The sequence below is a fragment of the Phascolarctos cinereus genome, unplaced genomic scaffold, assembly GCF_003287225.1.
Source record: "Phascolarctos cinereus isolate Bilbo 61053 unplaced genomic scaffold, phaCin_HiC Scaffold_3;HRSCAF=262, whole genome shotgun sequence".
NCBI classification, from domain to species: domain Eukaryota; kingdom Metazoa; phylum Chordata; class Mammalia; order Diprotodontia; family Phascolarctidae; genus Phascolarctos; species Phascolarctos cinereus.
The window spans coordinates 170,559,795-170,701,492 of record NW_027555736.1 but is presented as its reverse complement, the minus strand read 5'-3'; the positions used below and the strand labels follow the sequence as shown (position 1 = coordinate 170,701,492).

The 141,698-nt window shown below is 45.4% G+C and overlaps 5 protein-coding genes, 1 long non-coding RNA gene and 1 pseudogene across 12 annotated transcripts; 3 read left to right on the top strand and 4 right to left on the bottom strand.

Moving 5' to 3' along the window:
* The first annotated feature begins 6,229 nt into the window (after positions 1-6,229).
* Positions 6,230-15,099, top strand: NGDN (neuroguidin). The gene is made up of 14 exons (XM_078151633.1): positions 6,230-6,276; positions 6,853-6,961; positions 7,376-7,511; positions 7,598-7,716; positions 9,054-9,113; positions 10,708-10,779; positions 11,825-11,962; positions 12,313-12,397; positions 12,486-12,538; positions 12,951-13,074; positions 13,165-13,333; positions 14,109-14,265; positions 14,396-14,453; positions 14,914-15,099. The coding sequence occupies exons 1-14, from the start codon at positions 6,230-6,232 to the stop codon at positions 14,931-14,933; spliced, it is 1,347 nt and encodes a 448-aa protein (XP_078007759.1). The 3' UTR covers positions 14,934-15,099.
* A 38,712-nt stretch (positions 15,100-53,811) lies between these two features.
* On the bottom strand, positions 53,812-72,710 carry ZFHX2 (zinc finger homeobox 2). Its single transcript, XM_020965859.2, is given in 13 exon segments — positions 53,812-55,875; positions 56,183-58,747; positions 58,750-59,673; positions 59,821-59,947; positions 60,381-60,581; positions 62,641-62,699; positions 63,387-63,458; positions 65,097-65,337; positions 65,816-66,330; positions 66,564-66,918; positions 66,920-67,129; positions 67,131-68,658; positions 71,997-72,710. Coding segments are annotated over 12 exon segments (7,698 nt in total). The 5' UTR covers positions 68,610-68,658; positions 71,997-72,710; the 3' UTR covers positions 53,812-54,925.
* LOC144456319 (uncharacterized) lies at positions 59,942-62,498 on the top strand. The gene is made up of 2 exons (XR_013485374.1): positions 59,942-60,077; positions 60,426-62,498. It is a non-coding gene; the product is annotated as an uncharacterized LOC144456319 (long non-coding RNA).
* A 13,177-nt stretch (positions 72,711-85,887) lies between the features above and the next one.
* On the top strand, positions 85,888-88,677 carry THTPA (thiamine triphosphatase). The gene is made up of 2 exons (XM_020966505.2): positions 85,888-86,434; positions 88,521-88,677. The coding sequence occupies exons 1-2, from the start codon at positions 85,888-85,890 to the stop codon at positions 88,658-88,660; spliced, it is 687 nt and encodes a 228-aa protein (XP_020822164.1). The 3' UTR covers positions 88,661-88,677.
* A 243-nt stretch (positions 88,678-88,920) lies between these two features.
* On the bottom strand, positions 88,921-97,766 carry AP1G2 (adaptor related protein complex 1 subunit gamma 2). Of its 7 annotated transcripts, none has more exons than XM_020966191.2 (23): positions 97,677-97,766; positions 96,958-97,181; positions 95,639-95,763; positions 95,324-95,465; positions 95,066-95,162; positions 94,705-94,781; positions 94,481-94,576; positions 94,020-94,100; positions 93,847-93,945; positions 93,631-93,686; positions 93,295-93,408; positions 92,972-93,112; positions 92,810-92,864; positions 92,566-92,688; positions 91,637-91,726; positions 91,409-91,536; positions 91,066-91,170; positions 90,604-90,727; positions 90,398-90,533; positions 90,053-90,216; positions 89,792-89,890; positions 89,629-89,697; positions 88,921-89,237 (listed from the first exon to the last, which is right to left on the bottom strand). In XM_020966191.2, the coding sequence occupies exons 2-23, from the start codon at positions 97,159-97,161 to the stop codon at positions 89,055-89,057; spliced, it is 2,508 nt and encodes an 835-aa protein (XP_020821850.1). In that variant the 5' UTR covers positions 97,162-97,181; positions 97,677-97,766; the 3' UTR covers positions 88,921-89,054. The 7 variants fall into 7 exon arrangements, with proteins under 7 accessions (XP_020821850.1, XP_020821925.1, XP_020821618.1 ...); XM_020966266.2 differs by lacking the exon at positions 97,677-97,766 and adding an exon at positions 97,512-97,643; XM_020965959.2 differs by lacking the exon at positions 97,677-97,766 and adding an exon at positions 97,304-97,463.
* A 441-nt stretch (positions 97,767-98,207) lies between these two features.
* Positions 98,208-108,509, bottom strand: JPH4 (junctophilin 4). Its single transcript, XM_020966705.2, has 6 exons — positions 108,433-108,509; positions 107,299-107,855; positions 106,052-106,823; positions 103,045-103,163; positions 101,869-102,401; positions 98,208-100,516 (listed from the first exon to the last, which is right to left on the bottom strand). The coding sequence occupies exons 2-6, from the start codon at positions 107,675-107,677 to the stop codon at positions 100,433-100,435; spliced, it is 1,887 nt and encodes a 628-aa protein (XP_020822364.1). The 5' UTR covers positions 107,678-107,855; positions 108,433-108,509; the 3' UTR covers positions 98,208-100,432.
* A 10,948-nt stretch (positions 108,510-119,457) lies between these two features.
* On the bottom strand, positions 119,458-119,927 carry LOC110206870 (ATP synthase F(0) complex subunit C2, mitochondrial pseudogene; annotated as a pseudogene).
* Between the last annotated feature and the right edge of the window lie 21,771 nt (positions 119,928-141,698).

The following is a 141,698-nucleotide window of genomic DNA, read 5'->3' as shown; positions in this document are numbered from 1 at the left end:
ACCCTGGGCAAGCCACTTAACCCTGCTTGACTCAGTTTCCTTATCTGTAAAATGAGATGGAGATGGAAATGGCAAACCACTCTAATATCTTTGTCAAGAAAACCCCAACTGGAGTCACGAAGAGTTGGACCCAACTGAAACATGACTGAACAGCAGTATATATCATAGATATTGGATATATGTATATATACATGTCTCAGATATTTGCTACAAAAATATGTCCTAACCCCTGTCTTCTAATTCTTCCTGTATTGATTTTATTCATGCAAAAGCTTTCCAATTTTATACAATCAAAATGTTACATTTTGTTTTCTATAATCACCTTTAAGCATTCTTCCCCTAGCTATGGTTGTATAAGGTACCTCTTTTCATTTTCTTCTAATTTTTAGAATAATGTGATTTTAAAAAAATATTTGGGCCATGTACCCATTTGGAGTTTATTATCACACATAACATAAGATATGGGTCTAAACCTAATTTCTGCCAGATTGTTTTTCAGTTTTCCCAGAAGCTTTTTTTTTTTTAACATGGAGTCCTTATCCCAGTAGTTGGTGTCTGTGGGTACCTCAAACACTACGCCACTATGTTTGATTGACTCTGTTCTTGTTTACCTCATCTGTTCTTTCCTGGTTTTTAGCCAGCATTAAATGGTTTTGATTAATACAATTTTTTTTTTTTTTGGTGAGGCAATCAGGGTTAAGTGACTTGCCCAGGGTCACACAGCTAGTAAGCAGTAAGTGTCAAGTGTCTGAGGTCAAATTTGAACTCAGGTCCTCCTGGCTCCAAGGCCAGAGCTCTATCCACTGTGCCACCTAGGAGCCCCTGATTCATACAATTTTTAATGCTGAGGGCACAACCACCCTCCCAGCTGCCCAGGTTCACAATTTTGGTGTCATCCTTGACTCCTCACTCTCTCTCATCCTCCATATCCAATTTGTTGCCAAATTCTGGTGATTATACCTTTGTGATATCTCTTATGTGTACTCCCTTCTCTTCTCTGACACTAATACTACCCTGGTGCAGACCCTCATCCTCTCAGGCCTAGACTATTGCAATATCTCATTGGTGATCTTCCTGATTCTCCCTCATTCCAGGCCATCCTCCACTTATCTGTCAAATTAATCCTGCTAAAGAGCAGTTCGGACCATGCCTCCCCCTCCCCCATTCAGTAACTCCAAGTGGTTCCTTATTACCTTCAAGATCAAGTATAAAACCCTCTGTTTGGCTTTCAAAACCCTTCACAAACCTGGCTGTCTTCTACCTTCCCAGTCTTCTTATGCGGTGCTCACTCCCACACTGTGATCCAATCACACTCACACCCTTGCTGCTTCTTTAATAAGACACTTCATTTCTTGACTTCAGTAAGTTTCACTAGCTGTATCCCATGCCTGAAACTCTCTCCCTCCTTATCGCTATCTTCTCTCTTGCCTGGTTTCCTTCAAGTCTCAGATAAAATCCCACCTTTTACAAGACATCTTTCCCCATCCTCCTTAATCTTAGTGCCTTCCCTCTGAGATTATCCCCAATTTCCTGTCTACATCTTGTTTGTACCTAATTGTTTGCATGTTGCTGTGAGAAACTTGAGAGCAGGGATCACTTTTTTTCCCCCATTTCTTTGTATCCCCATCATTTAAAACAATATCTGGCACATTAATATGTGCACCTCATGGTGCTTAAGAAATGCTTGTTGACTGACTGGCTAAACATTATTCATTCGGTTTTAAAGTTCAATGCACAGCATCTTGATCTTTTAGACTGACAAATCCAATAAAATAAGTCAGTATCAAATAATGTACTGAAGAGGGTGAGCAGTTGCTGCTATTTTGCCATAACAGAAGAAATGGGATCAATTAATGATATCACATGTGTGTATGTATATTACTTTACATCCACTATTTTCTTTGATTTCTTTTCTTGTGATTGTGGTGATACTTTTAATCACCATTTTATAGATAAGGAAACCAACATTCACAAAGGCTCAAGCTTGCTCATGGCCGTACAACTATGAAGTCTCAGTAGTGGAATTCAAAAACAGGTCTCTCCTGAGTTTAGATCCAATGTGCATTCCCCTGTACCATGTTCCTTCTCATTTTCAGCACACACACACACACACACACACACACACACACACACACACACACACTGTATATTATGTCCTAAAGATCATGTTCCCATGGCCTTTTGGAGAATTCTTAATTAAGCCATGGAGGACCTCAGAATACCTCTTTGGGAAACACTGGTCAGATAACATTTTGACCATTGTCCTTCACTCCAATAGAATGAATAAATACAAAATGCTCAGAAGTCAGAAATGGAGACAGAGAAAGTTTAACAATGAGAATGAAGACCAGTATTACCTTGCAGTTTTAACTCCTTTTCACTCCAGGTATTTCTTCTTCCCAGGACAGTGTGCTTCTTATGTAAAGGGAATAGATGACACCTTAAATCACTGGTAAGGCCACACTGGGAGTAAGAGCAAGGTAGGTGGGGTCAGGGACGAGAAAATGAGGAACGGGCCATCTGACAGCTTCCTATTTAACTAATTACTCTTGCTAACAAGGTGCTAAGCTCTATTGTTTCTATACTGCTATTAAGTACCGTCCGAGCCTTCTAAATTCAGTGTCCTGGGGCCAAGAGGTGTGCTTAAGAGCCTGCTTAAACTGGAGAGGGCTGGGGATAGGGAGTAGGGGAGCAAGTAAAATTTCTAACTAGAACTAGATTAGAATGTGATTGAGAAAGTTTTAACAAAATAAATAAAAATGCAACACAACAAAGATAATGTTAATGTATGGTTTTCTAAATCAATCAGTGGTCTGCAGGTACCATTTCTATTTGAGTTGGACACCACTGCCCTAAGGCAAAGGTCTCATGGAATATCTGAGCTTTTCTTTACACTTCAGTTCTACTGATCTGCTTCCACTGTCATCCTGCTCTCTATTCCTATACCCCACTTGCTTCCCTTAGCCCTAGACTGTGCTAGCTTGGGATTCAGACCTTGACTTTTACAGAAACAAATTGTGTATCCTAGATTAATAGTGTGAATTGAAATCAAGGGTAGTTAAAGGTGGAAGAGAGTCTGGGTAAAATGGAAACAAGAAATGACAAATAGGAGACTATTACATATCCTGATAGACCTGGACAGTGGGACATGGTAGACAAATCTGAACTGGCTATTAGATGTGAGATACCTGGCAACTCAAGGCTCAGTGGCAGAGAAGACAGGGTTTATACGGAAGGCAAAAAGACTGAATGAGAGAATTTGGTGGTGAGAGACCAACATCTTATGTCATATGTTATGATAATAAGCTTCAAATGGACCCAAATATGAAAGGTCACGTCATTTAAAAATTAAGAGGAAAATAGAAATGCCTTGCACAACTATGGATAAAGAAATAACTATTAACAAAATAAGGGGTAAATAAAAATTGGTCATAGAAGATTAAATGGACAATTTCAACCGCACAAAAAATTGAAGCAGCTAGAATTAGAAGAGAAGCAGTTGTTTGGGGAAAATCTTTGCAGCAAACATCATTGATAAAGATCCAATATCCGAGGTCTATAGGAATTATAAGTAAATATATAAGAATTAGAGCCATTCCCCTATAGATAAGTTGTTAAAGATACAGTTCTCAAAGGAGGAAATGCATGCTATCTACAATTACATGAAAGTTCCAAATCAGTAATAATTAAAAAATGCAAATTAAAACAACTCTAAGGTTTTACTTCATATCCATCAAATTGGAAAAGGTGAAAAAAAAAAGCAAAAATGGCAAATGTTGGAGGGAATATGGGAAGACAGGCACACTAATGCAGTAGTAGTAGAATTATGAATTGGTCCAATGATTCTGGAAAACAGTTTTTAACTAAACAAAAAAGGTATCAAACAGTACATAATTACATAAAATAATACATAAAAGTTATCAAATAGTCCGTAATTTTTATCTAGAAGTACCAATACTAGGCATACAACCCAAGAAGGTTAAAGACAGAGGGAATGATCCCATTTATATACAAATATTTATAGTGCACTTTTTGTACTAGTAAAACAGTAGAAGGAAAATGGGTGCTCAATGATTAAAGAATAGCTGGACAAATTGTGCTATACAAATATATTGGAATGTAATTGTGCCTTATTAATACAGAGATTTCAGAGAAACTTGAGAAGATATGTATGAACTGATACAGAGTAAAGTAAGCACAACTATGAGAGCAATCATGTGGTCATGATGACCCCGTAATGTAAAAGAAATCATAATAAAAGACTTTGTAACTCATTGATTCAGTACCAATCATGCCTTTAGAGAACCTGATGGTGAAGCATTAAGAGAGGAAATAGGAAAGGAAGAGGGAAAAGGGAGGAGAGAAAAGGGGAGGAGGAGAGGGAGAGGCAGAGGGACAACATTGAATCTGGAGTTAAAAAAACCCAGCTTAGATTCCCATTTCTGTCTTTCAGAAGATGAAGAAAGAAATATGTATTTTTAGACCAGACCAATGTGTTCATTCATTTTGCTTGACTCTACTTTTTTGTTACAAGGAAAGGTTCTATAGGGGTAAAGAGTCATTGGAAAGTAACAATAACATAAAAAAGAGCTTAAAGAAAACTTTTTTTAAAAAAAAGTTGATGGTATGGTACTGTGTGACTTAGTATAATGGGAATATGGAAGGGAGCTCAAGGTTTGGGGGTTCATCTCCCTAAGAATATTAGTGCTTCTCAGTTCTGCCTCCCTTCTCTGGGTAACAGCAAAATTTTTGAGTAATATAACCAGATATTTTGAGTGGGGTAATATAATATTTATGCAAGGAAAGCACCAGTTTCTGTGAAGGCGCAAGCATGTAAGTCAAAGGTTGCCAGATCTATCTCATCCTTCCAGTTTTGATAAGTGAAACTTAAGGGGTCATGCAGTGATGTAAACTCCATGAAGGTGGTTGAAATGAATTTTCTCACCATCGTCCCAAACAGCAGATGGTCCTAGAGCAGGTGCTATGGAAGGCAAAGCAAAGTGGCCAAAAACAGATTTGAGATGAGAAATGCCTACTGGTCGTATGAGGAGTGACTGTGGATGAGTAACTGGAGAGTGCTAATTGCCTAAGGTTATTGTTCACCCTTGTTTTCTGAAGAAGACCAGTGGCATCACAATGTCGGAGTCAGGGTACCATGTGTTTGGCTGTGGCTGATCTGACCAATACCAGTTTGGAAGTCCCTAGCACAGATGGGGCCCAAGTAGTCCATTAGAACATTTAGAGAAGGGGCTCTAGATCTGCAGAGCTTATGCTTCCTTTGTGCTTCCACAATTCAGCTTTGCTCATGGAGTACAGAGTCTTCTTTGATATGGGCATGCCATGTTGGACAGTCCTGGGTCAGCATTTACCATGTCTTACTTACATTTATACTAAAGTTCTTCAGAGATACCTTGAAAGAGTCCTCATGTTGCTTCTTCTGACCACTATGTGAGCTCTTACTATGTGTGAGTTCTTTGTCAAATAGTCTTTTGAGTAAGTGTATGTCTGGCATTCAAACTATGTGGCCAGCCCATTGAAGTTGGTCTCTCTGCAACAGTTTGAATACTTGGCAGTCTTCTAGAGAGGACCTCAGCATCTGGTACCTTATCTTGCCAGGTAATCTTCAGGATCTTCCTGAGAGAATTCAAGTGGAAGTGGTTCAGTTTTCTGGAATGGTGCTGATAAACTATCTAGGTTACATCAGCATACAACAAAGTAGTCAGTACTACTAGACCCTCAGTTGGGTGTACAGCTGATACCTCTTCTCTCCCACACTTTCTTTTGGAGCTTCCAAAAGTGCTCTGGCAAGTAAGTGCATCAACCTCATCATTTATGTGGACAGCCCTAGAGAGTGTACTGCCGAGGTAAGTGAACTTACCCAGAACGTTCAAAATTTCTCCGTTTACTATGATCCATTCCCTTGAGGGGAAGTGGCTGCCCAGCGGCTGAAATTCAGCAGAGAAACAGCAGATGGCACTAACTGCCAATGCTTAGCTCAGAGTGAGTACTGTACTTAAATAATGCTTGTTGAAATGAACTATTCATCAGAGAAATAACTGATGGTAGTGTATTTGAGAAAACAGCACACCAAGATTCTCTCCAGTCATATTTGTCTTTTGCCTACTTTGCTTCCCTCTCAGCAAGCAATTCCTCCAACCCACCTCCTATATATGGGTTGGGTTTCGTAAATTCGATTTCTGTCTTGCCCCTGGCAGCTAGCACTAGAGCCATGCAGATCACAGGACAGGCAGGACAGGCACAGGACACTTGGAGCTGGTAATCTTTCCCCTGTGTTTCTGTAGCTCCACCCAAATCACTGCTCTCTCTACATTTCAACTTCCTTTCCCATTTGGTGAGGAATCTTGGATTTCCCCCCTACTTAACTGAAGGAAGGAAACAAGCATTTATTTATTTTATTTTATTTTTGGCTAGGTAATGGGGTTAAGTGACTTGCCCAGGGTCACACAGCTAGGAAACAAGCATTTATTAAGGGCCCACTATGTCCCAGGCACTAAAATGCTTCAGAAACATGATCTCGTTTAATCATCGTTACAATCCTGTGGGTTAGGTGCTATTATTCTCCAGTTTGCAGATGGAGGAAACTGTGACTCCCCTAGGTAACATATCATCTCAGGCTGAGTTTGAACTTGGGACTTCCTGACTCCAAGTCAAAGACTGCGCCCCCTAGCAGCCCATTGGAATATAAGCTCGTGGTGGAGAGGAGCTGCGGTTCATCTTCGTCTTTCTTTGCACCCTCAGTCCTTACCTAGGGCAGTGCTCTCCCAAGACTCGCCTCGGGAGGGCCACCTAATGTGCAGCGGACCTTCCCTGCTTTCTTTTGACTTCGCGAAGTCCCCAGCGGGGAACGCGGGCTGCGATTTGGTCGTCTCTCGCTAGGGTAGCGATCCGAGAAACAAAGCACTGCAACGGTCTAGCCCTCAGCAGCATGCCCGGGGAGGATGTGAGGCCAAAAAGCTGGGGATGCACGCTCGGCTTAGCACACGACAGCGACACTCAATGGCGAGACAAACACGTTCATCATTCAAATTAGACTGCAGTGAAAAGCATTCTGGGTCCCGGAGCTCAGCAGTCTTTCTCATAGGGGCTCATCCATTTCCCAGACGGTTCACTGGCCCGTCAATCACTTGTTTCTACGATTTTCATTGGTTGTTCCAGATTTCATGCCCCACCTCCCTTCTCTTCGCTACGTATTAGTTGTTCTGACCTATCAATTACAGTCTCCCTTCTTCGCCGGACCATATCTCCGCCCCCTGACTCCTTGCGTGCGTCACCCGTCTCTTCATTCCATTGGCTGGCTGCATCCCTCTACTTTGGGGCGTGACATCATCTCGTATTCTTATTGGTTTACATTTAGCGAGGGCGGCTGTTCATTGGCTTTGTAGTCTCTCCGTCTACTCCGGGCGGAAATCAGCTATGCGGAGATACGGGTCTAATTGGGCGTGGGGAGAGGAAGCGACGTTCTCAAGATGGCGGCGCGTCGGTGAGTGCGCGTGGGTATTTATGTTTTGTCCAGCTGCAGGGCCGCGAGCCTTTTTCCTGATACGGGACTGTGGACCGGGATGACATCCATGAGAAGCGGACCCTCGCGGCCGAAGTGGGCGCGCTGCAACCCTAGGAAGCTGTCGGGGCCCAGTCTGGCTGGGGTTCTGGGATGGAAGGGGTCTTTGCCAGGAATCTTGTCTCCTCCTCTCGGGAGTACGGGCTTCGGTTAACGAAAGGGCGTCGGGGAGGGAGGCTTTGTGGGAATGGTGTTCTTGAGGTGATGATACCCCGGGAAGCCGAGGGAGGATCGAACCCCATGTCCTGCTTGGAATGGGCCTGGGGCTGCGGGGCCAGGAGGGGACGGGAGCATAGTTCAGGGTTCTTCCCTCCCCCGTGCCTGATCCGAGTGCCCTTTTGCCCTTTCCACCGATTCCCCCTTCGCCAGAGTGCTCCCTCACCCCCTATCCTGGTCCAAGTGCCCCTCTGCCGCCAGCTGATCGTTACCCAGACTCCTTAGTCTAAAGTGCCCCGTCCCACCCTCCCAATCCTGGTCTAAGTGCCCCTCTGCCCCTAGCTGATCCTTGCCCAGACTCAGTCTAAAGTGCCCCCCCATCCTGGTCCAAGTGCCCCTGTCCCCAAATGACCTTGTCCAGACTCAAGTCTAAAGTGCCCACCCCACCCCCCATCTTGGTCCAAGTGCCCCTCTGCCGCTAGCTGATCCTTGCCCAGACTCAGTCAAAAGTGCCCCCCCATCCTGGTCCAAGTGCCCTTCTGCCCCTAGCTGATCCTTGCCCAGACTCCTTAGAATGAAGTGCCTTATCCCACCCCCTGTCCTAGTCCAAGTGCCCCCCCCCTCCACTGACACTGGTTCAAGCACCTCTCCCTACCTCAAGTATAGTCTAAAATGCCCCTCATGCCTGGTCCGAGTGACCCTTTGCCCCTCCAGCCGATCCTGGTCCAAGGACTCCTCCCTCACCCATTCCTTATTCTAGTCTAAAGTGTCCCTCAAGCCTGGTGCAAGTGATCCTCTGCCCCTTTACCTGATTCTGGTCTTAAGACTCCCCCACAACTTTCCAATCTAGTCTAAAATGACACACCCCCCAGGGTTATGTGTCCATCCAGCAGTAGGGGTTTCCTTAGTAAGTTCTTTGAGTTTTGGGGTGAAAGGGAGACACCTGTTCGTCTAGCCATAAAAACTGGCAAGGGGGTGAATGGGGAGGGAAGAACATGGAGGAAGATAGACCCTTTAAAACTTGGGGCTCTTAGCCATCCTGCAAGGTATTTTTGGTAGCTCCCCAGCTTTGGAGCACGTCCTGATCAGAAGAAAGGAGCAAGAGGCCTTCCCAGTTTTGGTGACATTCCTAACCTTTATAGTATTAAGGTCACAGGGTATCTGGAGTTCAGGGATGAAGCACCATGTCCAAACAGCTACCTTAGAGGCTGAGATTATGCAGGCACAGCTCACAAGTGAGGTTTATGGGATAGTTGTTTCCTTAGTTGAGGGAAGAAAGGTGATTTGATCTTTTTTTTCTCTCAACTCCCCCTTATAGGAGGTACTACAGTCAGACCTGCCACTTGCACTGTCTCTTTTAAACAACCTCCAAGAGCAGGTGAGCAATATGACAACTTAGTGGTAAATCTGTAACAAGAGTTATCTCTAATTTCAATGTGTAGCCTTGTCCCCTGTCCCTTCTTTGATTGTTTGGTATTATCTGTAATGAATGGCTGTCTTCTTTTTTGCCTAAAAGCCAAGTATAAGGACAATCAATCAAAGTATTTATTAAGTGTATAACTGGGCATACAAGTACAAAAATTGAAGCAGACTACTTGCTGTGAGCTTACAGTTTAATTGGGGTGAGATCACAAGTATATATAAAAATATATGCAACAATGTTAATAAATATGAATATATACAAAGTAGTTAAATACAAGGTAGTTTGGCAGGCAGGGCACTTAACAGTTGGTAGAATCAGGAAAAGCTTCTTGCAGAAGAAGGTGCTGGAGCTGCATTTTAAAGTGAGAGGAACTCTTTGAGCCAGAGCTAAAAAAGGAGTGCATAGTGATGGGAGATGGAGTGTCTTTTTGAGCAAAAGAGGGAAGACAGTTTGTTTGGATTGCAGAATGTGGGAGGGGAAATAACCAGTGAGGTTGGAAAGATAAATTGGGGCCAAGTTTTCTAGGTCTTTAAAAGCTACACAGAGGAGTTTGTGTTTTTATCTTAGAGGCAATGGGAAGTCACTGGGGTTGGTTGAATAGGGTGCCATGGCTGGCTACACATCTAAGAAATTGGGTGGTTTGATGAATGTGTTGCTAATTGAGGGCTGACTTCCTTGCCCATGGAAACTAAATTTTAGAGCTGAAAGGAACCATAGTAGTGATGTCCAATTCCTTTACTTTATGTGTAAGAAACAGACTCAGGTTTAATCACTTGGTCACATTAGTGGCAGAGCTATAGTATGATCTCATTTCCTAATCCCAGTCCAGTGTTCTTTTATTATATTTGTTGTCAAGCTGAACATTCCTGTGTTCTTTTCCATGCTGGTAACACTGAATTTAGATTCCAAAGACCTGGGTTTAGGTCCCAGCATTTGCTAGTCATTTAATCTCTTAGAGTCTGTTTCCTCATCTGTGAGATAGAAGTTATAATTGTTGTACTACCTACCTTGTGGGTGAGCTGTGAGAAGTGCAGATTAGTAGACTGTACTGACCATGCTGTAGGCACTGTGCTAAGTGTGGAACAGTGCCTTGTAGACTGCAAAGTGCTATGTGAATGTGAAGTATTATCATGGCTCCTGTGGTCTAATTTTTAACACAGTTTTTTTGGTAAGACTTTGGTAAAGTTTCTGTCCTTTAAGGATGATTTTTCTTGCAAAACCAAAAGTCTTCTCTCCCCACCAACTCACCTCTGAGATTGTCTCTCCCGTGGGATGTTGGGATGTTGGGAGGTTAGGAAACATATAGTGCTTCAGGAAGTACTTTTTAGGGGTAGCTAGGTGGTGCAGTGGAGGAAGACCTGAGTTCAAATGCGGCCTCCGAGCAAACACTTGACACTTAATAGCTGTGTGACCCTGGGTAAGTCACTTAACCCCAATTGCCTTTAAAAAAAAAAGAAAGAAAAAGAAGTACTTTTTATCAGACCCTTTTAGTCAACTCCGAAGTTACTTGTGGTGTTTTCCCCTATTTTATTTATTTATTTTTTTATAGGTGGTGGCTGTAACTTCACAAATTCAAGCTCTGACAAAGAAAGTTCGGGCTGGAGCCTACCCTACAGACAAAGTAAGAGCTGCTGGTGGACAGGAACCCCTTGACGTGTTTTCTTCTTGCTGTGCTCTTTGGGAGTGGTCTGACTTGTTTTCATTTACTTTTCTCTTTTCATTTCCTGTTCTTTCTCATTCTTTAAAGTTGTTTTTCTGCTTTTCCTTTGCCACTTTTCTCTCTGTCTGAAACCTCATCTGAGCATGGCTTTACTCAAGTTCCTGGCCAATTTGCGTGTTGAGTTTTTACTTATGGTGCCTACCCTTAAGACCATGCTACCTTGAATTGGTTTCTTTCATCACATTTTTTAAACTGAGTTACTGGTGTGAATCTTAGCGGTCTATTTTATTTATTCAGCAAATATTTGTTGTATGTCTGAGATATGCCAAACACTGTGCTCAGGGCTGTGAGGGCTTGGGGTACACAGCAGTATAAACTGCTGTCCCAGGCTTCTGGTGTTTATTTAGTTGCGGACCTAAGGCATATGTAAATGGCTACAATACAGGGCAGCTTATGAAACATCCTGTGTTAGTACAGTGGACAATAAGTAATTCAGGAAATCACTTCTGACTGCAGTAGGACTTGTTGAGGTCAGTAGATTATGACCTTAGTGGGTTATGGGAGTCAGAATTGTCTTGTTAGCAGCTGGTGGTGTTTTGTTTTTTTCTTCAACCTTTTTAGTTGATGACTGGGTCCAGTTAGTGGCTTTACTGACCTTATTCCTTTTATTACTAATGCTTCCTAATTCACCTTACCTTAATCCAGTCTTATTTTTTTTCCCCTTTATTTCTTGCCACATTTTTGGAGTTTACATTTATTTTCCCCTTTGTTTTGCTTTTCTTATGCCATCCTGGCTCCCTGGGATAGATAGATTTTACCCATGCTTCCCCAGCATTGTATTAGGTGTAGCTATCTTTTAGCCATGGGGCTGACAAATACACTCTGTATGTTACAATTGGAGGAGGAACCCCAACTTGGCACAAGTGTGTCTTTTCCCCTTTCTGCTCTTTTCTTCTTCAGAAGCTGTAACTGAATATGTTTCTCATACTAATTCTTCCCACCTCAGGGCCTCAGCTTATTGGAAGTGAAAGACCAGTTGTTACTCATGTACCTCATGGACCTGAGCTACCTCATCCTGGACAAGGCTTCCGGAAGTTCACTTCAGGAACATCCTGCAGTCCTGAGACTGGTGGAGATTCGAACGGTATGGCACCCTGAGGTGGTGTGTGGCAGCAGGTCCCTGCCACCCAGCCATACTGTGCCTGGTAACAATGCCCAGGAAAGGGTGCTGAAGGGAAAAGAGCATGGTTCTGTTCGTTTGCCCCACTTTCTTTTTGATGCTTAATCTGGTCCTAACAGAATATTAGAAAGAATATTACATCTCTGTTCCCAAGAACTGAGTGTAAATCTTTCCTCTATCACCATTTATGTGACCTTTAGCATGTCACTTAACTTCCTAGCCTCAGTTTCCTCATCTGTAAAATGAAGGGATTGGACCAAACTGTCTCTGACGGCCTTCCAACTCCAAATCTATGATCTTACCTTCTTTTGTAGGTTTTGGAAAAGCTTCGTCCTTTGGATCAAAAACTCAAGTATCAAATAGACAAATTGGTGAAAACAGCAGTGACAGGCAGCCTCAGTAAGTGAGGGACAAGGTGAGGTTTATTGTCCCTTAACCAGTAATTTACGTAGTAACTAACATTTCCTTGTTGGGTTTCTCATTTCAGGTGAAAATGACCCACTTCGATTTAAACCTCGTCCCAGCAATATGATAAGCAAGGTAAAGGGACTGTAAACTCCCATCCCCAGGAGTTTCTTGGTCTTTTGGAAGCCTCTTATTATTATTCTCCCCTAACCTGTGACTTAAGATTATGGAATTATGTGTTTTTTACTGCTGTGTTTTTATCTGCTCCTCCTTGGGGTATCCTTTCTAATCTATTCTCCCAATATTGTCCCTAAATTGGTTTGGAACAGTGGTGTAATACTCAAATAGAAACACATAGGATCCCTGATTTAGAAAACCACATAATATTATCTGTGTTCTTTTGTGTTTTTATTTACTTTTAAGTATTGTTAAATATTACCTAATTACATTTTAGTCTGATTCAGGCCACCCTGGGGGGTGTTTGGGAGACAGCCTAGGGCCCATGTTTGACTCCTTTGGTTTAGAACACTGTATGTTCCCTGTGTAGTTGAGTTCCGAGGATGAGGATGATGAAGAACCTGAGGAAGGACAGCCTGGGGCTTCAGGAAAGAAGGCCACAAAAGGAGCACCCAAGAAATACATCCCGCCTCGTTTGGTTCCAGTGCATTATGGTATACTTTACTCTTGTCTTTTCCTATTAACTTGTGGTTTTGTCTCCCCTTCTCTGGTCTTGGGTAATGCTTGCTTGTTTTGCTTCATAGATGAAACGGAAGCTGAGCGAGAAAAGAAACTTCTGGAACGAGCCAAGAAGAGGGCCTTGAGTAGCTCTGTCATCCGTGAGCTCAAGGAGCAGTACTCGGATGCCCCTGAAGAGATCCGGGATTCCCGGCACCCACATGCCACTCGTCAGAGCCAGGAGGATCAGCACAGGTCTGTGTCATGTCACTGGAGAAATATGTTTGCTCTATGTAGGGCCGCATCAGGGTATTGGATGAAGATGGTTAATATGAAAGACAATATCTGCTACGGAGAACAGGAACAAACCTGAAATAGCAGCTTCATAGAGAGGGATATGAGAGCTCAGCGCAATAGTGAGAGATTTAAAAGCAACATATTGGAGTAAATTGTAGGCTTTGGTGGGGGGGAGGAGGGAGAATCTCTTTGTGTTGGTCTCTGATTTACCCACTACTGGAGCTTCCCATATTAATGGCAAAGAGTAGAAGCAATTCCTTGTAGTTACTTTAGAGAATGTTTGTTAAATTTAGGGAATAGAAATAGATGTAACTGAGTGAGTCTTGGATACAGATGGACTCTTCTACCTCCTGACCTGGCACATTTAAAGTGCCTAATAAATACTACTGGACTAATTGATTGTTTAGGTGGCAACTTAGACCCCGTGAGAAGTAAGCTTTGGTTCTCAATAAGGATAAATACAATGAGGGCATAAATTTCTGTGATAATAAAAATAGAAAAGAAAAGATGCCCAGCATGGTCTCCAAATAGCCATTCTAGTAGGCTTTGGGTTTATCTCAGGGAGATTCAGACTTGGTACTTGCTAAGTGTTTGTTGACTTGCTTGCTATGAGAATTCTGAGGAAATGTTTAGTCAAGAGATAACAGGAAACTGTGACCCTCAATTTTTGTAATTGGACACCATAGAGCTTACTGAATACATTGTATTATTTTATGATGTGTTCCTCTGGCAGGATCAATTATGAGGAGAGCATGATGGTGCGTTTGAGTGTCAGCAAGAGAGAAAAAGGTCAGCGCAAACGAGCAAATGCTATGAGTTCCCAACTTCATTCCCTCACACACTTCAGTGACATCAGTGCCTTGACAGGAGGAACTCCCCATCTTGATGAGGTGAGGGTTGGAGAGTAGTCAGTGGGTAATGTTCTTTACTGTTGTTGCATGACTCTATAAGGTAGGAATAAACTTTTTCTTAGCTGAAGGACCTCATGATCCCTTTTTCCTCCATAAAATCTATCTTCAGGACCAGAATCCCATTAAGAAGCGAAGGAAGGTGCTTAAGAAGGGTAGGAAGAAAAAAGGTCAGTGTGTGATACCGAAGGTAGGTCTGGTTGGGAACTGTGGGCAGAGGGTGCTGGAGTTTTGAGGATTTATTATCCTGGTTTCCATTGCTCTCTGAATGATCCCTTCCTGGATAATAATCTCCTTTGGGTGGGGTAGGTCATTCCTGTTTCTCAGGCTGATGATCACTTTCACTTAGAAAGAGGACTTTTGGTCACTATCTCTGGGGTCCCACACAGCTTCTTTGTCAGTTCTCTGTTCCATTGGGCAGGACTCTTTTCAGTTCTTCCCAAAGGAAAGGGAGCCTTTATCTCACTTCACCTTGGTCCCCTTCTCCTAGTCTTGTGTTCTAGGAGAATATAATCAACACTGACTGCACAGTGGTCCTTTTGATCCCTTCTATCTAAGCTTTATTTACTCTTGTCTCTTTAGCTTTCCCCCACTGTCTTTTGCCTCATTCTCGGTTTCCCTTCCTTTCAGGTTTTCGGAGGCGGCGGTGATTTTCTCTATATGTTTATGTGTACATATATCACCCTGGGACTCTTATGCTCCACAGGGTTCTGCTGTTTATATTCAGCGGATGTTTGCTTCAAGTACATTTGTAGAACCATCCTTATTAATAAAATTAAATTCATTTTTAAAATGAAAATACTTTTCTGACATGAATCGTATGGGTAGAGTGTCTAATTGAAATTGGGGCCCCTCTTTTTGATCAAGGTGGTGGAAAGGGGGAGGAAAGATTGGGCATTTTGAAGGTGAAAGAGAAGGGAGAATTTTCAAGAAAATAGTTCATTTTTGTAAGGTAAATGAGAAAAGGGTAGAAGATGACAGTCAGCTCTTCTGAGTCATCTTGAGTATTCATTGCTTCAGAAGATTCCTTTAGCTATGTTTTGGCTTATTATTTTGTTATGTTTTCAGTAATAGAGATATTACCTGAGAGGTTTAATTGGGGAAATCCTATGTAATGCGTCCTGTAGACCACCAGGTGGCAGTAGAGACTAATGAAACTACCTTATCAAACTAGCCGTGAGCCTTTCTACCTTAGCAATGGGAATTTTCCCTTTTTTTTTTTTCACACTCTGGATTTCTCTCATTTCTTTCTGTCTTGATATTATTAGAGGGGACTGGTATTCGTTGGTCAGTTAGTGGGCCTGGAAAGATTTTCTGGCTATAATGATGGTGTAGGGACTGATTTTCAAGTGGTATGTTGAAAATTGAGATAGCTCTGTGTTTTAAAATCTCCATGCCTCTGTTATAACCAATGATTTGGTTCCTTAGTCTCAATTGACTATAGTCAGTAAGAACTGGGAGTGACCTTTTATGGAACACTTTTGAGAAAATACTAATGAACAGGTAGGTTTAAACAGAATAGATGATGATCCATCCTCACAGCCAGAGCAACTAAACGCAACTATTGAGGTTGAAGGCTATGTGTATCTTAGAACAAGAAGCAGACATTCATATTTGGGGCATGAATCTTTGAGATGTGCTTCTTGAGGCCTGGGGTACCTGTGCCCTAGTAAGCTGACATCTACATTGGTTGTTTACAAATTTGTTTTCAGATCACTTTTCTCTTGTTGGGAATAGGGCATGGTGGAATTGTACTCACCTGACCCCAAGTAAATGAGTAATGTTGAAAAGAAGTAGGGGGCCTGTAGCACTAGGATTGGTTGAAGCTTATTATCCTTAACAAGAGCCAAATCAAGTTGAAGCTGAGTTCTTCCCGTTGCTTTCCTCCTTTGGAATCTAGAATGATTAAGCAGTGGTACAGAAGTAAATGTAACGAGCTGATGGATGCATCTCTTCACCCTGTAGCTGACGCTGTTATGACTCCAAAACCTATGTGTTTGGATCTTGCTTCTCCTGGCCAGGAGAGGCTGGGGGAGTCTGCTTATTGTATACAATCTAGGGTAAAGGTGGGGTAGTGGGATGAGTGGCAAATTGGTCCTATACCATACCTGATCCTCTGGATGTCATAGAGATGGGTGCATATCTGGGGGTTCCCTCTTCCCCATATAGCTTGAGGAATGGCATATCTTGAAGTAGAGTTGGAGATCATGTTGAATTTAATCCTGCCTAGGGCCTGTAATGAAATAGATGAACCGTTTAGGAGACACTGGATCTGATTTGGCTTTCTAGACCCATAGCATGGATCATTCCAGGCCACAGGTTGCAACCAAAAGTGAATAAATCTTAACTCACAGTTCAACTCTTTGTTGGTAATTATGGTTCAAATGTTCAGAAAATTGCCAAGGGAAGAGGATTCATATTCTTATGTGTTTCTGTTCTTTTTCTGACATTTTTATACAACTAATAATCTTTCCATCTTTTGTCTCACATCTGCTTTTCTGATTAGCATTCTTATCTGCAAGGAGATAGCTAATCCTTTCAGCTGTAACAGCAATATCAAGGTTGATCTGATGTATCTTTCAATTCTGGAATATGGTGATTCCTTCTCCATATGTTCCTTGGGCTTTCTGGGTAACCAGGTGCCAGTATAGTTTGGTAATATTCAGGGACAGATTTCAAGCATAAAAGTTGAATAGTGAAAATATAATTTTCAACTCTGAGAAAGAATTGTCTAGTGCAGGGATGGGGAACCTCTAGGTCCTCAAGTGTGGCCCTTTGAATCTAAACTTCACAGAACAAATCCCCTTAATAAAAGAATTTGTTCTGTAAAACTTGGACTCAATCAAAAGGCCACACCTGAAGACCCAGAAGGTCTAGTAGATGGAATAGAGAAAATAGAATACTAAGGTTCTTTAATAGCTGTTGTTCTGATTTTTTTGTATTTCTTTTATCCCTGGTATTTATTAGTAGCTCTAGTGCTGTGGACATTCAGACTTAGAGTCCCTAAGTGGAACATTGAAAACATTTCCTAAGTGACATAGTTTTCATTGACCATTGACTGGTTTAAGGGAACTGGAACTGATAGTAAGTTGTTAGAATCCATGAGCACCTGGTCTGTGTTATGATATAATGCAAAATCACTTGGAATAGGAGCTGAGACCTTGATTCTGATCCATCTGGGTTCTGCCATTAACTAACCATATGATGTTTTCCAAGTTACTTAACTTCTTTGTTTTAGTGTTTTCATCTGTCAGATAAAAGGGTTAAGTTTGATCATCTTGAAGGTCTTAAATTTTGTGATTCTGCTGCAATCTCTAAACAACAGATTTCTCAAGAGGCTGCATTATCTTCATGGATTCTTAAGTGGAAAAAAAACAAAATCTTTCCTTTTGTGTGGTGAGTGTGACTTGGGAGGCAGGGTGGGGTGTTTAGTTATTCAGCACCATGGAGAGTTCATATTCTAAGGGAAGGATTCAGATGACCATGCCAGAGACACTCTAAAGCAAGGAGTTGGGTAATTTTGACTTGTTATATTACTAAAGTCAGTCTAGTTCTTCTTAAACTTCTTTGGTTTGGGTTGTGCTAGGTAGGCATTATTGCAGCCTTGAAGGATTCCTACCCTATCTATCTTGTAGATTGCATTTCTGTTCAGTAAGCCAGAAGTGATCTTTTTAGGTTTAGGAATCCTGTAACCACTTAAGGCCTTGAAGGGATTTGGATCAGCCTCAGGGATGCAGATGACTGAAATAATAGATCTGTGTGCTATTCTACTCCATTGGTCCTAGGTTTGTGGGTTTTTACTAAGTCTCCTGATTGATTCAGGAAAAACTTTCTATTCTGTTGCTCTTTACCAGTAGGGCCTTGAAAATAGTTGGGTTGTTGTTGTATTGCTTGAATTTAATCTCTTCCTTTGACTCTATTTGTAAAGGGGCACCATTACTCTGGCTTTCTGCCCAGTCCTGCTATTGTATTTCCTTGATCTCATTGTTTAAAGGGGGTCTCAGAGAAGCCCCTAGAGCCATGCCTTTGCATGTTTAAACTATCAATGAGAGCATCAAATTGGAATGAGTATATTAAGGGTCTATCTTTCGCAACTTTGGGTCAATAGGTGGCAGTATCCACTTGGTCTAGAATCCTTGACACCTCCCAATACATTTTATTGTGTGTCTACTCCATGACCTGTATATTTTAGGTCGTGAGGAATAGGTCACATTGAAATCAAAATGGAGTGGAAGAAAAGTCTTTTTAGTGGAATTGAGAATTGGTAGGTTGAATCCTATATAGGAGTCTTTCTGTATAGGAGGATTTTCTTTGTATCTCCAGAGCTTAGCACAATGCCTGGCACCTAACAAATGCTTATTGACTTGCTGACTTGACTGCAGGTCAGCTGGTATGGAGCGCTAATAGAGAAAGCATCAGTGGAGCAGATGAGTGGTATGGGCATTTGGTCAAAGAGGATAGACTGAGTTAGATTAGAGTCAGGGCTAACAGTAGATTGGGGGTGGGGGAAGCAGAGAGGGTAGGACAGATCTGGAGGAAGGGAATTGAATGCAGACAGAGCCCATGGTTGGGTTCTTTTGATGGAGAGTATAGCAGGTTGGTCTAGAGGGTCTGCCGCAATCCTATGCCTGTCTAACTGGGAGGGGGCTGCTGATGTGTGCTGCAGCTGCATTGGCTCCCCTCCCCCATGCTTCCCAAAGAGCCAGAGCAGCACTGGCAAATCTGTCTTCATGTATTTATTATTATTAAAAATGTGACGGATTCTTCCTCCCTAGAAGCACAACAAACACCATGGATCACATTTCTCCTTCTGTGAGGCTTCTGCTTTCTCTCTCGTGACCTTCTTTTCTTTACCACTGCCTCCCCCCCACCTTTGCTCTGTCTTACTAAGGGGGAGGGGTGGGAGAGCTGGGTATACTCCCCTCCTTCTCTGAGCATGGTGGCTCCCCTGGGGTTTTTAATGATGGTTGAGAGTTTTGAGGCAATGCTAGGAGTAAGCAGATGAGTGAGGGGGTCTCAGGGCTCAGGAAGCTTTTGTAATGTTCCACCACTCAGTAGGGAGGGGAAAATCACTTGAAAATAAAGGCAGCAAAATTACTTCTCCAGGTGGGAGGAAATATCCATCCCTTCTTTATTCTCCTGTGTGAATTCTGAGGTTATTCCCTTTGATGGGGGAGATAGCCCGTTCTCCTGCCCTCCCTCCCTCCCCTCCTAATGCCCGCTTTTCCCAGAAAGGACCATTCAGAATCTCTTCTCGTAGCCTGAGAGGGGCTTTACCTGGAGGTTTGGAAGACAGGTGCCTTGGCTTCTCAGTCCCTACGCCACCCCCCTCACCCCTCAGGTTCTCATGCTTGGGCTAGATTTTTCAGGCTGCCTGGGCTCTTTTGTTGCTCTCTGTGAACCTTGGCCACACCCCTAGATGGTGCTGCTGTTGCTCTAGACTCCACTCCCCCTCATCCCCCCAGTACCATTTTTTCCCCCTACATCACCCTCCCCTCCTCCCCACCCCTTCATTGCCTGATTGTTATTCCACTAACGTCTCCCTGACTGTTCCCTTCCTCAAATTAATTTTGTGGCGCTCTTTTTCCGCAGTGCCATCTCCCTCCCTTCCCCCCTGCTCCTGCTAGCTTGCTTGTTCTCTTTTCCTAACCCTCCATCTCACTCCTCTCCTCTAGAATTGAGATTCTTTTCCTTCTTCCTTTCTCTCCCCATCTCAACAACCCCCCCCCCATCCCATTTCATAAATGAATTTCCTGGCCAAAGGGGACTGAAGGAGTATGAAGCCTAGTGGTTTAGAGGAGAATGCAAACAAGATGGGGGAGCTGAAGGGTCAATGCTGAGGGGTAGGGCAGGAGAGTGATGGGCCTATGATGAGGAATGGAGGGGGAATAATGGAGAAGGAAAAGTGATTTTGGGGATGGGAGGAGGAAGGCCGTGCTCTGAAATGTGATCTATAGTTCCTCTGGGGAAGCTCCATCACTCTTCTGAGTTCTCGATTTATACCAGCTGGGGCAGCTGTGGTACCTTCCCTATGGGCACCTCATCTGCTCATTTGATTGTGGCAGGTTTCTAGCTGTAGCCCAAAGCCTTAGCCCTCTGCCTTAGCCTGGTGCCTAACCTCATCCTTTCCCTTCAACTCACTGAGCTGTCCTGCCTTTCCATCCTGTCAAATCACTGCTCAGTTTGGGCCTCCGTTGGACTCCTGGCTATACATTCTTTTTGTTCTAAAAGTCTGCTCAGTGATAACTCTAGGCCCATAAATTTCTAGTTTTTTTTGTGTTCCACCTTGCCCCATAATTTATTTTTTTTCCTATACCCAGATATCACATCTTGTTTTCAGTGCCCCAGACACTTAAGCTAATCTATTCAAGCGTTGATTGTAAAGTTGTCCGATTTCTGAAATGGCAGATTTTCCTGATTCAACAAATTCTTGTAAATTCCTTGGCCAAGAGTTCCAACTTTTACCTCTGATACCCCCTGGGAATTATTCAGCACAGTGGGGCTTCTGCCCCTTGCTGCATTTTTAGGGGAAGGGAGCTTTCTCAGTACAAACCTGAAGAACCCAATCTTGATTATATGTTGTATTCTTCTGCCCTACTCTTTAGCAGTTGGTTTCTGCTGCATGGACTAAGGCCAGTTCTGGGACTGGAGAATGATAAAGTAGACACATCCACCAGAGCCAGGTTGGCTAGCTTGAGTTAGACGTTGAATGTAGAAACAGGAAGCCAACTTCTCTGGATTTCTGGCTAAATTCTTGGGGTACCCATGGGAGAAGTGCTTTTGTTTGCTCTGCATCTTCATTTTCCTACTGCATGTTCTCCACAGCAGTGATGATGGTCCTACAGTCTTTCTGTTCCTCTGTCTTGTTCTTTTTATGCCCATAAGTCTTAAGAGACATCTGTTCTCTGATCCTGGGACCTCTGGTTTCTTAATGTCACATCAGAGATGCATCATGGAGTGATCTCTGTGAAGGTTCTCTGCCTCAGTGGTTTGCATAGTTAAGAATAATTCATAGAGTTCTCATAACTAACCTTTTTTCCTTAGGAGCATAAAATATTTGAGCCAAATTGTCTCATTGAGTCTCAGGTAATTATTGTGAATTACTGCTTCTCTCCTCTCCCCGCCCCCCCCCCGCCCCCACATTTTTCAACTGGGAAAACTGAGCCCTCTCTCTTTCTCACTGGGTGAAGTGAGAAAGTTTGCACAAGCCAGTCAGTGCTGGTGCTGGCACTAGGAGCCAGGTTCCCTGGGTCTACTTAACCCTGAGATCTATTCAATGATAATACAAGTGAACTGTCAGCTGCTACTGTCAGCAAAGTATTTTGCATGCATGCATTACAAGCATATCTTATTTGTGACCCACTTACCTTGGTGACTCTGCTATGGAAGAGCTATCAGGAATTCTGGGGATGAAATAGGAACATTGTTTTCTAAAGGAAAGGGAATCTTGAAAAGACAGTTTTTGTGATAGCACATTTGGTTTACTTGCTGAAGATGTTAGCTAATTTAAGAGAGCTAATTTAAATAACACTGGGATTCTTGCACCCCTAGGAATGGGGCCAGTATTCCCTTTTGGTTCTGTGCAGTAAGTGACATGCTGAAGGGGCACTATGTTAGGCTATACTACTGATGCTAGTTTTCTCCTCTTGTTTCTTTTCTGTGGATCATGGTATTCTGAAGGTAGAAACTCTGAAAGCATCTGTCTTCTATTTCCTGTTTCAGATTCAGTTGTTGGCTGTGCTATTGACCAGCTGGGTGACCTGAAGCAAGTGCCTTTCCCTCTCTGTTCCTTAGGGATCTGTCCCCTACCCAGGGGTATAGTATGAACTTGAGTTGGACAGAATTGAAGAGCCCAGAAGGCCTTGAAATACACAGAAAGGCAGTTTCGTTTTTTCTTAGCTCAAAACTTTTTTCAAAACCTACTTTTAGGTCAAAACACCAAACTTTTCTGGCCCTATGTGGTGGTACCTCCTTCCACCAGCTCCCCAAATTTCTGAGACCTCTTGTGTAAACAACTGTTGTTTTGGCTATGTTTGGCAATAGTATTTCAACACTTTTTAATATAAGTGAAATTCACAATGGAAAATACCATTCAGAAACACATCTGCATGTTTCAGTGAGATTTGCATTTTGGGTCCCCCTACAGACCACTTGGGAGGACCCTCCAGGGTTTTGTGGACCATACTCTCAGAAACACTGACTTAAGACAGTCCAATCTGACATCTGAGCTGTTAGGTAGACTGTGGATAATGGGCAATAACAGACCCTTGAGTTTCTGGCCTTATCTCCCCCCCCCCCGAACGTGAAATAGTATAAACACAAAATCAGAATTCCCAGTTAGGAAGTCTTAATCAGTTACAATAAACCTTTGCTGGCTTTCTGTCAGCCAACCCAGAAAAACTGCATCTGTTTATTGATCTCTTCTAGGTCCTACACCCCTGCCCTACCTCCTTTTCTTTCCTGTTCTGTGATCTCTCCCTCCCTGATGGCTGGGTTTCTCCCTTCCTCCTAGGGTATAAACTTCCCTGTACTGTCCTATCCAAGAAAGATTTGCTGTGGTGGTGTCCAGCCTTTGCCGCACTGGTGGCAGTCCCTCAAACCGGTACTCTGCTGGGGTTTCTTCTCATCAGATCCTCCTTCCCCCACTTACACCTGCCCCAGAGGACCGGGGCAATCGCTCTGCCAGAGGTCTGTGGCATTCCTCACCCATCACCCCTGACATAGCTCGTGGACTTGGATTCTGCAGCCTTATGGAGTCCCAGCTTCCTTTTCAGGTTGTTGGGTGGCTTTTCCTACTTTGCCTTCTGTAAGTCCCCACTTGGGTAGAGGTGTCAAATAGTTTTGAGCAGGGTTTCTGAAGGGTTAGATCGCTCTGTGCACCTAGTGATAATCCAGCCTCCACTGATCAAAGGAGATAATAGGTGTAAAGCACTTAGCATGGTACCTGGCACATAGTAATTGCTATATAAGTGCTTGTTCTCCTCTCCATCCCTTCCCCATTAACCTTACGAAAAGCTTTTGATGCTCTTGCTTCACTGACTTTGATGCTCTGGCCTTCTCTCTGTCTAGCCTGGGGGTTGCAGAAGATAGGGTATTCTTTGCCCAGGGCATTCTGTTATGTCGTCCGACATACAGTTCTCTGGCCCCTCCCCCTCCCTTCCTGTCTTTCTCCCCACTTCCTATTTCTACCCCTCTTCTTGCCCTTCGCTCACCTGTCTCCCTTTTTGTAACCATTGTGCCTTTTTTTCCCTTCCCCTTTTCCTCATCCACTCACCATCCTTATCCTTTTTCTTGTTTTGGCCCTTGTCTTTCATCTCAAAATAGCTGTCAGCCTCTCATGCCCAGGGAATGGCGTGGTAGGAATAGCGATAGAAGGGTAGAGGGTCCCTGAATCAGGATACCTGGCTGCCCAAAGGGTGGGTAGCCATATCTTCCCCCTCTCTTCCTTAGTGGTCCTAAGGAGCTGGGGAACCCACGCTGCCAGATTCCTTTGGGGTTGGACAGGGTCCGACTTTGCCTTCTTCCTGAGTTGGGGGAGGAGGTTCTCTTTCCAATCAGCTGGCTTCTTCCTTTGCTCTTTCAGTTAAATACATGGGTCTTGTCTGTCTGTCTTTCTCTTTCTCTTGCTCCTTTTCTCCCTCTGTTTATCTTTTCCTAGCACAAAGCGGTGGCAAGACTGAATGAGCCTGTCTGGTGGTTCTGCCAGCCTGTGCCCCTCGTTCCCGCCCCACCCCCTTTTGCCTTGCGTACTGGGGTGGAGGGGGAGCCAGAGAGTGGTGGCATGGTGCCAGCCAACCCAGAACCATCTGCGGTGCCTTCTGTGCGGAAGCTGGGCTCCTTCCCACCCTCCTCTCATGATTTTCTTTCCCCATCATTAATTAGCTACTGAATTAATTAAATCCCATGTGCTAATTAACATTCCTACAGGGCAGGCTGCTAGGTCAGAAAAATGGGGGTAGTGAAGCAAGGCTACTGTCTAGAGCGGGTAGGGAGGTAAGGAAGAAGGAAGGTTGGACAGGGAGATGAGGGTGATGGGGAAAGAACCAAGTGGGAAGAAAAGAGGGGGCAGGGGAGAAAATGAGAAACAAAACATTGCATTTAAGTTTGGTGTCTGTGTGTGTGTATACATGTATGTATTTATGTGCCTATGTATGTATATGAATGGAGGCGAACATGGAAGGTATATCTAATAAGGAAGAATATAGGCATTGGAATTATTGAATGTGGAGAAGGGAAAGCTAAGGACTGAACTATTTCCAAGCTGCTAAAGCTTATGTTATATAGCAAATGCATATTAGTTATATTGTAGTTCCACTGAAGAAATAAACTCTAAATTATAGCAGAAAAAAGTTAGTTTTTATTTTTTTTTAAAGGATGGACTTTCTTCTTACCAAAGGTTATGAGATAACTATAATGGAGTACCAAAGGAGCTTGCCTAGAGATAGAAGTCTGTCTCAGTAAGTTAGAAGAAATTTGGCCAAAGAACGGGGATGGATTTGCATCTTGAATCTAGAGCAGAGCTATCAAATATGCAGCGCACAATACTCTTCAGGGCAACTGGAACCAGAATAAAGTGTAATTGGGAAATATTTAAATAAAAATGCAATAAAATATAGATAATATGACATTTTAAAACTAAGTCAATATGTAGGGATCCTTGTGTATGGATCAGGTTGCTGTTTCTTTTTTGAGTTTGACACCTCAGATCTAGAGGGTACTTCTAGATTGAAAAAACTTAACCTCTGAATTATGTACTGAATCCTATAAAATTTGGAAAATCCAGAATGGGATAAATTCCATTTTATCAATTCTTTTTCCTCACATTAGCCCTTTCAAACTGTGGAATTGTTTCCTGGGGTCACATTATTTGTCTTTGGACTAAGCCCAGCACTTAGAGCCTCGTAGGGACTGGTGTTCTCTTTACTCTGGTTTCTTCAAATCAGGTAACTTAGGGCATCAGCAAGATATTTGTGTTGGGTCCTGACATCCTGAATTCCCTTATTACCCTTGGCAAGTTTTTGTTTGATCATAGAGTTTGAGGGGATGTAGGGAGGAGATAGGATGGCTCTTAGATAAACTCATACACACAATATATTCCAAAAATCCTTCAGGCCAATCAGGTTAAGGTATAATGGAATGAACTTTAGATCTACAGTTGGAAAGTTATGTTCCAAGTTCCAGGGCTTCATACTTCCTAACTGTGGACTTTGAGTGAATCTCATCTCTCTGGCCTTCAGTTTCTTTTATCTATAAATTGAAGGTGTTAGAATTATGACCTCTGAGCTTCCTTGCAGCTCCAAACCTATGAGTTTATGAACAGCTTGACTGGTACCTGTGAGTTATTAAAGGAACAAGAGGAAGGCATTTAGAAGACTCTTCAATGGAGGACTTGGGGAAAGACACAGGTAAGAGTCCCTTAAGTTGGGCCTGTGGTCAGATGTATTTATCTGAACACATTGATGAACAATCACTGATGTGTCCTACTATTACACTTTCTAGAAAAGGTTGGAGCACACTTACTTAGAGAAACAGAAAAGAAAGAAGCATGTTTTTAAACTCATGAAATAAGGAGGCCTTCCTTCTGGACTGCTGAGAGAGAGGTGGAGTGAAGTTTCACTATTGCAGGTTGGTGTTCTGCCTTCAGGCAGGCAGGGGAACAACAGAATGGCAAGGTCCTCTTAGTCCAGTGTTCTCCAACCTTTTTCAGGTCTGAGATGCATCAAGAGCATCTACCTTCCTATTTCTCCTAGCTACAAAGATAACTTCCTACCATGTTCAACCCTATGTTTAATCACATTATATCTGCATTCAGCAGATATTCACTGCCCTTTGTATACCATCTACATGGTGGATGATACCAAAGTGGGTGATACCACTTGGGGGGGGGCTGGAAAGATGGGGAGGACAGTAGTAGCTTCAGGTGCAATTGGGGAGGGGTGTTGAATAAAAATAAAGGGCTGGTGGGAGCATAAGGAAAGAAGAGAAGAACATTTTGAAAAACTGTGCATGTTTCATCTTGTGTAACAGTTAAAGTTGTAGTATTTACATTATTTTCCAAATAAATACACAAAATGCAAGTTATAATTGATTAGTGGTCAAGTCCACTGACAGGTCTTAAGCAAGTGTTACCAGGCAAGCGTGTTGCACATTGTAGGGAGGTCTAGCCTGCATTGGCAGGAATATGTGCATGTAATGACTTGTTGACAATAAGATATTATATGGTTACATGATGCAATATTGTGTCATCAAAATTTCAGTGCAGGAAAAAACCCACACATTTACAATAAATGATTAAATTTAAGATGTGTTATTTTTAAAACTACTAAAAGGTTAAAAAAAGTAGATTTCCAGGGGGTGCTGAGTGGTGTTTTTTTTTAAAGGGGGCGGTAGTTTGGGAACTGATGAGCTACAATGTAGACAATATAGCTACAGTATAGACATACATATATACATGTCTTCATATGCCTGAATACTAATAATCCTTATTGTTTATACTGTTCATTTGGCATATGCAAACATTGCTATGTGTTTATATTTTATCTTTCTCGACTAAATTGCATATTTCTGATGGACAGGATACTTTTCTGTAACCTCTGTATTAGTGGTGTCAGCCTCATAGAAAGGGGTCCCTGTGGGTTGTATTTTGACTTAGAAAACCACAAATTGACATTATCTCTGTTGTATTGTATTTTTATTTGTTTTGTTAAACATTTCCCAATTACATTTTAATATAGTTTTGGGAAGGCTTGGGAGTTTTGCCAGCTGTGAGTTTGACACCTCTGTTCTAACAGCACGTGCTGTGGTGCCTTGAAATGAAAGCATTTATGAATTGCTATGTTAATTGCATATATACTCATATATGTATGCGTATATATTTATACATACACATATTTACAAGATGTGGCTATAGTGTGGATGATTTATAACTACAATTTAAAATAATTTGCTGGCAAATTTTCATCCTTTGATTGTAGATTTCATTTTTATGAAATTGGAAATTTGGTTATTGGAAATAAACAAAGGTCTTTTGGAGCCAAAGCTAGCAAATAAGGTAGAGGATCAACATGGCTAATCCTGGACTTCACTTTTTTTTTTCCTTTTTAGGCAATTGGGGTTAAGTGACTTGCCCAGAGTCACACAGCTAGTAAGTGTCAAGTGTTTGGTCTGAGGTCAGATTTGAACTCAGGTCCTCCTGACTTCAGGGCCAGTGCTCTGTCCACTGCGTCACCTAGCTGCCCCTGGGTTTCACTTTTTAAAAACAAGTTTGCTTATGAGACTCATTTTCTTCTGTGGATTATAAACTGGCACTGAAGACAGTGTTAGAAGAGGAGGGCCAAGAGTGTTTTGAACAATGGCAGAACCTTTAGAATGCCAGTCAACAAAGATGTATACATGTCTAGCTTCCCAAGGTAGCTACTTTAAAGGGAAGAGAAGACATAAACCGGCTCTATAAGTTCTGGTGGTTCCATGGTTTCACCAGTGTGAATGTGTAGAGGTCTTCCCTACCAGTGTAGATTACAGCCTCTCCATACTTTCTCATCTCATGGGACTCTTATCTGTGTTTTCCCCCATATCCTCCATGGGAAGAGTCTTCTAAATGCCTTCCTCTTGTTCCTTTAATATCTCACAGGTACCAGTTGAACTGTTAATAAGCTCATAGGTTTAGAGCTGCAAGGAAGCTCAGAGGTCGTTCATCTAACACCTTCGTTTTATAGATAAAAGGAACTGAAGACCAGAGAGGTGGAATTTAGCCAAAGTCCACAGGCAAGAAGTGGAAGCCCTGGAACTTGGACCATAACTTTCCAACTGTAGATCTAGAGTTCATTCCATTATTTTTGGAATATATTGCCATCCATTTCTTGTCTCTCCTTAGTATTGCTTTATGACTAACCCTGCTTCCTTTTCTCGTCTTTCAGAATAATATGTTTGTATGGTTTATATGTGTAGTGGATAGAGCATTGGGCCTGGATTAAGGAAGACGTGAATTCAAATATGGCCTCAGATACTTACTAGTCATGTGATCCTGGGCAAGTTGCTTTAACCCTCTGCCTCAGTTTCCTCAGCCGCAAAATGGGGATAATAATAGCACCTATTTCCCAGGGTTGTGAGGATCAAATGAGATAATATTTGTAAAGTGCTTAGCATAATACTGGGCACATAGTAGGTACTATATAAATTTTTATGACATATGTGTATGTGTATATATATACACGTACATACATATACATATACTACATATACACATGTATATATATTATTTTTAATTTTTATTCTTTCAGTATTATAGTGTTCCATGATTTTCTGCCTTATAGCATGACTAGGAGAATGCCAATATTAAAAAGTTGGTCTTTTGGAGCAGCAGACAATTTCAGATCATTGAAAGCACTGCATAATTCCTCAGATACTATCCACATAAATATTATTCTGCTTGTATCTGGGCCTAGCTCATTGTCCATCTGCAGTACTTATCCAAAATATGTTTTAATGGACTTTTTGTATAGCTCTGCATGTCATAGTCTGGGCAATATGTCTTTTTTCATCCACTTTTTAAAAATATATTTTATATATATATTTATATATTTTTACATATTTTGTTTTATGTTTTTTATATATTTTTTAACATATGTATAGTTATAGATAATTATATATTATATATATATATATATAATGGTCATTAATTACCGTGGATTTCATTGAAGAGTCTTTGTGGTGTTCTAGAGTTCAAATTAATGATGTTGTTTGAGAATAGGAACACTTGGAAAACTTCAGAGGCTTTCCAGAGTGTTGGTATTTTTGCTTTAAAAATTGCTAAATTGTTACTAAAAAGTGACAACCTTTGTGAAATGTGCATAAATATATACATACATATAGAAATAGACCTTAACACATAATTCAAACCATCCATCCTTGTAGTAACAAATTAACAAAGGAAAGAAACCTAGGACATTGTGACATACCCAGGGCTTTCTGTATCCTACCCAAAAATCGTAGGCCTTGGTAGGCAATTCACATCAGCAAAACCCATTGAGCCTGTAGTGTGTATAAGACATTCGGCTAACTATGTTGGGGATTTCAGAGATGAATGACGTTGTCCCTCATTTCAAGCAGTTGATAATCTAGTAGGGGAGAAAAATAATAGAGGGGCATAAACAAATGTGCTGCTTGGGTCCGAGGGAGGGCTTTGGATGCCCTCTATTACTAAAGAATTTGGAATTGGTCCTCTGAGCAATGAGGTACCTACCATTAAAGGGTTGAGGTTACTTAATGATGTGGTAGGGAGATGCTTTTGGAAGATTTCTCTGACAGGGGTATACTGGATGGATTTGATGGGAAGAGAGACTGTGGAAGTGGAGAGATCATTTATGGGCTGTTGTCATAACTTGGGCAAGAGTTAATGAGGTCCTCCAGAGACTTTTTTGATTTGGCTGCTGATTATATGGGGGGGAGGGGAGAGGAAGGAGTTGATGACAACTTGGACTTGAGAATCTTGATGACTAAGAGAATGCGGGTGGGATAAACAGAAATAGGAAAGGAAGAGAATCAGTGACCCGTTTGTTCCCCCACATCCAGCTAGAACTGTAGTGACCTTTCTGGATGGCAGAACTGTCCATCTCTGAAAAATACCTGGAGTGGGAGATTTCACCTACTCCTCTGGAGTTGGATGTGGATAAACCATAGCACTTGAAATCAAAAGCCTCAGTTCTGCCATTAGCAGAGTGTATAACTCCGGATCAGATCATTTAATCACTCTGGGCATTGGACTTACATTAGAATATGGATGTGCTTTATTTTTATTTCTGATCACTCTTGTAACATTTAAGCCTCGAGTTTCCCTGTGTCCTAGCTTCTGTGATGTAATTAACGATCCTGAAATACACATGGAACACACCTTAAGTTCACTAGGAACCCTCTGGGTACACCTGCCATTAGACAGTTGTTTAGTTCTCCCACAGCCTTTTCTTCTCCAGGCTAAATATGGTCATACCAATTCCTTTATCCTTTCATTATAGGGCTTACTTTTGCATATGTCCTCTGAACTCTAGCTTTTCACATACTGTCAACTCAGAATTGGCCATGGTATTTTTTTTTCTATTACTTTTCTATTTTTCTCTTTGTGTGTTGTGGAAAGGGTGCCTTGTGTGTCTTGGGCAATGGATTCATAGAATGTTAGAGGGGGAAGTGGTCTTAGCGATCTTTGAGACCATTCAGGCCCAAAGTTACACTTAACTGGATTTTAGTCCTAGTTGTGTGGAATCCCCCTTAGTCAAGTCATCTCCTCTGTACATTGAAAGGGCTGGACAAGATGTTGATTTTTAATTTCTCTCCCAAGTTAAAAATTCTAAGAAATCAAGATAGCTTTTTTTTTGTTGTTCATCTTATATATTTGTTTTAATGCTTTAAGGGTCAGCATTGATCCTTGTGTATATATTCAGTTCTGGATGCCATAGTTTAAGAAGGACATTGATAAACTTGAGTGTCTAAGCCACCATCATGGCAAAGAGCCTTATGTCCATGTCACATAAGGGTAGGTTGAAGGCACAGATGATGATTAGCTTGAAGAAGAAGAGATGGAAGGGGTACATGATAGCTGAATTCAAGAATTTGAAGAGCAGTTGTGGGAGATTTGTTCCGTTTGGCCACAGGTAACAGAACCGGTCATAATAGATAGAAACTGCAAACAGGTGAATTTAGGCTAGATTTAATGAAAAAAACTTTGTAACAATTTGGAATTGTCCAAAAGCGGAACAAGCTGCTTTAAGAGTTGTGGATTCCCCTTGCTGGGGGTCTTTGAGGAAAGGCTAGATGACAATTTGTTGGATATGTTATAATGGGGATTCTCTTTGGGTATAATTTGGCTCCTGAGATTCCTTCCTTCTTACCCTAAAATTCTGTATTTCTGTAATTTTACTGGTGCAGCTGCTATCTGCACCAACATAGACATATTCCCTCCACACCTTAGTAGGTCATTTAATGAGTTGGCTTGAACCAAAAAAATTCATTACCTGGTGACTAGCCATTTAGTGATGAACCTGTCCAGATTTAAGTAGGTAAATCCTTGAAACACTCCCCCTTCCCACATACACCCACAGATATTCACACCCATACACCCTCCCCACACACACTTCTGCTCACCCCCCCACAGAGTCCACCCTGAGTTCATATTTGAAGGTTGGTGTGGGGTGAGGCAGAGCAGTGTTTATGTTCTGTCGGTGAAGTCATCTAGAACCCAGGGCCATCTCCATGCCCTGGTGGAGCATTTGGGTGAATCTTTAGTGGAGAGTTATTATTCAGTAATTATTACTTCTAAACTAGTTGATAATAAAGTGTTTTAATGGTCCTCATTGAAGCTGACCTAGGATCACTACCAAATTTGCTTCTTGGTAGTTGCGATTCCCAGCCCTCGCCATTTCCCTTGAATCTCTTTCTAGATCATTTGCCACTCCACCAGTTCTTCCAAAGAGAACAATAAAGCACAGAGAGGCCCTGGGACCAGAACCCAGATGGATTGACTCTAGTTCACTTTCTGAATTGGTCCATTCAGTCTCTCTTCATTCAATGTAGTTCAGAATTTAAGAACAAAACAAAGCATATGCGCAAGAAAAATGCCCACCCCCATCCCTAATTCCACTCTCCTTTGGGGGACTATTACTCTCTATTTTCTACACCACCCCCACATGTGGATTGGGGAGAAGGGGGCTTTTCTTGCTGACAAATTTGTCATAAATGTCAGGGATAGTAAGTATACAACCTGATATATTCAACAACTGAGGAGTTAAACGTTCTGGGTTTTTGAGCTGGCCATGAGCAGCAGATAGTGCTTTTCCTTCGTCTTGTTCCTTCCCTTCTCTCCCTCCCACCTCTCAGGTTAGAGTTTGGTTGGCTAGAACTGCTGAATGGAGAGGCTGATTTGAGCTAGTATCCTATTGGCCAGCCCAATTACCCACACAGCCAGCAACAGCAACAGAGAGGAAGAAGTGACTGGCTAGCTTTTGGGAAATATTGGGGTGAGGAAAAGGGATATGAGGAGGGAAAGGGTTCTTAACCTTATGTATGTCATGGACCCCTTTGGCAGTCTGATGAAGCTCATGGATTCCTCAAAATGATGTTTTAAAATCCATGAAATAAATAATATACAGGATTCCAAAGGCAACCAGCTATATTGAAGCCCAATTACTAAGATAAAATTTTTTAAAAAATTTGATGTAGGGCCCCAGGTAGGAAGGACTCCAGACTGGAAATCAAACCTGGAATGTGATACGGGTTTGGAGAGAGGAGCAGAAGTGGTAAAATGGAAGCAGCTTAAGATGGGGCCCTGATACAGAATCAGTTTACCTTTGGCAGTCAGTTGCCCAGCATTTTCCTTCTTATCATCTTTCATAGACCTACTAGCACCCTTTTCTCCCTGGCCCCTGCCCTTGCCCCTTCAGCTTGGCACCACTGAACCTGGTTTGCCAGAGTTACTCTTAGTGCAGCCACCTACCATACATTTTCCCTTAACTCTTGTCCCTTTTAAAACTTAAGCCTGTCCCATATTCCATCCTTTCAGGTCCTCACTGCCTGCTAGGAGGCAATCGATGAATAATATATATTTTTGGCTAATTTGCTAGCTGATAGGTTACTTTTTCCAGGGAATATGATGCCTTAATCTAATTAAGATGCATCTGCTTCTTGAAGGCCCTTGGGGATTTGGGGCACTATGGCCCATGGGTGAGGTTGGGGGTGGGGGGGAGTGCTTTGAGATCTGCACTTCTACCAATTAGTCTTATGTCACATGAACTATACAGACATATGCCCTGTACCTGAAAGATATATAGCCCTAGGGGAAACCATTAGCTAATCTCTAGCTTGGGGTGGCTGGAAGACTCAGGACCAGGGGTGGAGAACCTGCAGTGTGGAGGCCACGTCAAAGGGCTGCACTTGAGGACCTAGAGGCTGCATGAGAGGCGAAGTGTGGTGTAGTGATAGAATGATGGACTTGAAGTCGAGATCTAGGGCTGAGTTTTAGCAGATAGATTAGCTGTATTTGAGTCACTTTCTGAGCCTTAGTTTCCTCATCTATAAGTATCTAATGATACTTATGTTACCACATAGGGGTAGTTGTGAGAAAGACACTTTATGAGCTGTTTCCCAAGTATGAGTTGTTAGTGTCTCCTCAGGGAGGCCTTTGTAACTCAGGTGAACTATTTTAAGGGTTCTAATTGATTCTAGAGTTGACCCACTTAGAACCACCTGTGGGCTGCACAGAAATCAACTAGAACTCTAGGGGAGTTCACGTAGAACCTGCTCCATCTAATCCCCCCCCCACTTGTTTCTGGGGAATTGTTTGGAGGCAGCAGGGCCTTCCCAGTGTCCTGAAACTGTGACATGTGAAGCAGCGCCCACTCTGCATACATGTCATAGCTAACCCATCGATGCTTTATAGTTCACAGAGCTCTTTTCTCACAACCTGGGTGAAAGAGACAGTGCAAGTATTATTACCTCCATTTTAACCTTGTATAAAAGAAATAGAAAGAAGCCTTGAGATGGACTCTTGGTTCTAAAGGACATTGGACCGGTCACTCATTGTTCCTGAACCTCAGATTCTGCCATCCAGCAAAGGGAGATGCACCCTACCTGAGGCAGCTGTGAGTATTGGAAAAGCCTGAATCTGAACTCTCTGTATGCCTATGTGATTTTTTTTTACCAATCTGGGCGTTAGTTTCCTTGTCATTTTTTAAAAAATTCTTTTAAAAAAGTTCTGTACTTAAACACCAAATTTTTAGGAAAAGTGCTGTCATACACAGTAGAACAGAAAAAAAAAGATGATGGTGTATGAATCCACAAATCTATTAACATACAATTTTTTAAAATGTCGATAATTCACTGTTACTTTCTAAGCTATGCAGACAGGAATAAGTTTGTTCTGTTTTCTTCTTTGCATTTTCTTTTAATTGCTTCAGTGATTCTTTTTTTGGTGGGTTGGGGGGGGCAGCATTAATGTTATCTCCTCCTTTCTCCCCAGATCTCACCATTAATAAAAGAAAAACAAAAACCTTATAACAAATACACATGTTCAAAACCAGTCCCCATATTGTCCACGTCCAAAAATTCCCATCTCCTTTGGCACCATCGCTTCCGTTAGGAGGTGGTTAGCATGCTTTAGTTAGGTTTCCTCATCTTTAAAATGAGGGGCTGGGGCTTGATGATCTCCAGGGTCCCTTCTGGCTCTGTCCTTTGGGTTGCTTACCACTTATGACTTTATGAAGATCAAATGAAGTTATGGATGTGAAAATGCTTTGAAAAATAAAGCTTTGTTCCGTGGGAAGGCTTGTCAGGAGATGGGAAGGGGAGGCAGGGGCAGAGGCATACAGGGGAAAATATAGCTGATTTTAAAACAAGAGATATCAATAAAAATGTGTTTAAAAAAGAAAAGTATAAAGCATGATTATTGTTTGTTAAAGGATTTCAAATAGTAAGCTCTCAACATATATGTAAAATGTATTTTGATTTATACCCAGCTTTTCCATAAACTTATTTGTCACGTAAAACAAGCTCCCATATTTCCCAGAAGGCACATTTAGGCAGGGAAATAAGCCTCATGAGCCTAGTAGGGTCCTGGAAAGAGAAAACAAACCCTGGAACATAGGTGGGTGTTTTGCTAGGATCTCTTAGGAGTAGGTCATGGTGCAAGAACTATATTCCTACCTCTGTCTGGCTGTCCTGAAATGGGATGTTTGTATTTTACTTTGATTTAAGGCATTGATGAGTAATTTACTGACTTGTGTAAAAATCAGTTATCATCAATCTGTTTCATTAGAAAGCATCCCCAAGTATCTCATCCTTGAGGAATGTCTCTGTCTTAGCAGATTGGAAGGGGGTATCTTAGATGAGTTCAGGAGATATGTGACCCATGGATGTCCTCAGAATGGGACTGAAGGAATCAACTTTTCTGAAAAACCTTGATTCCTTTCCTTAGGTCCTGTGCTTCACAACAGGAAAATAGAGACTAGGTTTTTCTTTTCTTTTTACTTATGATTTGGTTTTGAAGAGAGGCAGTTTGTGATATGGTACACCAGTCTGGACTGGAAGTTAGTGAAGACCTGGCCGTGCTAGCCATGTGATCCTGAGTGAGTCATTGCACTCATCTGAGCTCATTTCCCTAATCTTGATAATGGGGATGATGTTCTCATTACCTGTACCTCTTGGGTCTGTGAGGAGAACATTTGCTAAGCCTTAAGAGTGCCCTGGAAATAGGAGTAATTCCGAAATGTGAGTTTTAGCCCTGATTCCAGGAGTAACTTACCATGTAAGTCCCTTAGTTCTATCATGGTATTGATATTTAAGCAATAGTTTTATTTTTTAAAAAACTTTTTCCCATGTTTCAATTCTTTTTTTTTTTTTAGGCAGTTGGGGTTAAGTGACTTGCCCAGGGTCACACAGCTAGTAAGTGTCAAGTGTTTGGTCTGAGGCCGGATTTGAAATCAGGTCCTCCTGACCTCAGGGCCGGTGCTGTATCTACTGCACCACCTAGCTGTCCCCCCCATCCCCCATGTTTCAATTCTTTAAAAAAAATTTTTAAATATTTTTATTTATTTTGTTAAGTATTTCCCAATTACATTTAAAAAAATTTTTAGCATTCATTTTTAAACATTTTGAGTTCCAAATTCTCTCCCTTCTGGCCCTCCCCCACCCCTTGAGAAGGCAAACAATATACTATCAACTATAAGTGTGTATATGTGTGTATGTATATATACACACACACACATATACACACGTACATATATCTATGTATATGTTCTATGATTCTGTGAAGAGGCTTCTTGTGGAAATGCATACACTGTATATATATATATATATATATATATATATATATATATATATATATATATATATATATATTATGGCTATGGACTATAGATAGATAGATGGTCTGTGATTCTGTGAAGAGGCTTCTTGTGGAAATGCACCCTGTTGGCTTGGCACAGTGAGAATCCCAGGGTCTTTTCTACTATCAAGGCTGCTATAGCCTCCATTTGGGGTCTGGGCCAACTACTTTTCCCAGCTCTGAAGTAGTCAAATCCAGCTGCCCTTTAGGAAGCTCACTGAGAGAGGGGAGAGGTCAGAATGGGGAGTTGGGGGCAAAGCAGACATGGTAGTTTGTGCTGCACCGTAATAGCTGGGTGCTGGGCCAGGCCAAGTTGTCAAATCTTAGGTTGTCTTTGGGTCCTCTTTTCTGCCTTCTTTCTGTAACTGGAGGATCAGAACCTCCTGTCTTAGTGCCCTGTGCTCCAGACCTTTCTCACCTTTCCTTCCCCTTCAAAATATCCTTATCCTCTTTCCCACACCTGCTGGGTAGGAACTACTAAAATATGGATGCTAAGATGTTAATAGCATCTTAGATGCTAATATTTTAATAGACCCTTTGAAGATGTAGCCAAGTTACTCAAGAAGATAATTGCAGTAAAGGGAATGTTGAGCCCCAGGGTAGGCTTTGGAGGTGTGTGGAGATTAGGGGCCAGAGTTAAATTTTTCAGTGCTACTTCAGCCCTACCACTGCCCCCACCTAATCTGCCCATCTGTAGGGCTTATCCTGGTAGTGTTTGGGGAGGGTCACACCAACATTGGCACTCTGGTTTCTTTCAGGACCCATTTAATAGTTCTACTGATTACAGTCTCAGTCCCACACCTCGTCTAAGCAGGCCTTGGCATTTGATTTGGTTCTTGGAACCATACCAGCTTACACTCAGTCCATTCCCCTGATTTATGCCAAGAGTCCAGACGGACATTCAGATATACTCTCTGTCATTACAGAAATACACATTTTTAGCTGCTCACTTTCCAAAGTGAAATGATTAAACTTAGCACCTAATTACAACCTAAAAGCAGGCTATTAGGAAGATTACAAGCAATAGAGTTAAAGCAATGAAGGCCATTAACAGTGTAGGCCCCTGGGGCAGAGGCAGCCACTCATCGGTGTCCTGGGATAGTCTGGGCTCTGTGTCTCTGTTTCAGTTACTCTTCTTCTCTCAACTCCCCAGATGTCCTCTGTATGTAGTGACCTCCTCTGCTGTTCTAGGTCCCCAGTTCACCCAGATCTATGGGAAAACAAAAGAGAAAAGAGTCTTTCCTTTCTCTTCCCTCTTCTCCCTGTCCTCCTAGCCCTGGCATGGCCCTTTGAATTGTAAATAGGGAAATATTTAAAGGGGTCCAGAGGAGAGCAGTGACAATGATGAAAGGAAAGGAAGAAGGGCCTTGAAGGAAAGTGTAAGGGACCTGGGATCATTTACTTTGGAGTAGAGAAATCTTTGAAAGAATTCAGTAGCCACTGATATTCATTAGGGAAAGGGAAGAAAGGTTAAAGGATGATTATGTAGGGAAGATGGGGACCAGCAGCTTCCTTTCCCTATGAAGACAGCAGAAGGAAATAGGGTTTGGGTATAGCAGGTGATTTAGGGACTTGAACATTTGGCATTTCCTGACTGGCATCGGGGTAAGGCTGTGATGTAAGAGACAGGGATACTGAGATCGTCTTCCTGGGGATGTTTTGGTATAGGCCTGTCTCACCTAGACACCTACCTCCAGTGCAGTAGTAGCCCACTTTTCTGAAAGCAGGGGTGTCATATTATGGGGATGATGGGTCAGCCCAAGATCCTAAAGTATGATCTCTTAACCCCAAATGAGCTAATTGGGTGTAGTTCTGATTGGAGGACTGTGGGATCAATCTTGGCTTCAGCTAGAAGTCTGCAGTTTAAAACTTTTCCCCTGTCAATGTAAATGATTATATGCCTGTAACCTCAGGCAGCAAGCATTGAAGAAATATCTGCCCTCTTCTGCTGGATAATCTTTTCTCTCTGGATTTTCATGACACTGCTCCCTCCTGGTTTTTCCTGCTGTCTGTCTGATACTCCTCAGTCTCCTTTGCTAGATCTTCCTCCAGGTTACCCCAGTCACCAGGGCTATCTCTCAGAGCTCTCTCCTTTACCCTTTTCTTTTCTCCCTCTATTTTCTCTCTACGTGATCTCATCAGCTTTTCTGGGTCAGTTATCATCTCTAAACCAATGATTCCCAGACCTACATATCCTGTCTTAATCTTTCTCCTGAATTCATCTTCCACATTAACAGCTGCCTTTTGGAAATCTGGAATAGGCTGTCATATAATATAAGCATCTCAAAATCAACATTTCCCAACAGAGCTCCTTATCTTTCCCCCCCCAAAACTCTCCCCTCTTGCCATCTTCCCTATTCCTGTACAGGACACCAGCATCCTCCCTGTTTCTCAGGCTTAAAATTTTGGTATCATCCTTCTCTCATTCACTTGCACCCCTCATATGCAATCTGTTGTCAAATCATGTCATTTTTACACGTGTTTACATCTCTCCTCTCCTCTTATCTGTAATCACACAGCCACCATGACAGATAGTTAAGGTCTTCATCTCTACTTGCCAGGAATACTGCAGTAGTCTTCTGGGTGGCTGACCTACCTCAAGTGTCTCCCCATTCCACTCAGCTGCCAAGTGAGCCTCCTAAAGCATAGGTCTGACCATGTCATCCTTTCTACTCAGTAAACTCCAGTGGCTTCCTGTTACCTCCGGGATCAAATATATCCCATTAGACTTCTACACTCTAGGTCCTTCTTACCTTTCCAGGCGTTTCTAAACTTTACTCCCCTCCAAACACACTTTCTGTTTCTCTATGTGTATGTATGTGTGTGTGTATACACATTTCTTTTATATGTAGGTTTATATATTTATCTGTGAATGAGATATCTAGTCCAGTGGTATCCAACTCGAGTAGAAAGGAGAGGCATTAATGCATACATAAGAATCCCTGAAGGCCTCCTGTTGACTTAGTTTTCAAATGTGTGCCATCTGTGTTTAATTATATTTTTATTTGTTTTATTAAATATTTCCCTTTAATCTGGTGCCAGCCTTATAGGGGAGTGAATGCTGTGGCCTTCATGTTTGATGCCTTTGGCCCAGTCTAACACCCTCCTTTTACAGATGAGAGTCCTGAGGCTGAAAGATCCCTGGTTAACAATATTCAATTATTAGCATAACTGGGATTTGTTCACTGTGTTACCTCTAGTCCATTATTGCTCATTTGCGTGGGTGTCTCTTTGTGGGTAAATTTAGAGTGTGGATGTTCTAAGTAGATTCTCTTGCCTAACTTGATGAGGAAAAAGACGTGAGAGAGGACAAAGGGAGGGCTAGGTCTGTGATGACCATCATAGGAGCGTGTGGGTAGTTGTAGTCCAAATGGAAGGGGCTAGAGAGGATGTGGTTGCCATACACTTTGCACCTTTCTGGGGGACCCTGCTTTTTCCTTTATCCCTCTGCCAATCACTTACTGATCTCACCCCCTTCCTCTGCTGCTAACGGCAGATGGCTTGGAAAACCACTGTCAGGCTGAGTGATGGTTCCAGAAGACAATATAGAGTTTATCAATATTGAATTTTTGCAGCTCTCCTGCCGCTGCTTGTGCAGGGAGCCAGCCAGAGTTGGCAGTGTTATTTGATAATACAATAATCATCATTTATATCGCAGTCAGGGAGCTCCCCTGCCACTGACAGTCTTCGCTGGGGTGAGGGGTGGCTGTAGTTTCCTGCGTTTCACAGAAAGACGCTCTTGGCCCCCAGAAAGGACAGGGATTCAGGTGGGAATCCATGACCCTGAAGATCTAACTGATGGTCACCCACTGTCCCAATGAAATGGGCTTCACGCTTAGGAGGAAGAACATTCACGGTTTTTTTGTTTGGGGTGGGGGTGGAGCTTCCTGTGTATAAATATGTCCTTGAAATGGTTTCTTGATAACATGGCCACTACAAAAAGCATCCTTTATTCTCCCTGCTGTCCTCCCATGTTGAGTTACAGCCTGCTTTCCTTTGGCCTCTACAGGATGACTGGGCAGGTTATGTTAATGTGGTCCTAGGATGATGTCTGGATAAGTAGGTAGGTGGCGCAGTGAGTAGAGCTCTGGCCTTGGAGTCAGGAGGACCTGAGTTCAAATCCAGCCTCAGACACATAACACTCACTAGCTGTGTGACCCTGGGCAAGTCAGTTAACCCAAAGAGAAAGAAGTGAAAGGACCATCCCTAGCCTACCTCATCTGATACAGTTGATAGTGTTTTGGAAGGTTGCATGAGAATCATAGGATCATACGTTTTGGAGCTGGCCAAGAGTTTGGAAGAGATCTAGTTCACCCCTCATCGCTGTAGGTTCATAAGATTTTTAGAGTTGGCTTGGTTTTCAGAAATCCTGTCTTCACCCTCTCATTTTGTGAAGAGGAAACTGAGACACAGAGATTTTACATAGATTTCAAGCTGAAACAGAATTTATTTAGAGGTCATCTAGTCCATTTTGCAGAGGAGGAAATTGAGAGATTAAATGACTTTACCAGGGTCACACAGGTAGTAAGTGACTGGAACAATGATTCCACCCCCAGCTTTTGAAAAGATTTGTTTCTGAGTCAAGATTTAGATTCAGGTCTTCTAATTTCCAATCTCATGCTTCTTACTCTGCCAAAATCACATTTTCACAAACTAATTTGCAGTTCAAAGGCAGTAGGAACACTCTGGTGAATTCTGTTGAAAAGTGATTTGCCATTCTCTGTTTGACCTGTTCCTTAAGAGAGGATTTGGGGTTTATGCAAGGTTGGGCCCACCCACACCAAAAGCCTGCTGAGGAAATTCCAAGGGAGCTGCCCTGGAGCAGCCCTAATATCAGGAATAAATTAAGCCTTGAAGGGGCTGCTAGGGCCAGTGTGCACATATCTCCATGGAGGGCCAAACTAGTGGAGATAGACCCACACTGAAATAGGAGAGAGGGAGGTAGAGCATCTTTGTTCAGGGGAATGAAGGTATATTGTAGGACAAAGGCATCAAATATGTGGCCCTGGCCTCTTGAGGCCTCAGTGTGTCTGACCAGATTAAAATATAATTGGGACATACTTGCCAAGATAAATAAAAATTACAGTAGAACATAGATAATGCTAACATGTGGTTTTTTAAGTCAATACGTGGCCCTCTGTTTCCATTTGACTTAGACACATTCTTGTAGGAAGTCTTCCAGTGATCTTTAAGAACCTGGTCATGTTTAGGTGGGTTTAAGGGCATTTCTGGCTGGAGACAGAGGATGAGGTAGATGCCTAATGAAGTAGATGTGGTCCTTCTTCTTGTGGAAGGATTTTGAAGTGGCAGCATAGGTGGAAATTTTAATTGTTTTAGAGATCTTTTGGACTGGACATCCCTGGTGATTTTGTTCAAGGTCAGAAGGTCTTGACTTCTGCTTATTCATAGCCTAATGAAAATGGAACATGTGGCTTTGAGGCCTGGGATTAGAGGAGGGCTAAGATTATACCCTTTCTCCTCACCCTCCCTCAGCCCCAGGTAGGAAGAGGACTCATTTTCATAGGTGCTACCCTACTATTCCCATTTGGTTTTTTTTCCCTCCTTTTTGTTGTGATTCAGTTGTGTCTGACTGGAGTTTTCTTAGCAAAGATACTGGTGTGATTTGCCATTTCCGTCTCCAACTCATTTTACAGATGAGGGAACTGAGGCAAATGGGGTTAAGTGACTTGCCCAGGTTCATACAGCTCATAAGTGTCTGAGGCCAGATTTGGACTCAGGAAGAGGAGTCTTCCTGACTTCAGGTGGGCAATCTATCCACTACCCTGCCTAGCTTCCCTCTTTTATTTATTGTCAAGTATAGACCATCCCCTAGAGCTGGCTTAGACCCTTTTCCATCTTTTCTGCCTGATCCCCTTTCAGATTCTCCAGGCCAAGGCAAAGATATGACCTTTCTGTCCGGGGTTGTTTCTTTATATATGGGAGTTGGTTTTCTTACTGCTTGGGCTTATTTATTTGCTGTTCCCCTCAAAGGCAGGGCTTTTTTTTTTCTCATTAAGAAACCATAAGAAATTACAAACTAAGGGGGAAAAATTCCTGTGCTGTGTTACTTAGCAGCATTATCTCATGCTTACCTTGAAGTGATCCCATCTGCCCAGCTAGAAGGTCTGTGACTGTAGAAGCTAATTACAGTCTCAGAGTAAGTGATGAGCAGAGAGACAAATCCTTGAGGAGTCTTCAGGGTGGAGGCTGGGGTGAAGAGAGAGGGTACCAGTAGAGGCGTCTGGGATGGGAAGTAAGGAGTAAATTTAGGAACTGTGGATTTTGCCACATTGTGTGGGTGGCTAAATATATCAGAGGGCTTTGGCTAGATCTTTGTGGGAGCTTGAATCGTTCTGGCCACTGTTTGGGAACCTACATGCAATCTGGGGGGGCCAGGTCATCCCTTTGGGATTTTCATTTGGGCCTTGGTATAGGGTATATTGAAAAGACATGGCCTCTTAACAGAAGATGCTTTGCCTACCTCTTGAATTTGAACAAGCAGAGAGAGATGGAAATAGTAGTTTTGTTAGCTGTTTTAATGCAGTTAGGTGGCTCAATAGACAGAGGGGACTGGAGTTAGGAAGACCTGAGTTCAAATCCGACCTCAGACACTTCCTAGCTGTGTGTGGCCGTGGGCAAGTCACGTAACCTTGTTTTGCCTCTGTTTCTGACTTGTAAAATGGGGTTCATACTAGCGCCCAGTTCACAGGGTTGTCATGACTAGTGAACGGGGTGTTTGTAAAGCAGCTAGCACAGTGCCAGAAACACATTCGGTGCTTAGTAAATGCTTGTTGCCTTCCCCTCCCAGCCTCTTTGTGTAAACTGTCCCTGACTACCTGATAGTTCTCCTCTTTTCTCCAGTGCTCTGAACCCCTCTCTGCTATCTGAAAATTGGCCTAGAGTTTGAATACCGCCTCCCTCCCTGAGGATCTCAGGAGTGCTTATTCTTATTTTAGTACTTATTTCCCCCCCAAATATCATGCTTTTAAGGAGGGTTGTGGGGATGGGCAATTTTCTTTCTCAAATCAGCCCAGTAGACAAGGCTGTGTCTTCTGTGGCCTGCCATGATTTGCATCTAGCTCTGACATGGATTGGTTCATCTTGTCTTCCATGGTGCTTGGCCCTGGGGCCTTTACACTACCTCAGAGTACTCCCTCTCTCTTATCTGGACCAAGAACAAAACCAGGAGAAGAAGACTTTCTTTCATACCCTCTGAATTCCTTTAGATGTCCTTAGGGTTTCTCTCAGATCCTGGCCTGGAAGTGAAAGAGGCGGGAAGTTCCAGTTAGGTTTGTAGGTACCTGGGTAGGCCATACCTGAGACTGAGAGGACCCAGGTGGAGTGATTATGGGTGGATGGAGAAACTAGGGTTTGAGGATTGATGGGAAGGCCTTGCCCAAAGTGTACACTTCCCCTCCAAGTGGCTGGGCCTTCCTCAAGTGCCCTTTCTCAGGACTGACTTCAAAGTCAGGGGAAAATCCAGATGTCCCGATCAGTCAAGGTCCAGGGTAGAGTCTTTTACACATCAATCCCAGCCCCTTTACTGAGGTCGGGGAAGCCAAATCTAGTTGGATTCGACAAGTTTTCCATTCCCTTTATACTTCTCTCCTCCACTGATATCATTCTCCTTTCTTCCTCTTTATCTATTTTGTTCCCTCTTCACTAAGTCAAGTTCCCTCCACCACTCTCACTCTCCTTCACTCTACCCCAATCTCCCTTTCCTTCCGTCCCAGCCCCCTCTGCACCCCCCCCCACCCCTGGCAGTCTGCCCTGTAGGAACGTTAATTAGCATTCACAATTTAATTAATTCGGTGGCTAATTAATGATTGGGACTGGGGGAGGTAGGGAATGTGGGGTGTGTGGGGTGGTAGCTGGAGGTGGCAGGCAGAGATATCAGAGACTGCAGAAGGCATCGCAGATGTCTGTGCAGTGGCTGGCACTGTGCCCACCGCCATGGATGCAAACGCACGCGCACACACACACACACACACACCACACACATACACACACACGAACACACACTTATATACACACACAAAAAGGAGAGGGTGGTCAAAATAGAAAATTAAAAGCCAGGAGAGAGGGCCACAGAGCCCCAGGATCTTGTTGGGGGCAGGAAGGGGGAGAATGGATTGTGGAGGAGGTTTTAGATCAATTTGAATCTGCTCCGGAAGTGGAAAAGGGGGAAAAAAAAATAATCACAGAGGCAGAGAGAAGAGAGTGATCTCAATAAGCCCCCCCACACCCTTACCCCACCCCCCGACCACCCCTCCTCTCTGGCATGGCATTCATGGGCACCAGCTGAGACTTGGGACTTAACTAGCAGCCCCCTGCCCCTCCCTCTGCCTGCCACATGCCCTGGCACTGAGGACCTCAGCCTGGAAGGATAGGGAATTCCTAAAGAAAAGATATAGAAATATATGATTTTAAGGTGTTTTTTTTATTTTTGTTTTTTTGGTAAATAATTAAAAAAATACAATCAGCCATTTGCACCAGTTTTGGTGTGAGGGTGAAGGCGAGAGAGAAGTAACAGAAGCAGGAGGAGAGTCCAGATGGAGTGGTGGTGGTGGTGTGGTGTGGTGAGTTCTGGATCGGAGGACTGGGGGGGGGGGCCTGCCAGAGGTGGGGGGGATTAATGAAGACCCTGTTTTCCCCTCTTTTTTTTTTGCTATAGATAAAGGGGGAAAAGCAGAGAGAGAAAAAAGGGGGGATGGGGAGGGAATTGAGACAGATGGCAGAGTGTAGAGGCGGCAGCTCGTGCCGGCACTGCCCAGCTCTCTCTCCCTCTGCCTGCCAGTTCTCTCCAAATGCCACCCTTCCCCCATTCCCCCCTTCATTCCCCTCCCTTCTCCCCACTCCCATCCCACTCCCCTTCCCCCCGGCTTGGCACTGAATGCGAGGAGAGGGAGGGAGGCTGGGCAAAGAGCATCTGTTCCCTCCTTCCTCCCAGCTCCATCGGCTGCCAACCTAGGGCCAACGCCTGCCTTGCTCGCCTGCCCACCCGCCCGCTCCCAAACTGGCATAGGATCAGGTGCCGGCGCCAGCTACCTCTGTGGGTACTAGTCCCTATGCACTATGGAGTTGGTTGCCGAAGCCTAGCACGCATAGGGCTGTGTGTGTGTTTTTTGTGTCTGTGTGTGTGTGTACATACACGCAACCTTCTGGGTACGGGGTGGGGGTTGGCATTGCGGCTGTCATCCCAGTGCCCATAGAGAATGGAAGGATGGGGCGGAGAGAGGAGGGAAGAGGTTTGGGGCAGGGAAGGGAGGGGGCACGATGACTGCTTCGTGCTGCCTGCTCACAAGCTTTGGTACTGCAGCTGCCACCCTTGTGCCCGTGGAGTTGGGAGGAGGGAAAATGAGGAGGGGGAGCAGGCGCAAGCGCGAGCGCTCCGTAGAAGGCTTGGTGTGTAGGAACCGTTGGCACCACAGCTGCCAGTCTGGTGCCCAGAGCCGGGAATGAGAGGGGACCGGGAAGACTGGGAGGAGGGGCAGGACTGGGTGGTTGGTTTTGTTCTTCTAGAAGCCCAGCTCTGGGAGGTGGTTGGACATGGGGGTGGGGAGCTCTCTTTCAGCTTCGGGAAAGGGACATCAAAGGAAAGGGTCAGGGACAGCAGTGAAGGAGGTACTGAGAAAGTACCAAATGGCTGAGGGTAGGGGCATATCGTTCTGGTCTGCCTGGGAAGAGTCCTGGTTGGGCTAACAACCCAACACTTCGAAGGCCATGGGGAAGCAGCGACGTCAGGCTGGCGCCATCACTGCCCTTGGGTCCTGGCATGAGCCACGCTGACATTAGGTCGGGTTGGGGGAGGGTGGCAGTGCCTCATGCCATTCTGGTAGAGGGGGTTGTTGTGCCTGATGCCCAGCAGGAAGGGACTGAGATAGGAAGCTAGGCTGGCGTGTGCATGGGCGGTGGAAGATGGGATAGGCGCTCTTCAGTCGGGGCCACCTCCCCCATACAACTCCGACCTGGAAATGGAGAGACAGACGGAGAGAAGAGCAAGGGCACAAAGGAGGAAAAGAGTGAATGCTCATACCCAAAGGAAGGAAGAATGGAGAGCGGCTGCCAGCCCTGCTTGGCCCTGGGCCAGTTCTTGGCTGAAGACGGCCAGATCCTCTTGCCTGGTCTGTATATGTCCCTGGCAAAGTGGGGGGTGGGATCGGTTTGGTCTTTTAGCCCATGGTATAGGGGCTGGGGGCTGGGCTAGACCAGGCAGAGCAGGATCCCACTTGGACTTTTCAAGCTAACAAGTGGGGTGTTTCTATTTTTCTCTCTCTGGCTCCTTCCTTTTTCCTGCCCCCCCCTTTCCCCCTCCCCCTTCCTCTCCTGACACCTGGGTCCCACTGCCTTGGCACTCAACCAACTGGATGCTGCCACGCTTGGCAGTGCTGCACTGGCACGTGAATGGCGTCTCTGATCCTGGCACTGCGGCAAAACCCAAACCCCATCAGACATGTGCTTGCCGCTTGGTGGCAGTGGGGGGGAAAGAGGGAGACTGGGGAAGAATAGGGTGGTGCCACACAGAAGATGCCAGGCATTGGGTGGGGCTGTGGGTACAGGAGAATGGGGCAGTAGCCCAAGGGAGAATATGCAGATGGAAAGTGAACTGAGCTAGGCCTCATCTCTCCCACATTACCCAGAAGAGAATTTGGGTGGTACCTCACCCCATAGCATCTGAAAAGCCAGCTAACAGGGATGCAGACATAGGCCATTTCCAAGCCTTGGGTACAAGACTTCCATGGGACTCTTTCCCCTGGGCTTTGTGATACTTGAGGAGGAGCAAGAATGGATGGGCAGGTTGGGAAGAGAAAGACGAGGTTAAAAAAAGAGATGAAAGATAGATTAGAAATAGCCAGTTGGGTACAAAGATGATGGTGGCATATAGGGAGGGAAGAATGCAGGAAGAAGGGATCTTTCCTCCTTTGGGTTTTGCAGTTGGCTGAAGGGTAGGGCTTCCACCTGTCTAGATGTCATTTAGCATTATGATTGGCCAAGCTATAATGAGGAGGCATCTGACCTTCCCTGCTGGGTTGGAGTGGGAGGGTGGGGTTGGGGGGTGTCTTTGGGCCATAGGTAGAAAAGGTAATAGCTATAGAAGGTGAAAGATATCAAAAACCTGTCCCTTCCATGGAAACTATTCAAGAACACTTGGTCTTTTAGGAATTCCTCAATAGCATCCTACTTGAAGTTATATACATTTCCATACTCATCTTGATTTTCACACCCCAAGTCAATACCGGACCTCCGTGATGCGGAAGTCTCTGGAAGGGGAATCTCTGATCTGAGGCATTCTTAAGCATCCTTGGTGGCAGGAAAGGCTGGTGTCAGAGATCCAGAGCAGGCTTTGTTGGCCCTGGGATGTGCTCAGAATATTGGCCAAACCCTGGAACTGTATTCTTGTAAAGTGAATAGCATCTGAAAGAAGTTGTTGATAGTATTGGGCTTTTTGGAGACCTTCACAGCCAGAGTCTGAGGTACAGATGGCCTCTGTCTCTATGGCTGAGTTTTTTCAGACTGGGAGATTTGGCTTTACTCTTTGTTGAGTGAAGGTCATATGAATGACCTGGGACACAGAGGGCCATGGAGCCATTGGCCATTGGGAATTGGACTGTGGGCATGTTCTAGGCCAGAGAGTTTCTGACTCCGTCTTCTCTGCGAATGGATGATAGCCCTGGAGAAAAAATGGTGACTCATTGGAGAAGGAAACAAAAGGTGATGCCATAGGGAGGAAGCAGTGAGGTGAGGCACTCATTTGGAGGGGGTGAGTGTAGTTGGAGATGGCAACATAATGGATGGTGGTGGTGGTGGTGGTGTGTGAGTGAGTGTGTGTGTGTGTGTGTGTGTGTGTGTGTGTGAGAGAGAGAGAGAGAAGGAGAGACAGAGAGAGAGAGAGAGAATGAGATGGCCAACTTTCAGCTAGTTTGGGCAGTTTATCCAATTCTGTGGCTTATCTATGTCTCTTTTTAGCCTTCTTGCTGAAGGTGAGATTTGGGAAAGGAGAGTGAGGCCAAGGTGACTTGGTAAAAATGCTCATGTGGAGAGTGAAAAATAGGATGGGTGTACAATGGGTCCCAAGTTGATCCTTTAGCATCAAAGACAGGACTGTTAGACCACATGGGTGTGATGTGTCATGTGGGACTTATTCTGGCATTTGCCAAGCATGATAACACAGTGGGTACTTCATGGATGGGTGATGATGCAGATTGGATCTTGGGTGTAATTTAATGAAGTGGTGCACAACTGGGCACCAGTTTGACTGTCCAAAATAACGGAGAAGAGAATATGGTTTTTAAGTTTGAAAAGGAAGGGAATACAGACAAGTGGTAGTATAGGGCTCCAGTTATGAAGATTATAGGAAACAGCTGTGCCATTTTTGCTTTTGGTAATATGTGAAAGTGGGTGGTAAAGTATGTGATTCATGTGTACTATGTCAACTAAGTAAGAACACCATTTCTCCTCTTTCTAGTCCTGATTCACCCTTATTCTCTCCCCAGATTGTTTTCCTTTTCTTCCACCTCCTCAAAAAACCATAACACACAGAGATTGGCATCCTTCCCCACTTTGTGTTCACCGGCATCCTAGTATTTTTCTAACTTAGATGCTGAGGCTCATACTGTCCACAGGACAAGGTAGCATTTGCCTTCTGGGATAACTTTTTATGTGTGGGTTCTCAAGAAGTTGAAGGAATGAGGTGGTCCTCTTACAGAGCTTCTTGGCCTCCTGTACTGCACAGACATCATCATATAGACCTCTTCTCTTGTGATCACTTCCTAGTTTTTCCCTTGACCTTCAAGAGTTGGTCCCATGTCAAAGTCAGGGTTCACAATTTAAGTTTTCTGCAAATGATCATTCCCTTGCCCTTCTGCATCTGAGCTTCCCTCAACTCTCCTGATACAATATATATGGGCAATAGTCCGGATGACACTAAGGGCAGAATCTTCCCTCTTTGGGACAACTGGTCTCCCTGACTCTGGACCTTTTTCCTCTGTTCCCTAGAAATGACATTTAGTTTTTAAAGCTTAACCTCTCCTGGAAGCTTATTGCTTCTCATATTTTAAGAACTTTCATCCCTGCCTCTGGTGACATCTTTGTCTTCAACCCCTGACAGAAATGCCCTTGCAGATCTAGCCCTATTTTGCCATTTTGGGTGTGTTAAGTACTTTGTTAAGTGCTTACCATGTGCCGGGCATTGTGCTAAATGCTGAGGATGCAAAGAAAGGCAAAAACGGTCCCTGTCCTCAAGAAGCCCACATTCTAACATGGGAGGCAACATGCAAGTAATATGTACATACAAGATATAGACAGAGCAAGTAGAAGGTAGACCTGTGTGTCTGTTGTTGGGAAGGGAGGTAGAGGTTGAAACTAAGAAAAGCCTCTTGCAGGTAGTGGGATTGGAACTGAGTCTTAAAGGAAGCCAGGAGACAGAGGTAAGGAAGGAGAATATTCCAGGCATGGGGACAGTCAATGAGAAGGTACAGAGTTGAAAGATGGAGTGCCATGTTTAAGGAATAGCTAGAAGACCAGTGGATCACAGAACATGTGGAGGGGACTAAAGTTTAGGAAAGACTGGAAAGGTAGGAAGGAGCCAGGTTGTGGAGGGCTTTAAAAAATCTAAGAGAGGATTTATTATATTTGATCCCAGTAGTAGGAAGCCACTGGAGTTTACTAAGTAGAAGTGACATGGTCAGACCTGTGCTTTAAGAGGCTCCTTGGTAGCTGAGTGGAGGATGCACTGGAATGGGGAGACACTTGAGGTAGGTCAGCCACCCAGAAGACTATTGTCCAGGCAAGTAGAGATGAGGACCTGAACTGTCTGTCATGGTGGCTGTGTGATTAGAGATAAGGGAAGAGGAGAGATGTAGACATGTGAAGGTAAAAATGACATCATTTGACAACAGATTGGATATGAGGGGTGCCAGTGAATGAGGAGGAAAGGATGATACCAAAATTTTAAGCCTAAGAAACAGGGAGGATGGCGGTGTCCTGGACAGGAATAGGGAAGTTGGCAATAGGGGAGGGTTTTGGGGACAAAAGTAATGAGCTCCGTTTGGACATGGTGATTTTGAGATGCTTATATGACACCCTATTCCAGATTTCCAAAAGACTAGAATTCAGGAGGAAGATTAGGCCTAGATATGTAGGTCTAGGAATCATTTGTTTAGAGATGATAATTGAACCCAGGAGAGCTAATGAGATCACCTAGAGAGAGTATAGAGGGAGAAAAGGAAAGGGTAAAGGAGAGAGCTTTAAGAGACAGCCCTGGTGACTAGGGTGACCTGGAGGAAGATCTAGCAAAGGAGACTGAGGAACAGACACAGGAGGAAAAACCAGGGGTAAACAGTGCCATGAAAACATAGGAGAGGAGAAAATATCTGGAAGAGATTGATTGATGACATCAGAGGTTAAGAAGATTGAGGACTGAGAAAAGCCATTAGATTTGGCAATTGAGAGATCATTGGTAACTTTAGAGAGGGTAGATTCTCTTGAATGAAGTTGGAAGTAGTTTCAGTTGAATGAAGTTGATTTCAGAGGGGTTAGAATTGAGTGAGAGGAGAGATAGTGAAGCTACCTCTCAGATCCCTATCTGGTCTTTAACAAGTTCTCTCTCAATTCCCTCTGAAGTCTCCTCTGGGTATTCTTGCTTGTGTCAGTCATACTCAGAGAATGAGACCCAAATTCTCTTACCAGCCAGAGATCCTTACTCCTCCCTTCCTGGCTATGTTGATGTCCCAGTTCAGTCACCCCTTTCCTGGCATTTAATCCGTGATTTCTATGATTCCGTTACTCCCATCATTGTCTGTTGGGAATGAATGTGTCTCTGAGTGTTTGTTTGCATCAGAATATAGAAGTGTAGGTCTATGTCTCTGGGGTTGTCTATGTGGGAATGAAAGTCTTTGTAGTTCTTGCTTGTGAACTGATACAGTAGTTTGTATATACAGGTCTTTTTTTTCATTCTTCAAGTTCCTTGAATGCTACCAGTGCACACAAACTGCTTCCCTAACTTCAGGCATAATTTATATACTTCTAGGTGAGTCTCTATTTAATAGAGACAAATAAGCATGTCCATGATTATAGGAAAGAATCTTGGTATGTGAGTTGAAAACTGAAATCAGATTGGATTACCAGAGACATACAAGACCTGAAATTAAGAGCAACCAAGGACTGAGAGGAGGTGGTTAAGGCACACAAGAAAGAATTGGGGTGGGCTGTTGGTTTCCTGGAGAGCAGCATTGTGTGTATGTCTGAGTGAGGCTCTCTTTGTTCAAGTGTGCACGTCTCTAGATTTTGGGTGGGTGTATTCCAAGGTCCGGAGTAGAGAACATATTTCTTAGTTCCTTTTGCCGGATACTTTTATCCTTAACCTCAAACACTGTAGATCACTTCATCCTTTTAGCACCTCATGCCACATCCTTGTCTAGTTTCGTGCACAATTGGCTTGGTGGAGGGAAATCAGTCAAAACCATTACCACTCCCCCAGCTACAATAGCTAAACTAAAACCAAAGTCTGGACGCCCCTCCAGGACTCTTTAGAGTTCTTCAGAAGCCATTAGACTTTGTCCCCTTTGTGGTCTGGCCTCTCTAAGCTGACACATGGTCAGGTGTTTTAATCTAACTGGTGATCAGGTAGAGAAGCAAATTGAAGGCTCGCTTATAGGTAGATCTGTGTGTAAATGCACAAAGACTTCAAGGTGGATGGATCTGGGAACCAGATGAGGGCTGAGTCTGAATAAAGGAAAGTCACATTGGCATCATTCCAGGGGACTTGGAATGGAGTGGCACTCACCTCAAGCAGGCTACTTCTGCCTTCCAGCGTCTTACAAAAATGGCCTGATGCCATTATCTGCACAACAGGCTAGCCTGCTGGAGCTGGATCAGAGGACTTCTGGTTTGAAAAAGGGATTGGATGGGAGTGGTACCAGTCTGAAAGTGAGAAGAACAATTGCCCCTTTGATTTACTCAGTTCAGTGGGGTTAGGCTTTTTTTTTTTTTTGGCACAAGGGATCTAGATGAGTGTGATTGGCCTAGTGTAGAGCCAGCCCATTACAAGTAGTGACCATACTTGTATCCCCCGTGTTTTCCAGGTCAGTGTATCTGTGTTTGCATGCACATACCCACAGGAGTCTACGTGATGGGTAAAGATTTCCATCCAAATTCCAACCATCCTGCCTCTCCAATTGGAAGGGTCTAACATATGTGAGGGACCCACAAGCGGTTTCAAATAACTCCACACCTCATCACTCCATACCAGGCAATTGCCAGATTTGGTTTTGTTTTGAAAATGTTTCCTCTTATTCTTTTTTCCTGTGTTTTTGTTTTCAACCTTTATACACAAGTCACATTCCCATAAAGCACAGAGTTAAAAAGCCTCTTTCCTCATACACATGCTGCTAAGAAAATAGTTTTATACATGGAATTTCAATGGGAGAGAGGAGGTTGGAAGGGGAGCAAGAGGGAGGCAGAGAAAGAAGATAGCAAGAGCAGCACGGACCAATTGGAAGTGGGTCGCTTCTTCTCTTGCTACCTAAATTGGTAGCTGGTATTTTTTTGGCATCATCAGAGTAACTAATTCTGCCCCTCCAATTTCACTGGGGTTGTGGTGACTGACTCTGGGGCAGGAAGGGAAACTCACCAAATATGACTGGGTTATTGAGAGGATAGCACTTTGTAAATTATAGAGCACTATGTGAACATGAGATTGTGTGGTGATTCTAGGACTAAGCTAGGTTTTCTCTCCTCTCTCTTCCCTCCCCTTCGTTGTCTCTTTTCTACATAGCCATAACTCTGATGTTTAGCATGGAAATTTTAATTGACTGGAAAACCTAAACTGCAGGATGGATTTAATTGGGGGGAGGGTTGAACGGTTAAGTGGGAGGTACAGAAGAAAGGAAAAGTGTTAGAACAGAGGACAAGAAAAGGGGCAGAGACTCAGGAGGAGGGATAGAAGAAAATCAGGAGGCCCAAAAAGTTTATAGGTAAGGACTTTTCCTTTACCAAGACCTACCATCTGCCTCTTGGTCCCTCACCACCATGTTAGCTTATAAAAATTATCCATTTTAAGGAGAGGAGCTCCTGTCTTGTGCTTAAGCCATCATTTATTCTCCTAATAGCCTCCTCAATTGGGCAACAGGTCCCTGTGGTCTGATGGGCATATTCTAACACCTTTAAGTTCCCCTTGACAGCTGAATAGCTGCTGAGCAATGGAAGATACAGGCTGTGGTGTGTTGTGAAGGGAGGAGTGTAAAGACCTGGAGATAGTGTGTGAAGGGGAAAGAAAGAGGATGGAGAAGGAGGTACTTCAGGGAGTAGGGATTATGGGAGAGGTATCAAGAAGTAGTAACAGGAGTTGAGGTTTTGGCAGGAAGTAAAACAGGTTGGAGGAAAGGACAGCTAGGATTCACAAACCAATCTGTCACACCCATCCACATTTTCTGGACAGGGTTTCCAAGAGTCCCTCTTCTATCTCTGGGAAAGAGCTTTTTGGTGATAACAATTTCTTACAGCATGTTGGGAGTTTACCTTTCCTCTTAAATACAGTGTCTGTAAGATGGGAGGCGGAAAGCTAGGGTGACATTATTCTCAGTGCCATGAGGCGCTCAACAACCATTTCAGGGGCAAAAACCATGGGCTCTTCCAAAGAAATGGGGAGGTTTAAAAAACAGCCCTTAACACAAGAGAATTTTTAAAGTCTAAAGAACCAAAACATTGACACAAACAATTTGTTAGGTGGAAGGGTTTTCTGTTGGGTTTTCTGTGTTTTTCAAGTTTCTTCTTCTTCTTTAGTTCATTCCTCTGGTCTCTCCATCTCTCTCTCTCGTGCGTACGCTCTCTCTTGCTCTTTTTTTGGTTGTGTGTGTGTCTCAGTTTTTTAAAGAACTTTGGATTTGCCGTTGGTGGGCGGCACCGGGTCCCGGAGGCTGGGCCCAATGGTAGCAGGCCTGGGACCAGGGGCTGGCCCACGGCTGCTGAGAGGATCTCTGTGTTTAAAGCCTTTGAGAATAAGTTACTGCAGTTCTGGGGTGTGGGAAGGAGAGGGGCACAGGGGTTCCTGGCAGCGGCTTCCTCAAGAGTCCAGGCTACATAGGTTCCCCTGCTGGAGAGGGAGGGGAGACGGGGGAGTAGGGAACCCCTCTTCCTGGCCCCACCTCTTGTTTGGTTAGAGTTCCAAGGCTCCTACCCATCCTGGGCCCCAATGATGGTGCTGGCCAGGTGGGAGCTTGCAATGTGACCGGTGTAGCACTCAGGACGAAGGAGGTGGGAGAGGGGAAAGGAGAGTGGTATATTTTTTTTCCTTCCCCCTTCGTCCTCTTGGGTTTTCTTTTTTCTCTCTTTTTGGCGTTTCTCAGTCAGTAGCACAGTACAGGAGGACTTGAGTTGGACAGGTGCATGTGACTGGGGACATAGTGGGGAAGAAGCAGGAGGCCTTTGGAGACCATGAAAATGTTGGGGAAGGCAGGACGTGAGGACGGAAGGGGTGTGTGTGTGTATATGTGGGGAAGCAGGCTGTGTAAGTGTACATGTAAGAATGAGGGTGGAGAGGGGTATGTTTGTAGGGAGTCTAGGAGCCAGGTTATGTGTCTGTGTTGGGGGGAGGAGGCAGGACACTGCTGGAGGTGGGGTATATGAAGCCCATTGAGGGTTGAAGTCTGGAGACTCCCCCAGGATGGGCAGAGCCATGGGGTATGGGTGGGGGGGGTTTGAGCTCCCACCAGGAACCCCTTGGGGTACGCAGGAAGAGCTGAAGAGCCCTTCTCTCTTCCCCTATCTTGGTTTCTCTGTTTATAAAGCTAGAAGTGTAGAGGTAGAAGTAGTTTTTGGGTTGGAGTCCGTGTGAGGTAATCTTGCTTCCTCTTTGGCAAAAGCCGTGGCGTTGGTGACTGGCTGGCCTCCTGGGGGTGGAGGAGGGGCCGCCTTGCGCTGGTGCGCTGAGGAGCGCAGATGTGCTGCCAGGGCCTCCCGCCCGCTGAGCAGCACCTCACACGCCAGGCAGTGGTAGGTACAGATGGGTACTCGGAGAGGGGGGGGCACACCAGCCCCAGGACCCCTTCCAAAGAAGCAGAAGGACCTCTGGTGGGCAGCAGCAGGTGCCTCCCCCTCAAATGCCATCTTGCACTGGCGGCACAGGTAGCGGTGGGTCACATCCACGGTGGAAATGCCAGTGGTACCTGCTAGCAATTCATCAGCTTCCCCGGGATCACCCTCACTGGGGAGGTGCAGCTCTGGTGGCTTCAGGGGAGCTGTGGCCGCAGGCTCAGGGGGCTGGGGTGGTGGCTGGAGGAGGGCATTGGGGAGCAGCCCAATGAGGGTCTGAGGTATCACGGGGTTCATGGGGAATAGCCCCTTTTTCATACCATAGAGCTGCTGGAAGTAGGCCCCTTGGAGCTGTGGACCAAAGACGGCTGGGGGGGCAGCCCCCCCTGCTGTTGGCAGGGGGAAGGGCAGAAACTGGCCCCCTAGTAGGGTGGGTACCGTGGCCTTCAGTGCCTTGAGGTTCTTGAGGGCGTCAGTAGAGGAAGCGGTGACCCCAGCGGCAGCACACTTACGCTCATCGGGGGTATCGTCCCCCGAAGGTTCAGCAAGAGGCCCTGGAGCAGGGGCCACTGCAGTGGAGTTGGTTTGCTCTGTTCTCTGAGGTAAGGGGCGAGCTGCATTGGGCTGGACGACTGTAGTAGCTGGCAAAACAGAGGCGGCAGCAGCAAGGCTGATGAGGCCCGAAGAAGCCGCGGGGCCTGGGAAGGAGAGAAGGGGTTAAGCAAGAAGCCAGGGCAGGCCACTGATGGTGGTGTCTCCTCCCCACCAGAATCCCAGTTTGCCACTGGCCTGTATAGGGGGCTGCATGCTCTACCCTCGCTCCCTGTGGAACCAGTGAGTTACATTTCCCCTCTGCCCCAGAAGTGGGATCAAAGGACAAGGGCACAACAGGGTAGAGGTGGGCAGGGAAGCCCAGAGGGAAAGGGAGCAGACAGACTGAGGAGGAAGAGGGCACTTAGGAGGGGGCTGAGGTCAGAGGGAGGCAGCCCCTTCCTCCCCACTTACCTGAACTGAAGGGGGCTAAGCTGCTCAGTGGGGGTTGAGCCAGAGCAGGACCAGATAGGAGCACAGGGGCCAGGCGAGGCAGAGTGCTGGCAGCCCCTAGGGGGAGCGTGGCAGTCGTGGTGGGTGGAGGGGCCTTAGGGACCAGGGGAGCCTCAGGGGCAGGAGCCAAGTCATAGCACTTGCTTTCACTCTTGAGCTGGGCCCTGACGGCCTCCTTCAGCTTGGCCAGATGCTGACGGGAGAACAGATGGCCCCGGCAGGAGACATAGAAATCATACTTGACATCGCAGTAGGGGCAGTCAGTTCGGGGAGCTCCCATGGGGCCTTCACTGCTGCTGCCTCCCCCACCTCCTCCCACCCCTTGTAATTTGGCCTTCTTTTCCTTGGCACGGGCATTCTGGAACCACACCTGGATGACTCTCTTTGGAAGCCCGATCTCTTCTCCGAGCACTTCACACTCCTGCATGGTTGGAGTGCGGTAGGCCTCATAGCAGGCCTTCATGATCTTCAGCTGCAGGCTGCTCATCTGGGTCCGGTAGCGCCGCTGTCCTAGACCATCAGGGGTCCCGGCCCCACTGCCGGCCCCACCGCCACCCCCACCCCCAGTACCAGGTGACTCTGGCTCAGCCAGGCTAGAAGCAGATGAGTCACTCAAGTCCCCTCCTGACGGGCTGCAGACCGCACTTTCTGGAGATGCCTTGAGCGGCTCTTCTGGTGCCTCTTCCTCAGGGAGCGGGGGAGGTGGTGGGGGTGTTGGGGTAGCATCTGATGAGGTGGCACTGGCCTCCTTAGCTTCTCTGCCAGGTGGCAGAAAGGCTGCAGGGCCAGCAGTAGGAGAGGCTGTTGCATAGGGGACAGTGGGTGCTTCTCGCTTGGAGACCTCCCTTCCTACTCCATCTTCCCCTTTGCCCATTAAGAGACCAAATTTTGGGAAGGGGACAGGGGTTGGTGGGGCAGGGGTCTTGATGACTGGGCTGGACACACTTCCAGGAGTGCTTCGAAACTGACCCTTCCGCTCCCGGGCTCTGGTATTCTGGAACCAAACTTGCACCACCCGCTTCTTGAGCCCCACCTCCTCAGAGATACAGTCCAGCATCTTGCGGGTCGGGTTCGAGTCCTGCATATACCAGCGGTACAAGATCTCCAGCTGTTCAGGCAGGATGGTGGTACGCAGACGCTTGTCTCGAGGTGGCTCGCCCTCCCCAGGTCCCCCAGCCTCACTTCCTGTTGGTGACAGGCTGCCTTCTTCATGCTTGCGTTTGAGAGGAGGTCCTGAGGCTGGGGGCCCTGGCACCAGGGGCCCACGCTCACCAAACACTAGCAGGGGCAGGTCCAAGAGGTGTGGAGGGGCACCAGGTGGCACTGGTGGCACAAAATGGAGTCTTTGGTGGCTGCTCAGGAGGTCCTGGCTGGCAAAAGAAGCAGCACACTGGTCGCAGGTGTGGGCTGGGCAGGGGGAGGCTGGGGCTGTCCCCTCTGTCTCTCTTTCTGCTGGCTTGGCGGTCTCTGCCGAGCAGAGGTCTTCTCCCTCTGGAGATCCTGGTGCTGGAGCCTCCAGGCCAGCTGGGGGTTCTGGGGCTTGCTCTTCCTCTGGTTCTTCTTCCTCAGCTGCTGCTTCTTCTGCTTCTTCTTCTTCTTCCCCCTCTTCCTCCTCTTCCGGTGGCCGGTCATCATAGCATTTCTTGAGGTGCCGAACCAGCTCAAAGACGCAAGAGAAGGTGGTGTGGCAGCGCTTGCAGGCTGAGGATCCTGCCCCCGCTCCCATGGCTGTCACTGGACCCCCATCCCCTGCATGCTTTCGGGCCTTCTGCCGAGCATTCTGGAACCACACCACCACCACGCGACTGGCCAGGCCCAAGAGCCCCGCCAACCGCTCCACCTCCCCATCTTTGGGATAGGCACTGGTCTCAAAGAAGGACTGCAGGGCCTGGGACTGGAATTCAGTGAATTTTGTGCGGGAGAAGCGGCGGCCTGTAGGAGCAGGTGGGGGAAGGGGACTCTTCCCACAGTCTTCCTCTTCTTGGGGCCAGCGTCCTCCTGGCCGGAGGTGCTCCTCGGTGGGCTGGCTGCCCCCAGCCTCAGGTTCAGGCACCAGGAAGGGTGGGCAGAGGGGGGGAGCAGATGGGTCCGTAGGACCATCTGAAAGCTTGGGAGGCTCTGCTAGGGGTGGATACAGGCTGTCATAGCTCTTTCGAAACTGAGCAGCATAGCGGCTAAGGGCTTCAAAGGGCAGGAAGCGACGATGGACGTGTTCCTCGTGGGTCTTGAGGATAAGCATGTTGGAGAAGAGCTTCCCACAGGCTCCACAAGCCAGCTTGTCCCCGCTCCCCAGGGCCTCAAGAGGGGGTGGGGTCGGGGGTGGCGGTGCTGGTTGCTTCCCCTCATTGTACTGGATCACAAGCTCAAAGCCAAAGTTCTCCAGCAGGGCCCTGGCTGCCGTTCTGGCCGCCTCATTGGGCAGCTGGCAGGGTGGGGAGGAAGGCCCTGCCTCGCTTCTCTCCTCGGCCACTGGGGGCCGCTCTTGTTCCCGCTCTGCTGGCTCAGCCTTGGGGGGGGGTGGTGGGGTGGTGGGGTGGTGGGTGGTAGTGATAGCACAGGGGTGGGCCCTGCCAGTGCCAACTTGGGCCCCACCTTGAGGTCATGCAGGTAGAAGGGCAGGAGCAACTGCTGTTGCTGGAGCTTGAGCAAAGACTCTGGTACGAGGGGAAACGGGGGCAGCACTGGGGGAGTGAAAAGAGGGGCTGGGAAGCGGTGTAGGTCTAAGGGTGGTGGTGGTGGGGACAGGAAGGGCAGCCCAGAAACCAAGCTGCCAGGCTCAGATGCCTTCTTCTCTGTGCCCCCCACCCCCTCAGGCTCAGCCTCCTTGGACTCCTCCTGGCTCCTCTCTGGTCCCTCAGCCTTGGCATCAGCCTTGGCTCCCCGGGACCGCGTCTGGTGCAGGACTGACCGCATGTGAATCTCCAGGGTAGAGCTCTGGTTGTAGGAGACGCGGCAGACCGTGCACTTGAAGGGTTTGTCTGTGGCAGTGGCAGCCGTTGGGGGCGCACCACCTTCCCCTCTGGCTGGGGCCAAGGGGTCGATGGCAGCTTTCTTCATCTTATGCAGATGGGAGACGGAGTTGTAATGTACCAAGAGGATGTTCTTCTGGGTGAAAGACTCCTTGCATACTGTGCACTTGTAGGGCCGGGCGGGATCTAAGAACTTGTCTAGAGCAAAGTTGGTGGTCTTACGGTAGGACAGGGGATGTCGGGCATCAGCAGGGGTTGGCTCTACTGGGTGAGACTCCCCTGTGGGTCCATCTTCCTCTTCTGCTGTGGGTATTGTAGGGGATGCTTCTTCAGTCTGGGGGTCAGGCTGAGGGAGTGGGGAAGGGGCCGGAGAAAGGGGCTTTTCAGGGCTTGTCAGAGGTTTGTCAGGGGCCTCAGCTGGAGGTAGAGGAGGCTCTGGGAGGGGGTCTGGACTGACTTCTGGGATCAGGTTGGGACCTTCTCCTAAGGAAGGAGAGAAATGGATTAGGGTAGAATGAAGGCTACATCAGCCCCCAACTCTAGTCCCCTTAATCTTATCTCCTCAATTCATACACCCTTGACCTCCTCCCCCTACCAGCTATCTCCCAAACTCGCTGCTTTTTCCCTTACCCACTGCCGAGTCTCCAGTGGATACTGGGTCAGTTCCAGGAGTTGGAAGTTCAGGGCTATCCCCTATGGGACTGATACTGGTCCCAGGCAGCACTTTGGTCAAAAAGGTCATTCCCACAGTTGTGGCCTAAAAAAGGAAAGAGTCCAGATAGTTCCAACCCTTCCACCCAAGACTCCTGCCTGCCTCCCACCTCCAAAGGGTCAACCTCCTCTCTAGTGCCTGTCCAGTTCCTGCCTTGGCCTGGGCCCTTCATCAGGTTTGTTTTCTACCCCCAATGTAGAAGTGACCTCAAAATCAGTCAAAATCAGTCAGGGCAGATATTGATTTTTCATTTCAATGGTAAGATGAAGTACACAAGGGGGGGGGGATGTGGCCCCCAGGCTAGAAAGAGAAGGATGAGCCTGCTGATCAACTAATTACTATAGAGGGAAAGGTGAGGCGTGCTATTACCCTCCCCATCCCAGCACCCCAAAATGCATCTTTTTTCCCTTCCTGCATGGCAGTGTTAGGGGTGGAAAAGAAGGCACTGGACTCCCAGGGGTTCTTGCCTGGCACTCACCACCAGAAGTAGTTTTTCAACACATTCAGGTACTACATTGTGCAGGTGGCTAAGGTGGAAGTGAAGACCAGAACGTCCCACCAGCTGCTCCTGGCACAGTGGACACCGGTACTTGGGCTGCACGGCATGCTGGGATATGGTATGGGCTTGTACTTGCTCGTTGGCAGGGCTGATGAAGCTGCAGTATGGACAGCAGTACACCTGGGTGGATGGGATAGGTGAGTGGGAAGGGCATAAGGAAGGAGAGAATACACTGCTGGGCTCCTTGCTCTGTGAAAAAGCTAACCTGAAGGCAGGAGTTCTCACGTCCTGAGAATACCTGGGCTAATAAACCTAGAACCTCAGAGCCCTTTGGGGTAGATCACTGAGAGAGCTTTATGAGCTTATGAGAAAACCTTACAGGAAGATATCACAAAAAAACCTTCAGCCCACAGCTGTCCAGGGGCTCAGGGAGCTGGCACCTCCCTGCTCCTTCCCTGGGGGCAGGGACTGAGGCCTGCTTTAAGCTTCACTCTCCTTCCCTCTTTGTTTGCCCTTTCTCCCTGCTCTTCCTCCATACTCTACTTTCCTGTTGCTCTCGACCTTCTCTTATTTCCTCTCTTCTAGGCTTGTCTTCCTCTTTCCATCTCCCTCTGCCCCCCCCCCAGCAAGTCCCCTTCCTGGTAGCCCCACTTAATTTGGATTTCTCCTCCTGTCCCCAGCCCACGCCTACACCTTCCTCTCCTTTTCTCTTCCTGGCTCTGGCCTCTCTCCTCTTAGGCCCTGTGCGCATTTTCCCAACCCTGAAGCATGGCCTGCCCCTGCCCATTGTCCTTTCAGCACTTGCTGCAGCCAGAGTTGTTCCAGGAAGGAGGCCATACCTGCCTGTTTCGGAGCCCACTCATCCTCCCTCCGTATCGGCTCAGCTCCCACTCTTTCTTTTCCTTCTTCCTTTTTTTTTTTTTTTGGGTAAACAAACACCACAGCTCCCCCAGTGGCCAGTGGCCCAGGCCTGGCCTCCTCCCTCTGGCTCAGGTCCCCCCTTCCATCCACTCCTCCCCCTCTGAAGGGGCGGGGAAAGGGGAGTGGAAATGGAGGTGGTGGAAGACAGGGTGAGAGCTCTGTATGTACAGTTTGTACGATGAAGCAGTGAGAGATTCCACTCATTTTCTGTCATCAAAGTGCCTAGCACTGTACTAGGCAATAGGTCTCCATTCTCTGTATCAAGCCTGTGCTCCCAAAGCCTGGGCCTACCTCTGCTCATACAGCGCAGAACGCATCACTTGGATTATTTGCTTTTTGGTGACTGGGAAGTGGTGGGCAGATGCCTCGAGGGAAAGGCACAAGTAGGTGGGGAGACCTTGAGCCAACCCCTCGTTCTCACTGTACCAAGCCCAATTAAGAAGGCCAGGGATTGGACCTGCTGGACATAGCAAAAGTGACCACGACATTGCATCTGCCGTTGCTACCCCTGCCCTGGGATATAGCAGTCACCACTATGGGGGGGTCTGCCTGCTCTGGGGAGCTAGAGAGCTGTTTAAAATTTAGATCTGTTCAGATTCAAATTGGAGAAATGGCAGCTTTGTTCCTCATGTTCCCTCTTTTACTTCTGGAATCAAGAGAAGCCATATTAAATATACAGCCCCCAAAGCCTCCCTATGCCTGCCTCCATTCTCTGGGGCTCCTCCCGCCTCTCCCTCCCCAGGAAGGAGAGGAAAGTGATGCCAGGACAATACCTGAAGAGAAGACTTCAGGGCCCCAAGAATGTGATCCAGGACTCTTCCCTGGAGGCTGGGAATCCCTTTCCCTCAGCCTCTGATAGCTCTTCTCCCCTTCATTTCCCCTCCCCCCCTGCTTTTTTTCCCCCCTTCTCCCTCTTCCCCCACCCCTGAATCCCAGGTCAGCTTCTCATAGACTTTCTCCCTTCAGCTATCTCTACCTTTTCCCTCTCATCTCGCTTTACTCTTTCATATCTAAGGCCATTATAACTCTAGATTTTTCTCTGGCTGTGGCTGAATAAAAGCAGTTGATCTTATGCTGTATGTGAGAGGATTTTGTAAACTAAAGTCTTATGTAAATGTTAGCTAGTATTATTGTATGTGAACATATTAATGGAAATAAAACCACTGATTTAAAGAGTGTGAGTCTGTTCTTGGCCTATAATTCCTTTTCTGTAGAACTCTATACAGATTAGAATTCCTCCTTCTGCCTTTTCAATCATGTAATTCCCTAATAAAGCCACCTTCCCCACCAGACCCTTTCCAGTCATCCCAATTCTGACCACAGTTTGGTTGGTATTGTCCCCCGAAGGGCCAGTCCTATTTTCTGCCTCTTCAGAAGCTGAGGATTGAAGGAAAAGAGGTTCAGAATGAGGGTGGGAAACCCAGTTTATTTTATTTATCTTTTTTTTTCATATCCTCCCACCACCTTTAGGATTAGTGTAGTACAGAAGGGAAGGGTAGGGAGAAGAGAATAAGCATTTATATAGCACCTATGTGCCAGGCACTGTGCTAAGCACTTTACAGATATCTCATTTAAGAGAAACACCTCTGCATGCTCACACACACACACACTCTCCCATCCATCCCTACTCCTGAATGTATAGCAGGACCTCTTTTAGCACTGCCTCCTTCCCTAGAAATGACTGTCACAAAGGCTGCTGGGTTGTCTCCAGTAGAGACATGTTCATATTTGTGAAAGTAGGCTACAGATGGCTACAGGGGCCACAGAGAACACGTCTCTTTTTGCTTAGGCCAAGGGCGGAGTCAGGATCCAAAGGGGAGAAATGGCAAAACCCCAACAAGGCTGAAGGGGTACCATCACACAGCCTTCTCTTGTTCACCCCAAACCCAGTTTCCCTCCCTTCCACTAATTTCTTGGCTCTTCCGTCTGAAAGTGGTCTTTCCCGTCAAGGTCCAGAATTCTCCTCTGGAGGGACCAGCTGCTGTACAGCTTCGAGACTGTCCTGGTTGTGGGGCTAGTGGGAGGAGGGGTGATTTGGGAGAGGGGAGGGTACGAGCAACTCACCGAGTGGTGGGGCCTTGTTCTGAGTGTTCTCTGTAGTGGGTAGCTCTATATGGGCAGTGATAGGACCTTTCCCTGTACAGGAGTAGGAGAGAAAAACCAACTTAATGAGATGGCAAGGGTCAAGTGGAAAGGGGAGGGAAAAGAAAGGTGGAATAAATTGGACAAGCTTGGGACAAACCAATGGGCAAATAACGTCAAAGTGGTTAGGAGAATGGAGGAATTTTATAAAACAAAAGGTGTGAGGACTGGGAAGGGATGAAGAAGAATCACAGAACTTTAGAGTGGGAAAATCAATTAATCTAACCCCCCTCCTTTTGTGGATAAGAAAACTGAAGATGAGAAAAGTGACTTTAGTATAGTAGAAAGAGGATAAGAAAGGACTGATGGATTCAGCACCTGCCCCTGACACTTACTAATTGTGTGATTACAGGGAAGCCTCCTTCCTTGTCTGTCCTCCATTTCCTCATGTAGAAGAGCCCACACTACCTCCCTCACAAGGCGCTCTGTACACCCTTACAGATTATATAAACGGGACTTGCTGTGATTCCCCAAGGTCACATGGCTCATCAGTAGCAGAGCCAGGCCTGGAGTTTAACTCCTGACTCTTCCCCATTCCACTCTGTACCTCCCTCTGTAATGATGGGGGGGGGGCGGGAACATTGGATCGGGCAAAGAACTGTGGAAACGCCAAGGTTCTGAGACGGGGTGATTTCAGGAAGTAGCAGATAGAAAACACAAAGCAGGGGCTGCTGGGCCTGGAGAAGAGATTACCACGGGAGAAAGAATTGACAGACGTGTAGGAATTTATTTTCGTTGGCGGCCTAATTAAAGTGTTAAAGTTCCTTAACTCCATTCAGCCCTGCGCCAAGATCGTTAGCTATTGATCCGAGCCCCTCCGGCACTTAACTCCAGCCAGCATATTGGCAATTCAATTAGCACCAGTCAATGTAGCCCGTTCCCTGGTTCTTGCTGCCAGTGCCCTTGCCCATCTTTGTCTCTGGAGAGCCCACCACCCATGGCCCTTCTGACCTCATCTTCCCTTCATTTAGCTTGTGGTAACTATGGCCCCTATCTTTAACTGAGGCTGAGGACACAGTAGGGCACCACTCAAGGCCCTGAGCTTGGCCGAAAGGCAGGGGGAGATTTTGGAAAGCTTGTATGTAAACCTCTTCCTCTACCAGGATTGTGTTGCGTGGACCAGAGGCCCAATGCGTGTCCCTTCCTACAGTTCCCATTACCCTCAGGAAACCATTAAACTCTATCCCTTTCTCCTTCCTCATGAGGTCCAGCCCACTCCCCCCAACTCCTCCCCTAGTGCTGCTAGGAAACTGGCTTCCGGTTATAAGTAAGAAAGTGTTTCTGCCGCAATTCCTCAACTGTTGGCCCTCCACCTAGCAACCCCACAGCCCTCTCTTCCTTTACATCCTCCCTCCCGTGCCTGCGGTGTTACCCTGTAACACTCCTTGCTCTCGAGCCCCTATTGTTTTGACGTTCCCATTCTTTCCTCTGAGCCTCTCTTGCCTCCTTTACCCATAATTCCTTTTATCTTCTTGCTCCCTTGCCCCACCACACACCCATTTCCCTGGCTGTGCCACCCATGCTTCTCTGTTACTTCCATAAAAGCACCCGGTCCCTATCCCAAATAGCTGTGCCCCACCCTTTCTCTTCCTCTGTTCACAGCTCCTGCTCCCCATCCCCACTCATCCTTACCAGAAGTTCTGGGCTGGCCATGGCTGAAGCACAGGATGCTCTGAAGGGCTGAGATTCCTTCCTCAGCTACGCGGCCACTCTGCAGCAGCTGAAGTCGACGCTGGGCCTGGGCATCTCGGTGGGCAGGTGCCCGAAGGTGTTGCAACAGAGCCAATCGGGAAGGTGTCTCCCATGCACACAGAAGACATCGGTAAAGTCCCAATTCCACTCCTGCTTCTGACCCTTCCATCTCCAGCAGGAACTGGAAGGAAAGGAGACAGTTTAGGCCTGGAAGATAAGCACCAAATCCTAATGTCCTCCCTTGCCCACCCTCAAAGGAAGGCCCTTCTCTAGCTCCAATCCCCCTTTCTAGCCCCTACAAGACCTCTCTAGTGAAAACTCTCCCCTTCCCTAGATTCTGTCCTTGTTTTTTTAATCCTTTCTTTTCCCATTTTGTGGCCACCGCCTTTATCTTTCCCTCTGTCCCCTATCCACAGCTCCATCCTTCCTTGACTCCACTGTCTTCTAGTCTCTCGGCATAGGTCCTCACCTGAATGTTTACCTTCTTGTATCCCTAGCTTTTCTTTTCCTTCTGTTGCCCTCTCTGCCTCTCTGTCTGATAATTTTCTCCCACCCTGTACCTCTTCATCTTCTTTCCTCATACCTCTATCCACTGCCCTTATTCTTTGCCCTGGGATTGTCACTGTATGTTTCCCTCTCCTCCTTCCCCCACTACTAACCTTGTAGACTTGGCTGTTCTCCTCATGTGTGCCACCCCGGGCGTGGAGCTGCATTTTCTCCTTGCTGTTGGTCTCAAAGTCACAAAGGTTACAGCGAAGGTGTAGGGGAGAGACTGGCCCATAGGGAGCCCCCTCCCCCAAAGGGGGGGCTGGCGCAGGAGCGCCCCCGCTGCCCTCCCTCAGGTGGGCCACTAGCTGGTACTTTTGGGCGTGCTTGTCGGTCTTGAGATGGAGCTGGAAGTTGGCCTTGAGCTGAGTACCATAGCAGCAGAGTTTGCAGCGATGGGTGTCTCCAGCCACTTCCTTCCACTCAGCTTCAGGGAGGCTTCGGCCCAGGGTGCAGTGGTACAGTAGCAGCTCTAGGCTGTCTGTGCTGAAAGCCTGGCACACCAGGCATCGGAACACTTTCAGCGATGGGTCGTCATCTGGTGGGGGTGAGGTGGGCAGGCCATCCATGGTGGACCCCAAGAGCTGGCTTGGGGGAAGGCGGGGTTCTGGGGAAAGGTTGCCAGGGGCTAGAGAACAGGGAGAAGCAGGCAGGTCAAGGGGAGCAATGGGCTTGTACTGGGCTAGAAACTGGATTAATGTGAGCATGAAGGTGACACCAGAAAAGGGGAAGATGACACTGGGAAGAGAAGAAGGGGCAGGGAGGTTGGAAAAGGACAGAAGTGGCTAGAGAGTAGGAAGGGAGAGATGGAGAGATGGGGGAAAAGGAAAAAAAATAGGGAACCAAATAGGGGAATCTTACCAGGAGTGGGGAATTTCCGGGTGGGTGGCCCCAGGTGATGAAAGCCATTGAGGAGTAGCTGGGCCTCCAAGGGTTTGTCTGGCCTCAGCCCTGGACCAGGCAAAGGGGCTGGTGGCTGGCCAAGTCCCTGTGGCCCATAGTACTGGAACAGCTCAGGGGGGTTAGCAGGGGTCGCTCCAGGAGGTGGGGGGGGGCCTGGTCCCACCAACCCAGGAGGCAGCCCCAGAGGCAGCCCCTGATGCAGCAGCAGAACGTTCTGCATGTGCTTCTCTGAGGTCATATGGATGCGAAGATTCCTAGAAATGTTGGTTTCATAGCTGCATACCTTGCACTGCCAGGAAGACTTGGCCTTGGGGCTCCTTTTCCCCAGTTGGGGCTGGAAGTGCTGCCTCGGTGGGACTCCCCTGACCTCCTGGGCCAGCCTGAAAACCCTGGAGGTTGGCCAAGTGCTTATCAGACTGCATGTGGATGCTCAGGTTCCCTTTCGTGGTGGTGGAGTAGTTGCAGACCTCACACCGGTACGGCTTATAGCCACAGTTGTAGCTCTCGCCCCTGGCAAGGCGGGGGATGTGCCCCTCCCGCACTGCAGTAGCTGCAGTGACTGTTGTTCTCTGGGTGTTTCTCCCTCATGTGAACGTCAAGGGTCTGCTGGTACTTATAGTGCCAGTTGCACTTGGGACACTTGAGTGTCTTACAGGAGTTTCGAGAGTGTAGCAGGGACATGTGGCTGGAGAGACTGAGACCCTGGAAGGCCGGTGGGGCTGGGGCATAGTCATCAGCCAGCCGATAGGGCCGGGGTAGGTCATTGGGATCTTCAGGTGAGTCAGCTCGGGCCGGGAGAGCCCCCCCATCTTTGGGGGAGGGTGAACTTTGGTTGAGTGGGGCACAAAGTCCCCCATCCTCCTCTTGCCCCTCAGGGAACCAATCTGGCCCTGCCTCGCCTGCTGCCACTGGCGATTCTTTGGCTTGGGTTGGGTTGGGGTCCCAGGCAGTTGGGGTGGCAGGTGGGGAAGGTGGGCTGGGGACCATGTCTTCCTCAAGGGGCAGTGGAGGGCCTTGGTTTCCTGCCTCAAGGGGGCTATCCCCATCCTGGGCTACATTCACCATTCCACCCACTGCTCCATTGCTGAGGGGTGCGGTGGGCAGGGGGCCAGGAGAGATTTTTGGTTCCAGAAAACTGACAAGCACTGTGGACCCCTCTTTCCCCTCTTGTATTACAGCTGGGCAGCCTGGCAGGCTCTGGTGCTGAACTGGGACCAGCTTTACCCCATGAGACTGAGCATGAGCCACAAAAGCCTTGGGCCCACTGAACCCCAGGCGGCACAACAAGCAGAGCCAGAAGAGCTCCCCGTGGTCTCCATCCCCACTCCCTGTGGGGCCATCTTTGGGATCTCTAGGGGGGAGTGGGGCCGGCCGGTAGCTCCGGAAGGCTCCATCCCCTCCCTCGCAGGCAGCCGGAGGTGGCGCTGAGGTATTATGGGGCAGAATTTGGTCAGAAGAGCTAAAGCCTTGAATGCGGTCAAAACCATGTTGGACATGGAGGACAGTGAGGTGAGTGGATGATGGGCAGACTCGGAGAGGCAGGCTGGACTCTTCCTCGCTCCCTGACTCACCCCAGGGGAAGCCCTTTGGTAACAGGAGCTCACTGTTGCCAGAGAGAGGCAGTTCAGCCAGGAGATAGACGGTACCATCTTCAGTGAAGAGCAGGTGGTCACTCAGGTCCTGGGGAGGGGGCCCTGCTTCTTCCTCCTGTATTTCATCCTCCTCCTCCTCCTCTGCTCCAAGCTCCTTTGGTGGGACTAGGCCACAGCCTGGTTCCAGTGGATGCTTCCTGGTCTCCTTTGGTGGGACTAGGCCACAGCCTGGCTCAAGCTGGTGCCCCCCAGGCTCTGAGGGCCTCATGCTGTCAGTGGTGGCAGCAGTGGGGGGATCTTTGGTGGCAGGTTCGAAGGATGTGCCAGAAGAAGGGTCCTGAGGCGGGGACGGGGCATTATGACCAGGGGTAGAGGTGTTGCTAGCAGTGGAAAGTGAGTTAAGGGTGGCCATGGCAGACGGAGGAGCACTGGGGGGTCATCTCAGCGTGACAGCCAGCACCCTGAAAGAAAGATGAGAGGTTTTGGTGAGGGACAGGATGTGGATAGAAAAGATGAGAGAACATGGAAGTGAGATGGATGGGGGAAGACACATATCTGTGTGTATTTAGATCTTATTTTTGAGAAAGAGCCTCAGGATATTTTACATTATCAGAGCTCATTTCCCCAGGCTGGACCTCCTACAGTATACCAAGGGTTGGCAACCTGTGGTCTACTTGCCAAAGACAGAACATGGGCTGATTTCTATTGGTACTCAAACCACTACCATCTCCCCAGGGCTTATGAGAGCTACTACAGGTCCTGAGAATTAATGGCAGAAACTTACTGAATTCTAAGTCAAAAGCTTATCAGCTCCAGGCTCTAGCTACCTCTGACCTCTAGGGGAAAAAAAGAAGTGGGGAGGGTATCTTCTTGCCACATCACTTATAAAAGTGACAGGATATAAAAGCCCACGATCAAAGAAAGGGAGTCCCACTGAGACACTTCGGACCAGATCAGCAAAGTCCTGGTCTAGTATTACTTATACCCTGTCACAAGTTTACCAGCAGGGAAAATTTCTTTTCCCATTACCAACATATTGAGCTTCCCCTTATGTTCTCAGCATTTCAAAAATTCTACATTAACTTTTTCCAACTCTAGATTATTGGTAATTCCAAACTCCTGAACCTTCAGTATCCACAGTAAAGCCAGAGAGACCCCAAGCCAGACATGTTTCAGAATGAAGAAGAAAGATAGTAAGAAGAGCTTTATTTGCCAGGGGATACTGGAACTACAAAAGTTCTTCTTTAGATAGCTAACTTTCACCTCTCGAACTCCTAGATTAGGGATGAGATCTTAGGTATGGTCCTTTTTGGACCCTATCCTCCACACTTTTTTGGGTGGGGCAACGGGGTGGGGGGGGTAGAGGGAGGCAGCCAGGTATGACATCAGGGACATTAAGGAATTCTGAATGGGGCTGGATTAGCATGCTAATGAATATGCAATTATGCACCTAGGAAAGGCAGAGTATGGGGAGGGGAAGAGGTAAGGGCAGGGAAGGAAAAAGGAGACCATGGACAGAGGGCAGAACTGTTCCCAAGGTGGGTGAAGGAGCCTACCAAGTTAGAACTTTTATGGAACTCCTCAAAGACAGGGTGTCAAAGTCCATTTGCCAACGTTAGTAAGTCTACTTTACCCTGGACTTCCTCAGCTTCAGCTAGCACACAGGTAGGCTTTACCCAGGAGGAAATAACAGTCCTACTCCTGACTTGTTCCCAGTACTATCCAGTGAGAAATATTGACCTTAGCCCACAAACCCTATTGATGTTCTCAACAACTCTTGGGTGGGACTCTCAAGAATTGAAAAGTGAGCAGTGTGCTCCCCATCTTGGCTAAAGGAGTCCTACAGTCTTGGCCTGGTGTCTGGGTGAGATGGAGGCCAAAGGGGCAAAGGGTTGTTGGTAGGCAAGCTGTTTAAAATTGCAAATCTCTTCTCAATCCCTTCTCCTCCCCTGGAAATAATTTCAATTGCAAATTCATCTCTGCCTCAGTGCATTCCTCCCCCCCTTCACCTTCCTAGTCCGCATCTCCTCCCCCTTTCCTCTTCCCTGGGGTTCTCTCCTCATCTGCATCATCTTCCAACTAAAGCTCAGGAAGAGCAATGATTTTTCATCTCTTACTTTCCCTCTCTTCCTTCTCTATGCCATCCTACCCCAACCTCCTGATATATTTTTGGAGGAGAAGCATAAACAGATAAATGTTGGACCTCAGACTCACTCTTTAATGCTCACTCATGCTCTGTCTTATTGGAATTCTTCCTTTACCTTCTGTCTACCTGTTCCTGGGTCTTAAGGGCTTCTTTTCTACTCTAGGGCATATCTTGGATTGCACATGGACAAACAAGGCAACTCTTTGAAGGCCTCAGGACTGTCTCTGTTGGAGTGGGATCAAGAGTGCAAAAATAACAGAAAGATGAGGAAGCCTTAGGGAGTACGGTCAGGAGTCGGGTGGATGGGAGTGTCCTGGGTGAAGGGAATGGATGGAAGAGAGGAGTGAGTGTCTTTGGAGGACCAATGGGAGAGAGAGGGGCAAAGAAAGACTGAGAAAGCAGTGGCAGTGGTATGATTAGAGAAGAGATTGATGTGAAGGGGCGCCACAGACGGCAGAGAGAGTCAATAAAACGAGAGGATCACATTAGAGGCGACAGAGAGAGCTTTAAATTACACGGCTGCTGCCACAGAGGGGGATGGGAGGAGGGAGACCTGGAGCAGAGGGAAGGATGGAGAGAATTGAGGGAGCAGTGGGTATATGATCTAGTTAGATAAATCTCCAGTTCCTCAAAGTCTCTCATTCTTCAGAGCTTTCTCATTCTACCCATATCCTTCCAAGTCCCTAGCCACCCTCTTTCTTCCACCTGGGAGAAAGAAAGATATGGGGATAGAAGGAATCCTCTTAGGAAGTATCTTTTTTCTAATTTCTTCCTATTTGTGGGTTCCTTGTCATTCCTTTGGAAAGGAAGCTAGGTATGGAAGTCCAGAGACATGGACAAGGAGTATATAATTGCCCTACCAGGGTCTCTTTCCCATTCCACCTCTCATAGTCACTAAGCAGTAAATGCCCTTCTCTAGAAGGAAGCAGGAGGCGAATGGCACCTTCTCCAGTAAATAGAAAATAATTTGCAACTCCTGATGCCTTATTCTGGAAACAGGAACAGAGAACACAATGAGAATCAGTCAGAGATACTCACTGATCTAGGGAGAAAAAGAAACAGCCACGGAAACCATAAAATACAGACAGACTCAGGGGATTAGAGACATACATACATATATAGTCACTGAGACAGATACTAGGACCCAGAGGGTCACTGAGATAAATAGACATTATGAATAAGTAAGACTTAGATGCTAGGAGATACAGAAACAGATAGATGACAATTTGAGGCTACGTACTCAACACAGAGAGGTTCTGAAAACCAGAGAGTCAAGCTAGCTGAAAGGCTGCATGTTGAGAGGCAAAGAAAGACCCAGAAACAATAAAGGAAGAACAGTAGTGATGGGAGGAAGAGATGCCATGATTTACTAAGGAGCTAGGAAAAGCCTGACCCTAGAATAGGCCAGGACCCTCCCCCCCAGACACCATGAGCTTCTACTGCCCCACCCGCCACCCCCATGGGGTGTCTAATGGCTCCCCTTGAGAATAATCCTCCAAGCCCAACCTTTTCTCAGGAAAAGAGATGGGACTGTTCCCTAGTGGCCACAAAAGGAACTTCATACTGAATGGATACAGATCCCTCAGCTCTCCATTTGTGACAGGCCCTTACGAAATCCAGAGATCCTGTCTCATTTGCTTAACGTTTATTTACCTACAAAAATTTCTTCAAACTCTTAGCTGGCATCTCTTTTACCACCTCTGCCTTTTTCTCATCCACTCTTCTCATCCTCTTCCTTCATCTTCCCGTGTACTCATTCCCTTTCTTTCCCACTAAGCAGTGGATATGCAAATAAAGACAGAAGCTGGGAAACGGAGGAAGAAAGGTCTGTGTGTTGGGCAGGGATGTTCCAAGCATCTAGATCATAAACTCTTCAAGGGCAAGGATTTCCTCTTCTTTTTCTCTTCCCTAAATGAGGCAATTTGATACAGTGGAAAGGACACTGGATTTGGCATCAAGAGAACCAGAGTGATTCATAACTCTGCTCCTTACCACCTTCAGAAACCTTTATGACAAGTCACTTCACCTCCTTCCAGCCTCAGTTTTCTCATTTGTAAAATGAGGGGATGAACTAGATTACCTGTAAGGTCCCTGATCCTATGATCTTACTCTCACTCCATCCTTTCGTAGAACTGTTGTTCAGTCGTGTACAACTCCTTGTGACCTCATTTGGGGTTTTCTGGGCAAATATACTGGAGTGGTTTGCCATTTCCTTCTCCATCTTGTTTTACAGATGAGGAAAGTGAGGCAAACAGGGTTAAGTGACTTGTCCAGGGTCATGCAGCCAGTAAGTTTCTGAAGCCAGATTGGAACTTAGAAAGATGATTTTTCCTGACTCCAGGCCTAGTATTCTATCCACTGTGCCATCTAGCTGCCCTTTTCATAGCATACTAGAGTATCTGCATACTTAGAATATCTAACAGTCTATCAGCCTCTTTACTTTCCCTGCCTGAAGGGTGCCCCTTTAATCACAGGATCCTGAATTGGTAAGAATCAAATGTGCTTTGGAAGGAGAGCCAAATCTGGAGATTTGGATTCTACTGGAATTCTTATTCTGCCACTGCCTGTATGACTTGGACAAGAGACTTAAATATCTGAGTCTTGGTTTCTTCATCTGTAAAATCTAGGGGGTGGGAGTGGATCTGAATTTAATGACTTCTGGGGTCCTCTCCAGTTCACATTCACAGGGGATATAAATTCAAAGTAAATGGAATGTCATCTTAAAAAGAAAGGCATTAGCAGCTGGGACAAAACCTTCATATATTCAGAGCCAGAAGGTTCCTTACAGGTCATCTACTCCCACCCTCTCATTCTGCAGATGAGGAAACTGAGGTTCCCGGAGATGATGTGACTTGCCCAATTTTTTATTGGTGTTAAGTAAGAGATAGGACTTGAACCTATATTCTGAGTCCAGAATCAGTGCTATTTCCATTGTGCTCCAGCAGTACCTGAGGCCTGGTTCAAATTGCTATGCTATCTCTCCCTATACCTATCTCAAAACCTGTCTTTACTTTCCATAACTTAGCTCATCTTTCTCTTATCCCTTCAACACTTTTTCTCTCAGGATTCCCTCTTCCCAGTCACAACCACCTGGGCCACTTCATGCTTCTCTTTCATTAAAAAACTTGAGACAGGTATGGTCAGGAAAGGAAAGAATAAATAGCCAAAGACAGAAATTCGGGAAAGAGGGAAAGGGGGGTGGGGTGGGGAAAGGAGCTAACTCCCTGATCTACATATGTAAATACTTAATCTCAAAAAGGCCTCCTTGCCTGGGCCGAAAATAGGGCAGGTGGCAAGTTCCCAGGAGAGGGAAACTACCCAGAAGTCTTTGTGTCTTATACTTTGCAAAATGCTTAGGGGGGGTGGTGGTGGTAGAAGTGGGGCCTGAGAAGGAGGTAAAATAGGAAAAGGAGACACTAGGAAGTTGGAGATAGGAGGGAAACAAGATTGGAGGCTATGGACTGAAACCCATTAGTTTGCTGAGCTGCATCCATGTGTATTGGTTTATCTGTGTTTACAAGAGATATATTGAGGAATGATACAAACTAGTGTCCCTCCTCATATTTGGGAATGCGTATGTTCAGGTGAATGTGATTTTCCACGCTTCTGGATATATATAATTGTATCCATCTTGCCTGGTGACTACATATATATCAACACATGTTAGGGTGGTTTGTGTGTGAATACACATAAGATCATCTTGTGGGTATATAGAGCTGAGACTTCAGGACTTTTCTACAGGTCACAGTCGTCAATACTTTCATTATTCCAGCCCTGTATATATACCCTCGTGCACTAGGGTGTGGGAAAACTGACATGTTGAAATGTGCCCTTGAACAAATTCAGGAACACATCTGCATACTGCTATGCTTTGGAATATATACAGTATAATTTAAATAACTTAAGTCAGAAAGGTACTCTATGCCTTTCTCTTAGTATTTTCGAGAATATTTGTGTACACTGTGGTAACACATACCTACAAAGGTAATTAAGTTCCTTGGTATCTCTGAGTCCAAGAGTGGCACTGTTATGTTACTGGTGAATTTTTCTTCTAGCCTGAAGTTTCTAGAAGCATTTAACCCAAATGTATTCTTTCTCAGGATGGAGGTGTTTCACAGCCTGTGTATGATTTCTTGTATTTGAGTAAATCTGCGGGTTTGAGTTTATATGGATGGCTGTATATACATTTGTATCCAGTTTGAGAGGTCACACGAATGTATATGTCTACATGGGTGGGAGGTTCACATACTCATGTGACCGCATCCCAATTATGTGTACCCCTTTGCCACAGGTTTGCATACATGTGTGTTGTCTACTACAGAGCACTTGAACATCCCCCTGTGATTGTGTGTCATGTAGTAGTGTTCCTGACAGCTTGTGGATTTGGAAATGTACGCATCCTTGTATTTCTCTGTCTTGTCCTTGTGTTGTCAAGATGCACCTCACACCATGTGTGTGGCTGTGTGCCTGTGTACAGCCTGCTATGGGTGTGTTTGGGGTGGATGTAATTACCGGGATCGGCCCAGCCCTAATGAGTGTGATCTCGTTACACTCTAGCAGCGAGGCCTCTAATGGAGCTCACCTCATTTCACAGCCATTAGAGATGGAGATGGAGCCCCGCCCCCTGGGCTCAGCCAGCCACGCCTCCCTGGGCCACATTCTTTCCCTCTGGCTCGCCATTTCTCAGCTCCCTCTTTCCTTCTCCCTCCATTTCTCTGCTCCCCTTTTCCTTTCTGCTCTGCTCCAGAATGCTCTCTGTGCTCCCTCACCTTTTCCTTCCCTAGATGCCTCTTCTTTCCTTTTCTTCCAGGTGCTTCTCTTTCCTCTTCCAGCTCCTGATCCCTTCCCCTCATTACCCATTTCCCCTTTCCTTTATCCATGTCCATCCTTCCCCTTTCTTCTCCTCCATTCCTCTCCCCCTCCTCCCTCTTTTGCCTAGTCTGGCCAGAGGACAAATCTCAAGGGGAAACTAGCAAAGACAAACAAGGAGCAGTGACTTCATTATCGTCATTAATTTGCCACTTCAGTTCCTCCCACAAGGGTCAAACCCAGCAAGGCTTGAACCTGGGATTGACACGGGGAGGAGGGGGTGCAGACAGCCGACTAGGGAGCTGGTCCCTGGACTCCAGCCCTCCCCTTCCTATCCCTTCCCTCCTCCCTCCAGGCTTTCTTCTACTTCCCAGGAGGTACCAATATCCCCAATCTTATCTGATCCCTCTCCTACCCGATTCTTACTCCTTTCTTTTCCATCACAATTGGGCCATTTTTTTTTGGCCCTACCCCATCCTTATATTACATGCTTTTTCAGTTCTACCACTCCCTGTCTCTGCCACATTCGGTTTGTCTCTCCTCCCTTCCATCTCAGTCTTATCTCACAAGATCGTTGTTTCACATAATGTATGTGAAAGATCTTTGTAAACAATAAAACACAATACAAATATATGATTATTCCAGTTCTTAATCCCTGTCTCATCCTTTGTCTGCTATACTCATTTTTCTCTCCCTTCTTTCTCCTTTTCAAATCTCCAGCTCACTCCCTCTTCCTTGAACCCCAGGTTTTTTGCTTTTGCAATAACTGTTAGGCAATCTTTACAGGAACATGGTGGAGAGGGGAGGTCAGAGGATGGCATAGGTTCTTTTGGTCACTAACAATCCAGACAGAATCAGAGCTAGACAAATATAATTAACACCAGAGAGAGAACGGGAGACACAAGCAAATCCCAGTGCTAGAGACAGCCTGTGATGGAGACCCAATACATACTATATATAATATATATGTATATGTATGTATATAAATCCAATGAGAGTGTCTATAGAGAAACAGAATCAGTGAGGCCAGACAGACACTGACAGGCCAGAGTCAAAGGCGCAGGGGTTTGGACATGAGAATCAAGATGGGGGCACACCAACTGGGCAGAATGAAAAGAGAAGAATTTGAGGGTGGAAATGACAGTCAACCTAATTCTCCTGGGATACCCAATCTAGCTCTTCCCACACTAACCCCTGTTCCTCTCTATTCTGAAGCCAAATGAGGGGGGTCTGACCTATAACATTTTTAGTTTAGACTTTGCCCCAAAGGTAGTTGCTCACGAGTGGGGTTGTGATTTTTTAAAAAGGGAGTAGATAAACTGCTAGTGTAAGCAACAGTATTCACACACAAATTCTACTTCCTTGTATACCATAGGCACAAACATGCTACACATAGCCATGTTACACACATATGTATATTATATTCCCCATCATGTTTACAGAAAATAGCTCTGTCATATCCCATGTCAAATACCTCTTACACACATATGCAGTATGCACATAGGACAACAATAGCTGCATAAAGCCTATACAATGCTTCACAGACACAAACCTAGGCTTCGTTATTCACATAATTCTACATGTGTCAGTGAACACGGAAGGGTCCCTTTCCTTCCATCTTTCTTCACCCATGGAAGTTGGAAAAGACAAGGCAGACATTACTTGATTTTCAGGGGGATGGAGTTGAGTTGCCCTTGTAATCGCTACTGAACCTCATCATAGCTAATGGGTTGAGATAGAAGGAAGCATGTGTGAAAGGGGAAAGCATTTCTGAATCTTAACTCTACTCCTCTTTTGCCAGGAAAGGTAAGGGTCAAGAATGAAGAAAGGTAGGAGAGCAGATTTCCAGGTTTCTCTAGGGAGGCAGGGGGCTCAGGGCAAGTGGGTGGTGGGATGGCTCAGCTTAATATGAGAAGCCAGAGAAGAAAGATGGAAAAATCAATTAAATGAGTTTCTAACGGTGAGGTAAAGGACCGCCGTGTCGACAGCCTGTCGCCTACTGCAAAATATGAGCTGCCCAAGTCCACAGTGGTGGCTGACAGCATATGCAGTCTCCACAATCCCTCAGCCACTGTCCCCATGGCTTGCTTTCTTAATATCCAGCTGTTCTCTCTGACCATAATACTCCTAGCTGCTCAACTTATAGCCAAAACCCTCTCCAGGGTTTTTTAATGCCGCCTTTCCTCCTAGAATTCCTGCCCCACTCAGCTGTCTTCCTCATTCCTCACAAATAGACGGGGTTGCTATTTCTTTCTTGGTGTATCTCTTCCCTCTCTCTCTTCTGTTCTCTGGATCTCTTTTGGTGAATCTTGCTGAGTATGTATTGTTCTGTAACTTCTCCCCTCCCCTTCTATTTCTAGACACCTTTGGCTCTATAGACAATGGGGAACTAGACATCTATCCACATCCATCTCCCACACTTTTCCTTTATAGGAGACAAATTATCTTTAGGACAAGTAATCTGTGCCACATTCTGCCTTCTGATCTCCTCTGGAAATGCTGACTTTCCTATCATTCACCTGATTGGGGGTGGGGAGATCAAAGTGGACTGGCAGTTGATTTATGAACCCTTTATTTGTAACCAACTGTGTACATGGAGGTGTCTGTCTAGGAGACTATGATTTTGTGATTTGTGGGGGAGATGTGTTGAGGCTGTTTCTAGTTCTCATACATTGAAAACTTTCCTTGGAAACTAGTATCACTCAACCAGGGACCCAACTAATTAACCTCCCTTCTATATCCTTCTCAGTCTCTACCACTCTTCACTCTTGGCAAAGCTCCCAAAATCTCTTTGGAGGCTCTCCCATCTCTGCTTGATCCAGAGAAGGCCCTAAAAGGCCTTGATCCTCTTCTATCATCCCTCCCACATACTCTCTTTTCCCTTTCCTCTTATTCAGTTTTTAGCTCTCATTTACATAGAATTTTACCCTTTTCCAATCCTCTCCTTGTCCTTTATCTTCCAACCTCTTGGTCTTAGGGAGATTTGTGAAGGGAAAGGGGAAAAATGAAGCTCCTTCTAGGCCCTTCTCTTTCCTGTTTTCCATCCTTACAAATGACTTACTCCAATTCACAGACTGTTCCTCTCCCTCTGTTACCAAATTATACTGTCTCCTGACATTTCAGAATTCCTTCCTCTTCTCTGTCTGGTTAGCTCAGATCTCCAACTCAACCCCATCTTTTTTCCTTTCAGTTCTTCTGCATTTCCAGTAACCACTTCTAGTTCCAAATCTGATTCATCCTTCTAATTTCCTCAGCATTTCCCTTTCCTCCTCTGCTTGTCCATACCTGATTGCCTTCTAATCACCAATTCCTCACTACTCATTGTTTTTTCTTGTTTTCTCCAAACCTCAGGACAGCACTGGAATTCAATAAACAGGGCCTTGTTCTGAGTTCAGAGAACAGCCCTTGGTAAAGTGAGGTCAGACACCAAGCTATCAGATTTGGAAGTCCTACAGATCACATTCAGATCCAGTCCCCAGACTTCAGATACAGCTACCCAGCAAAGCAGCTTTTCCTGTATGGTTCTCAGGGTAACACCAGCTGTCTGTGACATCACAGAGGGGGAACCCTGTCAAGTTACCAAGGCAACACCAGCAATTTATGACATCAGAGGCTTGAGGTCTCTAGTTCTTAGAAGGTGAAGAAGATTTGAGTTTCTGACAGCTAAAGTAACTGGGAATCCTGCTTTCCCATCATCTTTCTTTATCGATCCTCTCCTGAATTTGGAATGTAGTTCAAAGGTTTCTGCTGTTGTGATGGAGGATGAGGGTCTCTACTGCATTCTCTTATGTTTAAGACATGTTTGCCCCCTTTGCATCTCTTCTTGTTCTCTACCTCTCTCAGCCCTCTTCTACTAAATCATTTTCCCAGACGGCCTCTCTTACATCTGTCACTTTGCATGGATCATGCTTTGGACATAGTACGTACTCAGTACTCCAAAAACACTTGTTTCCTAGAATAGATCATTCTCTCCTGACTCCTCTCCTCTCCTTCCCTCCCTCCCTCTATTTCTACATCTGTCTGATCCTTTCTGTCATGTTTCCTTTTTCTAGGCATCCTTATTCTTTGTACTGTGCTCTGTGCATAGGGAGGCTGCATACAATAGAGGATGGAATGCAGCATCTGGAGTCGGGAGAGAACTGAATTCAAATCCCACTTCCCACAATCACTAGCTGTGAGACCGTGGATAATAATTCACTTAACTTCTCTGAGACTTAGTTTCTTCATCTGTAAAATGGGGATATTATCTTTAGTACCTTCCTCTCATGGGTTGTAGTGAGAATCAAATGAGATAATATACACACAGCATATTGCAAATAGACATCAGCTATCATCATCATCGTCATCACCATCATCATCATCATCATCGTTGTGATCATCATCAATTTTCTCTAGTTCATTTTGTCCATCTCCTTTTCTCTAGATTTCATTCTGCTTTTCCTGTTGGCCTATCTACATATCTTTGTTTTTAATCCTTTTCTTTTTACTCTATGGGTATCTTATTATTCCATTTCATTCTCATACTGTCACTCCTTCCCCACTCTGCATATCTTGTTCTCTCTCCATGTTCTTCATGCAACATAATTTCCTTACCCAAGTGTGTTTCTCTCTTTGTCCCCCCTCTTCCCTTCTTTCTATCTGTCAGTTTATAAAAGCTCCCTCATTCAGTTTATCTCCGATTCTCTTTCTTGCCTTATCCAGCTTCTTACAGGCCTTGAAAATAGTGGTGGACTAAAATCAAAGCAAACTCCAAGCCCGTTTTCTTTCCCTTAGGTTGAACTTGCTTGTCTCTTGGGCCTTTGCACAGGCTAGCTTTCACCTCACTAATGAATACTGTGCCTAGTAAAGAATTGGTGCTCAAGCCAAATATGGTAACAGCAGCAATGAAAGAATGTTCTTTGGGCCCAGGGAGAAGATGAACAGGAATGTGAGGAAAAGGCCACTGAAATGTACCATGACTCACAGACACAGAGAGAGAGAGTCTGGAATACAGGAGGAAAAGAGGCAGTGTGACAAGATGGAGATTCAGACTCTTTCAGGATATTACCCACAAATACCAAGTTGACAGCTGAAATGATGACCCTGGCAAAATGTAGGTGGCTAAAGATCCTCAAAATCCAATTACAACTTTCCTTAGCCTGTTTATTTCCCTTCTCTTTATCATCTGACCCTCCTTTTACAAAATCATAGCGCTCTATCACCCTGTGCTACTGGGATTAAAAATATTAGGAGGGAATAGCAATGAGAGAGGAAAGGAATGAGGAACTAGGGAGAGTGGGTGGGAAAAGAAGGTAAGCTGAAAGAAACAAAGGTGGAGAGTAAGGATGAGAGAAGGATAATCAAGGAGGGAGAATAAGTTGGAAAAAGGGAATGAAACAAAAGTAAACGAACAGAAAGTGATTTGAATAAACAGAAGAGTATGCTGAAGTGGGGAGAAGGGAAAATTGAAGAAGTTTAAGGGAACGTAGAAAGGGCAAGATGATGACAAATGAGAATGGGAGTGCTGAGAAGGGAAAGAGAAAAGGCAAAAGCCAACAACATAATAAAGTACACCTTTCCTCCTGTGCCTTCTCCACTCCCACCCTGTAAAGGCTATGGAGGTGGTAGAAGAGATATCCAGGCAAATACTGTTAAGGGTGGGCACGTTGGCAACAGGGAGCACCTGCTATATACACTGCTTTCCTCTGTCCCCTTTCTTCCCAGTCCCCCAATTCCATTCCAAAAGCAAGTTATCATATCCATGGTTGACCAAGTGCCAGTGATAGGAGTGGAGAAAGGGACCAAGTGAATCAGGTTAAATATTTTCAGGGACAGCAACACAAGACCTAGGAGGGCAGGAACAATCAGATCCGGCAAAGGAGTGACAAGAGACAGCAAAGGAGGGACACAGCTTGACCAGCACATCATTTAGATACTGGGGGTTAAAAGAGACAGGGACAGACTGAGGGATAAAGAGGTGAGAGGTAGGCTACAAGGTGAACAGACAGGGAAACCTATGAGGGTACATGTACATACAGCCACACACAGACACAGACACCCCCCCCACACACACACCCCCACCCCCAACAGGGACACAGAGAAAAAGGAAAATGCAGTTGCAGGGGCACAGAGAGAAACAAGAACAAATACGGAGAAAAAAACAGGAGCACATAAAAGCAGGGACAAATAGAAGGAGACGGGAAGCCACTGGACAGACCTCCTTCACCTTGACCAGTGGCGCTTGCCTCCCCTCACCTCCAGAACCCTTCCAAATATTTATATATATATATATATATATATCCAACTTCAGATCCGGAAACGAAGGCAGCCTGGCCGCCCCTCCTCCCCGCACTGCCCCCGCCGCCGGCCCGGCGCCCACGTCGGGGATGCCCTGTCCCTCTTGCCCCCTGACAGCTCGCGCCCCCGGCCCCCCAGCTAGGCCGTCGTTAGGTGACTGCCTGGCTGGCGGGCATCCATTCCTCCGGGGGGCTCCCCCGCGCCCTGTCTCCCCACCTCCCCGCCAGTCTCTGCTTTCATGACCTCCTCCCTCTCTCCAGCTGTGCCTCCTCTCCCAGCCCTCCGTCCCTCTCTCTCTCTCTTCATCTCTCCCTCCTCCTCCTTCTCCTCTCCCGCCGCCGCCGCCCGCTTCCCCCGCCGGAGCGGCCCCCACGGTCCCCCGCTCTCCCCGCGAGGGCGGGCTCGCCCGCTCGCTCCTCGTCCTCCCAGTCCCTTTGCTCCCGGCCGGCCCGCCGTCGGTCGGTCTCCGCGCGCCTCTCTCCCTTCGGTCTCGCGCTGCCAGGGAGCAGAGGAGGAAAGAAGCGAGCAAGCGAGGGCGCGAGCGAGCGAGCACGAGAGTGAGAGGGAAAAAAACCCCGGCAGCATCGGAAATCGATGCACTTACACCTCAGCTGGAAGCAGAGACGGCAGTCGAATCGCGGCCGCTGAGAGCGCGAGGCGGGGAGGGGGAGAGGGAGGGGGCGGCTCTGGCAAGAGACTTCTCCGATGTTGAGTCCTCTTTTTTTCCCTCCTCCTCCTCCCTCCCTCCAGGGCTCGCTCCGGGGCGTCGGGGGCAGAAAGGGGGAAAATAAATAAATAAATAAATAAGCAAACAAACAAATAAATAAACGCACGCCGGTGAGGGAAGGGAAACAAAATAATCAATGCTATTTGGCTGCGGCTGAAGTGTTTTCCCGGCTTCGTGTGGGGGTTTCCATTGATTCACCCTGGGCACTCGCTCCCTGCCTCCTCCTCCTTCTCGCCCTCCTCCTCCTCCTCCTCGCCCTCCTCCTCCTCCTCCTCCTCCTCCTCCTCCACTCCCTCACTCCTCCGCCTCATTCACTGGCTAGAACCGTGGCGTCCCAACACAATGGAATAATCAATACCCAGGCGCCTGGGGTTGCCCCACTGAGCAGGTGCAGCCGTCCTCTTGCCGCGGCATGATGGGAGATGTAGTCCGAATCGCCCCTACCCCGAGCGGGGACGTCACTGTAGTACCCGGCGCTGGGGGCTGGCGGTGGAAACATCTGCAAACTGGGGGGAGGGTTTCCTTATGGTGCTGCTTCTGATGCTGCTCTGCTCCCCCAGACAGGTCCCTATTACCGTGCGATCACAGTCGCCCCTATATCCAGAGGCCAGTCCCAAATCAAGTACCTCAGGGGCGAAGATTCCTTACTCTCTGTTCCTTTTCTTCTCTTCCCTACAGAAACCATAAATATCTTATCAACTTCTGCTTTCTTCTACGTCCCCAGAGCTGCTTGGGGCCTGTCTCTCCCTTCCCCCTCCCTCCTTCCTGAGTCTTATAACTGGCTTTAATTATAACAATATTGGTAACATTATACAGCACTTTACATACATAAACTCATATTTTCATCAAATAGCCCTAAAAGTGGGTATTAGTCCCATTTGACAGATGAGGGAACCATAATTCAAAGAGGTGGAGTGATTTGCTCCCAAATTATATAGCTAAAACTCTAAATCCAGCATTCATGACACAATTGGTTGCCTTTCTTATCCCAATCTGACCAACGATTGTTTTTAGGGTACAAATGCCTAAATGACCCTTCTCTCACGCTCCTCTCCAGTCACTTGAGCACTGAGAGCTAAGAACCAATTCTTTATATCTTACTGTCAGCCGGAATTGTCTATATGGATTTCCAGGTCCTCTGTTCCACTCAACAGAAAAACCCAAAATTTCATGAAGTCATGACCATGTGGGGTGATATTCAAACACAGGGAAAACAATTGTATCCTCTTTGCAGGACAAAAGCAACTGAAGAGGAAGCAGATCTAATAACGGGAGTTCTGGGTTAGGTCTGTGGCCTGAGAGTCAGAATATCTGGTTCTTCCCTTGATGCTTAAGAACCACCATGGCAGGCAAGGACGACACAGCCAAACATGGGCTGGAGAAGGGAGAGAGGTGCTCCTGCTCAAGTGCACATTTGCAACCCAGTCTTCCTATGGTATCCCTAGCTGGCCATCTGTGCTGGTCTGGAAATGGAACAAGAACTGGGAAGGCAAAGACTGGCTCCTCTCAATCCCAGACATTTCCCATTCTTCAGACTCTTTGGAAGCCCATTCTTCTGAAGCTGCCATATACAGGTAGGCTGTAAAAACCACATCTCCTTAATAAGGTGCCATCCCATCCACCATCCCAGTGGGTCAGAAATAGCAAAGTTCAAAACTGCACTAAGACTTTTGGGACACCTTGTACAATTAATGTCGCCTCTCCATTATTTTAACCAGGCCACACCATCTGACTCTAGAACAGTATTTCCTCTAATCTCTGATCAAACCAAACTAAACCAAACCAAACCATACTTTTTGGAATCAGAAGACCTGGATTTAAGTCACGTCGCCATTTCCTAGCTGTATAACCTTGGGTGAGTCACTTAACTTGGGTCTCAGTTTTTCCTCATCTGTAAAACGGGGATATAACACCGGTACTACCAAGTTCCGAGGTGGTGTGAGGATCAAATGAAAAAGAACATACGCAAACACTTTTGACATTCTTAAAGCATCATAGAATTGTAAGTTATTATGATTATTATGCCCTTTTATTTCAAATCCACTTGCAATCAGAAAGCTAGGGGTGTGGGGAGAGGTCAATTTTTTATTCTCCAACCCTCAGCCATGCCCAAAGCAGTGCCTGGAGGGATTTGGGGAGTGGCCCTGCCTATATTTCTTAGCCGCAGGGTCTGTAAGGTTGGCTGGGGGAGTTAAGACCTAGCCTCCCCTCTTTCCCTAATATTCCCTGCCTCCACCCCAATCTCTTCCCAAGCCTAGACCTTCTTCCACCTCTCCCACTGCCAGCCGCGCTGCCCAGTATTAAGTCGGAGCTCCACTGGCCCTAATTGCAGCTTTCCCGTCACCATGGCGACAGGGCGGTGGGATGGTGCAGGCGAGGTAGGGGAGGAAGGTGGCGGGGTAGGGGAGGGAGAAGGGCAGAAGGAGAGTCTCTGTCGAACTACATCTCCCACAATGCTCCCGGCTCAACTGCTCCCCGGCTCCGCCTGAGGCCCAGTGACCCCAGCCCGCCCCGGGACCCCACTTGGGACAAGGCGTGGAGCGCGGGAGCTTTGGCCTAGCTCCTTCGGCCCACAGCCTGGGACTCGGCACCCTTCACAAACCCGAAGGCCTACCAGACCCGGCCTGCAGTCTGCACCGTCCCAGCCAGGAACTAATATGGCCGCTGGAACCGGGTCCAGGGCCGGAGGCGCGAGGGTGAGGCCGGGGCTCGAGGCCTGGGAGCCCGGAGGGTGGGGTGGTGGTTGGCTCCCGTCATGCATCGCGGGGAAATTCTGTCCTGCCCCCTCGGGGCCTGCGGGGCAGGCGGAGTCCCGGGGGAGGTGGCAAGGGGAGACCTGGGGAGTGACATCAATAAATCTGTTTCTCCGATGGACGGAGACCAGTGCAGAGGGGTGGGGCTGGTGCCAGGAGAGGATTCACACCCCCAGCGAGTTTGGTTCTCTTTAAACCTGTTTTCTCATCTGTAGAATGGGCCTAATGATATTTCAACTAGTTAGAACACAGAATTGTGAGGAATGCGTTTTTTGGTTCTTTAAAGCACTGTATAGGGGGAGCTAGGTGGCATAGTGGATAGAGCAGCGGCCCTGAAGTCAGGAGGACCCGAGTTCATATTCGGCCTCAGACACATAACACTTACTAGCTGTGTGACCCTGGGCAAGTCACTTAACCCCACTACCTGGCCAAAAAACACCACCAAAAACAAAAACCACTGTAAAAATGTGAATCACTACCTGGCGGAAAGGATTTAGTTTAGACTTATAAAACACCTATTAGCCTATTGTGTGCTAGAAACTGCTAGGGCACACAGATACAAAACCCTTGTCATCACGAGTTTTCATCATTTTACTTAAGAAACAATTTTGTATTTTAGCTTCAGGAATTTTTATAAGTGTGGAAAGTGTCTTAAAAACTGGGTCTTCCTTAAATTGAGGGCCGAAGAGGGGAGGGTTGGTGGGAGCCTAAATACATAATTAAGAAGCTATGATTTTGTTGGTGTGGGACCCCTCTCTATCCATTGTCTTGGAGAGACACCTGAGCTTCAGAAATTAAGTGATATGCCTATGTTCTATGATCACAGAGTTAGGATCAAAACCAGGATATGAACTCAGGTCTTCCTGCCTCCCAGTTCAGCACTCTTTGAACCATACTGCACTGCCTCTTTATCTGTCTCCCTTACAAGTAGTAGAAGCTAAATCAATGTTTGTTATTTGACTTACTGACTACAGGCAGCATGACACATCCTTGGATTGAGGTAGAACAAAAATTTGTCCCAAGACCAGGAATTGAGGATCGGTTGAAAGAACTGGGTGGCACTCAGGAGAGCCAGATTTCTTTCCGTGACAGCTACTATGACACTTCAGAGCTTACTCTCATGAAGGCTGATCACTGGCTCCGGCATCGTGAAGGGAGTGGATGGGAGCTCAAGTGCCCTGGAGCAGGAGGTAACACTGGCTCCCACACTAAGTACATGGAGCTCACAGCAGAGGCTGCCATAGTAGCCCAGTTGTGTGAGAGGCTGGGGACTGCAGCATTGGGCACTGAGAATATATCAGAGATGCTAGGGCGGCTGGAGCTGCAGGAAGTAGCCAGTTTTGTAACGGAGCGGAGTGTCTGGAAGCTCGCACTGTCTGGAGCTGGTAATGAAGAGGAGCCACTTACAGTAGACCTGGATACAGCGGACTTTGGCTATGCAGTAGGTGAAGTGGAGGCCCTAGTTCGAGAAGAGGCTGAGGTACCAAAAGCCCTGGAGAAGATCCACAGTCTCAGCTCCTTGCTTGGTGAGGGCCCCTCAACTTCATTTCCCTTTTATCCTCTACCAGGGTTGGACTAACCTATTAGGCAGTAAGATAGGGCAGGTGCTCTGGCACCACTTCTGTAACAGAGTAAAATTTGCATCCAAATTCCTGTCCTGTCTAAAACAGGGTTTTGTAATCCTTCCCCTCTTCATTTATTAGTAGCTCTGGCTGGATCTGTATTTCATCTTGCTTCTTGGAATTTTCAGTGTTCCTTCAGTCTCACACATTCTGTACATGTCATCTGCATGTGTCCCTCCCTGACTTTATCCAGCCCCCATCCTGCCCCTCTTTGACCTCACCTTAAGTTCCCCAACCTTATTCATTTCTGTTCTTCAATCCCACTTCCCCATTCCCAAGTATATGACCATCATTACCATCTATCCAGTTGCTGCCTCCACTTCTAGCTGCATTATTTTTAGTCAGTGCTAATTTCCTTATCATCATTTCCCAAATTATATTTCACAGAATCCTGGTATTCCATGTGACATGAGTAGTATTTTCTTGGTAATGTCCATGCTAGTAATATTTACCCTTAAATAAGTGTGTATCAAATGCTTATATGGCAATTTTTGGGTATGAAAATTGGCTTATTTTGTTCTACAATTTCACCAATTTCTTCCTTTATTCTTGGAGGTAGTGCCATTTATGGGTTCAGTCAATATATTTCAAGCCCCAGAGTTCTGTGGCTGAATTAGTTTACTAGGCCATCTCCTTTACTTTAGACAAGAAAATGAGGCCCAGAGAAGTAGACTTGCTCAAGGCCATATGGGTATAGAGCCAGATGAAGTCCAGGCCAGTGTGCCTTTTCACTCAAGCATGGTGTAGCAGAAATGGCCTCAGCTTAGAAAGAAGACTTGGATTCTTTAAGGAGATTGGGATGATGTGGTGGGAAGAGCATTCTAAAGGTAGAACACCTGAGTTCAGATTCCAGCTTTACTTCTGGTGAGACCTTGGCCATAAAATTTCCTCCTTCTGGGCCTGTTACTTTATCTGTAAAATGAAGGAGGTTGGGACCAGGTGATCTTTCATGTCTCTACAGCCTTCTGTGGTCAAACTAGTTTGGGAAAGGCTAACTGTATTATCACTTGTATTGTCTTTGTAGCTGTGAGAGAGACCGAGGCATGTTATATTTGTGGTAAAGAATTAGGGTCCCCCCCACCCCTTATGGGAAGAGGGTTGGTAAGAAGGCATTAGAGGGCCGTTATTATATCAGAAAACCTTTTGCCAAGGATCCCTCCCTCCCTTTCTTGTTTATGCTGTTTTTCTACACAAAGATCTCTGTCCATCTCTAGGGGATTACAAGTTATATAGCCTACTATGTCCTATACCAGTCTAGAAAACATACTTGGCACCCTATTCCTTTCATTCATTTTAACAGATATGTGCCATATGTACAACAGGGGATACAAAGAAGCATACATAGGTTCTATTCTCAGTTTGTGTCTAATAGTCTAATAAGTCTCCCTTGCTATATGTAGTGGGAGCCTGTTCCAGGTGGGTATGGAATTATGGATATCCCTGTGCATAGCTATAGCTCTGCCTTTCTGGTGGGCTATCCTTCTTCATTCCTTGGTTTACATCTGTGTGTATTTGTGGCCCTGCTTCATTACCAAGCCAATGAGCTTTGGCCTTCTCCAGAAGGGTTTTAATCTTTATCAGGGGACAGAAGCAATAACTGAAATGAGCCAGTTGCTATAAGGCCTTTCCCATCTCCCATTGGATAGGAGAAAGATTATATCTACCTTCACATATTTTTGCCTGCCTCTGGCAGCTGGGGCAAGAACTGCAGTACAGAACAGCCTGTCTTAACCTAACTCCAAAGATGAGGGACGGGGAGGCCCCAGGAATTGAGGGGGGCTATTTTATGCGTGTCACAGAGCACTTATAAGGCAAGGGAGGTAGAAGGTTGAAGTTAGAGCTCAGGGGCTTATGCTGTCTAGAAAATAGCTTCAGGGCATGCTGACTGTGTGGCTTAGGAAATGGAACAGGCTGAGAACTGTTTGATTTCTTCTGCTTTCCTAGGTAGCTATATGACCTTGCTTACCTCTCTCCATCTTTTTGCTTATAGGTGTTTCACAGCACGAGCAAACACCTGGCAAGCTGATTGTATACCTGAAGCGCTTTAGGCCTCTGGACTACCAGCGCCTATTAGAAGTGGCCACAGGGAAGAATGATGAACAACAGGAGTCTGCAGCCATAGAGCATTAAACAGCTACAACATGGGATGAGTAGGTGTCATTTGTTTGGGGGCTGGGGTGTGGGGAAAGAATGTTAGGGGTAATAAAGCCCACCCTTAAAATTCCCCAGCCTTCCTTTTGCTCCCTCCCTCTCAGTTCTTCTGCGGTCTCCATTTTCTTTGCTTTCTCTCTCACCTACCCCACTACCTCCTCCCTGCTCACCTCCTTTCCTTCATCCGTCAGATGCAATCTGTGGGCTGCCCCTCTCCCCCAGCCGCTAAGCAGCCTCCATTGATTTCCGCTCGTGTTTATAGGATTTCCACTTAGCTGTGATCAGTAGTTAAGCACAGGAAAATCCCTCGCCGGCCCCCCCTTGGTCGATGCCATTGATTCTGCCAGCGGCTCCTAACCGCCTTACAGCTGAGTTAGAGATGAGGGCAAGCAGTAGGGATTTCCCCAGTGGGGGGGGGGGGCGAATGTAGGTAGGGGAAAGAGGTGGGAAGCTCTGCCAGAAAAACCAGTATTCTGATGTCACTGGTACTTGTGTCCTCCTTTGACCCACGATGGTAGACTGGGTCTTGTGTGAATTTCTGAGATAAATTTCTGCCCTGTAATGGGGGACAAAGAAAATTCTCTGTTCATGGACTGTTCCCTAAGGCTCAGGGTGAAACCTTGTTCTTGAGAGGCTCTATTACTTGCTCTCTGTTGTTTCCAAGGGCTCTGTCCCCAGAACAGATCTAGACATGGCTTTCTTACCCCAAGTTTATTGTAATCCTTCATTGCCAGGAGATCAGAGCCCCCCCATACCCCAGTCTGTCTCTGTAGTAGAGAATCATGGAGGCAGAGTGCCACCTACTGGTAACCCTTGGGAACAGTGACTTCAAGCCCCACAGGCTCCCAGGTAGTCTAGGGGCTCTCTGGAGAGGCTGGGACTTCTTCCTGCTCAGGCTAAGGAAGCACATCCTATCACTGCCATGTGTCTAGAGGGAAGTCCTTCACCTCAAAGATCTCCTGCACTGACTGTCCAAAGTGGTTGTACGCGAGTCGCAGTCTCATCCGCAAAGGGGCCTAGGAAGGAGAAAACAAAGTGACAGTAACTGGCTCTTTTTGCTCCTCTAATTCTCCATGGCTGTCCTTAACCATAAGGGTTGCTGGCTCTTACCTTGTTGGGATTGAGGACTCTGAGGACCTGTGTGATGGGAGGACCTCCCTGAGCTGGAACTGTGTCCCCACTGGGTATCTGCAGCTGCAGCTGGAAACTCTGGCCATGGGGTGGGGGGAAAGCAAGGTAAGGCAGACCTTTCAGTTTCAGCAGACCCCTGTACGTGCAGTCGTGCCACATGCCATTTTCCCCTCAGCTCTACTCCTTTCCCGTTTCCTATAAGCTCTTAATTCTCCCACTAAAATGTGGTCTAATATTAACCTTGGGCACAGCGGCCTGAAACACAAAGTGGGTGACATCACTCTTGGAAGTGTTGCTGGCAGTTGCTGTGATCAGCAGCAGGGCAGGTGTCTCAGGGGGACGAACAAAAGACAGACTGATTTGTAGTCCTTCTCGGTCAAACACCTTTAGACCTGGGATGGGCGCTAGAGTAGGGTTATAGAGAAGAGCTCAGTCTTAGGAGTCTGAAATGGTCATGCAAAGTAGAGAAGTAGAGAGAGGGCAGGAGAGAAAGTTCTGGAAGCTCCAGATAAACCTTGCTACATAGCCATGTAGGACTGCACACCACCATGTCATGTCAATATTCCCCTTGTGCCCGTAACTTACCTAGGGAGGGGGTATTGGAAGGAAGATCCAATAGGTGTAATAAGGAACCTCCAGGCATTAGATCTAAAGCAGGAGGCGGCTGGGCATCCCCACTGGCACTATCCAGGAGATCCAAGAGGTCTAAAAGATTTGAGGTCTAGGGGAGACCAAGGGAAAGGATCAGTATGGGATGGGGGAATAGGCTCTAGTATTTACAGTCTCCTTACCGGGGGTTCAGTGGGGGACTGGACCTCTCTCTTTGGACTCCAAGGCTGTTCTTTGCCTTCTCCTGGCTCATCATCTTGGGGTCCGCCATGCTCCACAAGAGGCATCTTCTCCAAGATTGCTGATCTGAAGGGGACACAACCCAGGCATCCTGGCTCCCAGGACTCTCCCGGCCTAACACCTTCCTTTTGGACTAATGGTACATAAGGGGGACCAGTTGAGACAGTAGCTAGCTCAGTGAAAATAGTCATGGCTGCTGGAAAAACAATGACAATGCTTGTTTTACTCTGGGTGTGTCAGTGCTGTTTCTGCATTCAAAAAATGGTTGTCTGGGAGGGCCTAGCACTGTTACACCAACAGGACAGTAGAGGCATTGGCAAGGACTTTCTGGGTGCTGAGAAGGCCCTTTCATCGCTGCTGCTGGGGAGCAATGCAGGGGGAACTCTGGGGCCAGACTGTCTCACCTCATGTGGTCATACTTCCGGAACAGAGCATTGTATTCCACCGCCCTCTGTTGTAGCTCTATATCCAAGCAACTTCCATAGATGGATACTACTCGTCGGATGCGGCTGGAGCATATGGTGGGCAGTATGGAGAAGAGGGATGGGGTAGTAGTTAGTGTGGCTACAAGTCAAGTCATTGCCCACTCTGCCCTTATCCTTCAGCCCCAGAAATGAGAAGGAAGGGAAAGGCTGCCTTAGGGAGTCTTAGGATTCTATGCCAATTAACTTGAAAGAGTAGGAGGCAAGAAGAAGAAGGGCAGGGCACAGGGGAACCCTAAAGGAATGCTGGAGGCCCCTTTCTCACTTGTTGTCTCCTTGGAACCTGGTGCTGAGTTTCATAAGGGCGGTGAGGGCATAACCTCGGGTAGCTGGCAAGGACAGGTGGGACTGCAACACCTTCTCTAGCAGCATTAGCACTTCCTCTTCCTGAACCTAAATGAAAGAGAATAGAAGAGATCATGGAAGGGGCGGCTCTTGTCCTTCACCCCAATGGGCACTTCTCACTTTCCTTAATCTCTCTGTTCAGCCTCACCTGCAGGGGCTCAGTCTCCTCATAGCTCTCAGACAGCAGAAGTTCCCCATATTCCCCAATGCACCAGGCAGCTACTTGTACCAGGGGTTGCTGCATGGAGAGAGGACAGAGCAAGGTTACCATCTGAGTTTTTCTCCAGGCCCTCAATCCTTGGTCCCACGCCTTTTGAGCAGGGAAAGTGAAAGAAGGGGCCTTGGGGCAAATGGTAATTAGGGCCTTTAGAGTTGGCCATAAATTCTGGTACATTGGAGTGGCAGCCCTTTCCCCTGAACTCCCACTGGCCTCTAGTGGTCAAGAGGGAGAGCTGCAACGTCTAAATGAATGGAAGGCCTTGGGACATAGGAAGTGTGGTGTTTTGTCTGCTGCGAGGGTAAGTACAGCTTCTCTCTCGCTCTACTGAGGTGGTTAAGGATAAAGTTACTGGAGTGGGCTGGCAGAGGTATGGTGGAAAAGGCGGGATTGGAGTCAAAAGACTTAGGTTCAAATCATGGGCTTGGGGGAAAATCACGTAACCTCTGGGCTTCCCTTTACTCATCTGGAAAATGAGGGGGGTGGACTAAATGATCTCCAAGACCCCCTCCCTTCAAGCTTTACATTCTGCTATTTGAGGGATCAAAGATATTTAGGGAATCAGTTAGGCCTTGCCATCTGCCTTTACTACAGCACCGTGTAAAACCCCAAGCCTTACAGTCTAGCTTGCTGATGATGTTATCTTTCGGTATTAGTGAGCTCCTTCCTGTCTGGATTTTCTGTTTGTATTTCCAGTGCTTGGAAAGCACTTAATAGAGGCTTTTTCATTCATTTGTTTATTCATTTACCCATTGAGGGTATGGATAGGAGATGAGGCAAGGGAATACATGCTCAATGAATGGATTAAGGAAATAATGGGATAGACTTAGGGAAGGGGCTAAGATGAGGAAAGGGGTTACCTGGGAAATGTCTGCAGCCAGGGCATTGTAGAGCCGGCGCACAGAGTAAGCATGAAGCTCCTCTGCCCCTCCAATCAATTGAGTTAAGTTGGCCACTGCATCATCTCTCACATGGGCACCTGCCTGCAGTGGGTGAATGGGGGAAGACACGTCAGTGAGTTAGCCCAGTACCTAAACTTTTTCCTCTGGGGTACCTCTTACCTCCAATCCTTCCCTTGTCACCCCTCCCGCCCAAAGTTCTCACCGTGGTCAGCACTCGCATTATGGTATCTATATGCCAGCGCTTTGTTGGGGCAAATCTAAGGGGCAAAGAACAAAATAGGGTTATTCTCTGCATTGCCTACCCAAGGAGAGGAGTATTGGAGGGAGCCTTCTCCTGTATCCCCTTGACCTGAACACTTCTCACCTCTCTGCAGCTAGCAGGATGCCTGATGCACAATCTGCCCGAAGATCCACAGGGCAGAATTCCAGGAAACCTTGCAGCTCCTGGGTCATGGACCGAATGTTAGAACTGTTCACCAAAGCCAAGCTCAGTTCTAGTGCCCGCCTAGCAAAATAAACAGGGAATGCTTAAACAACCAAATCAGGGTTCCCAGTTCCTGTTTCTATTGCTAGCTATTTCCTGACCACCATCTCCCTCTCCTACCCTCATCCCAGTCTCCCCAGATGCAACCTCTCCCTTGGTCACAAGGTTCTACTCTGCCTAATCCTTCCCAGAGCTCCACTCACCGACTAAGGGAAGCATCAGTCTCCCTTAGACACTCCACCACAGTGGGCCGATGCCTCTGCACAGCACTGTGGTCTGACTGTACCAGTCGAAGCAGTGAGGTCAAGGCCACATACCTGAGGGGTGAGGGGGTAGGAGGGAACAACCATCATACTTTCCTGTAACTTAACTCCCATCAATCACTGTCATAGACACCACCCCAAATCCATGCCTTTGGGACAGGGGCACAGTCGTGAGGGGTGGGTACTGATGGGCAGCATCACCCTGAAGAGAAGCCAAGAGATGGGTAGAGGACCAGGCACTACTTAGAGTGCCTGAGGTGATCAGGTGTTTATTACCTGATGTTCTTGTCATTGTTGAGCAGGAAGCGGCCAAGGATGTTGACAGCAAGAACCTGGGGCGGGGGGAGTGAGGGAGAAAAAGGCCAAAGTGATTTCTGGGGAACAGGATCTGTAATGTCTAGGACTGCATGGTGGTATCTCCAGAAGGCTAGGGGTGGGGAGTAGAAGGAGCAGCAGGCATGACAGTAGCAAGAAGGGAATACCAGACAGTACCCGAAGACCAGAGGCAGAACGGATGTCCACAATGGTGAGTACTGTCTCATATAAGACCGCATTGCCAGCATTCCGGCTTGTGTCTGTGTTGGTGGCCACCTGAGTGGGTGAATTTGAAGTCAGCACCATCCCTAATTCCGGTTCCCATCTATCCCAACTCCCACCAAACTGACCTGGGCCAGCATGTCATTCATGGCCTCGCTGCTCTCCTCATGGTTTCGGCCTAGGATCCGAAGTAATTTCAATACCTGAACCTTGCAGTGGAGGAATCAAAGGATATAGGGTGAGTAAAAGGGAGCTAGAGGATGTAGAATCAAAAGGACTAAGTGGAATTTAGCACTGAAGAGAATGAGATGCCCAGTCATTTTCTCCTTCAAGGGTCAGAAGGACCCCTTCCCCTTTAAAGTAAACCTAATCTACTCTCAGGGGCCTAGAATTGCTTGTTATTGGGATTCTGGGGAGCCAGGATGGATTGAAGCTGCTGTGAGCCTCATTGGCCTGCTGCCCCAATGCTCACAACATGGCCAGAACCGCACTCTTTTTGGAGTAGTAGTTATAGCTAGGTTCTCTTTCTTGTCTCCAGACACATTAGGGACAGGGGAGAGGGATTATGATGCCACGGTCAGGTCCACACCTGCAGGAAAGGGTCACTGACCCCAGCCACACTATGCTCTGTTGAATATCCCGAGATCACCAGAGTCCGAAGGATCTGTACCAGCTGGGGTACCACCTGGAGATGAGAACAGAGTTTCATATAGGGATACAAGAATCCTGTATCCCCCTAATCAAAACCCCATGCTATCACTACTTTTTATTTTTCTTCCTTATTAGTCTCCTGATTCTTCTTTCTTGACCCACCTGTCGGAAATGTGTGAGGGCAGCAGGGCTTCGCTCACATAGCTCTGTGATCAGTGTGACTGCTCCCATCAGGATACCTGGTTTCAAGGAGAAGGAGAGAGGGGAAGGAAGGAAATTAAGTCAAATGGAGTCAGAGGAAAGCCTATTCCAAACCCATCCTGCTAACCTGTTTCACTCAGGGAATGATGACCCTCACCTTTTGCTTCTGTACCCTGGGCCATGTCACACAAATTGGTCTTCTGTGACCCATATCCAGAGTTGAAAAAGGAGACAGAACAGTGTAGGAAGGAAGGGTGGCAGGTTCAGACGATCCTATTGACAGTGAGGATGAAAGGAGCTCCCTGAGCTAGGGAGTTCTTACCATGGTGGCGTTCATGCAGCAGCTGGGTACAGGGCGGGAGAAAGATGTCAGAGAGCTCAGGGACCTTCCGGATCATGTGCACTGCAGCCAGCACTGCCTGGGAAAATGGTGGAGGGAAAAGGGACATGTAGGCCAGAAGAAGCCATTATAAGGGCCCAGCAATATCAAGCCCAGATTTGGGAGCAGGAAGGAATAAAGAGTTCCAAGAAAGAATTTCTGGAAGGTAAATGTGTCAGAGGTCCTTCCATGCCTCCTTACCTTCTTTCTGACATAAGGACTGGGCCTTAACAGCAGCTTCTCCACTTCACTGGCCAGGTCCCGACACATTTCTGCTGAGCCCGTGGTGCTTAGGGTACATAGTGCCAACCCCTGCACTGGCTGAGTCCCCTGGCTTAGGTCACTGCAGGGGTTGCCAAGATTGGGGAATGTCCTAGGAATTGAGTTCTTCCCTCCCACAGCAGGAAGCAGGTTTGTCAGATGTCTCCCATCTCTCTTTTAGGGCCCACCTCCCTCTCTAGGTTTTAACAATCCTCCAGACTCCCCAATATATTTTGTTTTACCCAAACTCCTCACTTTTTAATGCTATTGGTTATGAGTAGATGGGCATCCTGCCTCTCATCCAGCAGCAGCATTGCCCCCAGGTAGCCCACCCTTTTGTCTGTGAATCGGGGTGATGCGATCAGCTTCAGGCACTCCATCTATAGGAAGAGAGGAGAGGCTGAGGACCAGAAGAAAGAGAGGGCCCAGAGAAATTGAAACCTCTCCCTCTTTCCCTCCCTGACATCCAAATTAGCCCTATGGGGACGACTATTCAATATAGAGAAAGTGGAATAGTGCCCAAATGGAGCAGGAAATGGAAATGACCCCCTTACTTTCAGTATAAGTTTCACTCTTAGTTTGTAGATCTAGGCCTGGAAGAGGCATTTAAAAACCATCTAATTTCATTTGCCTGGGACAGTTAAACACCACGTACGTATGATGTACATAGAAGACTGAGAGACATTTTACTGGTATGTGTTTATATATGTGAAAGGAGAAGGTTCTTGAGATCTACAAGGAGATAGATTGTGGGGATCTCATTTCAAGTGTTCACTTAATGTTAGTGGATTCAATGAAGAAAAATAGGCAGTCCTAGGGATGGGTCATAGCTGAAATGGTCTGTTCCTCCTGAGAGTGTGAGCCTGGGTGTATAGGGGCAGGGAAGGAGGGGGTCCCTGGGAAGGTTTGTGCTGAGGGGTTAATCCTGGTTGTCATGGCTGTGCCACCCTGCCTGTGGTGAAGCTATGAGTAAAAAGGAGTCCCTGGGAAGTCTTGGGTTCTGGGCAGCAGGAGGCAGCTGGAGTTGAGTACTTCAAATTATTGGGGATTTTGGAGGGGGGGGCCTTTAAAATTTATTTTTCTTCCCACAAATAGCCTTATTGAAAACCCTAAGTAGCTGAAAGATTAGCAGAAAATATGATTCTGAAGGTAAAGTAAGCTGCCTTCATTTCAACTAATATAGCAGACACAGTTGAACACTAATGGTTTTTAAATCAATGGTTTCAGTTGTAAATATGTTAGGATGTAGAATTGTATATAGAGCTGGGTTAGTAACTCATATGAAAGGTAAACTGGTTCTGCGAATCTTAGCCTACTGTCTTACTGATTTACATCAGATGAGGGGCCACCTGGCTACAATGGTCACTCTTCTGTGTGTGTAGCCGGGAGTCCCTGGGAAATCTTGGGATCTAAGCGGCGGAAGTCAGGATGAGGGGTCACCTGACTGCAATGGCTATGCTCCTGATTAGGGTGTGAGACTGTGTGTGTAGCTGGGAGTGTACACAGCGGGGAGTCCCTGGGAGGGCTGGAGTTGTGGACGGCTCCTGCGTGTGGCGCGGTGTCCGGCCGCGTACCTGTCCAAAGTGGGCGGGATAGCCCAGCATGTGGACGTAGAGGAGCTTGGCGAGCTGGCGGTGGCGCTGGGGGGCATCGCCCTCGCGGAAGGCAGCCCGGATGTGGGCGCACTCCTTCTGGATGACCTCCCGCTCCTGGGCCTGAGTCTTGGCCCCACGGATCTCCTGGATCAGCTCCTGCAGCTTCAGGGAGGGCAGCACCATCCTGGCAGGGCGGGGCAGGGCTGCGGGCCCGGGGGCGCTTAGCAATGGCGGGTCGGCCTTTGGGCAGGGCCCACTTCAGCCCCGCCCACGCCCCGCCCGCCGCCCCAAGCCCCAAGGCCGGAGCCTCCCTATCCCCCTCTACCTGCGGGCCTATGGCTCCACCCCCTTTGCAGGCTTTCCTCACCAGGCATGCGCCCTCCTTGGTCTCGTTTCCCTTCTCACCCTAGACCTGCGCACCTCGCGAGCCTCTCCCTTCTTCCAGTGCCCAATTGCGCATGTGCAGAGCCTCGCCCTATTTCCCCACCTCGCCCTGCCCCGCCCTTCTGGCCCTCAGCCCCAATTGCAGGCACCTGGTCTTCCGCACTTCCCACCTCCCCTCGCTTCCTGCACACTTGGTGTTTTGTTGTTCTTGCAGCCCCCAGTCCCTCCCTCCTCGAAGATGCTCGTGGTCTCCCGCTCCTCAGCCTAGAGTGCCGGCGCGCGTGCGCGCACGCACAAGCGCCCAGCCACCTCACCCTAGCCGTAGTCTCGGCTGCGCTCCGCTTCGCTGCGGGCTTCCTGGTCCCGACGGGTCAGGGGCGGCTCCCTACCTGGGCCTGCCCCTTTCCCGCCCCACCTCATCCTCACCTGACCTGTCCTTGGCCTTCAGCTTTCCGTAGCTAGGGGGCTCTGAGTACTAGGCCTGGAGTCTGGATGACCTGGGTCCACATTCCACCTCAAAAAACAAAACCAGGGGGCGGCTAGGTGGCTAGGCGGGGCAGTGAATGGAGCACCGACCCTGAAGTCAGAAGGACCTGAGTTCAAATGTGACGTCAGACCAAACACTGGACACTTATTAGCTGTGTGACCCTGGGCAAGTCACATAACCCCATTACCTAGCAAAAAATGAAACAACCCCCCCCCCGCACTAGCTGTGTGACCCTAGGCAAGTCACAATCGTTGCCTGCCTCAGTTTCTTCATCTGTAAAATGGAGATAATAGCACCCATCTCCAAAGGTGGTTGTGAGGATCAAATGAGATAGTATTTGTAAAGTGCTTTGCAAATCTTGAGTTGTAGAAATTCAAATTTATATAAACAAAGAAGCACAAATATTATCAGTAGAACCAGCTCCCTTCAGCTCTTTTGCCCCCCACCTCCAAGTCTTATATTCCATACACTTGGTTCTGAAGTGAGCAGATGGGACAGAGAGGGAAAACTCAAAGGTTGTGATGAAGCAAACGCATACTATAGGCCTGGGGGGTCACCAGCCACCCTCCCCTGATCTGTGGGTTCAGTCCCCCAAACTCAATTTTCCCTCCATAAGATCTTACTTTTAGGGCACTAAAATTGACCAAGGGAGGGGGAAGGCGGCCTTGGGGTCAAAAGGTCTGAATCCCTCACACCTCAAAGGAGATGACTGCCCCCCCTTTTTTCAAACTTTTTTATTAATATATTTTTTGTTAAATTTATTTTTTTCCTGCAAGACTTGGTGTGGGCCGAGATGTTTGACTTCAATCCCAAATCCACGAAGTAGAAATTTGAAGTAAAGTCTTAGAGGGGAAGGAAGTGGGCCAGGTAGAAAATAGCCTGGCCAGAAAAAAAAAAAGAGGGGGTGGGGGGCATTCCCAGGCATGGACATTCTTTGGGGAAGGGGGATAATGGGCAGCTTGCCTCTCTGCCTCATGCAGGGGAAGGGAGAGGCTTTCAACAATGAAGGACAGATCCTGGGAACCTCACATCAACTCCCTTTCTAAGGTTCCCTCTCATTTGGGGGAATGGCCAATAACAGGGATTGCTCAACTTCAAACTCCTCTTTCTCAGGGACTTTTGACTTCTACCTTTCACCCTGCTCCATGTGCATGAGGGGTTCCTCTTTCCTAGTTCCTTTTCCCTTTCAAGGGATTTTGACCCCAAAGAGATAGATCCCCATTTTGATCCTCAGAGAGGAAACGATGTAATAGACAGCAAGTATGACCCTGGGCAAGTCACTGAAGCGCTAGGTGCTCTAGGCAACTCACCAAGACCATAAGTTTCAGAGAAGGTACCAACCTGCATTGGTAGAGGGAGTTTCCTCATCTGGGATTTCCCTAAACCAATGAAATCACAAGTCTAGTTCCTATACCTATTTTTCGACACTTAACCCGTCCTCAGACCTTAATTGGGATTCCTGAGAATGACTCAGTTTTGCTGCCTTTTGAGCCCCCCCCATCTACTATCCATTTCCGTCTCCAAGAAGTCCTTCCCATCCCAGCCTACTTCTTCTCCCATCCCCAATGGTAATGGAGCACTAGCAGAGGTTCCCCTAACGCCATACAGTAGGAATGCCTCCCTCTGCCCCTCTAGAATATTATCAAGGCCTCAAACAAGTCCAGACCATGTAGAGATGGTGGTGGTGGTGGTGGTGGTGAAATTATGGAGGTGGGGGAGGTGGAGAGAAAGGGAGTATGTGAAGGTTTGGGAGGAAGGGGATGGATTTTCAGGTGTTTTTGTTCAGCTAATTGCCCACCACCCCTGGGGCTGGGAGTGGGGGAAGAATGTGAAGCACCCTGCTCTCCCCTTCGGATCTTTGCCTATGGGGAGGACAAAGTTAGGCAGGAACCAAGTTCAGTGCCTAGAAATTTGATAACTTGCCACAGGGTAAGAAGTGATGCCCCCAGTGCATTCCATCTCTATTCATTAGTCCTGCTGGTCCCCCAAAACATAATTTCCTTTGGGAGTATGTAAGTATTGGTTACCCCCTCCTGGGACTGGAGAAAAGCAAACAATCTCCAAGCAGGAAGTCTGGGATGGAGAGGCAGAAACACAGGGGGTGACTTCATAGCAGCATTGCCAGTGCCCCACTCCTGCAGTCAGTCACCCCTTCTCCAGGTCCCCTCTCCACCTTGCTAGTGGGAGACGTCTCATATACCTCAACATCATGCCTCCGTTACCCTGAGTGCCCACCTCATCTCTTCCCTACAGAAGTTTTGATCCCTAGGAAAGCTAGGAGGGTGTGGGTGGTGATGGTCTGACTTAGATTTGTATGTCTCAGAGAATAACTCTGAGAGAGAAGAGCCCTTCATTTGTAAACAATCTAGAGAAAGAGAAAAAAAGAGACATAAAGTCAGAATAAGGGAGAAGAGGGAGAAAGCAAGAGAAAGAAGAGGGAGCAGAAAATAATAAATGGGAATGGAAAAAGAAAGGACAAAAGAGAAAGGTAGAGAAAGGAAGGTAGAAGATGATTGAGAGAGAAAAAGGCAGGTCCAAAGGAAAGAGGAGTTGGGAACCAGAGCCATAGACTAGGGAGACACCTCAGGTGAGGAGCTGGGAGAACAGGAATGCCAGGCTCAGGTCCAGCAGTGCCACGGCTCCCACCACCAACGGGTTAGCAGCTCCCTGGAAAAGGAAAAGGGAAAGAGTGTCACCTTCCTCAGAGGTCTGAACGCCTATTGATCCCACTGGGGACTGAGTCAATTTAGCATGATGGGGCTTGGTCTGAGATGGGCAAAGCTAAAGCTGCCAAAGCCCCTTTGGTTCCAAGAAAGGCCAGAAGTGTGGGAAGCCTTAACTCTGGGCTCTGCTCAATAGCCTTCCTCTCTTTGCTAGGTCACAGACCTCTTCTCCAGCATCCCTCTGCCTGTGCAGCCCAGTGGTACCCTATCCCCTCATTTCTCACCTGCCTGCACTACTTTGGGACATTTTTGACTTCTCTACCATGCCCCAGGAAGCTTTTTGTTAGGTAACCTCGCCACCCTATAGGATCTTGGTTTCCACCTCATCACTACCCTCTACCTCTCTGATTGGAGTGTGGGGCCATGAACTCCAAACCTCCATTTAAAGAGCTCTCCTTTCTCACCTGGCTGCACTACTTTGGGGCTCCTCTGACTGACTATTCCACCATGCCTCAGAGTTGGGTACCCCAACTCTTTAGTTTCCTTTTGTGTTTTGTCTCCTCCTATTAGATTGTAAACTCCTTGAGGTCAAGGGCTGTCTTTCTTTTTTTGTATTTGTATCTTCACTGCTTAGCACAGTGCCTGGCACATAGCAGGTACTTAATAAATGTTTACTGATTGTTGACTGTCCCCAAATCCTCATCAGGTCTAAGCAGGGTCTGACCATAGTGGCCGGTAGTACATGTGATGACTATTATTGCAGTCAAGTACAGAAAGGAAAGAGGATGTGGTTTCTAGGAGATGAAAAATGAGCAGGGTCCATCCATTTATGAGTTCTGGGAAAAGTCCTTCCCTTCCTTCTTTCCTGCTTCTTTCTGGGAAAGAGGAGGAACCATGGCAGGGAGGGAAGTTTATTGTTTCTGGGTCAACAAATTGGAAGGGATGTCAGGAGGGATGGGAAGATACATAAGGAGGAATAAGGGGTTTGGAAAACTCTGTTGAAAACTTTGTCGTGTCACCTTGGGCAATTCTCTTGACACCCCCCCCCCACTTTCAAAGAACAGAACCTAAGCTCTGGATAGGACCTTCCAGATGCTTTCTAGTTCAAACCCTTCTGCAGCAAACATTTTACAATGTTACAAATTTTACAAATGTTACAATGTTTACAAATGAAGATATTGAAAAATTGGAAGATAAAAATGGTAAGAAATTGAGAAGCTAAGGTTGACTCTAGGCCACCAAGGTCAAGGGAAGAAAGGCTGGAGAAGAGAGACAAGGGATAAGAGACTCAAAGGGAAGACTAGAAAGAGTTGGGGCGAGTAGAGGCTGAGGGTCTGGGGTAAAGAGGTAACTTACCCGTTGGGCAGGTTCTTCGGTGGCACCAGGCTCCTCTAGTGCCTCTGTCAGGTTCTCTGCTTCCAGAGCCTTTCCAGATGTGCCCCTCAGTATGGGGGTGACTGTGGGCTCAAGCCCTGGGTCTAGGAGAGGCTCTGAGTGGGGCAAGGACTCCTCATCCTCTCCCTCTTCTTCTCGAAGGCTTCCGGAGCTGTCACTGGAGTCCCCAAGGAGGGGGGAACCATCACCAACCCCTGGCCCCTGCACCCCAGCCTCATCCTCAGCCTCATAGCCAGCTAGCTCCTCTCCAGGTCCACCTGGGCCCCCCCACTCCTCTGGCCAAGATTTGGGGCCAGAGAGGTGGCCTCCATCATCCCTAGAGGGCAAAGGACTGCGGTGGGTAGGGTGTCTCCAGGGCTGGCAGGGGGAGGCAGGACTGCTAGGAGGTTCTGGAGTGCCCTCAGAAGGGGTCAGTCCATTCTCATAAACCCCAGGGCTGTCGCAGTCGGGCAGCTCTGTATCAGTGCCTTCGGAGTCCTGCCTGGGTCTTCGGCCTGGGGCAAAGGTGGGTGAAGAATGAGGTCACAGATCTATGCTTGGGGGTTGGGGAAGTTAGAGCCTTTGATTCCTGGGCATAACCCGTAATCTTTCAAATGAGATGTTTGTAAAATGCTTAGCACAATGCCTGAGACATCGCAGGCACTATATAGATGCTTATTCCTTTCCCCTTTCTTGAATTCTCCAAACTTCCTTGACATCACTCCCTAGATTCCTTGGTCCTACCTCACATACATTTAACCTCATTCTCTAACGCCTCTGATTTCACCTTATCCCTCAAACCTATTCTATTTTTCATATGATCTTCTCTCTCTCTCTCTCTCTCTCTCTCTCTCTCTCTCTCTCTCTCTCTCTCTCTCTCTCTCTCTCTCTCTCTCTCTCTCTTTCTCTCTCCTTCCTCTGACCCTGATTCTCACTCCATTGACTGACCTCATTTAGGACTCTCTAAATAGTCGCCCCTAACTTCCTTCCAGGGATTCTTATTCCCCTTCTCCATTTTCCTCTCTCCTCTCCCTAGCAGTGTCCCTCCATTGAAACCTAACCCCTTGTCCCCGAGTTGTCAAGGCCATGCTAGAGCTTCAGGGTACCACCACCACCACCACCACCACCACCACCATCCCAGGGCCCTTCACTTCTCACCTGGTGCATCCAACCTGGGTTGCAGGTCCTGGGCCATTAGTTTGGCCATCCGAGCAGCCTCCACAGCTTTCTCTGCTGTGTTGCTTGCTGCCACTGCTTTCAAGAGAGCATCTGCTGCCCTGCCGGGACCAGGGACAGGGTCTTAGTGGGTCCACCTACTGCTGCCCTGCTCCCAACTGAGCCCCTCCAACCTCATGATCCAATTTCACACTGTGAGTCCTTGGTGGCGATACTCAGCTTATAGCACATCCATCTACCATCTTCCTATTCCTAGTCCACTCTTTAATCAATCACAACTCCTCAGCCTCTGTTATGATCCCTTCTTTCTTGTATGTCTCTGACCACTCTATCCTAGAGATTCCCTGCTTTCCATTTGCAGTGCAAAACTTCTTTGATCTTCTTATACCTGACCTCTGATATAGTTGTTAACACACTTTCTTGTTATTATCACACTTCTCTCTCAATTCCTTTTTCTAGTAACACTTTATCATCTCCAGCCTCTTGGACTAATCCTTGTTCCTCAAAGGAGACTCCTCCCTATCTAATAGTCCCTCCCTCTTTATCTTCCCCCCCACCCCACCCCCGTTATGAAATCCCTCCATATATTATCACATTCTTTTCTAAAATCACTGCTCTGTGCTAGGGAACCATTTCTTCTGCTATCATCACCCGACCTCTCCGCCCCCCCCCATAGCTATTATCACCCTTTCTCAAATGGTGTCATCACACCTCTTCTCTATTATCACACCCCCTCTGTGCTTTCCACAACGACCTCTCCTTTTTTGATTATCATTTCCCTTGGCATCCTCCCCTCAGTATCACACAACCTTCCTCTGCAGAACATCATGAAGACTTTTGGAAGCAAGTTTGTCCTTACCCTGCAGTTTTTAACACCTCCCCCACCCCTCCCCCCATTGTCCATACTGCACAAATTCGCCATTCCTTCTCACCATATCTTCACTATTACACGTTTGTTACGCATTCATTTCTTTAAGCATAATTTCTTTTCTATTATCCCCACCAGTCTCTCTTGTATCACTTCCCTCAGTTCCAAAAAAGCATGCTTTCCCAGGTTTCTGCTATTATCACATACTTTTTGCAGGCTAAGATCTACCTTTCTTCGTCACTCTCTCACACCATCTCTTTTTATTACATCCCCTCTTTGTTTTTTTGTCCTCTGTGAGCTTTGCTGTCCCTTCTCTTCCTAGGTATGCACCATTATGCAGCAAACCTCTGCCACTTATTTTATTGCAGCCCCTTTCTGTTATCATGTCATTCCTCTACATTCCCCAGTCCTCCTCACTTTCATGTGCACCTCCCCCCCCCAAACTCTGTTATCCCAGCATTGCTATTGGTTGCTCTGATTGAGATCTAGTCTTTGTTGGACTTCGGAGATTTGGGGTGGTTAGGTGAATGTGTAGTGTGTTAGATGGTAGAGCCCTGGGAATCAGGCTCTCAGCCTGTGTGTTCAGGCCCAGGCTTCTGGGGCTACCTGGGAGAAGCTCTACTGCTGAGGTTCCCTTGTTTCCATGGATTCCAACAGCCAATCAGGGCTGCCAGTCCTGTTGCTGGGGAGACCAGCCAGCCTCCTCCCACTGCCTTGCTAGGCATATACACAGAACAGTTGTTCCTGTACCATTCAATCCCCCTATCCAGTCTGAGGTCTTCTCTACAATTGGGAAGGAGCCAATGCTCAAGATATTGACTCTATGTTAGTAGAGAGACCCTGGTACAAACCCAGGTGCACAGTGGCAGGCATATATAAACATGTACCCTCACACTCAGACATGTACACACATGTGTGCACATAGTTTTACATCAATACTAATATTCTTATCCATATATGCAACACACACACACACACACACACACACACATACACATACCTCATTTGGTAAGCCCTTTTAAAAAGAAAATCTGATATACAAAAGTCAGAACATTTGAATCAGAAAAATTAAGGAATGATAGCTCTCAAAAATTCTTACAATCCAAAAAGGATTTTTCACTTTCTGATGATTCTCCACATGTTCTTTTAAATAGAAAGATCTTTTAGAAGGCTGAAAATATGAGTTGATTTATAAGAAGTCAGTTTGCGCACAATTTTTCAGCAACCCCATCTAAAAGGCAGGTGCAGGAAATAATGCTGGGCCACACCTCACGGATGAGTATTCCAGCTTTGGTCTTAAGGCCCAGGTCTGAAATGATGTCAGACTTGTCAAACTGGAATGTGATTAGAAATGGAGGTTACTAACCAAACTCTGGGCCTTCTCTAGGCCCATGCTGCTTCTTGTCTCAGAGGAGAAAAAAGAACTTGGGAAATGTCAACAATCTATGACATTTTTGAATCTGCTACCATGCTGATCTATACTTTTCTGTGTGTGTGTGTATGTGTTGTATACACACATCTATTACACACATGTATATGTATATATGTGTGTATATATACATATACACAAAGATATTTACAGACACAGTTACACGTATACTCAAACACCCAGAGATACACCTTCCCACACACACATACACCCATACACACTGACATACCCACACCCACACCTACTCTAAGGCTCAAACTCAAACAAAAATCACAGGATTATAGGATAACAGGCTTTTAAACTAGAGGAGGCCTTAGAGATCATCTAATTCAGCCTCCTCATTTTATAGATGAGGAAATTGTGGCCCAGAGAGTTTCATATAGTTGGAATTTAAATTGGGGTTCTCTGATATGTTTAAATACAGGCGTCCATACACACATAAATTACACATTGACCCCCTACTCAGCTTATATAATTTTTCCTACCACTCCTTTCTGTCAACTACATCTTTTCCCCCCTCCTAACCTCACTTCTTTCTTTCTCTACCTGCCCCTCCATACCGTCACCCCTACCCCAAGTGCCTCTGTCTTGGTTTCAGGTTCCATACCTTCCCAGGGCCTCAGCTTAACTCATATCTGTTTCCTGGACCCACCCCCTTCTCTACAATTGCTTCCCATTTCTTTAGGCCCTACCTGGCAGCAGCAATCTCCTGGCGCTGGCGGGCTACACTCACTGCCCGACGGGCACCTTCTACTGCGCGGTCCACCTTTTCCTTGACCTTACCCCTCCTCAGGGCCAGGGGTAGGAGGCTACGGACCCGTCCACCTCGAACCAACCGGTTGCGTTTATACTTGCCCTCCTCTCGGGAACCGTCTGGGCGGGTGGTGCGGCCGTAGCCGTGCCTCCGGTTGCCGAGCCACTCGCCCTCGTAGCGCAGCCCATTGGAACGCTGGCTTACTCCGTAGCCGCTGCGCCTGTCAGCCCTCCACTCTCCTGCATACACTTCGGTTGCAGACCCTTCAATGAGTGCCGGAGGGACAGGGGCTGGAGGTTCGCTGGCCTCAGAGCCTGGAGGCCCCGTGCTGCCCACCTCACTGCTCACCTCGCTCCTCAAAGATCCCCGCTTGCTGCCCAATGAGCTCCGGCGCCCACCTGCCCGAAGCCCACTTAACAATAGGGAGCGGCGGAAGAAGCCCCCGGCTACTGGAGTTCGTTTTCGGGAGGAGGCCCCATCTGGGTCACCTGGGCCTGCCAGCACAAATCCCCCCCTGGAGCCAGAGGCTGGGCTACCACCCTCATCACCAGGTAGGGGAAGGGGTATGGGTGGTGTTGGGGGGTCACTGTGGCCTGAGTCCAGTGAGGTGCGGCGGGGTGACCGCAGAAGTGCTGCTTGTTGGAAGGGTACGCTCTGGCGAACCCCATAGCCATGGCGCTTGCCAGCTTGCCACTGGCCCTGGTAGGTGCCTGAGGAGAAAGCAAAGTGAAGATGAGAGGGGGAACAGACTTCTTTGTCTCTCACCCCTTCCCTGTACCCAGCCCCTCCCCCCAGTACCCAAGTCACTGGTACAGAAACAGCAAATGTAAGATGGTACAGGGATGGTTAGGGCACAGACAGAGTTGTTTATGAGGGGCAGGTGATTAGTGGATGAACTAAGACTAGATGGGTGTGTGTGCGTGAGTGTGTGTGCGTGTGTGTGTGTGTGTGCGTGCGTGTGTGTGTGTGTGTGTGTGTGTGTGTGGTGGCCGTACTTTATGGAGACAGAGGAATAGCAAGAGATATACAGAGACAGACAATCAGTATGGTCACTTAGATGTGTGAGGTCAGTTATAGATACGCCATGGAGGTATGATGAGTTTGGCGAAAGCGGATGGAGACGGAGATGGGCAAAGTATATAAGGAGAAACAGAGAGTTGAGTGACCCCGCTCACGCCCTGGCACCTCCGTCAGAGTAGGTCTCAGTGCCGTAGCCGTCCTGGAAACCATCCTTCCAGAGCCCAGCATAGCGCAGTCCCGAGGCACTTTCCCATACACCACTGGGTCCCTTCAGACCACCCATCCACTCTCCACGATAGGTCCAGCGGCTCTTCTGCTCCACGCCCAGTCCGTCGCGCTTTCCTTGCTGCCAGTGGCCTTGGTAGCTGTGCCCACCAGGCCCAGTGAAGACACCCAGGGACTCGAAGCCATGAGCCCAGCATCCACTGTACTCTCCTTGGGCCCCGGGCCCTGTGCACACGCCATAGCCATGTGCTCGTCCAGCCTCCCAGCCCCCCACATAGCAGCCGCCATCATCAAAGTCGAACTTGCCCCCGGGGGACATGCATGTAGTTGGCGTGGCCTCAGCCTCCCCACAGTTCAGTACATCCTTGAGGGCCAGGGAACTGGGTGAGGGTGTGGGGCCTGGATGCCTGGTGGGCAAGGGGCTAGGGGTGTCAGACTTGGGCCAGCTGGGAGTGCCCCAGGATGGGCAGACAGGGGTGGGCCCTCATCCTGAGTGGCTGGCAGAGAAAGAAAACAGAAAGGGAGAAAGAGACTGAGTGAACATTCCTCCATCCTTCCCCCCTTCTTGGTCTGGGTGGCATTGGTGTCTCCCTCTTCCATGCATTTTCTCCAAACAGTTCCACAAGGTTTTAGGGAAAACCAAGGGATATCCCAATCCATATATTATCCTTCTCCCTGAGAATTTTCCATCCTAGGGTAGGGACCCCAATCTCCATTTTACCCCTTTCCCCATGCCATCCCTTCCCACCCCATTTTGCATCTTTAGCAAGAAATTCTTCATTTCCAGTCTTAAAGGGGTGGGTAAGGACAGCAGCTTGGAGGAGAGGTTGGGGAGCTCCCAGAGCCAATGCTCCAACCCCTCCCCAATTGCTGCTAGCACCCCATAGCTCCTTGGCTTCACTCTGAAGCCAACCCAGGGGGGTGGTGCAGGTGGGGGAAGGTTGCTGTCAGCTGGCCAAGATGGGCAGGGGGTTTGGTGGGGCGGGCCAACTCAGGGCTAGGGGAGGCACTGCAGGGGAAAGGCAGGGGGTGGAGACAGGCAGACAGGCAAGGAGAGGGGCCAGTTCTACTCACCATGTGGATTGGGGCTCAGACTGCCCCCCAGGCGCAGCATCCATGGCAGGAGACCCCCCCCACCCCACCCCGGCCAGCCCCCCTCCCCCTCTTTTCCGGAGAAGCTCCCCTAGCCCAGGCAATAATCCTAGCCCAGAGCAGCAGGACTGGCTCCCCTCTCTCCCCAGCCACAGAGGAGCAGGCTGGTGGGGGGGCCGGGGGAAGAGATGGGAATTGTGTAGGGGAGAAAAAAATTGCCTCTGATGGAGTCAGGGAATCAGAGCTGGGCGGGAAGAGGGAGGGGGCAGTCGTAAGGGGGGGTATTATTTTTAGTTGTTTTTTTCCCCCTTCTTATGGTTGGGGGAGGAAAAAAAAATCAAAATTCCGATCCCATCCCAGCACAAATCAATGTTTGCTCCATCACAGCATCACGGGGAAGGCAGGGCCAGGGCCAGGCAGATTTAAAGGGCCAGGAAAAGGAGAGGAGAGGGTTGGGGATAGCATGAGATGCAGGAGAGAAGGAGAGACTGTGGTGGGAGGGAGAGAAGGAGGAGGCAGAGATAGAAAGAGACAGACTCCCACCAATGCCACCAATGAGTGGGAGGAGGCAGTAAAAGGAATGGAAAGAGAGGCACAGAGATACCCAGGGCTGGAGAGCAACCCAGGGAGAGGGGTGTGGGATGAGGCAGAGAGGAGGGGAGAGGGGGAGGAAACTGAGAAGAAGATGGGAAAGCAGGAGAGAGACAGAAACCGGTGGGGGGTGGGAGGAACATGCAAGGGTGTGTGTGGGGAGAAATACAAAGAGAGATGTAAGGAATGTGAGCTGAGAGAGGGAAAGAGAGACAGACGGAGACAAGTATCGAGCTGGTAAAGGATAGAAGGAGAAAGAAAGGAACAAATACAGACACTGAAGGCTTGACATGAAGATGGGGAGAGAAACAATATAGGGCAGGAAGAGAGAAGCAGAGACCAGATTTTAGGGAAACAGGACTGAACTGGGAGTGGTTGGTTGTGGGGATTATTTTTAATTTTTGCTTTTCAGCTCTCCAGAATGCAGGCTAGGAGGGGTGGGAGGAGAAAAATTTCAGCCCTTTGAGCCCCCTGCAAAGCCTATCTAGTAAACTTCTGAACATGGATGCTTGGGTCTCCTCAGTGCATTTTAATGTTCCTCCTAAAGAGAAATAAAAGGAGAGCTAATTATTAGGCCTAGGTAGGAGAATGAAGGCAGATGCCCTGAACACCTTCAACTACTCCTTTCATATCCTTTTCTAAGGAAGTTCATACCTGGGGTTCCATGTCTGCATAGAATCTTGCCTTCTCTAGGATTTGCTGCTACAAGCTTTGGGAGTGGGGTGGGGTCCAGAAGAGCCATCAGGAGGGGAAAAGTCTTGTGGATTATCGTGGAGACACTATTTGGAACTACTTCTTTCCCCTCCTGACTTCTTTCTCCAGCCCCCTCCCCTACAAAACCAAATCAAACTAAAAAACCCCAGATAAGTGCCTACCCTACATACACAATAACCGAAAGGCAGGGGTATATCAGATACCCAGATGCAGACAAGGCCCCACAGTACCACTCCATTCTTCTCCTCCTCTCACCCACTTGCAAAGCTATACTGAGGGTTCAGGCACACACATATAGGAATATGTCTTTACATGAAGGGTACACACACTCACTTAGGTGCGGTCACAGACAGACAGATAGACAGACCCACTCTGGCGGGCACACAGCAGATGTCACCAACCCACACAGAAACCTAATGATGCATCCCTATCTACTTAGATTCAGTTCTTCTGCCTAAATCTTCTCCACATAAGGTGAGGAGGGCAATATGTTCAATATGCAAACAACATGTTAAAAATACAAACGTACTTGTGAATTTATGGTTTCAGAGCCATAGAATTTTAGAGCTGGAGGACACCCAGCCCAGAGATGTCAAACATGGAGCTCACATACAGCAACACTCCTGGCAGAGGGCTGCCAGAACCAAATTAAAATATAATCAGCAAATATTTAACGAAAAAATAAAATACAATAGAACAGAGGTACATTATATTTTAAGGCAGCATTCTCTGTTGTAGTTCCTTATGTATGGATTAGTGGTCTAAATGCAATTTGAATTTGATACTACTGTAGGTAATACCCTCTTATTTTATAGACGAGGAAACTGAAGTTTGGGGGTAGGTGGGGTGTCGCTCAGGCAGTTAGTGCAAATTAGTCTACAGCTCAGCATTCCTGACTTCTAGTCTGCTGTTTTTTTCGATTATACCATGCTGCTACTCATATTCTTTTTTTAATTAAATTTTATTTTATTTTCAAACAAAGATCAGCCTTCTCTCCACCCCACTTCCTTCCCCACATCCCCACTGAGAAAGCAAGAAAAACAAAACTCTTGTTATAAGTACATATTATCATTTCTTATTGGCTATGTAAAAAAAAAAATCTCAGTCTATGCTCTGAGTCCATCACCTCTGTCTGATGTTGCTCTGATGGGCAAAGCTTTTTGTCATGAGTCCTCAGGAGTTTTGGTTGGCTATTTCATGGATCAGAGTTTCCAAGTTTTCTTTTACATATTTGTGTTAATAAGCCCAGATCCACCTTCTTACCCCAACCTCAGCCAACCTCCCACCCTCCCCCAGCTGAGAACACAAGAAAAACAAAACCCATTATATATATGTATAGTCAATCAAAACAAAATTTCTACATTGGCCATGTCTTAAAAATATTTGTCTCATTCTGCATTCTGAGTCCTTCCCCTCTCTATCAGGAGGTGGGTAGCATGTTTTATCATTAGTCCTCTGGAATCCTTGTTGATAAGAACACAATAGTGTTCTGTCACGTTTATACCAAAACTTATTCAAACATTCCCCAATTTATAGGCACTCTCTCAAATTCCCATTCTTTACCACCTCAAAAAGTGCCATATTTTTGTACATCCTTAGACGTTGTTTTGCTTAAGACTAGTCTTTCTCTTAATCTACTTTCCCTTTAATTTGCCTTCCCTCTTTTCTTCCTTCCTATATCACTGCTGGGTGCAATGTATTTCTATACCAACTCTGTGTGTGTGTGTGTGTGTATTCTTCCTTTTTTTTTTTGTCCAGTTTAGGTGACAGTGAAGAGCAAGTGTCAGCCACTCCCTTCCCCCCTCTCCTCTTTGTTTCTTTAGATGTCATTATGTGAGATAATTTTCCCTAACCTTCCTTTCCCTTCTCCCCTGCCCAATGCACATGTCCCTCTTCCCCTTCCCAGCCCCACCCCAAGTCTCTCTTTCCATTTTTTCTTTTCTTAGCATCATCAAGATGTAACAGAACCACTTCCTAGCCTTGTCTAATTGCACTGCCTCTGTGAAGATGATAGAATTAGTGGGTATACATGTATTATTTCCCTATATTTGAATATATACAATTTATCCTTGGTTAGTCCTTTATCATTGTTCATTAATGTTTACCTTTTAATGTTTTTCTGCATCTTCGTATTTGTACTTCAAAGTTTCTCCACAGTTCGGTGTTTTCATTAGGAATAATTGGAAGTCCTCTATTTCATTAAAGATTCATTTCTTCCACTATAGCATTATACTCATCTGCAGCTCTGCTTGGTTTGAACTCCATGGAACAAGATGCCTGAGAGGTTACCCCTTGGTGTCCTGTCCACCCCATCCCTGACATTCTAGCTTCCTTTTGTGTTTTGTCTTTCCCCATTAGATTTGTAGCAAAATGGAGCCTTACATATAGAGAGGGGCTCATGTTTGCTGAGGGCAGTAGTTGTGTGATTTGAAGGGAAACAGAATAGAATTCTCCAACCTCTTCTCCCTAGATCTTTCTCCAAAGGAGACTTTTATTCCTGGCAGGAGTAGAAGCAGGAGGTTGGGGCCAAAGGCTACTCTACTTTCCTCAGAGAGAGGGGGTATTGGGCAGAAGTATATGTATCTGCTCACTTAAATATTATTAGTCTAGGGGATATAGTTGGAGTCTATCTAACTTCTGATTGCTTTGTCATTTCTGGAGGGAGAGGGGACCCCAAGCTCTATATCCAAGGCTTGACCTCTTTCCCACCAAATACCAGAGCCACAAAGAACACACCTAGAGAGCAGCAGAGAAACCCATTTATCCAAATCATAGTGAAACAGAAATCAGAGAAGGTACACATAGGAGAATATATACCAGATAATACAGAGTGAAGGAGTTCTCCCCCACTGAGAATGGAGCAACTCAGCTTAACCAAGGGAGGGGGTCCTAAATGTCACCCAAAAGGAAACTCCCTAAAATATCTAGTGTAGCAAGCTGGGAATAGGGACATGATAGAGACTGCCAGTTCTTCTCCTGTCTAACCTGAAGTGGAGTTTGCATCTTCTGTCTTCTTTCTCAAAGCTGGAAGTGAGATGTACCCGAAACCACTCGTGCTCCAATAGTCCCAAAGGGGACTGGCCCTGAGGAATCCTGAAGGGGCACTCAAAGAGGACTCACTTGGAGCGTTCCAAAAGAGACTGGTGAAGGCTGGAGCTCTCTTGCCTCTCAACTCCATTTCACCTCTCATACAGGTCAGGCTTTCATCTGTACCAATAAGAAGAGAGTCCCATGCCAATGAACTGTAGGACTGGGGCCTGGTACATAATAAGCACTTAAATGTTTATTGAATCGAATCAAATGGAGTTGAATAGAATTTTTCTGCATAAGTTATTCCTGGTGTGGCTGCTAAACTATGTTTGATCCTGACTGTGGCTCTTTGGTACTTGAATTCTTTCTGATTGCTTGCACTGTGTTTTTTTTTTTTCTTCTTTGACCTAGTAGTTCTGAATTTTGGCTATAATGTTCTTAGGAATTCTCATTTGGGGATTTCTTTCAGGAGGTGACTGGTAGATTCCATTTCTACTTTAACCCTCGGATTTTAAGAGATTTGGGTAGTTCTCTTTTAAGTTTTCTTTAAATATGATGTCTAGACTCTTTTACTGGTTCTAGCTTTCAAGAAGTTTAATAATTCTTAATTTTTCTTTCCTCCTCTATCTGTTTTCTAAATTACTTGTTTTTTCTATGAGCTACCTTACATTTTCTTCTATTTTTTTCAGCCCTCTGATTTTGTTTTAAGACTTCTTATTGTCTCACAGAGTCATTGGCTTTTATTTGGTCCTTTGAATTTTCAGGGAGTTTGCTGCATCAGCAAGGCTTTGTGCATCTTGTACCAAGCTGTTAATTTCCTTTTCAATTCTCTCTTCCATGGCTCTCATTTCTTTTCTAATTTTTTTTCTTTAAGCTCTTTCATTCCAGTAATATTTTTTAAATTAAAAAAGTCTTGCTTTATCTCTCCCAGAAATTCCAATTGAGTTTATGACTACAATGTGTTTTTCTCTGAGGTATTGCTTATAGATGTTTTGAAGTCATTTTGTTCTGCATTTGTGACTTAAGCATCCTTGCCACCACAATAGTTCTTTATGGTGGGGTCCTTTTTTTTTGTTTGTTTGTTTGCCCATTCTTCCAGCCTAATTCTTGACTTCAGACTTGATGTTTAGGCTGAGTTCTGCATCACTTCTGGAGGGAAGGTCTGGGCTGGTGCTGTCTCAGCTTTCTTGAGAATAATGGGTGTTGTGTTATTCTAGGATCTCAGGGACAGGCTGGGGACTTACAACCTTTCAGTGCTCCCACAGCGGTCTGATCCAGGACAAAATCTGATTGCAGCTGTCCTGGTCTTTTCTTTGCAACTTCCAAACCTGGATTTGGGTCTGAGCAAGAATAGGCTTCTGCTGGATTCTACTTTATTAGCACATTCATGTATGTAGGTGACTTTGGATTTCAAAGAATCATAGATTTAGAGCTGAAAGGGACTTCTGGAGTCATCTAGTCCAAACTCCTGACTTTATAGATAAGAAACTGAGGTCTAGGAGAAGTTGAGTAACTTGTCCAGGGTTACACAGGTATTAATTTGCAAAGCCAGGATTCTAACCCAAGTCCTTTGCCTCTCAAACCAAGACTTTGCTTGGCCTGATGTTGCGTGGCTATACCAGCACAAACCCTGCTGATCCCACCAAACTTAAAAGTCTTCAAATATAGCCCAGAAATTGTAGACATATTTGTCAGGAGCACCTTAGCCTAAATGCAGGAGAGCTTATAACTAGAAGGTTGGCTACAGGGTGATGATTTTTTTTTTTCGGCCACACAATTCATAATCTCCTTTCTTTACTAGTGAAAATAACATTGATAAAGTTATGTTCCTGCAAGTAGTATTTATGGTATTATTTATCTTTTATAATAACACATTTGTAAAATGAGTGAGTTGGACTAGAGGATTTATAAATTCTTTTCATTCATAAATGTATAATATAAATGTATAAATGATCATTGGACAATAACTGGACAATGAACCAGGCCCAGAGTTCAGTAGCAGATAGATATTGAGCAGGATCACATTTGGGAAATTTTGAAAGTATTTTCAGTGATTTCAAACTGCTTATTGCCACAAAAGCCTAGTTCTGTAATACTAATATTTTCCTGCTGCTACGTGAACTGCAAATCACAGAATCCCATTGTTTCAGAAGACTCAAAATTACAGGTAACTCAAAGTGTAGTGGAAAAATGTATGGTGGGTGTAAGCAACTAAGGGCACAGTAGACTGAGCTCTGGAGAAGATCTGAGTTAAAATCTGACCTTAGACACTACCTATGTGACCCTTAATCTCCACCTACCTCAGTTTTCTGACCTGTAAAATGGGAATAATAACAGCACCCACTTCTCAGAACTGTGAGGATAAAATAGGATACTATTTGTAATATACTTTGCAAACACCAAAGTGCTATATAAATGCTATTTATTATCATTAAGCAGGTTATAGTGTGCCATGAACAATAAATTGCATGTGAGAAGTAGGGTAAAGAGGAAAAGGAGGGAGGCTGTTGTGGGGTCAACAAATGGACAGTGTAAAAGCACCTTTGAGATATGAAAATAATCAATGGAAGTTCTGGCTTTTGGGGTGGTTTCTCTGTGAAAGATTTTTGGAAAGACATGGAGAAAAATCACCCAGGATGAGAAGGCATGGAGGGCTTGAAATCTGAATAGGCCAAGGAAATGCCCATAAGGATGAAACCACTAATCCCCATCAATGAATCAAAATAGAATGGCATAGCAGCTCTCATTTATATAGTGAAGTTTCTCATGGTTTACATAGTACTTCCTCAATCAACCTTATGACATTTGTAGGGCTAGTTTTATTATACCCCTTTTTTGGATGAGAAGAATGAGGCTTGGAATAATTAAGTGATTTACCACAGCACATAGTCACAGAATTGTCCATACAAGGACTTAAATCAATCAGCCAGCTCTTTTGACATCAAGCTCAGTGTTATTTCTACTTCAATTACTCTCTAGGGAGCAGGGAGGTCTCTGGTAAGAGGAGTACCAAGTATTTTTATGCTTTCCAGCCCCCAACTTCTGGGTTTTTACAGTGGTGACAAATAGACTTGCCAGCTCTCTGTAAGCTGGACTCTAAGAAGTCTTGATAGGTTTTGTTGCTTCTCTACCCTCAAGAGACTGACTGACTCTTTCCTTTACTTCCCTCCTAACAACTCCCTCCTCGCCTTCCTTCCCTAGGTCCTGCTTTTAGGTACCCCAGGAGAAGAAATATCCAGGAATCAAGTGTACCTAGGAGAGTTCCTGGTAACTCCCCAGGAATTAGCCTAATGTTGAGAATAATGTCTCTTGTGGGGCTTGGCAGCCTCAAAGGACTAAAGATGCGTTCCCTTGGCTTTGCTTAGGACTAGTGAACCAGGAGCTGCATGGAGAGAGTGGTGGGAGCCGCCCTGCACATCTCTGGGCTTATCTCAGGGGCGGCCACCAGATGTCAGAATGGGGCCAAAGATTTCAAAGGCCAGCTACCAGAGGTGGGAAAGGCCTTACTGTAAAGTGTGCAGTCTGGCTGGAGCCAGCCATTGCATTTTCCAAGCTCTACTTCTTTCCCTAGAGACATGGAGGGCCTGAGCAATGCTTCCCCAATTCCTCTTAACTCCCAGAGCCAGAGAATCTTCCTGGTTGCCCACCCTCCCCCACCAAACCATCTTAGCTTACTGCTGCTTTTTAGGCAAGACTTTCTATTCCCCACGTGAGACTAATAGGAGTCTCTCCTACTTCCTCCAATAAATCTGACCCCCAGGCCCAAGGCCTATCTTTATAGACATAGCAATTGTAGATATATTTGCCAGGAGCACCTTAGCCTAAATTGAGAAAGGGTTGTCAAAAGGGTAATGAATTTTTTTTGGCCACACAATTCATGAATCTCCTTTCTTTCTTAGTGAAAGGAGTATATACATTAATAGTTGTATTCCTTCAAGTATTATTTACCTTTTATAATAGAGTATATATTTATTATATGATACCACCACTTCCATTATTATCCTAGAGCCTGCAGAGAGGGGACAGGAGGGCCCCCAAACCCCAAAGCCTTATCCACTAGTTCAGCACCATCCCCTTTCCTCTGTCTATCCACATTGGAAAAACAAAGTGGATGAAAAACACATTCCCCACACTATAAAATACAGTTAGGTAGCCCATTGAGTTAGTCCATGATATTTTTCTATCTTTATAGACCCTAGACATGGGAATCATCTTTATTGGGGAAACTAGGAAAGATTCTTATTATCTGTCAGATACTGTGCTAAGCACTGTGGGATACAAAGAAAGGCATAAGAGAATCCATGCCCTCAATTAGCTCACAATCTAACTGGGGAAGACAAAGTACAAAAAGAAGCCGAAAAGATTGGAGAGGGTTGCCTTGATCAGGGGCATGATGCAATACTGTCACCAGGAAGAGAAATGATCTGAGAAGGTGAGAATTTAAAAGTTGATTTCATGTTGCAAAATGATGAGTTTCCAGAGATGATGAAGTCTCTTTTGGCAAACTAGAGAAGCCTAGGGAGTCTTCAGAATAATGTTTTCAAATGCATGAAATAAAATACATAGGATTATAAAAGAAATCAATTGTATTGAAATGCAGTTAGCAAATTAATTAAAAAACAAAAACCTTCACAGACTCTAGATTAAGGACTCCTGTTCTATAGTAAATCAGGCCTGGGAAGTAAAAGAAATAAGACATGGGATCTAATGAGAACTGTATTTGCTTATATTATTATCATTACAAAGAGGGTTTTTTTTTGTTTGTTTTCCCTTTTCCAATCCATGCTACTATATTAGGTTGCTCAACTAATGTTTTCCAAACTCTCATTCCCTCACATCTAGCTCAAGGACCTGATAGCTTCCATTTATAAAATTAAAGATAAACTTTAAGATTTATGACACAGTTCTATACATGTATTATCTTATCAGATCTCTGCAACAATCTTGTGTGATTATTATCTCTAATAATTACAGATTACAAGGATTATTATCCCTATTTTCGATATGAGAAAATTTAAGTGACTTGTCTGAGGTCAGCTAGGGAAGTGACAAGAGCTGGCCTGTGAACTTGAGTCTTCTGACTCTCAAGTCCATGATCTTCCTGCTGTACTACCATACTTGTCTCTTTTTTAAAAATCCAATTTTATTTTCAGATCCAAATTTTCTCCCTTCTCCTCTTCCTCCTCCTCACTGAGAAAGGAAGATAAACAACATCTGTTATAAACATGTATAGTCAAGCACAATAAATTCTTGGTTTAGCTGTTCTCCTTCCCCCCTCCCCTATGCCTTAATCTGCATTCTGAATCCATTCCCTCTCTCTTTCTAGAGGTTAGTACCAATTTTATCATGACTCTTTTAGAATTGTACTATTCTTCTCAATTTCAATGGCTTTCTACTTCATAAAGCCCGGTGATGGTATATTGGGAAACTGAGTAATTGGGGACCAGTCCTTTGATCAGGAACAACATGCTCTGCCTGGTATCAACCAACCCAGAGGCTTGATGAGCCTGTTTCTAGAAATGTGTGATTAAGGTGATCTCCTTAATAATAATTCATACTGGGGGGCACAGCCAAGATGGCGGATTAGAGGCAGCAACCCAGTCAAACTCTCTCAATAGTCCCTTCCAAACAACTTAAAAATAACTCCTCAAGTAAAATTTTGGAGTAGTAGAGACATTTTTCCAGCCTGAGACAATTTAGGAGGTCAGTTGGAGAAGTCTGTAACATCAGGGTAGGGGCAGCTTAGAGTTCAATGGGCTGCAGCAGAAGCTGGGCCTTGGGGGCAGCCGTGACAGCAGCAGCAGCAGCTTTGGGAGCTCTTAGCCCAGAGACAGTAATGGGGTTGGACAACTGGACAGAAAGAGATTACAAGGGACCCTTTGCTGGCATTGGGTTTAGTTGGCTCTTATTGGCAAGTATATTACCCATGTATAGTTCTGGGTTGCAGTTCCAGGGTGGAGAAGGGTGCAAGCATTTGTGGCTGCAAGGGTCCTTCTTGGGTAAGGAACAGAGCACAAACCAGGAGAGTAGTGATCACACTTCTCCCCAGATCACACTACCATGGAAGCACCAAAAACCTGAAAATCCTGAGAACTAGCTCTTGAAAACAGCAGTGTGAAAAAGCCCGAAGCTTGAGATAGTGCCTCCATACTCCTAGGTGAGAAAGAGCTCAACTTTAATATAAAGTTCAAAGTCAAAAAATAGGCTGGAAAAACAAGCAAACAACAAAAAAAGAATATGACCATAAAAAGCTATTATGGTGGCAGGGAAGACCAAGACACAAACTCAGAAGAGGAAACAATGTGAAAACAGCTACAAACAAAACCTCAAAGAAAAATTGCTAATTGAACACAAGTTCAACAAGAATTCCTAGAAGAGCTAAAGAAAGAGATAAGGGTGGTAGAAGAAAAATTGGGAAAGAAATGAATGATGGAAGAAAATAATGAAAAGAGAATTAATGACTTGGTAAAAGAGGCAGAATTTTTTTTTGAATAGCTTATTAATACAATATTTACTTGTCTTCCCTCTGTCAAACCCTGAGCCCACAGCTTTCCCTAGGGCGTCCTGGAGAGATGGAGGGGGTGGTATACATAGGCTGGACAAGACATGGAAAGACCAGAAGGAGGAGGAGAAACTTCAGAAACATTGCAGGGAGAGATAGAAATGGCTTCATCAGATGGCAAAAAGAATGAGGAAGGCCACCATTAGGCAAAATAGCCCCATAACTTCAGACAGGTCAAAACCCAAGATGGTGTAGGAGAAGAGCTGCTGCTTCAGGGAGGAGTTCCTGGAGTAAACAATGATGAAGCTTCCAAATACAGTCCCAATCCCAGCTCCAGAGATACTCACCACCACAGTGGCAGTCCCAGCTTCAGTGAATGTGGCTGCTGTGTCAATGTCCCTTGAGACAGTGCTAGTTTGGATTCCACATCTGGGGACAAATGATGTCAAGAGACCTGATGCTACCAAGATGCTGAGATTCTCATCTGTCTGAACCTCTGGCCATCTTAGCATGACTGCAGGTAACAGTTGACTTAGCAGCTGAGAATTGTTCCTCATAAGGGCAGGGGTAGAGATTAACTTGGTGCAGGTGTACTTTCCCAGGGGGTGAGGGGCAAAACAGAAGAGCTATAGGAAGAGCAGAGGAGACCAGGCACACAGATTCACTGAAGAAAATAATTCCTTAAAAAGCAGAATTGGCTAAATGGAAAAAAAAAAGGTACAAAAGCTTACTGGAAAAAACAATTTCTTAAAATTATAATTGGGCAAGTGGAAGCTAATGATTCCATGAGATATCGTGAAACAATAAGAGTCAAAAGAATGGAAAAAATAGAAGAAAATGTGAAGTATCTCATTGTAAAAACAACTGAAATGGAAAATAGATCAAGGAGAGATAATTTAAGAGTTATTAGATTACCTGAAAGCCACAATAAAAAAAAGAAGAGCCTAGACATCAAGGAAAACTGCCCCAATATCATAGAATCAGAGGGTAAAATAGAAATTGAAAGAATCCACTAATCACCTCCTGAAAAAGATCCCAAAATGAAAACTCCCAGGAATATTATAGCCAAATTCCAGAGCTCTCAGGTCAAGCAGAAAATATTGCAAACAGTTCAAATATCTTGGAACCATAGTCAGGGTCACACAAGATTTAGCAGCTTCCATGTTAAAGGAGTGGAAGGCTTGAATATATTATTCTGGAAGGCAAAGGAGCTAGGACTATAACCAAGAATAACCTATCCATCAAAACTGAATATAATTCTTCAGGGGAAAAAATAGACATTTAATGAATTAGAAGACTTTCATGTATTCCTGAAGAAAAGACCAGAGCTGAATAGAAAATTTGACATTCAAACATAAGATTCAAGAGAAGCATAAAAAGGTTAACATGAAAGAGTAATCATAAGGGACTCAATGAACTTAAACTGTTCATATTCCTATATGGGAAGATGATACATTAACTGCTAAGAACTTTTATCATTATTAGTGCAGTTAGAAGGAGTCTACATAAACGGAGGGCATTAGTGTGAATTAATTATGTTGGGATCATCTCCACCCACACCTCCCAAACGAAGGCATGAGAAGAAGGGATATACTAGGAAAAAGGAGGAGGAAGAGGTAGAAATAGTAAGGGGACATTTTTCTTACCTAAAAGAGGCATGCAAGGAAGAGCTTTTATAGTGGAGGGGAAAATGAGGGTGGGGAATGCTCGAAATTCACTCTCACCAGAATTGGTTCAAGGGGAGAAAAACATTCGTATTCGGTTGGGAATAGAAATTTACTTTACCCAATAATGAAATAGGAGGGGAAGGAAATATGGAGAAGGACTGATAAAAGGGAAGGCAGATTAAGGGAGGCAGTGGTCAGAAGCAAAATAAAAGGAGGAAGAGAATTTGGAATTCAAAATTTAAAAAGAAAAGAATGTTAAAAATAAATGAATAATAAACTTAGAAGAAAAATGCTATTTATATAGCCCTTTACAGTTTATGCATTACTTTCTTTACAACTTTGTGTGATAGGTAATAAAAAAAATAATCATTTCCATTTTTACAGATGAGAAGCAGGATAAGAGAGTCTAAATAATTTGTCTAAGCTAGTAAGTGGTAGCACTGGGAGTTAGTCAGTCGGCTAGCATTTATTTATTTATTTATTTTTAGGCAATTGGGGTTAAGTGACTTGCCCAGGGTCACACAGCTAGTAAGTGTCAAGTGTTTGGTTTGAGGCCAGATTTGAACTGAGGTCCTTCTGACTTCAGGGCCGGTGCTGTATCCACTGTGCCACCTAGCTGCCCATCAGCATTTATTAAATGCCTGCTATGTGTTATGTGCAGAAAAAGGCAAAAAACAGCTCTTGCTGTCATAGAACTCACAGATACTCAAACCTGTATATAGTTGAAAAAATACTGAACTTGGAATTAAAAGACCTGGGTTCAAATCTTGTCTCTGCCCCTTACTTGGGCAAATCACTTCTTTCTAGGCCTCAGTTTCACTACCAGAATGGACATAGGGATTGCCTTTGTGATTTCATTGGTATAGGAAACTCCTTGTGAGAAAACTCCCTTCTCCCAATGCAAATCATCATCTTCTCTGCAACTCAGGGTCTCAGAGTACTGAGGGGTTAATTGATTTGTCCAGGGTCACATTGGCAGTATATATCAGAGATACAACTTGAACTCAGGTCTTCCTGGCTCTGAGGCCAACTTCCTATTCTCTATGCCATAAAGTTCCTAAATAATAATAATAATAATAATAGTGATAATAATAATAAATAGCTAGCATTTATGCAGCCCTCTAAGGTTTGGAAAGTGCTCTCTATATATCATCTCAATTGTATTTCCAAAATGAGGGACCAGTGTACTAAGAATGGCATGATCTTGGACATCTTATTTTGTAACTTCAGAGCATGGGTCCTATTATTGTTGATAGATTCCAAGTACACCTGGGTACCTTGAAAGAGTGAAATTAGGTCTAAAGGAGATGTGACCCAGTGAGGTGGAGTGGAAAAAAAACTGAATTTGGAGTCAGAGAATCTGAGTTTGACTACTAACTGTGTGACAAGTCACTAACTTGTGGGCAAGTCCCTTATCCTTCCTGTGCCTTATTATTCTTTTTTTCTTTTAAAAACCTGGTATTTTATTTTCCCCCAATTACATGTAAAAACAATTTTCAATGTTTATTTTTAAATTTGAGTTCCAAATTCTCTCTTTTTCTCCCTACCCCCTTAATTGAGAAGGCAAGCAATTTGATATAGGTTATACATGTGTAGTCATGCAAGACATATTTCCATATTAGTCGTGTTGTAAAAGACAACACAGACCAGAATAAAAACTCAAGAAAAATAAAGTTAAAAAAGTATGCTTCAATCTATATTCAGACTCCATCAGTTCTTTTTCTGGGGATGGATAACATTTTTCATCATAAGTCCTTCAGAGTTGTCTTGAATCATTGTACTGCTGAGAATAGCTAAGTCATTCACAGTTGATCATCTTACAATATTTCTGTTACTGTATACAAGTTTTTCCTGGTTCTAGTCATTTTGTTTTGCATCAGTTCATGTAAATATTTTTGTTTGTTTGTTTGTTTTTGGTGAGGCAATTGGGATTAAGTGAGTGTTGTGTGTTTGAGGTCAGATTTGAACTCAGATCCTCCTGACTCCAGGGCTGGTGCTCTATCCACTGTGCCACCTAGCTGCCCCCATGTAAGTCTTTCTAGGTTTTTCTGAGATTATCTAGCTCATCATTTCTTATATAATGATAGTATTCCATCACAATCATGTACCACAAATTGTTCAGCCATTCCTTAATTGATGGGCATCCCCTCAATTTCCAATTCTTTGCCACCAGAAAAGAGCTGAGCCTTATTATTCTTGTCTCTGCAATGAGGGAGTTGGACTAGATCAAAGGTGGGGAACCTGTGGCCTTGAGGCCACACATGACCCTCTAGGTCTTCAAGTGTGGCCCTTTGATTGAATGTACACTTCACAGAATTTTAAATTTGGATTCAGTCAAAGGGCCACACTTGAGGACCTAGAGGGTCACGTGCGGCCTCAAGGCCACAGGTTCCCCCTCATGGACTAGATGATCTCTGAAATCCCTTCCATGCATCTAGGTAACTAGGAATAAGGGTATCTAGAAAACCTGTACCACTTCAGTTTTTGGCAGGTACCCATGAGGGAGCTAGCTGGGCATTCACCCACTGCCCTTGGGATGATTCCTCCTCTTTTTCTTCCTTCTCTTTCTCCTCCTTCTCCTCTTTTTTCTTCTTTTCCTCTTCTTTTTCTTCCTCTTCTTCCTTTTCTTCTTCCTCATCTTCCTCCTCCTCCTCCTCTTCATTCTTTTTTCCTTCTTCTTTATTTCAGAACTTAACAAACAGCAAACAAAATTAGCATTTCCATATACAACGAAAAAGAGAGAAGAGGCTTTGCCACGCAGCTGCAAGTTTGTACCTTGCTTCTCCCTCTAAGTAGACAACAAATCCAATTTCAAAGCTGTCCTTCTTTGTCGGTGTTTTCTACTGACCTTCCTTCTGTACATTAAAAAAGGCTTCAATGACCCTCTTTTCTTACTTTTCTTATTTTAAAACTTTTGGCAACTCCGTGGCTAGCTGCCTTTCCCCCTACTCCCAATATCACTTGCTATTAAGACCAAAACAAAATGTTTGTATCAAATATACATAGTCAAGCAAAACAAATCCCCACATTGGTCCTGTCTGAAAATAAGTCTCATTCTGCACCCTGAGTTGACCACCTCACTATCAGGAGGTAGGTAGCATTTTTCATCACTGGAATGGTGGTTGATAATTGCATGGATCAGAGTTTTTAGGTCTTTCTAGGTTGTTTTTCTTTACATTGTTGTTGCTATTGTTCCCTGAGTTCTGCTCACTTCACTGCATTAATTTATATGAATCTTGCTAAGTTTTTCTGAAATTGCCCCTTTTTGTCATTTCTTACACGATAATAGCATTCCATTATATACATATACCATGATTTGTTCAGCCATTCCCCAAATCAGAGGTGTCAAATACCTAGCCAATGGGCCACATGTGGTCCATGACACTCCTGAATGTGGCCAAACCAGATTAAAATGTAACTAGGAAATGTTTAACAAAATAAATACACTAAAACATAGTTAATATTGCATTTTAAAACTAAGTCAACATGTGGCCCACAGGGATCCTTATGTATGGCTTAGTGATTCCTATGTCTACCTGAATTTGATACAACTTTTCCAAATGATGGACAGCCCTCTAGTATCCAGTTCACTGCCACTACAAAAAGAGCTGATCTAAATATTTTTGTCCATAGGGGTTCTTTTCCTCTATGTTTGATCTTTTTGAGGTATAGGCCTCATCATGGTGTCACTCAATCAAAATATATACAGTTAAGTGACTTTTGGGCTATAGTTCCACTTTCCTGCTTTCCAAAATGGCTGGATCAGTCCAGTGTATCAGTGAGTTTGTTTTCCTGCAGTCACTCTAACAGTTATCAATTTCTATTTCTATGCATTTTTTTCAGATTTGATGAGTGTGAGGTAATTTTCCATATCCTTCTATTGTAACTTTCACTCAGGGCCTGAGGATGTGGGTGGTCCTGGAGTAAACTGAATAATTCTTGCTCAGAGTTCCTGTCCATGAAGTCTGTGGAGGGTTACTGAAAAAGACCTAAGGGTCCAGCCAGGAACAAAAAACTACTAGTTGCTACAACCTGGAAGCATAAATGCTGCAAAGCTCTTAACTGCTGGTAGCTCTAAATTGCAGGTGCTGGGGAAAACAGGCTTTGAGCTTCCAGTGTCAGCAGGATCTAAACTGCTAGTACCAGACCAAAGAACTAAGGACCAGAGAAAGTGGGATAGATCATCAAGACAGGAAATGGTATGTGGGGAGCTGTGTAACATTCCACCAAGCCTGAGGAAAGAGCACAGCATGCAGTTGGGGTCAATTCTGACCACCCAAAAGTCAGTTGGGACAGAAGCCTAAGCCAGTAAACTGCGAATTGCCCAGTATAGGCGGAGGCTGAGACCCTTTGAGATATAGCCCCAAAGGAGAACACAGTCAGAGGGGAGAGAGTCAGAAGTGAGCAATAAGGAAAAAATAATGGAGGGGGAAAAACTGACAGTACCAAAGATTCCAAGAAGAAATATTAAAGAGCTTGAACATAAACAGATAAATCGATAGGAAAAATGGTAACAATAGAAGGAAATGCAGCCTCCAGATCTAGTAAACTAGTTCAGGCATCTATGAATAAATACTGAAAAATGAAGGAAAATGATCTAACACTTGATGAGACAGAAGACCTGTGGAAGTTGAGGAGAATATGGAACTATAACACACTCTTCTTGAATGGTTTAAAAGAAAAATGAAAATTATGAGTGCAGAATTTATGTCCTGCACAGCAAAAATAATGAGCAGAATAGAAAAACTTGAATCTGCAGTGGTAAGCCTCACTAATGGAAGAAAAGAGAACAATATATTGGGAATGTAAATATGTAGACATGAAAGACAGACTGGAAAAAGGGAAGCAAAAAACAAGAACACATGTGTTTAATATGCAGTGAAAACATATGGATCATAGGTCTCCCAGAAGAACACAACAGGACAAAAAAACCTTAACACCATAATCAAAGAAATAAAAGAAGAGAACTGCTCAGAACTTCTGCACATAAAAAATGAAATTCAAATTGAAAGAATTTGCAGATTGCCTCCAGAAAAAACCCAAGGCTGCAAACTCCAAGACACATAGTAGTTGAACCTTACAATCTGATTCAGAAACAACAAGTTCTTCAAATCATCAGGAGAAAGATTTTAAATATAAAGGAAAGGGCATTTATATAATGTAGAAATAGTCCACACTCATCAGAAAAAGGAGAAGGGAATGGAATAATGTATTCCAAAGACCGCTGGAACTCAGGATGCAGTCCTGGGAACCATCCTGCAAATCTAAACCTAACCATACAGTACAAAAGATAGTCATTCAATAATAAAGAGTTTGAAATATTTGTAGAAAGAAAAAGACCTAGGAGTTATAGGGCAGCAGAAACTCAACACAAGTCAGCAATGTAAACCTACAGTTAAAGCCTTCACAGACTTCATATATATGTGTACAAGAAAGAGCTGGCTATCTAGTGAGCAAATTATCCAGACTTCCTGCTGCTCATTCTCCCATGTGCTGAGGAAGATCAGGGAGAGGAGGGGAAACAATTAATTTACAATTCTAAAGGAGTTTTCAGGGGGAAAAGATTGAAGTAACAGCAACTAATTAATAACTTGATCAAATATTATTAAGTGACTACCATTTGTCAGATGTTATGCTAAGCTCTGGGGATACAAAGAAATGCAAAAGACTGTTTTTTGCTTTCGAGGAGCTCATGGTCTAAAGGTGAGACAACATGCAAACAACTATGTACAAACAAGCTATATACAGGATAAACTGGAAATAATTAACAGAGGGAGAGGACTAGAATGAAGAAGAATTGAGAGAGGACTTGCTGTAGAATGTAGGATTTTACCTGGGACTTGAGGGCTTCCAAGGAAGCCAGAAGGTGGAGATAAGGAAGAAGAGCGTTCCAAGCGTGGGGGACAGCCAGTGAAAATGCCTAAGGTAAGGAGATAGACTAGAATATCATGTTTGATGAACAGCAAAAAAGCCCATGTTGTGTGTTGTGTGTAAAGGGAAAGAGAGTCTAACAGCATGAAATGTAGAAGAACTGTAAATGTGATTTTGTAACTCTTAAGCATAGTTCACAAGAGAAATTAAGATACAAAATGGTATCTCAGGTAAAATGAAGTAAGAGAATGAAAAATATTATATTTTATTATAGGTCCCCATTATACAAAATTATATCCTAATATTTATAACCCTAGTGTCCGGAATGTTCCTCTTGACTTGAAGTGCTGACTACAATTTGGGAACCTTCTCACAAAAATCTCTCTGGCTGTATGCCCCCTGGAAACTGGGAATTTAATTTTCTGGCTCATTTTCCTTCCAACAAAAGGGACTTCATCTCCCCTGCAAGCACTTAGGCTTATTTAAAGAGCATCACTTATGGAACAGGTTTTATTTAGCACAGTGATAGACACAAAACAGACTTGTATCTGAGCCTTTATCCAGTCAAAAGAACCCCTTCCCCCTTCTATTGGGCCTTACACCTCCTTAGTGTATTTCACAGTTTCTGTGACTCAGAGGACTGCCTTCAGGGAGGTCTCAGCAGAGGGGAGAATCAGGTTGGTTCTGCAGCCAGTTCAATGTCACTTTCTGCCACTGAATTCTTTTCTCTGGGCTCGTGGAACTACTGGCCAGCAATTAGTCTCTTTCCCTTTGCAACTGTTTCATTGCTCTCCTGAACTCTCTTTGCAAGCTCCCTTCAGACCCATGTACAGGTTGGCATAATTTCTCTCAGGCTCACACATGATCTAGTGTCATTTTTTTCTTTTTTTTCTGTCTACTCATTGTGCATGCCGACAAAGTAGAAAGGTAGAGGGCAAGACTCACTGAAGGGACAGCAGCGCCATTCTTAAGTCCCTGACATATGTTACTATTTTGATGGGTCTGTTGTTTCATCAGTGTAAGGATCTCCTTCACTGACGCAGTCAAAACTCCCTCCATGTCTTGTCATGTCTGTTTAAGTCTTGCTCATATCCTCCCACAGATCCTCCAGTTTGCTGGAGGGCTTTATAGGTGTTCCCCCCACCCCATATTTTAGGTTTGGACATTCTATCTGATGTCTCTCATTTTTGCAACTTGACTGCTCTAGCTTGTTTTCCAGTCATCCGTGTCCTTCTTGCTTCTAAGTCATCGCTGGTATGACACCGCAGACTATATTTGCTCACTGTGAGTTTTCCATTGTCCTTTGAGTTATTTCTAACTGATTCTCCTGATGTTACGATGTCCATCCAGGCATATAGCACCATTGGGGTAATATTAGTATTTGTAAGATGGGCCTTTTATGGAAACAAACACCTCTGGATCATTGAAAGCATAGCATAATTACTCAAATTTAATCTCTTCTGATGTCTTTCTCCTATTCAATTCTGAGCCTAGCTTTTTGCCCGGTTGCAGTGTCTGTCTAATATATATATATATATATTTATACATCGATGGACCAGCTTAGTGATCTGCCCATCAAACTGCATGTTATAAACTAGGTAATGTATTTTTTAGGTACTTTGTCTATCTCTTTTAAATGCCCTGAAAGGATCTCCTTGAGGAGTCCTTGTATTGTTTACCAAAGACTTTTTATAGTATGACAATTAATTGAAAGAAATTCTGCAAAGCTGAACCCATAATTTTTAGTTTGAAGAAGATACTAATTTTAGATAATTTGTCCTTCTTCATGCTTATACTTTTGGGATGTTCATATGGACTTCATGTAACACTTTATGTATATTCATGTGACATTTGGGGCATTGAAATATTAGTTAGGCAATATGCAGAATGCTGCCTAATCAGTCACGTGCTCCCTTAAGCCCATAAAAAGGCCGCTAGCCATTATACTAAGTATCCAGAAAAGGAGTGCAGTATCTGATTTGCCCATTGGATAAGGCCCTATTCAAGCCACCAAATAATTTCACCAGAATTCCTCTGCTGCATGAAGACAACATTCTAAAAGGCTGGAGTGACCACCTGTGCTGTACTATGTGGGAGCAAGCAGTGGTATTGAGCAGATGAAAGCCATGCTGTCCAGATTCAAAATTGAGCTAGAGGATAAGATGGAATATTGTTCAAAATTATTTAAAAAACGGGAAATTTATGACTCTAGAATCCCGACTCTTCTATTGGAATCTTCTATGTCAATCAATGACTCTAACATTGATAGGACACAGGTACTCAACATTCAGTGGTCACATCATTTATTAAACAGTGAAAATGAAAGGAAAAATGTTAAGTGCTCTTATTTTTTAAATTTTAATTATTATTCTTACATTTATCTAGTTCAGGGGTGGGGAACTCTGTGGCCTTGAGGCCACATGTGGCCTTCTAGATCCTTAAGTGCCTCCTTTTGACTGTAAAATTTGGGTTCAGTTAAAAGGCCACACTTAAGGATCTAGAAGGCCACATGTGGCCTCAAGGCTATAGGTTCCCCATGACTGAGCTAGTTATTTATAATGTTCTTTTAAAAAATTTTATTTTTAATATATGGAATAAAGCAAGCATTTCTATAACATAGCACAAAAAAGATGATTGCACATGAAACTGCAAATCTAATATGCACAACTTGCTATTCCTTTCAAATATACAACAAAATTATCATGTTCATTTATGTTTTTCTTCCCTCCTTTCCCCACCCTAGAGATGCCTACCATTAGGCACAAATAGGTGTATATATATATGTAAAATTATTCTATGCAAACTTTTATTTATCAGTTTTTCTCTGGATGCAGATAGTGACTTTCTTCATGTCCTTTATAGTTAATTTGGGTAATTATAATAGTCAAAATAACTTATTTGCTCAAAGTCATTCTTAAAACAATATTGCTGTTATGTATACGTGTTCTCTTGGTTCTGCTCATTTTGCTCTTCATTATTTTGTGCAAGTGTTCTAATATGGAGCTTTTTGCTTCCAACCACCTCTCCAAATTCCTCCTTTTTTTAAAAATAAGTATCAGAGACTTCCTAAATTGCACTTATTTGTGGATAGTGGAAAGGGAATGGGAGAAAATGTGTGTGTTAGGGACCCACCTCTGAGCCATGGAATATAAAGAAGGTAAGGCAATCAATCAATCAAAATTTATTAAATGCCTACTAGTACCAGGCACCGTGCTAAGAGATGGGGACACAAACAAAGGCAAAAGACAATCTCTGCCCTCAAGAAACTCACAATCTAAAGGGAGAGATAACTTGTGAACAAATATATACAAGCAAGCTATGAACAGGAAAATAGGAAATAATTAACAGAGAGAAGGCACTAGAATTAAGAGGGCTTGGGAAAGCCTTCCTGTAAAAGATGGGATTTTAGCTGGGGCTTAAAGGAAGCCAGGGAAGCCAGTAGGCAGCAGGCAGCACTGAGTGAGGGGAGTGTTGTAGACAGAGAAAATACCTGAAGCTGAGAGTGGGAATGTCTTGTTGAAAAGCAAGGAGGCCAGCGTCACTGAATGAATAGTATATGGTGGAAAAGATAGAAAGGGGCTAAGTTATGAAGGGTACTGAATGCCAAATAGAGGATTTTATATTTGATCCTGGAGGTAATAAGGAATAATTGGAATTTATTGAGTAGGGGGTGATATAGTCAGATTTGCACTTTAGGAAAATCACTTTGGTGGCAAATGGAGGATGGATTAGAGTGGGGAGAGACATGAGGTACAAACTTTTATTTATCAGTTTTTCTCTGGATGCAGATAGTGACTTTCTTCATGTCCTTTATAGTTAATTTGGGTAATCAAGGCATGAGGTGATAAGGGCCTGAATCAGAGTGGTGCCAGTATCAGAGGAGAGAAGGGGGCATATTCAAGAGATGTTGCAAAGGTAAAATCAATAAGAAATTGGGTATGTGAGGTGAGAAAGAGTGAAGAGTCTAGGATGAATTCTAGGATGCAAGCCTGAGGGACTGGGAGGATGTGCTTGCCCTCTATCATAATAAGGAAAGTAGTGGGGCGTGGTGGGGTGGGGAAGGGGAGTGTTTAGGGAGAAAGTTAATGAATTCTATTTTGGACATATCAGATTTAAGATGTCCACCGGACCTCTAGTTTGAGATGAGTGAAAGGCATTTGGAGATTTGAGATTGATGAAGTCAGTAGAGAAGTTGGGGTAGGATAGGTAGATTTAAGAATCGTTACCATAGAAATAGTAATTAAGTACATGGCACCTAATGAGATCACCAATGAAGTAGTATGGAGGGAGAAGAGGGCCCAGGATAGAGCCCTGTGGGACACCTATGGTTAGGGAGAGTGATCTGGATGAGGATCCAGCAAAGGAGACTGAGATGGAGTAGTCAGAGAAGTAGCAGGAGAACCAGGAGGGAGTGGTGTTCTGAAAACTTAAAGGGGAGAGAGTATCAAAGAGAAGAGGGTGATCAACACTGTCAAAGGCTGCAGAGAGGTCAAGGAGAATGAGGTTGAAAAAAGGCCATTGGATTTAACAACCAAGAGATCATGGATAACTTTGGAGAGAGCAATCTTAGTGGAATAAGTCAGAAACCAGATTGTAAGAGGTAAAGAAAAGAGTGAGAGAAGAGAAAGTGAAAGCGTCTATTGTATGTAGATGGCCTTTTGGAGGAATCTGGCTAGCTACGAAGGGCAGAGGAGAAGCAGGATGAGGGTTTTCAGGGATGGAAGAATCAAGTGAGGGTTTTTTGAGGGTGGAGGAGACACGAACATATTTGTTGGCTGTAGAAAATGAGCCAGTAGGCAGTGAGAGATTGAAAATTAGTGAAAGGATGGGGCAATCTGTTGCAGCAGATGGGACAGAATGGTGTTAGCCTTGGTAAAGGGTAAGACCACCTCATTATGTGAGACAGGGTTGAAGGAAAAGATGGGCAAGAAGGAATATGGATGATATGAGATGAGGAAGAGGGGAGAAGAGGAAACTTATGGAGAATGGCCTCAGGAAGAATTGTGAGGAAGGTTGGTCCCCTAACCCTTGGATCATCAATTCATTGGGATTCAAGGTAGGAGAGAGTTTCAAATATTGGGACTTTTTTTTCTCTCATGCTGTGGTTCTTTCCTCTGCTTCAGGGTCTGCTCACCTCCACAGTACTGGCCTTGCCGCCTCCTCCTCCTCTGTTCTCAGTCACTGCAGCTAGAACTATGCGGTAAATCAGGCTTCAATTGCTACCCAGTAGTTTCCAATCCAAAAGAAAGTTTTTGCTTACCCATACGGTGAATAAGAAGCCTCTATTTGATCACAGCACTCTCTGCTTCCTATTCCCAGCATGGCAATCAGGAAGCCCGGGTCTCAAGGAAAAGAAAAAGAAAAAGGAAATTGTAGATCGATGTACCTGAATGTAGATTTTATCACTTCCCTTTCTTCTCACACAGGGAGGTGGCACAATGGATAGAGTGTTAGGCCTGGAGTCAGGAAGATCTGAGTTCAAATCCAGACTCAGGCATTTACTAGCTCTGTGATACTGGGCAAGTCTTTTAACTTTGGTCTGCCTCAGTTTCTTCAACTGTAAATAGCAACTACATTCCAGGATTGTCATGAGAATCAAATAACATGCATAAAGTGCTTAGCACCATGCCTGGCACATAGCAGACAATAAATGCTTCTTTACTTCTTTCCTGTTGTGAAAGAGCCTATTCCCTGAAACTGGGAATAAAGGGAAGGGCATGGCAACTATCAGAAATTCTCCCCTCATATTTGTAATGGGTTTTATATTTCTTGTCTTCTCAATGGGTGGGGGAGGGATAAGGGAAGGAGAGAATTTGGAACTGAAAAATAAGATAAAATTGAATTAAAAAAAAAAGAAATTCTATAACATCATCATCATCACCTCAAGCCCAAGGGAAACATTAATAATCTAGAATCATAGTCTGGCAATGCTAGGCTACATTCCAGTACTTTATGGACCCATGTTTTCATTGGATTATTACTCCTTCTACTAATAAAGATTAAATTCCTCCATGCCACAATAATGGTCAATGTGAGTTGCTCTGACCAAAAATTATATCATTCTATAGAAAACCTTCTGTTATAAACCTCTCTGAATTTAAAGGAGTCATTTTGTGGCTGGCAGGAATATATGATAAAGGCAGGAATGTAACACAAAGCAGCTGAGGCTGAGATAGTCAGCTCTGCCTGGCTCTTCTATTCTTGCACCAAGTCGATTTGAACAGCAATCATTGGGAACTGAAAAGAACCTTGCCTTTCCACTCCACATAATTCCTTCCCTGTTTTGGTAAGTGGAGTCCCTGGGAATTTTTGAAAGCACACAAACTAACAACAAGGAGTATCACAGCAAAAAAGGAATTTTGTCCCTTTAAGTAAGGGTGTCCAAGGCCACAAAAGAGGAAATGATGTTCAAAAGAAAGACTTGAAGATGCCTAACATCTTCTCTGGCTAGCTGGCAGGGTTTTTAATCATAAAAAAGTACTAATCATGGCTCCTGAGATCCTCAGACAAAGTAGGTGGTAGGCTCTCCTTCCCTCTCTGAGGAAAGAGCCCACAGTTACTTGAAGCTCAAATCATGGGAAAGAAGAACCTCAGAGATATCGAGCAGATGGCATTCGAGAGTAATTGAGTGGCCATTTTCAGCAGAGAGCATATGGCAGAAGGACCCAGGCAACAGGACCCCATCTTAGTGGAGAAAGTAGCCTGCCTATCTTATCATGAGAGGACACTGCAGCTTTGTAGGTTGTGTTGGCCATATGTATTCTTTACATGTGTAATAGGGGTTTGACAACTGATTGGCATCCTAGGATTTGCAATTTAGAGGGATGAGTGTCTATCTCAACCCCAAGAGAGATTTGGGACTGTCTTGATATTTGAGTTTGAGAAAAATTAATATTATGCTGTATCATATTAATCTGAAATCCCTCCTTTTCTCTATGTGGTCAGACCCTACTTTTTCAGTCTAGCTCACCAGGCAGCTTCTACAGGGCATGATAGAGTAATATGATCACTCTCAGCCCACAAAGCATATGCTCTTTAATCAGGTTGGGCTAGGCCCTCCCCAGGGGACAAGTCTCCTGTCCTTGCTTTTCCTCATCAAAGTTAGGGGTGACTTGGTCTCCAAGGGAGAGGCCAAACAAGGTGGGGGTGGGGAGGAAGGGAACCTGATTGAGATAGTTCTTGTTTTTTTAGCCAAGGTTGTTAGAGGCAGCTGGGTCTTATAAAGCAACTAGCATGCCTTAAGTGTCAGAAAGGGGCATCTGAAGGCTAATCCTATCACTTGAGGATTAGTCCTGCCCGACCTCCACCAATGATGAATACAGAGAAGCTGGGAACTCTTAAGCTCCCTCCTTACTAGGTCCAAATGACGTACTGTCAGGCCAATCAGAAGGAAGACACCTAATTAAAAGATCATGTTGGCCCTCACTCCAGATCTTTGGTAATTGAGAGAGACCACTGACCCAATTTATTGCTTACTGCTAACCTAACTAAGAAATGAGTCATGCTCAGGTCCTTGGCTTACTGCTGAGGTACCAGATCAGTCTGCTTTAGTGTTATTAAAATGATGTGATCATGTGATATGAATTAAAATTAAAATGATCTTGCCCTGGAGAAAACTGTATGTCGGCATCATTTTTTTTGGGGGTGGGGCTAGGCAATGAGGTTAAGTGACTTGCCCAGGGTCGCACAGCTAGTTCTCAGCATCATTTTTACTCACCACAAGTTAGAGTGATTTGAGCTGCCCCCAAGGGATGTAGATATTCTTGGAGAGACAAAGGGAGAGTACATAGGGAAGACTCCCCACCCCTCAGTGAACCAGAACAAGAAAGAATGATCAGCAGAGGGACAACAATTGTGAAAGGAGAAACTAAAGAAGGAGAAACTGAAAAGTGAAAATATGAAGGAGGGCTGAATTTCTACAGAGAAGAAAGAGATCAAGGTGGGACATGGCCTGAAAGCAGCTCAGAAGAGAAGACTTGGACTGAAGTTATTGGCTGTACCTACCTTTCTAAGCACACCCTCTCCCCCCCAAGTCTGCTTTTTCCCCAACTTATACTTCCCATACCTGTCCAATAACAGACACTGTAATACACTCAGCTAATTCCTTTACCCAAACATTATGGGTTATTTTACCCCAAACATATATGGAGGCCAGGAGTTAGCTATAGATACACAAAAACCTTAATTAGAACAAAGAGTCAGTTGTAATGTTAGGAATTTTCCTAAGTAGGGGCTCTGAGCATTTGTGATTATACTAATAACTTTTCATCTGAGTAAACTCCAGAAAACAGCAGAGAAAGGGACCATGAAGACCTAAGAGGCTCATTAAATTGCCCGTGGGCTAAAAGTGTGCTAGCAATTGTAATAGGTTGTGACTAATTAAACCTCTGGTCAGAGAAAGGAAAGGGGCCAGGGTGGAAATAGGTGAGGCCTAGGTGAGACATGCAGGTGAGATTCAGTTGCTGTTGTTTAGCCTTCATTTTCAAAGAGGACCGATGTGGGTAACAGCTTGACTCTGGAGTGAATTGGATTTAAGCAAGACAGAGTTGCACAAAATTGTCAGCCTCACTCTCTCTTCCAGAATCATTGAAGTCCACTGCAAGTCAGTCATAACACTGCTAGACAAAAGTCAAGACAACCATCAGTGCCTCGGGATGCAGTGGGTGACCTTGGAGTCTTTGATGTCTGACCAAGCTCTAACTGCTCAACAGCACCTGCTCCAGCTGCCTTTATGGCTGTTGGAACAAATTGTTCTCATCCACCCATTTCACTGGGGCAGCACCCCCAACTTACCTACCTTTTGAGTCCTATAATTTACCCTCAACCTGGTTTAGCCTGTCTGCTGAGAGGGTTTGCCAGGGTGTGGCCCCTGTGTGTGCTACACAGTCTTGGAGCCACAGGCGAGAGTTGGGTGAAAGGTGAATACCAAAGGTGGATGAACAGCCCTGAAAAGGGCTCAGCCTGCTCCCAAACCATAGGTGCTACCTCTCCTTGAACACTCCATACACCCTTTCCAAAGGGAGGGGGAAGAAAGGATCTCAGTACCTTCTTCAAGACCAGTTGATAGCTTCACCTATGGGTACCTTTTCACTTATATGCTCTTACCGTGTATTCCCCATGCATATGCCCTGCTATGTATTTTTCATGGTTACAAATGTTTCTCGTGTTATTTGTTCCTAAAAAAATGATTATACAAATATATCTATATCTATATCTATGAGGCTTTCTTTCTAACTTTGATCTTCTTGGTATTTATACCCTGCAGCAGGATCTCTGGGTCAATGAATATGGATATTTTAGTCACTTTCTTAGCATAATTCCAAATTGCCTTCCAGAAGAGTTAGACCAATTTATAGCTCCATCAACTGTGTATTAATGTGCCAGATATTTTTCAAACCCTCCAAAATTGACTATTTCCAACTTTTGTCATCTCTGTCAACTTGCTGGGTATGATAATTATTATTAGTGATTTGGAGCAATCTCTCATATGGTTGGTGATAGTTAACAATTCTTCTTTTGAGAACTTTTTCCCCCACGTTCTTTGACCACATATCCATGGGGGGAACAGCCATTGGTTTAATATTTTTGTATTAGTTTCCTACATATATTAGCTATAGACTCATCAGATGTTTGAGATAAACATTTTTCTCCAATTGACTACTCTTCTTACCCTAGCTGTGATGATTTTGTTCCTGTAAAAGCCTTAACAATTTCTTGTAATGCCCTTGAGCATTTTAAAGCCTGATTTTTGGACTCCTATCTGCTTCTCAGAGTCATCAGTTTAAATCCTTATCTGAGTGATAATACAAAATTTCATTTGAACTCCTATCATAGCCCTGAGTTAGGAGCTCAGGTCAACAGTTCCTTCGGGGATTTCCTGAGGTCCTCCATCTCTAATAATGGGATTTTTCCATGCTGCTTTTTAACATGTCAGAAATTGTGGAGATGGATTGTTCATATTATCCCTTAGACACACCCTACATCCCATTCCTTCAATAAAAATATTCCTTCAAAAAAACCCGATAAAAACATTACTTCAAAAAAAAATGTTGTTTCCTGCTCAGATATACCTTTCATTCCCTGAATACCATTCTCAAAAGTCCAACATGTCTGGATCTACCAGGGAAGTGAAGATTGTATTGATTCCTTGATGCTCTAAGGAAGTACTTGCCTCTATCCACCTTAAGCTTCTGCAAGAGATGCACAGATTGCTAGGGTTTTCATGTACAGAGTCCCAGCTTGTTGTCAACAACATCTTGCCAGTGCTTTGAATAGAACAGAGTTGGGAACTAATGCTAGATCCCCAGAGTTGTTTGCTGGGTTTATTCATACCAGTGGAATGGTGTCTACTTTTTTTCTTTTAAATACATGTTATTTATAAATCTTATTTATTTATATTATATTTATATGTATTTATATTATTGTCTTTATATCAGAATCATTTTCAGGAAAAAACAAAACAAAACCCTTCCTCCTCTTCAGTTTGAACCCTGCCTTGCAAGAAAGAAAAAAAATAATCATGTCAAATATCCAGTATAGTGATAGTACTTACCTTTTAGATGGTACCCACAACCTCCCTAAGAAACTCTAAGGCTAAGCACATTGTGTTATCAGATTTAGGTCCCCCTTACTCATACAACTGAAGTTCAACTCCTATAACGGCTTTAGAGTTATCTCAGGGCAGCGAGACACAGTGGATAGAGCGCTGGCCCTGGAGTCAGGAGGACCTGAGTTTAAATCTGGTCTCAAACACTTACTAGCTGTGTGACCCTGGGTAAGTCACTTTACCCCTATTTACCTCAGTTTCCTCATCTATAAAATGAGTTGGGCAAGGAAATGGTAAACCACTCCAGTTTCTTTGCCAAGAAAACCCCAAATAGGGTCACAGAGAGTCAGGTATGACTGAAATGACTCAACAACAACAACTTCAGATCTTTTTCATAAAATGATATAATTAATTGTCATTTGGGATCTTTTTTTTTTCCAGCACAAGAGAATACACCAAAAGTTTAATTCTCCCCATTATAGCTACATGTGAGTCTCAGTGGAAAGGACCCTGGAAAGCTTGCTGGAGCAGGGATGAATTTTTTTAGCATAGTACCCATCCCTAGATTCTGTACTGTTTCCCAGTACCGGTCTGGTGGACTTCAGCTTGGGATAAGCCCATATCAGATCTACTTTTTTAATAAAACAAACACATGCCCATGTGTACCATCTGCAATGGTAGCTGAACATTAGTTGGCCTTCTTGGATCTGCTTTTTGGGTGCCATCACCAAAACACTGGAGCTTGACCTCTGGTCCCCAGCTGTCTTGTTCCTCTGCACAATAGCCTGGCTGCAGCAGACCTGGCTTCAGCATCCATAATCAGTTCTTTCTGGCTGGGTTGCTCTTTCCTCTGCTCTCAGTAACCCACACCCGACCGCTCTCTTTGACTAAGCCTACATACGCCCTACATTTGAGTACTGTAATCTTGGGTTGTTTCATCTTCAAGATATAAATTATATAATCCACAAAGGGTACATTTTTGTTACAGTACACTCTGCCCTGACCTCCCTGACTGACCCAATCAGTTCTAAGTAACTAGGTGTATCAGTTCTCTAGTGGCTAATAGGGCTGCAACAAGTTTGGATTCAGTCAAAGGGCTGCACTAGAGGACCTAGAGGTGTACATGTGGCCTCGAGGCCGCAGGTTCCCCACCCCTGAGCTAGAGGAATGTTCCTGGAGCTAGATGGCCCAGTGGGCAGAGAGAGCTGGACCTGGATTCAGGAGGACCCAAGTTCAAATTCAGCGTATCACTTGCTATCTGTGTGACCTTGGGCAAGTCACAACCTTTGTTTGCCTGTTTCCTCAAATAAAATAACAGCGACTACTTCCCATGGTTGTGAGGATCAAATGAGTAATGTTTGCAAAGCACCTGGCACATAGTAGGTGCTATATAAATGCTATGATGATGATGCAACCTTAGATGTAACCGTTTTGATCTTCAGTCTCCACCCCACCCCCATGCCTGTCCATCAGTCATCTTGAACTCCTAACTATTGCACCTTTGACTACTGCTCCTTGTAACAATCTGCCCAACTTTAGAACAAAGCTGGAGAGCTTCTTTCCCTCTCTTTGAGGTTAGGAATTTCATAAAGATAGCCCCAACACCATCAGTGTTATATAACTGGTTATTCCACTGCAAACATTTGAGTGGTAACCTTGGGCTGTTGCATCTTCAAGGTACAAACTGTAATTCCTGTTAGAAACTGCTTAGCTTTTCCTCTCCTGAAATTTCCTCATTCTTCTCAGGGCCAAGAACAGAACTATAGAGCTGGAAGCTGAATTTTTCTGAGCCATTTTAATGAAAAAAACAGAAGTCGTCTAAAGTCATTCTATGTCCTGATGGAGTGGAACATCTGATGACAAAGAGAGTTGCTTTATTTACAACAAACACACCAGATGAGAGATTGAGACAGAGACAGCAAGATGGACAGAGACCGCTGAAAATAGAAACAGCAGAGACAGAGATAAAGAGACAGACTTGACAGAGTCAGAGAAACAGAGACTGACAGAAACACCAGACAGATAGACAGACAGACAGACAGACAAATGAAATGGACAGTGCACTCACTAGCCCCTTAGGACAAACAGAACCTGATCTCAGAAAACCCCATTGTCTTTCCTGCGGACTTAGAGGACGCTAGCTTTTGCCTGTAATCTAATGCTGTCCCTGTGGAAGTTGGAATACAGGATTGTCTCTTCCTGCATGATGAAATGCTTCCCTTTTCCCCTTTGTTAGATTCATATCCTGGGGTCACTTGGAAATGCTTTTCAACCAAGTTCTTAGGGCCCTATGCCCCTCCTTTCCCTGTGAGAGCAACAAAGCATGTTTTAGAAGAGGGTGGGGTAAAGTTCCATGGGGTACCATTTCTTTGGAGTCTCTTTCAAAGACATACTTTGTAGTTTTCAATTTTATTTAATAAATAGTTCATTCAATCCACATGTGAATGTAAATGTGAAATCCCACTGAATCATGAAAGGGATTGGGGAGGAAATAAGAATACTGGGCATGGGAGATGAGTCATTTTGATAAATTTTGAATAACTGTTAGAAATCTTCATATTTTATAGCCTAAATTTATTGGGTATAGACTATGCTAGATGAAACAAGATAGAATCTGTGCTTTTGAAGGCATTAAAAGAAAGGCTGGGTTTCTGGGAACCCAGACTGACTAGTTCTCACCCATGCAGAGGGATGGAAGCAGGACTGGGTGCTGGAAAAGCTCGAGTGCCACCTGGTGTCCTAGTCAGAGATTTCACACTGAGCGGCATTCCAGACCCTAACACCTCCTTTGCCACCCCCAAAGAGACAGGTGCTTCACCTGCCTTTTATCCGCTTGCTTTTCTGTCTCTAGCGCCAATGTAAAGCAGGTATCCCTGTGAGGAGGGACAAACCCTGGTTTAGAATTAGATAATGATGATAAAGGTGAGAATCCTGAAGCCCTCTTTTAATCGCCTATGTTTCTCTGCTTTAGGTCCCTATCTGCAGCAAGCATCAAAGTCCAAAATCTTCCTCTCTGGGTGGGAGGTTATATGCTGCTGGAAAAACCCTCAGTTTTCAGAGGGTCCCCTTTTGCCATACTGTTTGATTGATGGCTCGTCCTAAAGGCTGAGCCCATGACTCCAGTGCCATTGCTGGCTAAAGAGGATAATGTTTCACTCTCTAGCAGTCATGTAGTTTAAGACAATTAATTTTTTATTTTTTGTTATTCTGAACTTGACAAACATCAACAAACATGAACATTTCTGTAAACAAAAAAAGAAAAAGAGAATTGTATGTTAAGCTGCACATCTATTGCATACAACTTTAAAAAAAGAATGAATGAAAAAACATTTATTGTTAAGTGTTTACTATATGCAAAGTACTATGCAAAGCACTATGGATAACACAGAAAGGCAAAACATTCCCAGCTCTCAAAGAGCTCACATTCTAATAGGGAGAGTGTTTTGAGACCCTGCTCACTGCACTGATTAGTTGTTTTGAGATGGTCTTCTGGCATAAAGGAGTCCCTCCTGGTAGGATATAGGGTTCTCCTCTTGGCCCTTGCTTTCTACAACTGGTCTCACAATGTTATACTCCCTCAGTGTAGATGTAGCTATCAACAGTTTAAGTCCTGGTCTAGATGCCCAGTTTATGTTTAAGGATAGACCCATGGACCAGCCAAAGATGTCAGGGAAAATAACCCCTTATTGAGTTTGGGTGCTGAGAATAACGTGTTAAACAATGGGAGTCAGTTCAGTGAAAAGCTTTATTGCAAGTAATGGGAAAGAGGGAGAGAAGAAGGGAGGAAAGGGGGACCTAATATACAACTCAGACATACACACTAACATAGAGTACAGTATAACTCACAAAAGGGCATGCTGGGTTGGGGAGTACATGGACATGGGACCATTCAGCAGGAAGGGGTGCTCCAGCAGGGAGGTATGCTTCTGCTGGAGAGGATGTTGTGTTCCAGAGTGTCCTTCTGAAGGTGGGGTTCATACTCTGATTTTGGGTGTCCTCCCAAAGCTGGTCAAGTTGCATATCAGGGGTCAGGGCAAAATATTATTTAGGGGGTTTGTTACCAGGGAGAAAAACAATCTGGTGATAGACAAAATATTACTTGAAGGACACAACTGGACTAACCTTTGAAAAATATTGTCAGTATTTTTCCATGAGTATGTTCTATAAGCTTATAGCCTCCCTTAAGGGGAGACTGTCATGATGGCCTCAAAACTGTGAGGCTTAATTTTATAACAATGGTTTCCATGCATAGATTCTATAAACTACAGCCTCCCTGGTTGTTTCAAGGCTACCAGGGCTAATATTATAAGAGAGAGACAACACATAG

Coding starts and splice junctions, on each gene's coding strand:
- NGDN (XM_078151633.1), top strand. CDS start 6,230: ATGCAGATCACAGGACAGGCAGGACAGGCACAGGACACTTGGAGCTG. Junction 6,277..6,852: donor GCACAGGACACTTGGAGCTG/GTAATCTTTCCC, acceptor GACTTCGCGAAG/TCCCCAGCGGGGAACGCGGG. Junction 6,962..7,375: donor GCAGCATGCCCGGGGAGGAT/GTGAGGCCAAAA, acceptor GTTTACATTTAG/CGAGGGCGGCTGTTCATTGG.
- THTPA (XM_020966505.2), top strand. CDS start 85,888: ATGACACATCCTTGGATTGAGGTAGAACAAAAATTTGTCCCAAGACCA. Junction 86,435..88,520: donor CAGTCTCAGCTCCTTGCTTG/GTGAGGGCCCCT, acceptor TTTTGCTTATAG/GTGTTTCACAGCACGAGCAA.
- AP1G2 (XM_020965959.2), bottom strand. CDS start 97,352: ATGCCTGGTGAGGAAAGCCTGCAAAGGGGGTGGAGCCATAGGCCCGCA. Junction 92,689..92,809: donor TAATGCGAGTGCTGACCACG/GTGAGAACTTTG, acceptor CACCCACTGCAG/GCAGGTGCCCATGTGAGAGA. Junction 89,238..89,628: donor CAGTGCAGGAGATCTTTGAG/GTGAAGGACTTC, acceptor CCCCCATTACAG/GGCAGAAATTTATCTCAGAA.
- JPH4 (XM_020966705.2), bottom strand. CDS start 107,677: ATGTCCCCCGGGGGCAAGTTCGACTTTGATGATGGCGGCTGCTATGTG. Junction 103,164..106,051: donor CAGGAGATTGCTGCTGCCAG/GTAGGGCCTAAA, acceptor TGGTCCCGGCAG/GGCAGCAGATGCTCTCTTGA. Junction 100,517..101,868: donor CCGAAGAACCTGCCCAACGG/GTAAGTTACCTC, acceptor TTCCTTTTCCAG/GGAGCTGCTAACCCGTTGGT.